Source organism: Bos javanicus, chromosome 13 (genome assembly GCF_032452875.1).
Source record: "Bos javanicus breed banteng chromosome 13, ARS-OSU_banteng_1.0, whole genome shotgun sequence".
In the NCBI taxonomy this organism is placed as follows: domain Eukaryota; kingdom Metazoa; phylum Chordata; class Mammalia; order Artiodactyla; family Bovidae; genus Bos; species Bos javanicus.
Window position 1 is genome coordinate 29,593,929 of NC_083880.1, and position 103,981 is coordinate 29,697,909.

A 103,981-nucleotide genomic window follows, 5' to 3' on the forward strand; every position below is an offset into this window, starting at 1 on the left:
AAAGAAACCATAGAGCCATATGCAAAGTAAGATACCATTTTTGCTTAAAAAAAAAAACAATACACAATTGTTTATAAATCCACATGTGACACATGTAGAGAAAAGGATGGACAATTGAACACCAGACTCTTAACAGTGGAGGGAAATACACGGGATACACTTTTTATAATTATCTTGAGGTTGATTTTTTTCCCTCTAACAAACATGTTTTTCATTTGAAATTGAAAGTTTTTTTTTATTGTGAAGAAAAGCCTAGCCACTTTCTATTCACCAGAAAATGCTGACTAGTGCATTGAGAATACTTAGGTGGATACTAAGGAAGAAGCTTTTTCTCTTAGTAAAACAAGACAGCTAATCTGCCTGTATTGAAGAGAGAGCTTGAAGGTGAGCCATGTGCATCAGACTCTAGATTTCATTACCAAGGGAGGATTTTCCACTCGTTTCTTTCCTTGGTTCCCAGTGGACTTGAGAAGGAGAAATATCTTTACCCAGTAAAATTTTAAAACTCTGCTGTTTTTTCACCCATTGAAGACTTTGAAATGTGATTTATTATTACCGTTGATCTTTATGGAGACAGATGGCAGTAATCTTCTATTTCTTAAATGGAGAAACTAAACTTAAATCTATTATTCTGCATCAAATTATGGACAGAAGCACCAAGGAAAATTCAGGTATGAGTCTAATAAGTCCACAAAGAAGCAGCCTCAAAGGTCTGTCCTTTGATTAAAGGCGAAGTACTTAGTTATCTTTTATTATCTTGTCCAAAGTTTTAAAAACTTTGAAATAAGGACTTCCCTGATCCTCCAGTGATTAAGAATCCTCCTGTCAATGCAGGGGACGTGGGTTCTACCCTTCGTCTGGGAAGATCCCACATGCCACAGAGCAACTAAGCCCATACATCACAACCACTGAGCCCACAATCTAGAGTCCATGAGCAACAGCGAAGACTCAGTGCAGCCATAAATAAATAAATAAAACTTTTTTAAAGATTTTGAAATAAAATGATTATAAGCTATTAAGTGTTTCTAGAATTTAGGAAAATACCAGCTGAACTACTGAACTGCTACATCTGCTTTCAGTTATGCTTTGGAAAAGTGCTGTAGGGTTTTATTTTGTAGCTATAATTAGCTGTTTAGACCAGGGGTTGGCAATGTGTCCTCCCTACACCTGTTTTTGTCAATAACAATTTTATTAGAACATAGCCACACTCAATCGTGTACGTATTGTCTGCGGCCGTTTCTCACTATAATGGGAGTGTTGAGTAGTTATAGCAGGGACTGTATGACCCACAAAGCTTTAAATATTTACTGTCTAGCCCTTTACAGAAAATGTTTGTCAACCCCTGAAATAGATGAGTGAAATTTACAGAGTAAAATGTCATAAGCATTTATCCAAGAGTTTTCTTTCCTTGCATATCCAGGTAACACTTTTACTTATTTGACTGCTTTCTCCACTGGATTGTTAAGCATTGTGAGAGCAGGAGACTCTAAGTCTAAGATACCATTGTATCCCAACCCCCAGAATAGTCCCTGAACTACGTTCTCAAGAGTCTACTGTACTCCCAAATTTTCTTACATCCACAACTGGAAGATTTGCCAGTTAAACGTCATAGTGTTTTTTCTTTTTCTTTTAATTTTTCAAGGTGAAAATACCTTTAACATTTTTCTGATTATAAAATGACACATACTCATTATAAATTAAAATTAAAGAAGCAAACATAAAACATCCTCTACTCTAGCACCTTGAGTAACAAATGTTAAGTTATTTTTGGTGACCATCTTGATAATCTTTTCATTCACTTACCAACCATTTTTGCAGTGTCTCATGTATGTTAAAACACTTGAGCACTTTTATCAGCAGAAGATTATGTCAGATTATAATTTTGCCTGCTGACATTGACATTGTCTAAAGGACAGAGCCAAATACAAAAAGAAATGCCTGTATACAGTATGATATCTAATAATACACTCACAGTATATATAATATTATATATATATTCATAGTATATATAATAATGTGAAAGTCTTAGGAGGTCACAAACTATTTCATCACAGTTTTTAAAAATTGAGGAAACAGTGTCAGAGCACAGAACTAGAGGGAAATGCCAGAATTTCTAAAATAAGTTATCATGTAACATCATAGTATTGCTCTTTATTTGCTTTAATTCGTTATTTCCTTTTTGAATTGTGATCTCACCATGTGAGTACTTGCAATATATAGAGAGTAATATGGCATGTATTATTTTTGTGTTCTAGATGTGGAAATAGATTCAGAGAAGTTAAATAATTTCCCAAGGTCTCAGAGAAAATAAATGGGTTTTGAACTAATATTCAAGTGCTTTTTTGGTATACTTAATTTTTCTTGATTGCTTACTGTTCTAAGCACATTATGTGCATTTTTTTTTTCATTTAAATTCACATTTTCTGGTGTCCATTCTGCTACTATTCTATAACTCTCAAAGAAGAAAATTTATGTAAATGGAAAAGGAGATGTTCCATGGATCTTCAAAAGTATGTTTTCTGTGGTTTTTATAAAGAATTGGGAGGTGGTGGCATAATTCTCTATTTGTTTTTCTTGAGGACACTGGTGTATGTTTGTTGTTTAGTCACTAAGTTTAGTGACTTTATTTCCCTCTTCATCTACAGCCAGGATTTACCAACATCTCAAACTTTTTAGTCTCATGATTCCTTTATACTCTTTGAAATTATTGAAAACCTAAGGAACTTTTGTTTGTACTTGTTATATATATATAGTTATTTGTTGTTATTGTGTTTAGTCGCTAAGTCATGTCTGACTCTTTTCCATCCCCTGGACTGTAACCCATCAGACTCCTTTGTCCATGGGATTATCCTGGCAAGAATACTGAAGTGGGTTGCAATTTCCTTCTCTAGGAGATCTTCCCAACCCAGGGATTGCATTAGCAGGTAAATTCTTTAACGCTGAGCCACACGAACTTCCCTCTCAGTGTTATTTACCATATAGAAATTAAAGCCAAGATATTTTTAAAATAATCATTCATTTGTAAATTAACATTAGCACAGGTAACATTTTTGAAAATAACAAGTTTAGTGGCAAGAGTGGTATTGTTTTATATTTTTCAATCTTTTTAATTTCTGCCTTAAAAAGATAGCTCTATTTTATTATCTGTTCCTTCATTCAGTCTGTTCCAGGGTCCAAGTTGTGTAACCTCTGGAAAACTTCATCGTATACTGATGAGAGAAAAGTGAAGAAGGCAGATAACATCTTGGTGTTGTCATGAAGTAGTTTGAACTTATGACCCCCTGGAAGGATCTTGAGGTCCTTTTACATTACTTTGAGAATTGCTGCTCTAGACAGTAGACACAGTAATGTGTGTTGAAGACACAAGGCCTAATCTGTCCCCTGGAATAAATGCTATCCAAGACTAAAGAGAAGGCAATGGCACCCCACTCCAGTACTCTTGCCGGGAAAATCCTATGGGCAGAGGAGCCTGGTGGGCTGCAGTCCATGGGGTCGCTAAGAGTTGGACACAACTGAGCAACTTCACTTTCACTTTTCACTTTTATGCATTGAAGAAGGAAATGGCAAGCCACTCCAGTGTTCTTGCCTGGAGAATCCCAGGGACAGGGGAGCCTGGTGGGCTGCCGTCTATGGGGTCACACAGAGTCGGACACAACTGAAGAGACTTCGCAGCAGCAGCAGCAAGACTAAAGAAACAAAAGAAACAGTTGATTTATAAAAGAGCCTAATACATTCTATAAATTACTACTGAAACTGATCAAGACCCCCAAAACAGACAAAATAACGGTTTGATAAGTACACTTAAGAGTGCAAGGGAGAGAGAATCTATTTCAGACAGGGTGACCAGGAGAGGTCTCGGAAGAAGTGACATTTAAGCTGAGACTCAGCAATGTGAAGAGAGGGAGGACCATGTCCTCTGAACTAGGAAGTAATTTGGGCTACCTTACATTATTTCCTTGTTTATTATCTGCTCCTCCCACAAGGAGGATAGGGTCTTTCTCTTTCTTGTCCTTTGTTACATTCCCAGCACCTCATACAGAACCTGGCATGTAGGATATACACATTGACAGGTTTTTTTTTTTTCTTGTCAGCACCACACAGCATGTGGGATCTCAGTTCCCTGTTGCTATTTAGTTGCTTAGTCTTGTCTGACTGTCTGTAATCCCATGGACTGTAGCCCACCAGCCTCCTCTGTTCATGGGATTTCCCAGGCAAGAATACTGGAGTGGATTGCCATTTCCTTCTCCAGGGGATCTTCCTGATCCAGTGATTTTACCCACGTCTCCTGCTTGGCAGGCAAATTCTTTACCACTGAGCCACCTGGAAAGCCCTCTTAGTTCCCTGACCGGGAATCAAACCCGTTCTCCTTACATTGGAAGCATAAAGTCCTAACCACTGGACCACCAATGGAGTTCCATAATGACAGGTTTCTGAATGAGTAAAACAAGTCCTAAAGAATAGTGGGCAGAAGGAGAGAGACACAACGATTCAGAAGACAGCATTCCAGTCCCACTAAGATGTGTGGGCTATTAGAAGGTTGGGATTGTATTCCAGGCACATTGGGAGATATTTAAAGCAGAAGGAGGCCATGTTCCACTTAGGTTTGAGTCCACATTTTCAGCTGTATGGAAGATGGACTGGAGGGGAGCAATAGTGGAGTGACATCAGGTAGGCTTTTTGCAAGTCTGGTGGTGAAATGATGGCCTGGACTAATAGCAACAGTGATGGAGAGGAGAGGCAGAAGCAAGGTATATTTTAGACCTATAACTAACATGACTTGTGGATGGAGTTAATTTGGAGAATAAGGATAGGGTGAATCAAGATGATGCTGGAATTACTTCTTAAACACCTGAACAGGTGGTCCAGCATATGGAGATGAAATAATTCATGGGGCTGCAGTGGAGAAGACCAGGCTGGGAGGCAAAAATCAAGGGTACTTTTCTGAGTACAGTCAGTCTCCTCCTACACAAGCTTTCAGTTTCCAAAGTTTCAGTCACCTACACTGAATTCCATAAATGGAAAATTCCAGAAATAAGCAATAAGCTTTAGATTGCACACTGTTCAGCATAGTGTGATGGCATCTTGGCTGCCCTGGGACTGAATCATCCTTGTCCAATGTATCTATCTCGCCTCTCAGTCACTTAGTAATCATCAGATTGACTGTCATGGTATCACAGTGCTTGTGTTCAGGTCACCCTTATCTTGCAATCCACACAGTCAAAGGCTTTAGTGTAGTCAATGAAGCAAAAGGAGATTTTTTTTTAACTCCCTTGCTTTTTCTATGACCTAGCTATGCGAAAGCCTTTGACTGTCAGGATCACAACAAACTGGAAAACTGTTAAAGAGATGGGAATACCAGACCACCTTACCTGCCTCCTGAGAAACTTTTATGCAGGACAAGAAGCAACAGAACCCAACATAGAACAAGGGACTGGTTCAAAATTGGGAAAGGAGTACATCAAGGCTGTATATTATCACCCTGCTTATTTAACTTATATGCAGAGTACATCATGCAAAATGCCAGGCTGGACGAAGCACAAGCTAGAATCAGGATTGCCAGGAGAAATACCAACAACCACAGATACACAGATGATACCACTTTAATGGCAGAAAGTGAAGAGGAACTAAAGAACCTCTTGATGAAGGTGAAAGAGGAGAGTGTAAAAACTGGCTTAAAACTCAGCATTCAAAAAATGAAGATCATGGTATCTAGTTCTGTCACTTCACAATAGGAAATAGGAAAAAGTGGAAACCATGACATTTTATTTTCTGGGGCTCCAAAATCACTGCAGATGGTGACTGCAGCCACCAAAATAAAAGGCACTTACTCCTTGGAAGAAAAGCTATGACAAATCTAGACAGCATATTAAAAAGCAGAGATATTACTTTGCTGACAAAGGTCCATATAATCAAAGCTATGGTTTTTCCAGTAGGCATGTACAGATGTGAGAGTTCGGCCATAAAGAAGGCTGAGCACCAAAGAATTGATGCTTTCAAACTGTGGTGCTGGAGAAGACTCTTTCAAGAGTCTCTTGGACAGCAAAGAGATCAAACCGGTCAATCCTAAAGGAAATGAACCCTGAATGTTCATTGGAAAGACTGATGGTAAAGCTGAAGCTCAAATACTTGGGCCACCTGATGGTAAGAGCTAATTCATTGGAAAAGACCCTGATTCTGGGAAAGATTGAAGGCAAGAGGAGAAGTCGGTAATAGAGGATGAGATGGTTGGATGGCATCACTGACTCAATGGACATGAGTTTGAGCAAACTCAGGGAGATGATGAAGGACAGGGAAGCCTGGTGTGCTATGGTTCATGGGGTCACAAACAGTCCGACATGACTTAGTGACTGAACAACAACAATACCCTTAATAATGACCCCAAAGCACACAAGGAGTGATGTGGCAATTCAGATATGCCAAAGATAAGACATAAAGTACTTCATTTAAGTGAAAGAGTGAAAGTTCTCGACTTAGTAGGGAAAGGGAAAAAGTCATCTGCTGAGATTCCCATGATCTTTGGTAAAAACAAATGTTCTATAAAATTGTGAAGAAGGAAAAAAAGTTGTGCAAGTTTTGCTGTCACACCTCAAACTGAAAAAGTTACCACCACAGCAAGTGATAAGTGCTTCATTAAGATGGAAAATATCCAATTTCTACACAGTATTTTGAAAGAGACCACAGTCACATAACTTTCATTACTATATAACTGTCCTACCATTATTATTTATTGTTGTTAATCCCTTCAGTTCAGTTCAGTTGCTCAGTCGCATCTGACTCTTTGCAACCCTGTGGACTGCAGCACGCCAGGCCTCCCTGTCCATCACCAACTCCCGGAGTTAACTCAAACTTATGTCCATTGAGTAGGTGATGCCATCCAACCATCTCATCCTCTGTCGTCCCCTTCTCCTCCCACCTTCAATCTTTCCCAGCATCAAGGTCTTTTCAAATGAGTCAGTTCTTCGCATCAGGGGGACAAAGTATTGGAGTTTCAGCTTCAACATCAGTCCTTCCAATGAATATTCAGGACTAATTTTCTTTAGGATGGACTGGTTGGATCTCCTTGCAGTCCAAGGGACTCTCAAGAATCTTCTCCAACACCACAGTTCAAAAGCATCAATTCTTCAGCACTCAGCTTTCTTCACAGTCCAACTCTCACATCCATACATGACCACTGGAAAAACCATAGCCTTGACTGGACAGACCTTTGTTGGCAAAGTAATGTCTCTGCTTTTTAATATGCTGTCTAGGTTGGTCATAACTTTTCCAAGGAATAAGCGTCTTTTAATTTCATGGCTACAGTCACCATCTGCAGTGATTTTGGAGCCCCCAAAATAAAGTCTGCCACTGTTTCCACTGTTTTGCCATCTATTTGCCATGAAGTGATGGTGCTGTGCCTAATTTGTAAATTAAATCTTCGTCATAGATGTATGTTTAGGGAAAACCATAGTATATATAGGGTTCAGTACTATCTGTGGTCTCAGGCATCCACTGGGAGTCTTGGAACATACTCCAGGCGAATAAGGGGATATATACAATTTGATATGTTGGTTTAAACACCTAAGTGGATATGTCAGCTAGGCACTGTGGATATTCAAGTCTGGAATTGAGAATAGAGGTCAGGACTGGAGACAGAAAGTTGGGACTCTTAACTAGAAAAGATATTTAAATCCATAGAAATTGAGGCAGTCACTTAGGAAAAGAGCGTAAGAGAAATGTCTCAAGGCCAAATCTTGAACCCCAGCATTTAGGCTGGATAGAGGAAAGGGAGCCAACATAGGAGTGAAGAGTGGCCAGTGAGGTGGGGGAAAACCAAGAGGGAAGTAGAGGGCAGTTGAGTGAGGCTGGATGCTGTTGAGTAGGGGTGCTCCGAAAACACAGAAGCAGAGAGTACACGAGGGTGGGGGAGGGGTAGCCCTGGGAAGTAGGTGAGGTGCTATCCAGGTCTTAAAGGATCTGTAGGAATCATCCTAGCATAGGTAGGGGGAGAGTTGGCATTTTCTAGGCAGAGAGAACAGGTTTGACCGAAGTCCTGCAGACAAGGAGCAGGAGATTGGATATTCCAGGAAGTTACAATCAGAACAGGAGGAAATGAGCAGTGAGGCTTGAGAAGTGGGCAGGAACCACCATATCACAAAGGGCCCTCCATGTAGCAGGGTTGGATAGGACCTTCTATTCCTTATTATCAAGGTAGTAAGATGGTCATATGCCGAGTGGAATGCCTCACCGGCTCCCGGCAGTCATAACCTTGTAGAATCCACCTGCAATGCAGGAGGAGTCTGCCGGCAGAGTCCACCTGCAATGCAGGAGACCCTAGTTCGATTCCTGGGTCGGGAAGATCCCCTGGCGAAAGAAATAGCAACCCACTCCAGTATTTTTGCCTGGGAAACCCTATGGACAGAGAAGCCTGGCTGGCTAGAGTCCATCGGGTCACAAGAGTTGGACACAACTTAGCGACTAAACCATTACAAGATGCTCATTATAGAAAATTCGTAAAAACAAGAAGTCAAAAAGGAAACCACTTCCCCGAGACTTTATATCTATTTTCCTATACATTTCCTTACCTAGTTGAAATTGTATATTTTACAGCTTTTTGTTGTTTTATGTTATAGGAAGTTTTGTTAAACACTTCTCCATGACACCAAAGGCTTCATAAACATCTTTAATGGCTTGACAGTATTTCATAATGTAATCAAAACAAATTAATTCCTTTAATGTTCTGTGTTTATTCTCAACATCGCAAACTTAGATAGGATGCTTTAAAATCTTTTCGTATTTTACATAAATTGCTTTTAAAAATCCTTGGTAGACGTCAAACGGCTTTCTACCGAACTTCTGTGATTTACTCTTGGAAGAGTTCTGCTTCAGATTGTTTACAACAGTCACCATGGATGCGGTGTGATGGATGGATGGAGACGGGGTGGGAGTGGAGACCTGTGTGGTCCAGGTATGAGTACCTGGGCGTCCTGCAGCCCGGCTACAAGGATAGGCGCCACCCCCAGGCGTGGGGCTTAGCCCGGGAGCTAGTCAGAAACAGAACTCCAGATCTCAGCCCAGCTCGCCGCCCACCCGCGCCCCCCCCACCCCACCGCCAATTCCAATCTGCATGTTAACAAGATGTCCAGATGACTCCTATGCCCTTTCAGGTGTGAGAAGCACTGATCTAGACCAGTGGTTTCAAATTGCACACTGAGAATCACCTGGGGAGCTTTAAAAATTCCAATGTCCCCGTTACACCCCATTCCTATTGAATCTCCAAGAGTGAAACAAAAAACAAAACCTCCAAGGGGTCCCCATGTATAGCCAATTTTGGGAACGTGTGATCTAGAGGCAGAGCCTAGAAGGAAACAAGGGTTTGTTGGGCTCAGGTGGCTGAGGAACAATTATGAGGGGAAAAAACGTACATTGCGCTTGGAATTCTCCACATTGCACACCCAGCGCCCAGGCAGAAGAAATAATTACTGTAGGAAAGCCTGACTGATGCCCGTTCCCTGAACTAGGCGGTCAGCCAACCAGGCCAGGGCAGGTAGCCGCTCACCTAAGCGAGCGCTCCCAGATTCCGACCGCTTGCCCCGCCCCTGTCCGCGCGGTCCCCGCGAAAGACGTGGGGCGCAGGCGCACTCGCCGCCGCGGCTGGGACGGCCGCCGCTGACGTCAGGACGCCTCGCGGGTTCTAGGCCCCCGCCCGGGCTCCCGAGTTCCGCGCGGGCTGTGCGGGGGCGGGGCGTTGGGCCAACTGAGCTATCCCGTCAGACCGCGCCAGTTTGAATGAAAGCTCCTCAAGATGGCGGCGGCCGGGGCCGAGGCGCCAGGAGGTGAGGGCTGGAGAGCGGCGCCCCGCACTGTCCCCTGTACGCCGGGCAAACTCCCGAGGCCCGGGAAGCGGGGTCGGAACGCGCGGGCCGGCCGCAACTCGACGCGGCGAGACACCGCCTTCCGCGCGGCTGACACTGCGGCCCCCAGACGCGCGCCGAGGGCTCCTCCCTGCCCCCGGCCCCTGACCCTCCTCGCGGCTCGGCCCGCCCGCTGCCCGCAATCTCTTCCCGCGCCTGGCCCTCGCGAGGCCCGGCCCCCGCCCTCCGCTGCCGTCCCACGGACCCGGCGGCCCAGCCCCCGCCGCTGGCCGGCCCAGAAACCCCACCCCTCCCGTCCGCTGTTTGGGGGCATGCGGGTGGCTACGGCGGATCCTTGCGCGCCTCGAGGTCCGTGGACACGAGGGGGGCGCGACTCCTTTGTGATGGTTTGAGCGGGACGTTTGCGGTCGGGCTGGTTTTGGAACTGGGAGCAGGAGGATCCCGGTGGTGTGGGTGTGACTTCAGTGTCGGAGGAGCAGAGAGAGGTCGGGGCTGAGAGGTGTGAAGGCTAAGAAAGGAAATGAGTGAGGATGTACCCCGATTCGGACGTACGGGGAGGACCCTTTGGAGGAAGTCCCACTAAGTGGGTATTGGAGGCGTTAGCCTCTGGCTCACGGGAATCGTCATCCCCGCCGGGAGGGAACTTGCGTGCTATTTCTGTGGTCGCCAAAGAATTCGGTGCTGAACGTGTGTTTGTGCGCGCGCTCCAAGACTGGAACTTTCAATGCCTTCTGAATCGGAAAGGTGTTTTCCAGCACTGCGCCTCTCCGCATGGATTATGGACTCATTATCGCCCAACTTTTCCTCCGCTAGGGGTTAGTGTGAACTTCTAGTGTCAAGTTTTTGTGGTGGTCATGAAATGTTTACTCTTCCCAGTGAATTCTCTTTCTACGTTATTAGAGACAGATTGGTTACCAGGGGGGTTGCGCTGTCGTGTGTTCCAAGTTTTCTTACTCTCAAAACTAGCATTTCCGTGGAGGGTTGCGTCTTGAATTCTTCTGTTACTTGCACTAAGTGAAATTGGTAGGAATAGCAGACAGATTACACCTTGGGTAGAAAGTCCAGGTAATCAGCATAACGAGGTTAACTCTACACAAAACATCTGAGGCTTTTTAAATGGAAGGGATGGATATAAGGGGTGGTTTGTATTTCCACTACTCCCCTACCCCCAAACCACCCCTCAAATTTTTGGGGGGAAAATACATTTCACTTTCTTGATCTAGAACTGAGTTCTTTTTTGGGAGGTGGGGCGGCTGGAAATCATATTTCAGGTTTTCTGATCATGAGACCCCTGGGTGAATTTGGGAGGGCGAGGAACGGGTATACTAGGAACAGCTCTTCTCTCTTCCTGGGAAATTACCTCCAAACCCAAAAGGTTATCACAGCTACCTTGGAGAGCTGCCAAGTAAAGCGTGCGTTTACTGATGAGTTTTGTTTGGTTTACTCCCAGTTTACTCCAGCCCTCACATTTTTTTCAGTGAAGCTGAAACCCGGAAAGATGGAAACCTCCCTCAAGTCATGTAACTAGGGGGCCTCGCGGGGGCTGGAACAGAGGACCCTTGATCCTCTCTGGTGCTTCTCGTGGCACTAGCCGGAAAGCCAAGTTTATTCTGTGTTTCTAAACGTCAGTTTGTGTTAACCTATTAAAAAAAATATATTTATTTACTTAATTTGGCTGTGCCAGGTCTTAGTTGGAGATACACCAATCTTCTGTCTTAGATGCAGCGTATGGGATCTAGTTCCCTGACCAGGAGTGAATCTGGGCCCCTGTATTGGGAGCTTGGAGTCTTAGCCGGTGGATCACCACTCTGTGTTAACCTGTTTTTAATGCAGTGTGGTGGCATACTCTTAATAGGAATTTGAGGGTAGACTCTTCCACAGCACTGTTACTGGCTTCTAAGAAGGTTGATGATGAGTGTATGTAATTTTCTTCAGGCTTGGTGTAAATTGAATACTCTGTATTGTCATCCTTGGCTTTGAAAACAATACAGGAAGTGAGTATTACAAAACTCAATATACTCTTCATTATTTAATTGTAGCCCTTGGGTTAATTTACCTTGCTAAACTACATTGCTGCATGGGCAAAATTGAAGTTAAAATTTCATACAACCTTCTCAAATAGGAAAAGTGGATCATATGATGTCACGAGTATATAACTATAGAATTAGATTTCAGTTCTTATTGCTGGACAAAGAGAAAGGGAAAATTACTTTTTAACAATGTAAGATTATTTTTGAATATATTTAAGATGTATCTCTAACTAATAATTTTGTGCTTGAGGTCTACATTTGACTAAAACAGCAGTTCTATATAGAATACAATGAAAAGTTAAAAATACTATCCCAGCCTATCTATGTGTAATCTTATGAAAGCTTATAGACATGAAACATTTTGTTCAGGTGGCTTAGTGGAAATTGATATAGTAGGGCAGAGACACATGAGAAAATCCAGGAAGAAATATTTACTAAAATAGTTCTTCGGTGGTTAAATTTTCTTAGACATGTAAATGGTTTCTTGAATTTTTAGTCTTATAAAATTGCCAGTTGAAGGGTGGGGATATAGAAGTCAAGATTTTTTGTTTTGTTTTATTTTAATTGAGTAGCTATTTCATTAGTAAAGAATTCTATTTTCTTATTGTAGCTTGGTGTGTGCCTTGCCTAGTTTCACTTGATACTCTTCAGGAATTATGTAGAAAAGAAAAGCTCACATGTAAATCGATTGGAATCACCAAAAGGAATCTAAACAATTATGAGGTGGAATACTTGTGTGACTACAAGGTAGTAAAGGTAAGGCAAATATCTAGACCCTTAAAAAAGACCTAATCAGACCTCCCTTTAGTATTTCATATTTCTGTAGCATAAAAATAACCTTAAAAGTAAGCAAAGCTCTTCTTAATGGTTACAATTCTTAGCCATGATAAATTTATATGTCCTGTCATCTGTTTTGCCAACTAACATTGAAAGGATTTTGAAGCATAAAATGTTCTTACATTCAAATATTTCAAGGTACTTATGTCATTGTACATCCAACTCTTGATTATCTCCATGTGGATTACCAGAGCAAATGTTTTAGCTCAGATTGGCTTCTCCTGTCATTCGTTTTGTTCCTGAATCATATTTCCCCACTATCACCTGAGATTAACCTAGAAATTCAAGCCAATTTTAATGTTACCAAATCTCAAGAAGCATCACCATTTGTATTTCCTACCGTCCTGTCAAACTCCAGATAGCAATCAGGTTTTGTTGTGCAGTAGGGCAGCCTGGAGTTCAGTCATTTCTAGCCTTTGTCTAGTACCTTGTTATTCCAGAAAAGTCATTTAACTTCCCTGGGCCTCCCTGTGTTTCTGTTTCTCTTGAAAATGACAGGGTTCTTCAAGAAGCTCTTACAATCTAAACTTTACCATATACTTTCGAGTAATTCATCTCTCCATTGCCTACCTATTCTGTAAGAACTCTGGTTGTTCATCTGTCAGTTCTGGATGAATGAATCAAATCCTGTTTCCTTGTTTTCCTTCTCTTTCATCTTCCATATGGATTCTGCCATTAAATCAAATTCTTCCTTTGAAACATCCATCTTCTTTTGGTCTCACTGGCTTCCTCACTCAGTGGAATGTTGTGATGAAGCATTTCACCTACCTAGCAACTAAACAACAACAAAATTTTACCTACACTGTCAGCGCTCTCTGTACTCAGGGTTGTAGTCTTCAACCCCCAAACAGCCCAGTCCTCTGCCATTTCAGTTTCTAAACTCTTGCCTGGCTAGTATAGCTGCAGGGGTCATACAATCACACTTCGTGGCTCCATTATATATTATTTCTGTTCTCACACTGCTCAGTTCCACTGGACAAGCCTTTTATCTTTCGCTTGCTTCTTCCATTCTTGTCATCAGTTTTCCCAATTATAACTTTTCTGGACTTCTTACTCTGTCCCTCACCCTCTCAGCTGCAGACTTCTACCTCTTTGGATCCTTCAAGTATGAACTCTCAACTTACTTCACATCAGTTATCTTTGTTCAGAGGTTGCACCTATTTTTCTTTTTTTTCCCCTGCCCATCCCTTTCAGAACTTTGCTTAATCTTTGATGTCTTTTTTTTAATCAAGTGCTATTTTTCCACTGGTTTATCTTAATTGATAAATCAGATTTTCCCTAATCTTTCTTTGATCTTGCATCCCCACTCAAGCATTTCCTATCTTTTCCTTCTTCTTCATTTCCCATCAACTTTTAAATACAGCTTTATTGATATATGATTCACATACCCTACAATTCACCAGTTGAAGCTGTACAATTCAAAGCTTTTTGCACACTCACAGAATTATTCTAAAATTAGTTGTAGCAGTGGTTGCACATTTTCATTAACCTAAAAAGAAACCCCATACTGCTTAGCCATCACCCCCCAAACCTCTCCAGATCTTTTTCCCATTAACCCTCAGCAACCACTAGTCTACTTTCTGTCTCAACAGATGTCCCTATTTGGACATTTCATGTACATGGAATCATATGTATGTGGTCCTTTATGATTGGCTTCTTGCACTTAGCATAGTATTTTCAAGGTTCTTTCATACTGTAGCATATATCAGTACCTTTTTTATTGCCAAATATGTCATTATATGGACATAGCACATTTGATTCATCTTTTCATTACTTCATGGACATTTGGGTTGTTTCTGTCTGGGGCTGTTATAGATAAAGTTATGAACATTCACGTGCAAGTCTTGCTGTGGGCATGTTTTTGTTTCTCTTGGATATATACCTAGGAGATGAGCTGTTGGGTCATATGGTACCTCTGTGGTTTAACCATCTGAGGAACTGCCAAACTGTTTTCCAAAGTGACCTCACCATTTTACATTCCCACCACCAGTGTATGAAGGTTTTGATTTCTCCACATCTTCAATCTCCACATCTCCACATCACCAATACCTGTTATCTGACTTTGATTATAGCTGTCCTAGTGGGTGTGGAGCATCTCGTTCTTTCGATTTGCATTTCTCTGATGGCTAATGATGCTGAACATCTGCTCCAGTGCTGATAGCCATTTGTGTATCTTCTTTAGAGAACTATCTATGCAGATCCTTTACCTATTTTTTAAAGGTTTTAAAATTTATTATTTCTTTTTGGCTGCACTGAGTCTTCGTTGCTGTGCAGGCTTTCTCTAGTTGTGGTGAGCAGGGGCTACTCTAGTTGAGGTGCGTAGGCTTCTCACTGTGGTGGCTTCTCTTGTCGTGGAGCCAGGCTGTAGGGCACAGGTTCAGGGTTAACGGTGCACGGGCTTAGTGGCCCCGTGCATGTAGGGTCTTCTCGGACCAGGGATGGAATCTGTGTTCCCTTCATCAGTAGGCTGATTCTTCAGCACCGTATCACCAAGGAGGTCCCTACCTATTTTTTTTGAATTGGGTTGTCTTTTTCTTACTGAGTTGTACTAGTTCTTTGTATATTCTAGATAGTCCCTTATCAGATACACAGATTGCAAAAAGTTTGTGCTGTAGCTTGCTTGTTGTTTCCCGTCTTACTTTTTAACCCACTCCATTTTGATTTATGCTCCTATCAGTGACCTCCTAATTGCCACATTTGAGGACCTCAGATCTGTTCTCCTTCTTTGCAACATCCTACCCTGTTGGCTACTCTTTCTTCCTTGAACCTCTTGTCCTGGAGAGACTGCCTGGGTTCAGATTCCGCCTCTTCCATGTACTAGTTGCATGACCTTCAATATATTACCTGGTTCTCTTTCCTTCAGTTTCTTCCCTGAGATAAATGGACAGTACCACCTCATAGGGTTTCTGTTAGCAGACTGACCGTGGGTGTCATGTGGGAGCAGCATGTACTGTCATGGTTTCTCACCTCAATCTCCACTCTTTCCACCACCAGTTTTTCTTAACGTTCTGTCTGAAGCTCCTTTGCTGCCTCTTGCCTGTCCTTCCTCTGAAATGTCGATACGTACTCATCAAGGCGCTCTCCTCGGCCCTCTTCTCACCTGGAATCTGCTCTGTGGACGGCCTCTTCTTGGTGGTCTCTACTTACATTGATTTGGCTGCTGTTGCTGCTAAGTCACTTCAGTCGTGTCCGACTCTGTGCAACCCCAGAGACGGCAGCCCACCAGGCTCCTGTCCTTGGGATTCTCCAGGCAAGAACACTGGAGGGGGTTGCCATTTCCTTCTTCAGTGCATGAAAGTGGAAAGTGAAAGTGAAGTCGCTCAGTCTTGTCTGACTCTTCTCGACCCCATGGACTGCAGCCTATCAGGCTCCTCCGTCCATGAGATTTTCCAGGCAAGAGTATTAGTGACCCTCAAATCTCTGTGAGGCATTGTGTTCTTTCTGAGCTTCATTTCAAACTGGGCACCCAGTTTCTAGGTAACCACACTGAACATATTCAAATCTATACCCATTTTCCCCATCAAACCTGCATCCTGATCTAGTGTCCCCTGTCTAGCTTCATCGAATTATAATCTTCACAGTGACCTATCCTTATAAATTCTTCTTTTCTCCCTACCCTCTAAATCTAATAGGTCATCTGATTATATGGTCTCTACCTCTTAGAGACCATATGTCTCTGTCTTTTGCTGTTAATTCCTGATCCACTTTAATAGAGAGTTAATTACCAAGGAATCTGTGCTTACATTGAAGGAGCTGCCAATCTTTTTTCTTATTCAGAATTCTTAGTCTTACAGTTCAGTTTGGGTAACTTTTGCTGTCCTTCAACCTTCTCCTTTTGGATTCTTACTTTGGAATAAGCACGCTTCCTGCACATATGTCCTCGACAGCCCACTTATATCCCTCACTTCTTCTGCCTAACACAGGTTATTGAGTCTGTAAGCCAGTATTACTTCAGTATATTTCTACCTTTTCTGTCTGTGTCTCTCTGACTTACAGTCAGGGCAGGTGAGAGATTTTATGACCCTGTCCTTTTCTTAAATATTCCCCTCCATTTAACTCATAAAAGAGATTGTTCAGCAGCATATTCTTCAGAGTCATTAGTTTCTGAAACACAGCTCTGATTGCACTAGGACCTTCCTTTAGCCCTTTCAGTGGCTCCCTGGTGTCTGCCAATCTAAGCTGAGTCCCTTTGGACTGATGTTTTCTGTCATCGGGCCTCCAAACCCCTTCCCAGCTTCATCTCCTGTAACATATCCTACTTCCCAACCGCACTGATACGCTAGAAAGTTCTTCCATGTAGCTAAGGCTTACTGAATGTGTAGTATGAGCTGAGCAGTCTTCTGAGCACTGAGAATTTAGCTTAACAACAGACAGAGCTTATATTCTAATTCCTGAACACATCATGCACCTTGGTGCCTTTTGACTTTTCTCATCCACTTCTCTCTCCGAAACATTGTTTTTCTTCTCTCCTTTGCAAAATCCTGCATGCCTGCAAAGTTCAGCTGAAAGGTTACACCAACCACAGAGGCTCCTTCCTTGCTCATCTCAGCAAAATTACTTTCTTTATGTTCAGGATAAGCACTGTTTTTGTCATTATTCTAAAACTTTTCCCATTTTGTGGCTTTGTTTCATACCTTCCCTGCTTAACTATCAACGATTTGAGGGCCAAGACTATGTCTTACTATAAACCGTAGTACACAGTGGGTATTTAGTTCATGGTTGATGAATTGGTTTTTTATGTCAGTGGTTTCTCCAGTCCTCACAATGACCTTTGGACCATGTCTTCATAGCTTCATGCTTAAATGACAGCACCAATTTACTGACTGATGTCTGCCGATTCATCTTTCTGTAGTCTCACTCAGTAAACATTTGAGATTCTTCTTTGTATCAGGTGCTACATTAGGCAATGGGAACATAAAAATTAATGAGAAATGGTCCCGAATCTTAAGGAACTCACAGCCCAGTGAACAAGATTGGTGAGTAAACCATCCAATGCTGTATAGACTAGTAAGCGCTAAGACAGACATCCTGACACGATTGATGGGAGGAAGGCCTAGGCTGACTCAGAGAAGGCTTCCTGGAACAGATAACATCCAGCTGGGACCTCGTAACACTGAATGGAGTCTTTCCTTAAGGCTTTAGTACAGAGAATGGAGGGGAAGGATCTGGGATTTGGAGATGGTGAGAGACAAGTGAAGGAACTCCAGCCATCCTACTGCAGAGAGCATCATCTGGTTCTAAAAAGTGACACTATATTCAGAGGGTTTTCTCTTCTCAGTGAGGGAGAGAGCGGATTAGCAGGAAGGGAAATGACACATGTACAGCTTACATGTTCTGAAAGGCTGTTGTAATGTAGGCGAGAAGTGATTGTGTTTGAACTAAAGTAGTAACAAGATGAAAAGAAGTAGATGATTTGCTTAATTATCAAGGATGTAAAATTTCAGTCTGTGGTTTAGCAGTCAAGGTGTTGGCTGGGGATCCAGCACTGGAAAGCTTGCAGTGGTGGTGGTGGTAGTCCTGTTCACCAAGACCCAGGAATACAGGAAGATGAGGCTTAGTATAAGGAGGAGTAGGATAGGGGGCCAGATTGAGGTTGGAGAAGAAGGTTGAGAACATTTAAATGTGAGCTGAACCAGTAGGTGGTTGGAAGTGAAGTGAAGTGAAGTCGGTCAGTCGTGTCCAACTCTGCGATCTCATGGACTGTAGCCTACCAGGCTCCTCCGACCACAGGATTTTCCAGGCAAGAGTACTGGAGTGGGTTGCCATTTCCTTCTCCAGGGGATCTTCCCAACTCAGGGATCAGACCCAGGTGTCCCACATTGCAGGCAGACTCTTGACCCTCTAAGCCAACTTGAAGAAGACAGGTGGTTGGAAATGTGGCTTTAAATCAAGAGTGAGAACTGACTGGTGCCATGGCCCTTGAAGTGATTGGTGGAAGAATGGGGACTGAAGCCCCGGGACTGGGTACACTTACCCCTTCATTAACCCACAGATATTTCTCCAGTCTTCTACCACCTATCATGTCACACCCTGGGCACTAGCAATCTCAGTGGTGAATGACACAGAAGTATGGTCCCTGATGTCATGGAGTTTGCCTTTTGGTGAATGTAGAAAAACCTTAACTATCACTGTACCAAGAACCGAATAATAGTTGAGATGAGGCTAGTGTAACAGAAGGCTGTAACTCATCCTGGAGAGAGTAGGCAGTTGTCCATGAGGAACTGATTTCAGACTTAGTACTAAAGGGTGTAGAGATAATGGGGAAAGGTCCTGAGTCGGAAGAGAGCCTGACTCCTGCAAAGACTTTGAAGTATGGATGGAACATAATAAGCCAGAAGGATTGAAATGCGGCTGGAAGGATGGGGCAGGGCCCAGAAAGTGCCACTTCTTGTAGACAGAGAGAGGAATTTTTGACTCTAAGTTCTGATCAGGGGAGTAACATGGGAGAGAGGGGTCAGGAAGGGGGCTGTTGCACAATGAGTGGATTGAAAGGATAAGAGGCCCATTACAGTAATCCACGCAAAAAAAATGGGAGATGAGCCAAGATCGAGGAACAGGAAGGGGTACTCACAGGGAAGAGCTGTCCAAGGACAGGCACAACCTGGCAAGAAAGGTAGGAGAATCAGAAGAGTAAACCACGGAAGCCTGAGGAGCAGTTCTTGTCAGCAAGACAGAGTCATGACCAGCGGGGTCAAAGCAGAAGTAGAACGTTACCCTCTGGACTGAGAAGTGGACAGGTCGCTGATGCCCTGAGAGCATTTCTGTGGTTTGGATAGAAGAAGCCAAAATAGAATGAATTAAAGAATAAGTTGGAAATGAGAAAGTAAGGTCAAGTAGCGTGGGCAACTCTTCAAGAACTCTCACTTTCAAATATGGATGTGTAGGGTCTAAGAGTATTGATAATTTAATTTAAAAAAATATCTGACTAGATAATGTGAATTTTAAAATTGAATGTTATAAAGCATTTTATACTGAAAAAAAAAAATCTTCCACTCCTTGACCTTAGTCTCTGATCTCTAAACTTTTAGTAATTTATCATATCTTTTAGAGGTCCCCTCTTTATTCAAGCATTTATATCTCAAAGGAGGTTTAATTTTGCTTTTAAAAAATTAAGGGAGAGTCAGATGCTAGTGAAAATCAGGAGAGAGCAAGAAACTGAAGAGACAGGAGAGGGAAGGCATTGATGGAGGAAGGGCATCTCTCCTGCCGTATCCTTGGTCCCCTTCGTCTCTAGTTCCACGTCCATGGAAGGATGGAAAGTCGAAAGTCAGGGCTGTGTGCTCCCAAAAATACTAGGGGGGAGGCGGGGGATAGGGACCTGGAAGAAAATGGAGAAGGTCTGGAGTAGCCAACTCAGGACGGGGAAGGAATACTAGCTGGGGGAACAACAGGACAGTTACCAAGATGGGCTCCTGGTGGGGTCCAGTGGAACTCAAAGGCTGTGAACTGGAGTCTCGGTGCTATGTGATTTTTTTTTTTTAATGCCACATGTTTGCCATTGTTGCCCCTTCATGCAGAAAAATTTGTGACAAAACTGGGTGCTCTTTATTGACAAACTCAGCTCATCAGTGAAGAAGTCCTTAGGAATCAAATATTAAAGAAATATTACCTAAAGGTTTGACTTCTTAAAGTTTCCAGGTCATTCTCTGTCTCTAGGACTAGCACTAGACTGAATGACACATATTAACAAAATATCCACATTTCACCATAGTCATATTCCTTAAAGACAACTGCAATTAGGGTGGTTTGTTAAGAAATGGAATAATAGAAATCATTAGACTAAAACCTAAATTGTAGAGGTCAGGAAAATAGAGCTCCAAGAAGGACTTTTCCAGGGTCATGTTATTCATTTGTGTCAGTTTTGGGCCTCTAACCCATTCCTCACAATACGTACACTCTCTCAATTAGTGGTGCAAAAATCCAGTGACTTTCCATTGACCAGAATAATTCTCAAACTGTGTTCCCATGTAACTGTGTGATTTTCATATTCAGATTCATGCTCTTCTACCAGTGGCACCCCACTCCAGTTCTCTTGCCTGGAAAATCCCATGGACGGAGGAGCCTGGTGGGCTGCAGTCCATGGGGTCGCTAAGAGTCGGGTACGACTGAGCAACTTCACTTTCACTTTTCACTTTCATGCATTGGAGAAGGAAATGGCAACCCACTCCAGTATTCTTGCCTGGACAATCCCAGGGACGGGGGAGCCTGGTGGGCTGCCGTCTATGGGGTCGCACAGAGTCGGACATGACTGAAGCGACTTAGCAGCAGCAGCTCTTCTACCATTAATATTGAATATTATGATCTCAAAACTTGCAGGGGAAAATTAGCTAATAAGAGGTAGATTTTAATTGTTTTTCTTTTTTGTGCTCCCACATATATGCATTTTAAAGAGTTTGTGCTTGCTACCTCTTACTGGCTACAGGCAACAGGTAACAGATACTAACAGACATTAAAAAAAAAACAAACCATGAATTGTTATCTTCAGGTTAAGTTGAACAGCTTGTATTTCTTTTAAGGATTCATATGGTTACTATTGTGATTTTTTAATACTGCATACATATTAGTAGTCACAGTTTTTGTTACACATTCAGAAACGTTTAGTAAGTGCCTAGGACATAGTGGGGAATTCTGCTTGGTGCTAGGGCTACCAGGAATAAGATTGCTACCCTCCTGCAAATGAGTTGGCCAATATTGATTTGGCCAAAATATTTGTTTGGGTTCTTCCATCAGATTGTACAGAAAACCCAAACGAACTTTTTGGCTAACCCAATAGTTTCTATTAGAAATGGGAACACAAGTTGGCAATAATCAGTCCACCTTGGGCAAGAGTGGCAAGGAAGACTCCACAGGAGAGATGACATTTGAGCTGAGTTTTAAAAATGGGTGAGTTTTTCTGCACAGAAAAGATGAGACTGAAATAGGTGTTCAGTAGACAAATGGAAGCAGACATTCTAACTAGAAATAACTGTGTGAGCAGAGCAACATAAAGGTAGGAAGACAGCAGTTCAGTGTGGCTAGAGGGTGGTATGTGAATGGGGCCATATTGGAACACTGAGTCAGGGGAGCATCAAAGACCCAGTCAAGAATAATCATTGTTATAATTGGAAGTTTGAGTTTAATTCTTTAGGCAGTGGGGAAGCCATTAAAAATTTTAAGCAAGAAAATAACAGAATGACTGGTACTGTGGTGGGGGGGTGCTTTTTGTTTTAATTAAAAATCTACCCTTTAGTAGAGAAGGATAGATGGATTGTTGTTAGTCTGGAGGCAGGGAAACCAGTAGGAGATCAGTGCCATAATCTGGGCAAGACTGAAGGCTTGAAGTAAATAGCATTATGTTAATAGAGATGGGTGAAAGGATCTAAGGAAGCTTGCTGATGGGGGATTGAAGGGGAGAAAGACATGAGATTGACCTCCTGATTTGCAGCTTGTGTGACCAGGTAGAGGAGGTTAAGGCTGCTTTGATGAGAATACAGAGGGGAACTGCTTAGGAACAGCAGTGGTGAGTTCCCTGTGGGTAGATTAAGAACCTACAGGACATGTAGTAGGTCACTGACTCCATGGGGTTGCAGCTCAAATTCTGGGAGTGTCAGCGTACAGTTAAGACCGTTGGAGTAATGAGGTTGCCCAGAGAGAACATTTAGAGGAAGAATTCTTAGACTAGAATCCAAATATCCTGAAATTACCCATTGTATCATACATGTAACTTTTGATAGGGGAAAGTCTGTAGCTCTCTGGAGATTCTCAAAAGAGACAAACACTTTAGTGTGAAAAGGGACCAAGGACAGAATCCTGAGTGACTACATTGTTTTAAGTGATGAGCAGAGATCTCAGCAAAGAAGGCAGAGAAGGAACAAAAATGAAGAGAGAACTATGATATCAAAGCCTAAGGAAGTCAGATGAGGACTGAATTGGCTTGACAGTTGGAAGATTGGTAAAATGTTCTAATAGACAAGATAAAATTAAATATTTATTTTGAATGACACTTCCTACAGAAACACCGTGGTTTCTGAGTTGTTAAAACCATTAGCCTACAATAAAGCTCTGATGCCTCAGTCAGGTATTCAAGGCTGTCCCAAATTTGCTCTTCCCTTGCTGTTGCAGTTTAATCTCTCGCTTCAGTGTTCTCAACCTCAAAGCTAGCTAAATCTGTCTCTTCACTGTTTTCTGGATACTTCATGCAAATCTTAGCTCCAAGCTTCGCTTGTGTTTCTCATCCTGCCTGCCCTGTGCCCTGCCCAACAAACGCTATCAGTCTTTCACAGCGTAGTTTGTTCTGCTTCCTGTGCCTTTTTCTCATTGACCTATATTGATTTCCTTCTTTATGTTTTAGTGGTATTTATTGTCTTACTTTTTTTGGCCTTTAAAGTTGTGCCACCTTGCATCGCTCTTTATTTTACATACTACTGCCTTCCTTTCCCAATGAGATTTTACACTTAAAGGCTAATACTATCTTACATCTCATCCCGCCCCCTAGTGACTGAACTTCCATATGCTCATTATAGACACTAAGATATTTGAATGAATTTAACCTAAGCCAAATATAGTGGGGGAAAATGTCTTGAAGATAAAATTTCATGTGATGCATTCCAAATTATACAGGAGTGATTAATGGATCATTTTTATGACTCCACTCCATTTTTATAGGTAATCAAGAGTTGACTGCATGTCTGAATAAGATATTGACATCCTGTGAGACTTAAGAAATTTTTGACTTTTATTTGAGAGTTTAGGGTATTGAAGTCATTGCATTTAAGTCAAACTGATTTCTGTATAAAATTATTTTATTTTTTAAAAAGGGAAATTTTTTATATAAAAAGTAAAATGAGACATATATATAAAAAGTAAAATTTTCATTCTTATAAAATGTAAGACAAATCTACAAAATAGAAATAAAATGTTACTTGTATTTACACTGCATTCATACTTTAGAAGCACCTTTACCATCCATAAGTTAAGTAGATACAATGTAATTAACATACAAAATAATCACTAAAAATGCAAATGACTCATCATTGAACAATGCATTATTTAGAAAGCGGACTTCAGTGGCTTAGTGTTTTTAGTGTTTCTTTCATTGTTTGCTGGCAACTTTTGGTGTATAACTCAGGGCTATGGTAGGAAAAAAAAAGAGGACCAGGGTTGCACTGTTTTATTTTGGAATCAGAAAAATGTAACTTTTATTTATAATTAAGGGGAATAGGTAATGTTACATGGTGCCAAACCATCCTCATTGTTATTGAGCATATATCTGCTAACAACATTGCAAATTGTAGTCACCTGACAGGAGGGAGAAACCCATGTTATGTTTTAGTGAGCCAGTTTGACTAACACTTCAATATGTCTAGGCTTTTTCTGCCCTGGAATCGTAATATATTTTTCATAGAAGTACAGTTTTGGGGCATATGTTCATGCCATAATTTAATCACTTTTTTTTTTGACTAAACATTTTTACCAATTTCACAAAGAAGTAGAGCTCTTTTCATTAACAAGCATTATTGTGTATTGAGTAGAATATAATAAAACATGGAGATAAGCTCCCTGACTAGCCAGGTGAGCTCCTGCAAGGCTGCCTTAATGCTCCTCACCCCATCATGCCTCTACATTTTCTGGACCTGCCAGGTCATATAAACTAGAACTAGTAAGACATCCTTATTTTATAATAAAACCTCTATTTAAAATTTCAGGCGAAATCAAATGTATCCCAGTTAATTTTTTTATCAATATCTATGAATTAAAATGCTAACTAAAAACCATAGAATGCAGTTTAATTACTTTATATTTCAGAAGACATTTTACCCTAGCACTCATAGGTATATGTTCGCTATTCTAGAGAACAAAGAAAATTGAGACTTTACTTGAATAATTTATTATGTACAGCATGTACACTAGACTTCTGCCTGCCAGTGCAGATGTAAGAGACCCAGGTTCGATCCCTGGGTTGGGAAGATCCCCTGGAGGAGGAAATGGCAACCCACTCCAGTATTCTTGCCTGGAGAATCCCATGGACAGAGGAGCCTGGCGGGCTACAGTCCATGGGGTCGCACAGAGTGGGACACAGTGGAAGCGACTTAGCACACACGCACGTACACTAGACTACGTTTCTAAAGAGAAACTTAATACAGCATTCGGAAGAAGACACGGCCTGACTCCTGGGGTGAGAAAGCAGGATTTCAGGTACCATGGTGACCAACAGCAGTCTGAAGGATAAATCAAAATATTTGATCTTTGGTGCTTTGAGGGCCTGTCACCTAATCCAGCCACAGGCAAGTGTCTCTGGAATTGTGCTGTTCAATAGAAATATGATACAAACTACAGGTGTATACACTCGGCCCTCTGTATCCCCAGGTTCTGCACCACAGGATGCAACTAACCTCAGAGAGAAAATATTTGAAAAAGAGAAAGTTGCAAAGCAAAACTTGGATTTGCCGTGCACTGGCAACTATTTATATAGCATTCACATTATATTAGATCTAGAGATGATTTCTTTGGAGAAGGAAATGGCAAGCCACTCCAGTGTTCTTGCCTGGAGAATCCCAGGGACGAGGGAGCCTGGTGGGCTGCCGTCTATGGGGTCGCACAGAGTCGGACACGACTGAAGCGACTTAGCAGCAGCAGAGATGATTTAAAGTATACAAGTAGGTTGTATGCAAATACTATGCCATTTTACATCTGGGACTTGAGCATAGTGGATTTTATTATCCGAGAGGGGTCCTGAAACCAATCCTCTGGTGAATACCAAAGGACAACTATAATTAAAAAAAACTTTTCTTGTAACTGTGTTAAACAAAATGGAAAGAACCAGGTGAAACTTCTTTTAATAATACATTTAACCCCAAATATTATTTCCATGTATAATCAATGTTTTTAAATTAAATAGTGTACATTATTTTTGTGCTGAGTCTTTGAAGTGCAGTGTTTATTACATAGAGCACATCTCAGTTTGGACCAGCCACATTCAGTAGTGACCTGCGGCCAGGAATGATGGAGACAGTTCACTCTAGAAAATCTAGGGAGGTGTGTCCTGGACATTAATGAAAAAGAACTACCCTCATATCCAGCGTAAAATATTAAATTATAGACCTTGTTCAGTCACCAAGTCGCGTCCAGCTCTTTGTGATCCCATGGACTGCAGCACTCCAGGCCTCCCTGTCCCTCACTATCGCCTGGAGTTTGCCCAAGTTCATGTCCATTGAACCGGTTATTACAGACCTTAGAGGGTGGTGTCTGCAGCTGTGCTGGCCAAGCAAGCCACTGACCTATGTCATAAATTCATTTTGGTACAGCTTATTTCCATATAAAGATAAATACTGTTTTGTTTAACTTGATCACTGGTAACATATTCATGAATTTCATTACTTTTATCTTTCTCCAGGTGTGACTCTTTTGCCTGCAGTCAAACATAATGCTATATCTAAGTTTTCTGTACATATTTTATGTAATGTAAAGAAAAACAGGTTTATTTTATGATTTGTATTTCATCTGCTAGTAATCTGTAACTGTGTATTATGAACTTTTTTAAGAAAAATAATAATACCCTTCAAGATATTAAATTATTTTTGATAAATAGATATGTCATAATCTGATTTGCATTTTCTTTTATATTTTAAGGATATGGAATATTATCTTGTAAAATGGAAAGGATGGCCAGATTCTACAAATACTTGGGAACCTTTGCAAAATCTCAAGTGCCCATTACTACTTCAGCAGTTCTTTAATGACAAGCATAATTATTTATCTCAGGTAAAGAAAGGCAAAGCAATAACTCTAAAAGAAAATCACAGAGCCTTGAAACCTGCTGTTGCTGAATACATTGTAAAGAAGGCTAAACAAAGGATAGCCCTGCAGAGATGGCAGGATGAACTCAACAGAAGGAAGACTCACAAAGGAATGATTTTTGTTGAAAATACTGTGGACTTAGAGGGGCCCCCTTCAGACTTCTACTACATTAATGAATACAAACCAGCTCCTGGAATCAGCTTAGTAAATGAAGCTACCTTTGGTTGTTCATGCACAGATTGCTTCTTTGAAAAATGTTGTCCTGCTGAAGCTGGAGTTCTTTTGGCTTATAATAAAAATCAACAAATTAAAATCCCACCTGGTACCCCCATTTACGAGTGCAACTCAAGGTGTCAATGTGGACCCGACTGTCCCAACAGGATCGTACAAAAAGGCACACAGTATTCACTTTGCATCTTTCGAACTAGCAATGGCTGTGGCTGGGGTGTAAAAACCCTTGTGAAGATTAAAAGAATGAGTTTTGTCATGGAATATGTTGGAGAGGTACGTTCACCTTCTCTCATAGCAGATAATGTACAAGGAAGGTTTATGCTTTTGAAAAGTTGCCTTTTTAACCTCTGTGACAAACATTTGATATGTTTTGATATTATCGTTGCAAATATGTACAAATTTCAGGTTTGAAAGAAGGGTTCACTGGCATCATTAAAAATATAAACTTGAATATGAATCAAAAAATTATATATAATGACAAATGTAGTAGTCATCTTTCAACAAACACCCAGTCATAGTCACTGAACTGGCATTTGTAAATTTGAAAATATGACAGCTATTTTACACAAGAGTCCTAAGACAATTTTGAAAATCAGATCTAAAAACATCCTGACTTGGAAACTTTGGGGGCAGAGGGGTGGTTACTTTTTAATTGGAGGAAAATTGCTTTCCCATGTTGTGTTGGTTTCTGCTGTACAACGCAAATCCATCATATATATATGTATCCCTACCCCCTCCCTCTTGCGGCTCCCTCCCCACATCCCACCCCTCTAGGTCATCACAGAGTACCAGGCTGGGCTCCGGAAACTGTTAAATTGTAATTCACTTCATCCATTTGACCAAATATGATTATGTGTAGTCGGCAAAACTCAGTTTTGTATCAGTAGGAAAGACTGTAGAGTAAATGGACGTTTTATGAGCAAGCACTGTAAAATATACATAAAAACATGTATTGCACCCGCCAGCAAGGAACGTCCGAATCCTTTGTAACTCAGCTACAAAGACTGTTCTCTAAATTACCAAATACTAAGCAAATTTGTTTTTATACATGCAATGTAGATCTACAGAAGATAGTATTCACTGCATACTATTCTAAGTACCTCGTGTTTTAACTTATGAATTCTGTCAACAACTCTATGACATGGTAGCATTCTCTCCGTTATTATACAGGAGGAAACTGAGGCACAGAGAAAAATAAGCAACTCACCCAGGGTCACTTAATAGTAACAAAGAACCAAGATTCAAAACCAAGGCTCTAGAATTTTGACCCCTGCACCATTCTTCCCCAGACTGAATGGTGGGAGAGGCTATGGCTAGAAAAATACAAGTGTGACTGCATATCTGGGGTTGTCAACTCAGATATTTTAGAAGTTGTTTGGAATTGGATCACCTTTAAGTATCTGCATTCACTCAGAATTCTCAGGTTAAATTGCATCCCTATTTTGATCCTTAAATTTTTAGACAACGGCAGATTATTATAAATCACTTATTCAGGAGACTGGATCTCGTATAATCAAATCATTCTCTTTTTGAGTTTAATAAATGCAGCTGAATTTGGTTGCCACCATGAATCACTTGAGACATTTTTGGTTTCTTAATCTGAGCATGTGGTGAAGCTGTGTTCTTCAGAGCGGAACTGTATAGATGATGGTCATGAGTTGCAGAATTTCATGAAAACCACCTGTTCTACAAAACTAAACTTGCCATAGTTAACTGTGGATTTAACATACCTTCTCTCCTGTATTTGCAACTAATTTCTGTTTGTAACTACACACAGATTAATTATAGGAAAATTATGCTTTAGAGCACAGATACTTACTTGTAAACTTAGTTCTTTACATTCTGGTGTGTTCTACAGAGAGCTATCATGTAGCTCCTGTATTGATATATTGAACATATCAATAAATTAGAACCAAAGTAGTATACTATTTCAGCTTGATAATTGTTGGGTTGTCCTAATTCTCATTTAAATAGTCATACTTAGCACCCTCATTTTCTCCTCTCGTTTCCCCACCTCTTTTCATCTAGTTTTTCTAGAATAGTTTATGGTAAATGTTTATTTTGATGGCACTTTTATTTCTTTTTATGTACTTGAAGGCCATTAATATATTAATAGATTTATGGATGAATGTTTCTTCAGTTCAGCAACAGCTATATAATACAGTTTTTTCTTTTTAGGTGATCACCAGTGAGGAAGCTGAGAGACGTGGCCAGTTATATGACAACAAAGGAATCACGTATCTCTTTGATCTGGACTATGAATCTGATGAATTCACAGTGGATGCAGCTCGATATGGAAATGTGTCTCATTTTGTGAATCACAGTGTAAGAGATACTTATTATAGACAGGACTAGGACCACTTACTACAGACAGGACTAATTAGTACTGTTTTAAAAGATTTTCTGTACTTGAGGGATAATTATATACTTTTTCATTATTTCCAAAGTATTTTTATACAAGGGCCTTTTCTGTTAATTCCTGGTATTACTGCTCTTTTAGGAAAATTCATCAAGGTGCATACCAAATACTATCCCTTTTAAGAATCTTTACATGTATTACTTCATTTAAACTTTCCAACAACTTTATAAGATAGGTATTATCCTCATATAGAGAAGGAAATTAATCACCAGAGGAGTAAAGAGGTAAAATGTTGAAGAATTAACACAGCTTTATGGGTTACAGATGTTAATACAGCTAAATTTAGGATGTATGACTAAAGAAAGACTGCTGTGTTCTCTTAAAATGTAAACATGTTAACATTTTTATAAAATTTTAGGATTTCTTGAGTACTGAAGTATTTAGGGCTACTTTTCCAAATTATGAACTAGTATTCTCAATTCCTATTTGAAACAAATTTAGAATACAGTTAGAACCTTAACTCCAGAAACTTACACTCTAAAAAACTACACTCTATAAAAACTATAAGGGAGGTTAGGAGTTACTAGACACCTATTTAGTGCTCAATGGATAACAAAGTTTTAGGCTTGTTAGATTGGCATTGTCTCCATTTTATAGATATAAGGAAAATGTATCTCACAGAGTAAGTCTTACAGTTGGCCATAGAAGGAACGTAGCCCATGATAATCTTTTATTGGGTTTTATACCAAGAAACTAGTTTATGATGAGTACTGAAATATCAGAGACCTTCTGACATTTTAGTTTTCTGGTTTGCTTAAACATTTAATTTTTTCTTAATGATAAAATCAAAATGCTTTCAAAATAGTTACTCTATTCAAGGACAGTTAAACAGTCATTTTTATTTCTTAGTATAATTCACTGGATCTTTCTTGCATATTATAGAATTTAGTGTAGAGTTCTCAAAATGATGAATAATTCCAATCAAAAGTTTTAAGAAATGAAACTCCATGCAATATGAAATTGCATGATTTGATATTTTAAGAACAGTTACTGCAGTTCTTTAAGCCTTACTAGAGCATCTTTTACTTTTAATAATCTATTTCTAGATGTTCTGTGTGGGCCTTTTTTGACTGTTTCTAGGCTTTTCAATAAACTTTTGATACAGTAGTCCCTGTTTATCTGCAGTTTTACTTCCCATGATTTTAGTTACTGCTGTCAAACATTCTCCAAAAATATTAAAAATTTTAGAAACAAGCAGAAAATATATAGATGCCTTACTAAAATATTTACAGGTGAAATGATATTATCTAATACTTGCATTAAAATTCTCCAGAAACAAGAAGTTGGGATTAGATGAAACTAGAATGACAAAAACGTTAATAGTCCTTGAAGCTGCATAGTGGATGTATGTGAACTTACTTTCTCTAGGTTTATGTCTGAAATTTTCTGTAAGGGAACACTTTTTCAGTGTGCATGCCTCAAAACCCTCTAAACAGTAAGCCACTTAATTTCTCATAGAATTTAACACTAATACTCTGGGAAATTAATGATTTTACATAGCATATAGAAGAGCTTATTCATGTCATTTTTACTTAAGTGGGATCTCATGTTCCTTTTTAGTGTGACCCAAACCTTCAGGTGTTCAATGTTTTCATTGATAACCTCGATACCCGTCTTCCCCGAATAGCATTATTTTCCACGAGAACTATCAATGCTGGAGAAGAGCTCACTTTTGATTATCAAATGAAAGGTATGATTTTCAAATAGTTTCTTTGATGGAACTTCAGTGTGAAAAATCTAATTAGAGTAGAAGACTTTAGAACATCTGAACCAAACTAAATACTAACTAAATAGAAAGGGGCAAAAAAGGCTACAAGAGTTGGTCTTTTCCATCAAGGGCACAAAGCTAATCTGATAGAGCTAATGCTAGAATCCAGGTCTGCCTGACCTTGGGGGCTGAGTAATGCTGTTTCTTTACATCACATTGCTGCCTGCTTTTTTCAGAACTTCCACATAGAAGCTTATTTATTATAAGATCTTTTTTCAGTATTACTTGAATTTAAAAAATTTTCAGCCTTACATTTCTGAATGTTTACTAAGATGTATATTCAAAAGATTGAAAATATGATTAAATCATATATGAGCTTATTCCATTTCTACTTGAATCTGGCTTTTAAAAAGAACATTGAATTCTCTTTGCTTTCCTGTGAACACTTAATTTTATATGCTTTACTGTCTTCTTTGCTTAGGAAAGAAAACACTTACTGTTTTTCTAAGTATGATGCCCTTTACATATTGTTACTATTTGACCTTGCTTTATGGCTCTTAAGAAATTTATGAAATGCTTGTATATTGAATTTTACTAGTAAGTTTCATCATTTCACAAATCCATCCTCATAAATATCGGGTAATAACAAACACTTTACCTCTGACTAGCCTACACCGTCCTTTCATGACATTTCATAATGATTTGTCTCTGAATAGTCACACTTACTTGTAACTGATACAAAATTTGAAACTCATTATGAATTGTCTTAACTCTTTCTCCTGTATTTCTTTTTCTATGTATCCAGGTTCTGGAGATGTATCTTCAGATTCTATTGACCACAGCCCAGCCAAAAAGAGGGCCAGAACTGTGTGCAAATGTGGAGCTGTGACTTGCAGAGGTTACCTCAACTGAATTTTCAGGAAATAGAACTTATGACGATTATAGTGTTTTTTCTAATGTTAACATTTTAAAAGTATTTTGGACTCTTTTCATATTATCAAGATTATACACTACGTTGATTTACAATTTACCTTTCAGACTATTGACCAAATGCGTTACTGATCCTTTTGAAGAGAGGAACGTGGGGGTCACATAGACTAATTCTACATATACATATTCAGTGGTTAGATACCAAACATGAAAGGAAAACTGTTTGCAAATCAACAACTATATACTTAACAGGAAGTCTATGTGAATATAGAGAAATGCCTCCTTCAGTGTTTAAGTGTTAAACTGATGATGTAACAGTTGCTAAGATTGAACATTCAATTTGCCATATACCTTGAATTTAGAATTGGACAAATACACAAGTTCTATTTTTGTTATTGTCATTCCTGTTTACCTACTTAACAACTCTTTGTACTTGTATTTGAGACAAATAGGTGATACTGAATTATACTCTATTTTCTACTTTCATTAAAACATTGGTATCTTAATGATATAGAAATTTAAGGTCTAAAATTAAATGTAAAAAAATTTAATTACAGCTTGATTTAATACTTTGAAGCAATCTAGACCAGTAGGAGGAGTGGATATCTGAACCAGTAAAAGATTTTTTAATCTTGTAGAGGAGAGGTATCTGAAGTTTACCTAAAATTCTAGAATGGCTGGCTGATGCACTTCTTAGAAAGGATGGGGCATGGGGCCATGAGGGTCTTTTGGAGCACCAAGCAGGGGAGATGGAGCACTTTATAGGACCCTCTTGATAATATGAATCAGGCGATCTCTGCTGAATACCTCTGGTCTCCACAGTAAAAACAAGATTATCTCTTTAGAGCAGCTGTATGTAATGATAATGTTCCACACAATAATTAATATTGCATCTTCTGAATTTCAGGTAGTTTTAACATTTCCTTGCCACTAAATTTAATTATTTTTATAATTAATAAAGGGCCTGCATGCCTTTCTTAAGACCTGATCTATATTTTGAACAGATACTTATTTTATACGTGAAATTTTTTAATGTGATAAAGCTAAACTTGGCTTGGCCAAAGTGTGTCTGAATTACGAGACCATTTATTACTTGAACTCTGAAGACTGAAGTGACTATATTTATTGTTTGGGGCGAGGGGGTTGTTTGTTTTTTCCTACATAGTGAAACCTAAGTTGGGAAAAAAACTATTTTCATCTCCCTCAGATCCTGGGACATGGTGTCCAACGTGACAGCAACAGCAGCTGAGTCTGGCTGTTGGTATTCCTGACCCGCAGAGCCCTTGGGTAAAACTGAGCTGACTTCAGGGATGCAGCACTTCACATCTTAATCCTTAACTTCTCTTCTTGGGAGAAGCTGCACTTTGTTAATATTGCTGTCACAGGACTTGGCTTTTTCATAGTACAGGGTGAATTGTTTACATGTTTGGAGCCTCGGAGTATATCTGCATACCAAAATTTGGAGGCGTCAAAGAAAAAAATATTTTTTTAGTGCCATTTCTTGATTTAAAAAAAAAGTCACAAGGTGTCAGTGATTTTTTTAAAAAAAGTCACAAATTTACAGCTGCCCCCAGGGGCCAGACTTACTTTGAATTATAATTCTCACAGGTTCAAGCTGTAACATTGGTCAGTGTTTTACTGTCTAGTTATTTGATCTTGTCTACTCTGTGTTAAAGAAATGTAAAGCTGGAGAACAAAGGGAAAAATGACTATTTTCGGTAAACTCGCATTTGGTCCTTATTATAATAGAAATGTAATGAGCTTTTGACATTTTAAATACCCGCATTAACCGTGAGTCGTTAAAAAAGCTGAACTTAAGCAGTAAAATACTAGAAACTAAATGAAGCTGTTAGGAGCTTTAACTATTTTAAGTCAACATCTAGCTACTTGTTTCCTAAGTTGTCAGAATTTCTTCTCTCAATATCAAGCAAATATGCAAGGGTAATATTTAGATCAAGTTTACAATATTTAAATCAAGTTAACGCTGTAAATTAATCCACTGTTCATGTTGTATTGATAGCACTGTTTTCAGTATCTACAGAAAAGGATTCTGACACATAGTTGGTAAGCTCAGGGTTTTTTCCCCACATATGCACAAAATCTAGACTGCACTTACTCATAGTTAAGCAGTTTCTCTTAGCAAAATAAATGTAGTTTAGCATTTGGTTTTCTTTTATTATGCCTTAGCTGTATTTCTGAATATTTTACTGTCATTTTCAGTAAAGCTAAAGGGGCAGAAAATTATTGATGCATTCCTGAGTACCTGTTACTGAGATTAACCAAAGGTTTATACCATTCTTTTAAATATTACTTTTAAGAAAGTTTTTTTATTGTCATGGCTCATGCATTTGAATATTAAAGTACCATTTTGTACTTAGCATAAGGTAGATGGATGCTTAAATTTTTTGAGCATTAGTCACCAAGTACTTAAACAATTTTGCTAAGTTCTGCCTGGAAGTGCAGAGGAATTTTAGAATTAGAGCTGATAACCTTTGAGCAAGTCTTAGGCCCTACGTGTGTCCTCCTGTGCTTCCCATGAGTCGAGGAGGTTGGTGCTGTCTTCCCTAAACACACTGAAGAAATGGGCTTAGACTGCTGCGGTTAACATTAACATCCCCCAATCAGAAACTACACTTGACTGCTTTTAATGTATTTGACCAGCTTCAGGCAGACTTTTTTTTTTTTTTAATCAGTTTCTACTGTTAGTTTAAACAAATTGCAAAGTCCTGGATTCCTAAAGAAATGTGGCTAGCCATGGGTTTCTTTTGTGATAATATAGCTTGGCATTTTTGAAACTTTTTTCACTTATACATCACAGTTCTTGAAGTAAAACTCAAACAGCCAGTGTAATTAATCTTACCCACTTTTATGCTTTTTTTGAGAGGCTTTAGTGCACAGTGGTTAAGAGCATGGCCTGGGGTGCCTGAGTGTCTTGTTTGAGTTCTGGCTTCACATCTTACTAATGAACTAACCCCTCTGCCTTAGCCTTCTCCTTTGTGAATGCAGATGGTAAGTGTGCCTACCTCATAGGGTGGTTGTGAGGAGTAAAAAGTATGTGAAAGAATTAAGCCTTGTTACAAAGGAAGTACCATATATCAGTATTAGCTGTAATTCTGTACTGTAAAATATTTGGTGATCACTGCAGGGTTTTTGATCAAAGTCTGTTGTAGTACTCTTAGCCATTAAATACATTCAGCCAGCATTTATTATGCTAGAATCACATATAAAACAATAAATATATGGCCATATGGAATATTAAATTGATGGTGATTATAAAATACTACAAATATATTCAGAAGAATGTTTACAGGCATGTTTTGAACATCCACCTTGGATCATAAGCTGTTAAGATGAAGTCTTAATGGTCAGTGAGTATGTACAAATGTATACAGTAGTTACATTTGATTATGTGACTTATGATAATGAAGTATAATTAATTTTTAGAGCTAAAAATTAAAAATGAAGTCTCTGGGTTCCTGTAATAGGCCAGTTGAGAGTTAAACATTTTATAGTTGCCACTGGTAGTCTCTAGTGACTTTATATTCACGTTGAATTTAGGTAATGGTACTCACAGGGGAGCTGTGCAAAATAGAATAATATATAATTCTTCCCCAGTCACACTGAGTCTGTAGAGTGTATTTCATAAAAAACTCAGGGTAGCATCTGAGCTAGAAAAAAGGTTCCGTGTCCCCTTAAAACTCTGCATTCTTCAGCTCCTTCGCCAGCAGCTATATTATGATGCTCAGCCCAGTTTCTGTTGGTGTACGTATTAATAAACTAATTGTTGAGTAATTTAGGACAGAGACACTTGCTGTAAATTATGATTCAACATATTCCTCAAAGAACAGAAAGGAGTAGCACCAGGCCCCCAACCCTCGGCCCTGAGCCTTATCATGTTGGGTTACCCCTCTCTGGTGCCAGTTTCTTAGTTGAAACTTAAAAGTCACTGTCCAGTTTTCCTCCCGTGTAAATGGACACGGGCTAATTTATCCTTCTCCCAACACTTGGGAATGGAAAATTCCCTTCTGGACAAGTGAGAGGGCTGGCTTCCCAGGTCCACTTGGTATTGGCTCCTCTGAACACCCAGTTTATTCTCCTCTCCCACTGATTCTGTCCTATAACCTTAATGAGTCTTGTGGATTCAGTACTTATTTTTGGTTTATCTACAATGCAGCATGGTGATAATGCATTTCAGTTTCATTGATCTGCAAATTGATTTTTAAAGACTCCACTTAAGTCAAAGCTCTGCTTTTGCTTTCTTAATATGAAGTATCAGCAAACCAAAGTGTTTATGAATATCTGTGAATGAGTATATTAAATGCACATACATAACCTACTGGTGGATTTTAAAGAGGTTGAATGCCTTTTAAGTATTTTCTTTAGGTTTTAATTTTACCACTGTCTTTCCCCCAATATTCTTAAAGATGATGGAACACCTGAGGTAGGTAAAGGGCTGACTTTCTTCTGTAGCCATCAGTTTATAGTAATAGATTCAAGCTTATTTAAGTTTGAAGTGTGTTTATGACCTAGGATATGATCCATCAGTGAACATCGTCCTGTGTGAACTTGAAAAGCTTGTATTCTGCTGTGAAGTGTACTTTTATCAGTTAAATCCAGTTGGTTGAGGGTGCCATTCTGTTCTTCCATATCCTTATTTTTCTAAACTTAATCTGTTATAGTTGTAATCGTGCGTTAGTTTGTCTTCTTTCAGTTGTTTTCGCTTTGTGTATTTAAATGTTGTTAGGTACTTACTCATTTAGGATTCGATTCTGTCTCAGTGAACTGGACCTTTTAACATGAGAATATAGACACTGCGTCTTTATGTAATGTTTACAGGGTAAAGTTTCCCATTCTTTCACTGGTACACCTACCCAAGTCTTTTGAAGTCAGTTTCCTATAGGTAGCATATAGTTGGTTTACTTTTCCCCCTATTCCCATGTAATTATTGACATGTTCTGGACATTAGTTTGAGCAAACTCTGGGAGGTAGTGAAAGACGGAAGCATGGGGTGCTGCTTTTTCGGTCATCCATTTCCTCTTTACTGCCACCTTTTAGGTAATAGGATCATTTCTAAGTATTCTACTTTTATCTATTATGATTTTGACTGGTATCTGATAGTATAGACTTTTTAGTGGTTGCTCTAGAATGAAGTAAGCCTTTTCTTTTTTCAACTACTATACTCTCCCCTGTTGCCAACTTCTCATATAAATACTGTAAATGTTCTTGTTTAGGAAGCTCAGCTTCTGGAGTGCAGGGAATTTCAAAATCAGAGGAGCTTTGTGAATCCGCACTGCTGCTAAGAGTCAATGGCCTTTTCTCCTGAAGCATCTGTTTCCCACTGCTTAGAGTGGTGGTTTCTCCAGCACTAGGAAGTATGTTTACATCTTGATCTCTGCTTTTGAAATCCGAGCAAGTGTCCTTTAGGCAGAGTACATTTTGTTCTGGCTGAGGGGCAGGAATATTCTCTTTGATTCCTGGCCTATAGACCCCTTTGTTCAAGGAGGTAACATCCCCACTGTTTCTGTCCTGGGAAGATAACAAAACAGTGTCCGATTGGCTGTCCCAGCCTTGACTTCCTTGTTCTGATATGTGTGTTGACTGAGAGGAGGCCTGGGAAGAAATGTGCGTTGATTCCCCATCAGAATCGCTGAAAAGCTTTGGGGACTGGGAGCCCCCCACCTCTGTGGAAGACGGGAGGTTTTCCAAACAGTCGTCTGTGCCTTCGGCATCTCTTTTAAAGAACACTTCCCACTGCGGTACTTCCCCATCAGCCCTCTGCTGGGGCTGGAAGACAGGACCCGTGTCTCCTTGAGCTGATCCTAGAATTTCTGATTCTTCACTTTCACTGTTGGATTCCTCACAATCTATAAAGTTTGCCCAAAGGAACGTTGGCATACTCTCTGCTTTGAAGCACCCTGTGCTTTCTCTCCGTTTCTCAGGCTGGTTTTGTGATATAGCAGGCGTGGGAAACACCTCAGGGTGACGAGTCTGCTGGTTTGGAACCTTGTGCCTTAAAGGTGCCGGCAGAAGATCATCAAAGAGACCGTCGTCGTCTTCCTCCTCTGTGAGACAAACAGAACAGGTGTGTAGGTGACAGAATGCAGAAGGAACCAATTCATGCTTTTAATTAAAAATCCAATTTGCAGCACTTAGCTGCATTTTTAAATTCATAGAATTGCAAATAATGGGAATTCACTCTTCTTCCAGGAGAAGTTAAAAGGCCGCTTATTATTCTGAACAGTCTGACCTGACTACCAGCCTTTAGCTTGTCATAAAGCCAGGCAGGGAGTTGAGACTAGAGATCTGCACTCCCCACATAAGACCACAGAGTCTTAATCAGTGGTTCTTACCTGGAAAGCTTTTTAAATAAAACAGCTTTCTATGTTTCATTTCAGACCTACTCAGTCCCTGAAAGTAGGGCCGAATAATTTATTTTTTAAGTTCTACAGCTGATTCTCTACATCAGTTCGGCTTTGAAACCATCTACACTAGGAGAGACATTTGCAAACTCTTTGTGCTCTGCAGCCAGTAGATGTTCAATGCATTGGCTGATTTAATAAAACAATTTTTTTCTAAAGTTTTCCTTCTATGAACATTTTTTCATATCTGTTAATTCATGCATGTTACAGGCTAAATGTCTGTGGTCCTTTCAAAATTCTTAATTTCTAACTCCACAATGGTATTTGGAGGTGGGACCTTTAGAAGCTAATTAGCTCATGGTGAGGGAGGTGGGGGACACATACGATGGGATTGGTGTCTTTGTGAGGAGAGGAAGCAGATTTCTCACTTTCTCTAGGCCCATGCACAAAGCAAAGGCCATATGTGTGCACAGTGAGAAGGTGGTACAAGCCAGGAAGTGGGCCCCCACCAAGACCCAGACCTGCCAGCACCTTGATCCTGCCATCCCAGCGGCCCCCAGGACCGTGAGTAGCACCCAGTGTCTGCTCATTGCCGTGCAGCCTGTGCCAAGTGCACAAGGCCACGAGACACACGAGGGGGCGGGAGGAACAGGAGACTAACCAAAATGCCGAATAAGCCATGTCTGGTGTCACGTTACTGTCTCAAGCATGCTGCACTTGCCTGAAGTGAGCCCTGTCCACTTACATCCTGAAAATGAGGAAATCTTACATACAGAATGTACTTTACATAAGTGAAAATGACAAGGCAGGGAATTAGGGAAGGGGGAACAAATGTTTCCCTGCCCTCTAATGGTACCTAAGCTTGAAGAATGAAACAGAATGCTCATGAGACTGCTTACTGGATAGGGTAACTTACTATTCTAGTGCTGAAGCTGGTGTTAAGACACAGGTAATTATAAATTAACTATTTTCCCAGTGACAAAGGGTATAGCTTAAAACTACATTTTTAAAAGCTGCTTTAACGGGGTAGGGGGGCAGGTATAGGATCCATCATCGAGCTTCCCATCTTACCACTGAGGAGACAGGCCTGGAGGTGTGTGACAACGCGAAGGTCAAGAAACCAGACAGGCAGATTGAGGGACGAAACCCAGCTCTTAAAGTCCAGGGTTCTGTTAGAACTTATAATTGTTCAAACAAGCAACTGTTTATATCTTCTCATCTTCTAAAGGACTCACGGTGACGTAAGATGTCTAGCCGCTGTATCTGTAGTCATCCTAATGTCCAAGTTATGGCTTTATTTTAAGCCAGGGATTAATACATTTGTTACAGCTCCTTCACAATGTGCCAAAGTTACCTTTCTGTGGAATGTGTTTGTATCACCTCTAAAGCTGGACAGCTCATGTTCTGAATCAGTGACTATAACAGTATCGTGGTATGTTTCAACTCTAATCTGTCAGAACATTTTCACATTAACTCACCTGTATGTGTCTGAAAAAAAGTAAAATTTCTATGCTATTAGAAGTTTATTTTGATATTATTCTATGCCTTGACAATATAAATACTGTAATTTCTACAATTCAGTTTAACCCAATAATAATGAGAGCTGTGAAACAGACTTAACATATAATGTTCATCACAATATTTATACAACTGAAAAGTTCAAAATAAATGTACAATGACAAACATCAGATATACCATTATGTAGTTATGGCATCCAATAGGTGTGTAGAAAGGTGAGAAAATAAAACCTATAGTAAGGAAAAGTCAAAATTGACCCAGAAATGATAAAATATGATAGTAAATCCTCATGATCTTGGATTAAGCAATAGTTTTTCTTAGATATGACACCAAAAGCAAAAGCTATAAAAGGAATTAGATAAATTGGACGTCATCAACAGTTAAATTTTTACACTTCAGAAGACACCACAAAGACAGCTTTCCCCAGACCAGAACACCCTGAAAAGCAGCCTCGCAGGGAAACCCGTATCCATGACACCAGGGTCATTCTTCCTACCTGAGTCTAGGTGCATTGTTCTAGCTCTCTTCAGTTTTCCAAGTGGTTTGTACTTGGGCTCAGTACTTTGGGAAGATCGGCATAAAGGCTTTAAGCTGAAATAATATAAACATTTTATTTTTCCTGTTGGGAAAGCTGCTGGAATGTAAGTGTTACAGAGGTTATGAAAACCTGACTATGGGGGGCGGGAGCCACTACTATTAAGAGCAGAAAAGCAATGTTTAATAATCAAAAATACTTTCCTATAACAAAGTGGTAAATACGAGCATTTAAACAACCTCGTAGACCTCCATCTCTAATTGTAGGACTGGGGAGAGCAAAAGTTTTCTCTTTGTTCTTGCACTGCAGAAAAGCAGGTCTTTATAGAGAACACCTTCTGGCATTCAGGGAATTTCAGTATTGCAACAGCTTCCTTCTGCAGATTCCCAGAAGCCTTGAGGATTACACACTTGCTTGAAGAAAGCCGATGTGCCCCTAACTAGCCTGTTTCACATCCTTGCTCCCACTTTCAGCCCAAAACTATTCTCTAGGTCCATCCCATTCAACAACATAAATGCCACAGGTAGTCCACTCACATTTCTTTAACTTTATCCATAGTTGTGCCCAACGGGATGACATTTGGATAGACATTCACAGGACAGATGTAGCTCAAGAAATCTTTAATCTGGAAGAAGGAAAACAAAATGCATCAGTTATCTCTCCCATGAAAACCCTGGATGTTAAAGAAGAGCGAAGCGAGGAGAAGCTGAAGTCTCTCAAGACTGTGGCTCCCAATGTCAGCTGCACCCGGGGAGTGTCTGGGCCCTTTCAAGAAGAGATGCACAAAGTGCAGGCCCTATCCCCAAAGATCCCCTAACACCGAGCTGCATGGGGCCTGGGAAGCAGTGATTCTGGCTGCCAGTAAGGTGTGAGACACTCTGATGACTGGGATTCAGAGATTCTGTCCTTCACACGACATTAGTTCCCTTACCCATAGTGACCCATTAGGTCACTCACCCATAGTAAATACCTCTCCTTCCAGGAAGTTGGAATTTAGCTGAGTATTTAATATGCACAAGGAAACAAGGTCTTCAAACTCCATTCCTTTCCTCTGACATGGAATTGTTAGCAATACACCAAGAGGAACTACACCTTTGAGATTGCCTAATTTGTTCTCAGGATTTATTCTAAACAAGGACAATGACATGCAAACATGTCATGTCATGAATGCCCTCTGCAAAGCTCGGAATGCTAAACAAGAACCTCCTCAAAACATCTCTTAACAACCCAGACGGGCTTCTGCTTTGTCACTTACTAGATCTTGGTGAGCTTGTGATTGATCTCAGTCAAGTTACCTCATGTCTCTTCGATTCTTCATCTAAGCGTATAAATGACATAACACATGTGACGTGCTTAGCCTGGTACCTAGCACATGGTTAAATATTCAATAAAACTATTAGGAGTTGGTCATCATGGCAACACAAAGATTTTTCTTTCTTTCTGCACATGGGGAGACTGAGGCACAAAGTAAGTATTAACACTCAACTTTTTCAAGTAAAGCACCACAAGAGGTAGGGAACTCAGCAATTATTAATAACTGGATTAAAATGGGAACCTTAATTAAGCCTGGGGGAAAGACAAAGATCCATTCTTTGGTTACTTTTCATAAACAATTTCATTTGCACTTTCAGAGCAGGCATGCAATGAAAAACCATTGTTACCTGCCCACAACCTATATGATTTGTACAATCAGTCCAAAGTTGAGGCTGGTAGAAATCTGAGGCTTTTGAAGGGAATAAGAATGAGGAAAGGAAGGTCAAACCTACACACCAGAAACAGTTCAGGGAGACAGACACCCAGTACACTCTCCTGCTTGTCCATAGAGTCACTGCGAATGGTGGACTGCTGTTCCTGGTGGAGTAACTACAGGGTTCTTGTGAGCCTCTACTCACAGCACTTTGTCAACCAATCAAATACACAATCTTGCTTTATGTGAGTTTCTCTTTAAAGATATCTTACATAATATATACTGTTGGTCCATGGACACTGAACTCATGGCCAGTGGCTCTGTAACTCACAACTGAGCAAAAATCAAACAGGTAACTCCTCCATAAGGCACACTGCAGCCTCCTTGCGCTTAGGAACACTTGCCAGCACTTCAGCATTACACCTGGGGGCTCTTTCAAACAACAAAATCACCCCCAAAAGCACAAAAATGTGGAAAATGCAGCAGTAAATAGTTTAAAGGTCTCTTGTTTACAGTCTACGAGCTGAAACATGAAGGCAGGAGACCACCATGTGTGACCTGAGTCGGGAATGTGTGTGTCAGGCGAGTCCAATCCTTTGCTTCCCGGGTGTACATGTGTGCAAAGGACCACAGAGCACCATGCACACTGATGTTAAGGGTTCATACAAGTGTCAGTAAACAGGCGGGTTTGTAATAAGGAATCCACGAATAATGAGAATCAATAATACTTGGGGGCGGGGGAGGGAGAAAGGATATAGAAAACAAACCTATGGTTACCAAAGGGGAAAGGGGGCGGCAGAGGTATAAATTATGAATTTGGGATTAACAGATACACAGTATTATGTATAAAATAGATAAACAAGGACTTGCTGTAGCACAGGGAACTATATCCAGTATTTTGTAATAACCTATAAGGGAGAACAATCTGAAAAAGAATGTATGTGTGTTAAATAACTGACTCACTAAACAGTGAATTTGCTATACATTAGGAACTAACACAACATTGTAAACTAACCATACTTCAATAAAATTGTTTTTTTTTTTTAAAGAATGTCATTGCCTGGAGCTGTTCAAATCACTACCATGCCCACAGCTCACTGCTGCAGAGCTGTATCTGTGTAGCTCCAATACAAAAAATAACCATTATCAGGGAAATGCATTAAGGGCAGCAGTGGCAAAACTACAATCATATATGACAAAGCATCATAAAAAGCCAGCTTTGATCTCGCTTTTTCTCCAATATATGAAATTACTGAACCCCTGCACTTGTAAGATGCTAGCATTTACTTTGGAAATGCTTGAGAATTTTGCAAATAAATTACGTATGTCAGGCTTCCATCCTAGTAGGTCAATATCCTATATAAAAAGTATCCTCACATAACCATATTAAGTCCTCTTCAACTGAGTAATTCTGCTATACTGATCCTTACTCAGGACAGAGTGTATACCCCAATCAGCTTTGTTCTTCCACACTTCTGAATATTGAGGACTATTTTGTAAATGGCTTTTCAGTACCATCAAAATCCGGAAGGGGCCAAGAATCTGGCCAGTACCAGGCAGCTTATCATGAGGTTTTATCTGCAGTGCTCCTTCAAGTAAGATTTAAGATATTTTTTCCATCTTTCTTCTTATTGAAGTACTCCTTCAAAAAAGATTTAAGATTTTTTTTCAATTTTTTTTATTGAAGTATAGTTTATGTACAGTATTATATGTCATAGGTATACAATGTAGTGATTCATAATTTTAACAGGTTATACTCCACTTATACAGTACTGACTATATTCCTTGTGTTGTATAATGGAGTATTTTACTTTAACTATGACTTTATTAGGGACACTTTTTTTTGTCTGTTAGCCTTTAAATTTTATTTATTAAACTATAGCTGATTTACAGTATTGTGTTCACTTCAGGTGTACAGCTTCAGATTCTGTTCCATTATAGGTCATCACAAGTCAGTGAATATAGTCCCATGTGCTGTGTAAGATTTACGATGCTTTTATGACAAACAGAACTGAAGTGGAGTATTTCAAATAAATTTAGAAAGCAAGGCAGAGAGAACACCTTAATCGTATGTTTTCTTTAATGTTTAGGTTGAAAATGGTGATGATCAGCAATTTCCTTTAGACTTAATGACATACCTCATCCACTGAGATGTCTTCCCTGCATTTCTTTAGGAAAAGCCACAGCCCACCTTGAGCAGTAGAAAAAGAGATGCCCCCAGAAGCCATGAAGGCTGCCGAGGTTCTGAGCCTATGGGATCCTCTTACCTCACTGTAGGAGGAATGAAAAGAAAAGCAGGCTCTGTAGGAACTCTCTCCAGTCCTGGTGGGAGATGCAAACACAAAATTAAAGGTCACTTGATCAAAACTAAGTTCTAAACTTCAAGTCTTTTCATGTAGGCTACTGCAGTGTGAAATCATCCTATCATCAGTAATTTCTTCCTGGCACAGGGGAGAATCCTTTCTAGAAATACAAATTTTTGTAGACATTCTGAGTAGCGAACATTAAGGAAATTTGCTAAAACACAGTGATCAGTGTGGGGCTCCTCTACTCCACCAAGGGCTCTACTTCCTACAACATCCATTCATGACTCCCCGCCAAGCAAGACACCTCAACTCTAACCCTCTTGTCTGTCTAATGCAGGTAGACCCTGGGAGATACTGGCCAATAGATAGGTTTGGAAGCAGCATTTCTTTAGTTCAAACAGAGTTTAAATTTCAGAGGTTATTTTCCACAATTGTAATGTATTCTCTTCTTGGGCTTAGGCTGCTGCTGCTGCTGCTAAGTTGCTTCAGTCATGTCCGACTCTGTGCGACCCCATAGATGGCAGCCCACTAGGCTCCTCTGTCCCTGGGATTCTCCAGGCAAGAATACTGGAGTGGGTTTAGGCTAGACTGCATTTAAACCATTGATTTAATTGATGCCTTCAAATTGTGGTGCTGGAGAAGACTCGAGAGTCACTTGGACTGCAAGGAGTTCAAACCAGTCAATCCTGACTGAATATTCATTGGAAGGACTCATGCTGAAGGTGAAGCTCCAATCCTTTGGCCACCTGATATGAAGAGTCAACTCACTGGAAGAGACATTGAGGCTAGGAAAGATTGAAGGCAAGAGGAGAAGGGAGCAACAGAGGATGAAATGGTTGGATGGCATCATCAACTCAATGGACATGAGTTTGAGCAAGCTCTGGGAGATGATGAAGGACAGGGAAGTCTGGTGTTCTGCAGTCCATGGCATCACAAAGAGTCAGAAATAACTTAGCGACTGAACAACAAGGTTTCTCTCCAAAGACACTGCTTGCTTACCTCATAATGATGTTGGTTTTTCTGGTTCTTTCTCCAAACCACATGGTAGATGGCTTAATGCTGATTGTGTGGAGTGGAATTCTATTTTTGGAAGTAATGCCACATGGTAACTTACTCCACTGAAAATATTCCTCTGCCTAAAAACATTTTAAAAATACAGAAAATCAGTTTTAACATTTTCAACAAATCTGTTTGTAGGCAGGGTCTCAAAAACAAACATAGATGGATTTTCAGACATAGATAATAGACAGACAGACATGAGGAAACAGGTAAGTCCAAAGTGAGGAACATTCTATAAAATAACTGGCCTGGGCTCTTCAAAAATGTCGCTGTAATGAAAGAAAAGCAAAAGACTGGAGACTTACTTGATCTACATCAAAAGAAACTAAGGAGATCTGAGGGAATGCAACACATGATTCTAAATAATATCCTGGGGACTTCTCTGGTGGTGTAGTGGCCAATACTCTACACTCCCAATGCAGGGGGCCCAGGTTCCATACCTGGTCAGGAAACTGGCTCCTACATGCCGTAACTGAGAGGTCATATGCCATGCTAAGATCCGGTGCATCCAAATATATAAATATATATTTCTTTAAATCCTGGACAGCCTTGCTCCTCCCTCCACAAGCCATAAAGGACACGATTAGCACAACTGGATATTTGAATATGGACGACATCACATCCAACAGTGTTGTATCGATGCTGAATTTCCTGAGTGTGAGAATTGTACTGTGGTCATATAGGAGAATGTCTTTGTTTATGGTGAAGTGTCATGACTCAGATGGGTTGGTGGGGAGTCGGGGGGAGTGGCGTGCTGGTTACACACACACAGGAGAGAGAGATGAGGCTGCCAGGAAGAAGGCATGGTGGTGTTAACACACAGTGAAATCCGGATGAAGAGGACAAGGTGCTCATATGACCCAGTGATTCCACTCCAGGGTATACATCCGGAAAAAAAAAAACCAAGAATACTAATTTGAAAAGATATATGCACCCCAATGATCACAGCAGCATTACTTATAATTGCCAACATGTGGAAGCAACAAGATGTGGTACGTATATACACCATGAGCTATGAGAGGGAAGTTTGGGGGAGGATGGATATATATATATGTATGGCTGAGTCCCTTCACAGTTCACCTGAAACTATCACAACGCTGTTAAGTGGTTATACCCCAATACAAAATAGAAAGTTAGAAAAAAAAATAATACAAAACAAGAGCATTATCACCTCAACTAATGTGGATAATGTGCCGTAAGAAAAGAACGAAATTTTGCCATTTGCAACAATGTGCATGGACTTGTAGGGTATTATGTTAAGTGAAATAAGTCAGACAGAAAGACAAATACTATATGATATCACTTATTTGTAGAATCTAAAAAATACAACAAACTAATGAACACAACAAAAAACAAGCAGACTCACAGACACAGAGAACAAACTAGTGTTAACAGTGGGGAGAGGAGGGGGAGGGGCAGATAGGAGTAGAGGATTAAGACGTATAAACTATTAGGTATAAAATGAGCCACAAGGACATACTGTACAGCATGGGGAAACAGAGCCAATATTTTATAGTAACTATAAATGGAGTACAACCTCTAAAAACTGTGAATCAGTATACTGTACACCTGCAACATGTAATACTGTACATCAACTATACAAAGTGTAGCACTCAGTTGCTCAGTCACATCTGACTCTTTACAGCCCCATGGTCTGTAGCTCACCAGGCTCCTCCAACCATGAAGTTTTCCAGACAAGAATACTGGAGTGGGTTGCCATTTTCTATACCAAGCAAAAGGAAATCTGCCAATTAAGACATTTATGGGGTATTGTTGGGGAAAAGACTACAAGTCCCACAGAAAAAGGACAAAACAGTTTCTACTTTGTATCAACATTATTTTTATCCATCCATTAAATAACTGCATGGTGTGTGTCTGTGTTTGTGTGTATATATACATAAACAAAATGATGAAGTAAATTCATGACGTAAATTATAATATGAAGCTGAACAATCATCAAAAGAATTTCTTAGCTCGTATCTCTCCTGTGGTGGTTTGAAATAGAATACTCCATGGTAAGAATAACAATCTTTTTTTTAAATTTTGCTTTACTTTAGGACAAAGAAACTTTAGGATTTTGGCTGATGGAGTTACATAGTATTACTACTACAGTGATTATCCAAATGTATAAATGTGCTATTTACTAAAATAAAAATTACTCAGCATTTGAATGCCAAGATTAAAAATTTAGAGAAAAATTATGATCACACAAACCCTCTGCATTTGACGGTCACTAATTAGTAGTTGAGTTACACTGAATGACTATATAAATTAAAATGGAACTGTTAAAGCCAAATTCAAAATTGAATCCCTGGCAGTTAATAAGAGAAGGAAGTTCTATGATGGCATCAGAAAGTCAATTACCAGTGAGTTTCAAAGACACTAAAAATATTCATTTGAAACTGGATCACCAATACACGTAACTACTTCCAAATTTAAGGGACTTCCCTGATGCTCCAGTGATTAAGACACCACACTTGCAATCCAGGGGGTTGGGTTTGATCCCAGGTTGGGGAACTAATATCCTGAATACCGTGTGGTGTGGCCAAAAAATTTAAAAAAAAATCAAAGCAAAGTTATATTTAGATATTTACCTCAAATGAGAAAAAAAAATAAAGTTTATAAATATGCATGTGTCATGAGTTTCAAAAGTAAACCACAATGGATGGTGATTACCTTTTGTTAAATTTTCAATTATAAGCTCTAATGTTACTACTTTCCTTACAAATAAATTGTTCGTTACATAATTCATTACAAATAAACATATATCAATTGTATAAATATATTTCATTAGAAATTACAAGTATCTGTGTCTGTTTACTAGTTAGGTTTATGATAATGGAATATAGTGATGTAACGCTGCATGACCCTGATCTAATGCTGGGATCTCAGCCTCACTTTTCACATTTGGAAATTGAAGAGCCTACAAAATGGGATTTCTGAGGTTCCTTCTGAATCTAAAATTTTGGTTTCTGTGAATCATACAAACAGTAAGAAAAAGAGTTCACCATGTACCTTTGGATGTCGACACGCATGGATCTGAGTGTCACGGTCTGTTGTCAGATGATGGAGAATGTCAGGCATGTTTCGAAACATGTCTAGTTTATCCACATGAACCTGAGGAAAACAACACAAATAAGCACGTTATTGGAATTGTATTTCCTGTAAATAAAGTATTCAAGGGTAAATCGGGCAGGGGTAAATCATCCAGTTAGAAAATAACTTTCTTCTTCCTCAAAGCCTAGTTTTCAACTCTTTCAATGCCTTTTAGTATCTGCCAGGACATCAAGATCCCATGCCCTGCAATCAGCGTTACTGCCCACTGTGGGTGGCAGTGAAAAGTGTGGTGACTTGGCTGGTGGATTTCACTGGATCCGTCCATCAAGTCATTCAATTCATATTTCTTGTACACCTGTTCTACATCATGCTTTATTCTAAGTATTGGGTTTATTGAAGTGTACATAGCAGACGAAAACAATCAAGAATGACTTGTTGGACTTCCCTAGGTAAAAATCTGTCTTCCAATGCAGGGGAAAGGGGTTTGAGCCCTGATCCAGGAAGATCTCACATCCAGCGGACCAGCTAAGTCTGTGTGCCACAACACCTGAGCCCGAGGGCTTCAACTACTGAAGCCTGCCTAAAGCCTGTGCTCTGTAACAAGAGAGGCACCACAATAAGAAGCCTGCACACTGCAATGACGGGTAACCCTACTGCTGCTGCTGCTAAGTCGCTTCACTCGTGTCTGACTCTGTGCGACCCCATAGACGGCAGCCCATCAGGCTCCCCCGTCCCTGAGATTCTCCAGGCAAGAACACTGGAGTGGGTTGCCATTTCCTTCTCCAATGCATGAAAGTGAAAAGTGAAAGTGAAGTCGCTCAGTTGTGTCCGACTCCTATCGACCCCATGGACTGCAGCCCACCAGGCCCCTCCGTCCATGGGATTTTCCAGGCAAGAGTACTGGAGTGGGGTGCCGTTGCCTTCTCCAAGGGTAACCCTACTTACTGCAAAAGAGAAATCCTGAGAGCAGCAATGAAGAACCAGTTAAACCAAAAATTAAATAAATAATATAATAATAATTTTTAAAAAAGAGTCACTTGCTCATGGAATTCCTTAGCAGGTTTAGTCCGTAGGACTTGGTGCTTTCACTGCCAGGGCCCAGGTTCGATTCCTGATCAGGGAATTAAGAGTCTGCAAGCAGTGAGGCATGACCAATGAATAAATAAATAAATAAAATGTTTAGAAAAGGACTCACTTGCTCACGAAAACACACACAACATGCTGTATACCGGCAGCTGGCAGGAGGGGAGGCCAGCAGGAAGAGGAAGCAGAGACCCAGATCCTCCCTTTCCACACTCTTCTTTATTGGGTGAAAGGAGGACTCTGGCAGATGCAACAAAGCAAAACAGAACAAAGCTCAGCCACCTTCAGAATTTTAAAGCTAATACATTTTAAATGGTTAAAACCAACATGTCAGTTTTACTTAAATCTTCTGGGTATTTTAGAGTAAACAACAAGTACCTAAATTGATACAAGGATAATGAAATGGCACCCTCCCCAAAGCATTCTAATTTTGAAGTCTGAATAACAAAACAGATTAGACTAATGTTAAATCAGTGTGGAAATTAAATACCCAGACAGGTGTAGAAAGAATCCAAGCCTGACTGTGACTTAGCCTTATTCCTCTCGCTGCCTGTTTTCCTAATGACTAACAAGAAGAAACAATAAATGGATTTTTCTGGCCTAAGGAGATAAAAAGAGGTAAATTCTGAGATGTACAGAGAGAGACAGGGAAATTTTCATCCGCACGAAAATGAAGGTGCTTGAAAAGGTTGCTATAAATCACCCTCAGATCTCATCTCTCAGATCCCTCTGTCAAAAAACCTCACTCTTCTCCCCTTTTCTGTGTGCTCTTTTCCCACCAGGCATGTAGGATCTTAGTTCCTCAACCAGGGATCGAACCTGTGCTCCCTGCACCGGGAGTGCAGAGTCTTAACCACTGGACTGCCAGGGAAGTCCCTATACTCCCTTGTCTCTAAAGTTGTTTCTGTTCCCTACAGAGGGATTAAGAGACTGGCAAGAGGGCTCACTCCAGGGTCACTTTCCTAGGACCTGCCTCCTCTCCACCATCCCTGGGCACCTCCTAGGCCCAGGGTTTCTCCCTGCCAGGCCTCAGAGCTGGAGCTTCCAGTCTTGTAGATTTCACACACCACTGAAATTCACAAAATAAATTCAGGATTGACAGGTGGTGGCTAGCTTTATATTTTGCCAGGAAAGGACATGAGGGGGAAAAAAAGCAGACTGTAAAATATGCAAGTTTGCGCACACACACAACATATAATTACTGTGATTTTTATTTAAAAGGCCATTTTAACACCAAAAACACATAGGAACCACAATCTCAGAATGAAAGCAAATCTGTCCCAAAATGGAGAATTGGGAGCTTTATGCCAAAAATATTGGACAGGAAAACTTAAGGAAGGAAGAAATTAAGGAAAGAAGGACTTAGGAAGTAAGGCTTATGGAGAGCTGCAGAAATTGTTTAAATTTCAAATGTAAAAGCACTAAACCTTTTTAGTTTTACTAAATTGTGTTGTATATAAGTTAAGTTCACGGCAGAAATCTGTTAACCAGAGGATCAATAAAAGGTGCCAAATGAAGCAGAATTTAAACGTCCAACTCGTTCCAGCATTTGTTTTGTTCAGAGCCACCACCAAAAATCCATCTTCTCTCAGGGGCCGTGGGCACTGCCAGAAGCACTCTGCTCACCTTGTTGCCGGGGTTCCCAAAAGCCCAGCACTCAGCTCCCATGGAAGGGACAGGTGAATACTGACTCCCAGCCTGACCTGACGTGTTTCCCTCAAGGGGAAGGGGCTTAGTGCCCCAGGACAGTATTCTCCATACACTTTTGACCATGATCTCCAGTAAGAAATACTTTTTGAACTGTGATCTTTTCCCAAGCTGGCGATTTGTGGCACACTCCTTTCTCAGGATACTGGGCAGAGGCAGAGCCGCAGCCCCTGGTCAGGCACGCAATCGTGAGGGTAAACAGCTCACACACTTATTGTATGCTGTAAGTGAAAACCAGAATGGTTGTATGTCCAGAACACACAACCATTCTGGTTTTCACTTACAGCATACAATAAGTTACACGAGACTCCCAACACTTCATTTAAAATAGGCTTTGTGTTAGACAGTTTTGTCCAACTGTAGGCTAATCTGTGTTCGGAGCACACTTCAGGTAGATGAGGCTAAGCTATGATGTTCAGTGGGTCTTGGCTATTAAAGGAATTTTTGACTTAATGGTAAGCAATGGACTTAGCAGGACAAAGCCCTGTGGTTAACTCGAGGAAGGTCTAGATAGGCATGTGTCTGATTCCTGACGTAAATTTTCACAAGACAGTGATTACTCTTAACTGTAAGCAATCCCCTCAGATATTTCCTAGTTCAAATGTATTCTCATTGCTGGTCACAAACACTAAATTTCATGACCCACGATTTTGAAAAAAATACGTCCTTTAGGGGACTTCTCACCAAAGGGCTGTTCCCACTGTCAACTCTCCCAAGAGGAAGCAAATAAAGATGACAAAGGCTGTGTTCAGGGCTTCCCTGCTGGCTCAGTGGTGAAGAATCCACCTGCCAGTGCAGGAGACACAGTTTGATCCCTGATCCAAGAAGATTCCACATGCCACGGAGCAATTAAGCCCGTTCGCCACAACTATTGGGCCTGTGCAGCACAACTACTGAGCCCAGGTGCCACAACTACTGAAGGCTGCGTGCCCTGGAGCCTGCGCGCCACAACAAGAGAAACCCACAACAAGAGGAACCTCTGCAAGGAGAGGCCCATGCACTGCAGTGAAGAGTAGCCCCAGCCTGCCACAACTAGAGAGAACCCCACACAGCAACCAAGACCCAGCACAACCAAAAATAAGTCATTAAAGACTGCATTCATCTTTTATGGTTTTCAGTCTAGGGGATGCTGGGAGAGGGCATGAGAAAGGGGAGGAGAGGAGGAGATGGGAGGATGGAAGCTCAGAGCAACAGAAAAGAAAGAGTCGTCAGGTACCTGGAGTCCAAACTCCTCGCTGAGGTTGGTGAAGAGATACTCGTAACCATAGGCAGCCTTGCAGTTCAGCCACACCACGTGGTAGGGGCTCCGTGAGATCCAGCTTCGGACCAGCTCCATGATTCCACGCAGGCACTCCTCCTGGGCAGGAAGGTTCAAAGGCAGTTAATACTGCTCCACGCCCAGGCTTCCCAGATACCCACGGCAACAGGAACAATTAACATCTCATCTGTTACTCCCCAAACCACCCTCTTAAGAAATACAGCTGTGATCCAAGGAGACATACCCGACTAGGAATTTGATAGTATTTTGGGTTGCAAAAAGTTGTGTCTAAGTACACACTCTGGATGTCTTTCACTCTGAAAACAAAATTCAAACAAGGGGGTGTGATTCATTTCACGGGAAATAAAATACGAAGCCTACACTGTCAGTTATTTTACAGTTTGTTCTGTCATTTGGATTTTTTTCTTATATCAACTTTGTTGGGAAATGATTTCCATATGATGAAATAATACAGCTCTTGCATATATAGTTCAGTGAATTTAGACCAATTCATGTAATTACCACCTTGATCAACACATGGAATGTTACCATCCCCTCATTTCAAGAGGAAAAAGGTGCCTTTCTATTACAAATATTATTATAATCCAATTAGATTTCTAAGAGAAACAAAGCCTGGTATTTAGTGGGGAGAAATGAACAATAAAACCTTTAAAACAATGCAGTCATTAGGTTCCAGAACTCCACAAAGCCCAGTACCTGCCCCCAGAGTGCAGAAGCTCCATTCTGGCAGCTTCTCCTTTAGCCAATCTGAAGTCTCCTGTGTACAAGACAGTTCCATTGTTGCCCTGAAATAAAAACCTGGAAAGAAAATAGATCTCAGTGGCTTCTAAGTCTCATACAAAATTCTAGTAAATTTATTCTAAATCCATATACTAAATATATGTGCTGTGCTTAGTCACTCAGTCATCTCCGACTCTTTGCAACCCCATAGACTATAGCTCTCCAGGCTCCTCGTCCATGGGTATTCTCCAGGCAAGAATACTAGAGTGGGTTACCATGCCCTCCTCCAGGGGATCTTCCCAACCCAGGGACTGAACCCAGGTCTCTCACATCACAGGCAGATTCTTTACCATCTGAGCCACCAGGGAAGCCCAAGTATACTGGAATGGGTAGCCTATCCCTTATCCAGGGGATCTTCCCGACCCAGGAATCAAACCAGGGTCTCCTGCATTATAGATGAATTCTTTTTTTTTCTTTTATAATTTTTTTATTTATTTGTTTTTGTCTGTGTTGGATCTTCCTTGCTGCATGGGCTTTCTCTAGTTTCAGTTCGCAGGCTTCTCATTGAGGTGACTTCTCTTGTTGCAGAGCACAGGCTCAGTAGTCATGGCTCATGGGCTTAGTTGTCTGGCAGCATGTGGGATCTTCCCAGACTGGGGATTGAACCTGTGTCCCCTGCATTGGCAGGCAGATTCTTTACCACTGACCCGCCAGGGAAGCCCTGCAGGTGAATTCTTTACCAGTTAAGCTACCAGGGAAGCCCACTAAATATATACTAAATCTAAATATATACTAAATCCAAATATATACTAAATCCATAGCCCATGTTGCCTGCCAAACACAGCTGCTGTGATACGGTGCTGATGTAATTCCCAAAGTGTTAAACCACACTGAACCCTCAGCTGCCACGTCTTCCCAAAGAGGGAAAACATAACATGGTGGAGATATCGCTGAGTTTGCAAGAGATGTCCCCTAAAATGCATCAGCACCTTTGACTGTATACAGGAGAAATCTTTTTCTCCTGCTCATGGAGAAAAAGATCCATATGATGAGAAAATGCAAAGCCCGTGGAAAGATTGCTACTGAAGTCTTCCAGTGTAAGAAAGCCACATTTTGAACATAACCTGTGCCCCGGTCCCCCCTAGTTTAACCCTGGAAATAAAGGTTAAAAGAATTGCCATCACAAGAAGCAAATCTCCTGGTACACGTTATTTTCTAGACCCTACAAGTTTATTTCTACAAATGTAATACATATCAACACAAAATAAATGGGCAAAACAGATGAACCCCCTTACATAACTGATCCTGGGCAATGACCAGCAGGTAAAAGAGTCACAACAATCTCTTCCTTCTAAAAAGAAAGAAAAAAAAATAATAATAGAAGTTATCATTAGGACCCAGCTAAACAAAGCCCTCCTGAGTAGAACGTACACAAGTACTTCTCAAGAACTTGCTATATCTTGCTCCTTTCCCCACTCTCCAAATCCTGGAAACAAGTGGAATCCTTATTCACAAAACAAATGGTTAAAAGTAGAGTTCCAATGCAACACAGCATTTCCACTCTTGGGAAGAAAGAAATGAAGTGACGGGCCTAGAGATTGTCATACTGAGTGAGGGAAGTCAGGCGGAGAAGAAATATCACATCCCTTACATGCAGGATCTAAAAAGAAATGATAAAAATGAACCTATTTACAAAACAGAAGCAGACTCAGAGACTTAAAGAATGAACTTATGGTTACCAGTGGGGAAGAATGGGGGGAAGGGAAGGGATAGTTAGGAAGTTTGGATGGACATCAACACTATGCTGTATTTAAAATGGATAACCAACAAGGTCCTGCTGTATAGCACAGGGAACTCTGCTCAATGTTATGTGGCAGCCTGGATGGGAGGGGAGTTTGGGGGAGAATGGATACATGTGTATGTATGGCTGAGTCCCTTCGCTGTTCACCTAAAACCATCACAACATTGTTAATCAGCTATGCTCCATCATGGCAACTCCTCCAGTTATGTTTGTTCCCCAGGCCCCTTTAAAACAGGCTCTCCCACTGGTTGGAGCTGGAGACAAACACACAAGCCTCAGTGTGTGAGAAGAAACAGAAAGGACCAGAGTCGGGCGGCAGGACTCTGACCACTGGGGGCCACCTGCTGCCTGCTGCCCAATTCTGAGAAGGCCACTCACTAACACAGGCCGCCAGGGACTGAGAGCATCTCCCCAAAGTGCCAGCTAACGGAGCTCAGGATGGCATGCAGGAAGGTTCTAGGCCATCCCTTCCCTCTCCCTCGGAACAGTTACTGTAAAAGTACTTCAATGTCTGATCTCCTCCAGGGAGGACATGTGAAAAGTCCGTCCCTGTCCCATGACAGCCACACCACCAAGGACACTCTTCAGATTTCAACGCGTCAACAAAGCAGGTTCTAATTGGGCTACGTAACAAATGCTAACTGGATTTGCTGTAAGACAGGAAAATACCTCCCCGCCCGATGTATAATTTGAGATAAAAATAAATACATACATAAATGGTGGGTCTTCAATCCTAGTTACTATTAAAAAAAAAATTGAATGCACAACACAAAAGTACCTGCGTTTGAATTTAAGGACAAAAAAATAAACTAGATCCACTTGAACAATGTCTTTTTCTTGAATAAGAAAATGATTCAGAAAAAAAATCACAGTATACATAAATTTGCTGCAAAAACATTAAACACTGTTTTATATACCTAACATTATAATAACCAATACACGTGGCAGTCATACTACACAGTAATCATACCATTACTATGGCACTCCTATAACTAGCATGTGACGCTAATAGAAGCAGTTCTGTCCTTAGAATTGGATAGAAGCAATGTTCAGTCCCTTAGACGTAGAAAATAAATACATCACAAACTTTTTTTTTTCCTTACAAACTTATTCATTTACTATAAATTTTATTTCTGGCTAAATGAGCATTCAAAATCAAGGAGAAAGATAATCATTTAATGCTAAATAACAATTTTTAGAAATACAATATTTAATATTTAGTTACCTCGCCTGATGCTTCATCGACTAAAGATATCTGGGTAGGAGTTTCAATTTCAATTGATACCTATTAAAATAAGACATCAGGTATATATCATATTGTACACAGTCTTTCATGACTTTATATGCCTTTGCCATCTAAACACAGAAAGGGAACTAAGAGATATTACAGACTGTCAGTGGAACAATTTCTGATTTCACTATAAAAACAGTTTTACAGCTTGAAAACATGATAAAGTTAAAATTACACCTTTCTTGAGGTTGATATGGCAATATGTATATATTGGATGCCTTACAAACCTGTACATCTCTGACACAGCATTTCTACTATGAATTCAATTTCCCCCCCTTCACCTCCCAACCCTCCCATTCCCATTGAACTTGAGTCTTTGTACTACATGTAGTCACCTGTTCTTTGTATTTAGATTTTCTGCTGCAGAACACAGTCTGCCATCAGTCTGTGATGTGTTGGCCTAATTCACAGATTCAAGAAGCTATCCGCACACTTCATAGAATGGCAACCAGCACAGAGAGGCATTCAGTAAGTCGTTGATGAATGAAGATAATTTCTCATCTTTTTAGTCCACTGATATCATAATACCTTCAGTGAGGTTCAGGTGTGAAAATAACTTTCACTTTTGGATTAAACACACAGTATTCATGATGTACTATTTTTTTAATACTGTTAGATTCAGTATTAGGATGTTCAAATGTGCTCATATAGAAATGGCCTTTTTTCCCCATGTATTATCATTATCCATTTGACAGTGAGGTTGAGCAGCTTATCTTTTTATTCTCTCCTACAGTAGGGATTATTTGTTCTTTGAATATTTGGCAAAAGGCAAGATAAAACCATCTGGGCCTGAGGCTTTTTTTGAAGAAGAGATCTTTGAAAACTGCTTTAATGTCTTTGATGGCTACTTCTTTATCTTTTCCTGCCTCAATTTGGGATTTTCCTACTTTTCCAGGTATTTATCCACTCTAGCTAAATTATCAAATATACTGTATTAATTTTCAAAACAAGGCACTGCTGTTTATTAAGTTATTTTCCTTTATATCATTTGTTATTTTTATATGCATCTTTGTTTTTTCAGTCTTGGCAGAAGTTTATTTCTCTACAGACCAGCTTTTACTTTTATTCATCTTCCTTTTTATTTTCTGTGGTAGTTTATTTTCTATGGTAGGTAGGGTAGAACCCAGGCAGGGACAAAGTGGCTTGTGTGGCCTGAGGAAATGGGAGTGAGTGGTCCTGATTTTTACTGTGGTTACAGGGTGGGCCTGGGATTGCATCTTAGAATGCCATGTAGGTGCCAAGGAAGGTGTAGACTTTTTTAAAAGCCAGTTTGCCCACAGGTAGGGCAGAAGGGAAAGGTGGACATGGGAACTGAAACTTGCCAGCAGTCAGACATCAAACAGACTCTTGTTCAGAATTCTCTGCTGCTGCTGCTAAGTTGCTTCAGTCGTGTCCGACTCTGTGCGACCCCATAGACGGCAGCCCACCAGGCTCCCCCGTCCCTGAGATTCTCCAGGCAAGAACACTGGAGTGGGTTGCCATTTCCTTCTCCAATGCATGCAAGTGAAAAGTGAAAGTCAAGTCGCTCAGTCGTGTCTGACTCTTCACAACCCCATGGACTGCAGCCTACCAGGCTCCTCCGTCCATGGGGTTTTCCAGGCAAGTGTACTGGAGTGGGGTGCCATTGCCTTCTCTGGAACTCTCTGCTAGCTCCCCCAAGTATTGATGGTTTAATCCATATAACAACCCCTAATTCTATCTACTCATTGCGGTTGTTTCTCCGATCAATCACTGAGTGATCAGGGACTACTATATCTGGTCTGATGCTATTTTGTTAGTTGCATATATGTTGATATCTTTTCTCTTTTTTTTGGCTGCACTTTGCAGCTTGCAGGATCTTAGTTCCCCAACCACCAAGTGGCATCTTCTTGATACTTTTAAGAGGTTGTCCCTTTGAATAGTAAAAACACAGTCTTTGAAATTAATGATATTTTTTGCCTTCAACTCTGCGTGATATAATAGTTGCTACTCTGGCATTTTTAGTTTCTAATTTTCAGTATATCTTTTCCCTTTTTTTTTTTTCTCCCACTTCAACCTGAACTTTTCCTTTAGTGTTATCTATGTGTCTTGTAGATCAAAACTTGGGGATCTATTTTTTTTAACCTAAATCAAGAATTTGTCTTCTGATCAAAAGTTGAAATAAATCCATTTATATTTAGAGCAATTACTGTTATGACATAACCTTGCCTGCCATCTTCACATTTTCATACCATGCTTTGTTTTTCTCACCTTTACTATAACTTTCTATTGGAGATATCCATTTTATATGGCCAGATTCAAAATTATCCATTCTACTTTTATTTTGGTTCTTTATTATAAATAATGTTATGTTTATTTTTCTTATTTTTCCTAATCTATTCCATGATCTAAATAAAAGGTTTATTAGTTCTGTCAATAAACAGTTTACACTTTAAAGCATTAAAATGCAACTCAGAAAGACACCTTGTGAGATTAGACAAAACTAAGCATCTAGGTCATCATGTTGGGGGACAAGAAAGAAAAATCAACAACAATAAAATGTCAACTTCTTCTAAACTAATGAACTGCAAAGGCTGAATATTGACATGGTGGTTACTGTGGATAAATACATTGTGAGGAAGTGGGCTTTGAATAACGACAATATTTTGTTCAATACACCTCAAAAAATATTTTCCACTTGAAAAAAAGAATTAGTATCATTCAAAAAATAAAACTTACAATTCGTTTCTCCCAAAACCTGTACTTCGGGCTTGTTAACAACAACTCTTTAGTAACAGGTGAACAGTATAAGCAAACCTTCAAGCTGGGGAAAAAGACAAAAGAAAAAAGTCATTTGAGCGCAATTCAAAATGAGCCGCCGTCTGGGTGACTAGGAAATATGTTTCAATGTGTGTCAGTTGTCTCGAATAAATCAGAAACTGCACTGACACAAACGTATTAGAATAGCTCCCAGCAGGCCAACAGTCCAATGACCACTTCAGTCGCATGATGGTGTAAAGGGACAGACAAGAAGCAGAGGACAGATCGGACGGGGCCCTCTGACCTCCTCAAAGGCTGGTCCTCACCATTCTCATCTTAAATAAATGAATTTTACAGGATTAGCTGTGTCTGGAGAGATACGTGAGTAAACTACCTCTGCAGAAGGGGCAAGGGGACAGAAGACATCTGCCTTGTACTTCATATAAATCTATTCCATTTATGTTTTTAGTTGGTAGAAATCAATTTCATGACAAACTGTAAAACTTCAACACTCCTATTTCAGTTCAGTTCAGTTGCTCAGTTGTGTCCGACTCTTTGCGACCCCATGGACTGCAGTACGCCAGGCTTCCCTGTCCATCACCAACTCCTGGAATTTACTCAAACTCATGTCCATTGAGTCAGTGATGCCATCCAACCATCTCATTCTCTGTCGTCTCCTTCTCCTCCTGCCTTCATTCTTTCCCAGCATCAGGGTCTTTCTTCGCATCAGTGGCCAAAGTATTGGAGTTTCAGCTTCAATATCACCCCTTCCAATGAATATTCAGGACTGATTTCCCCTAGGATGGACTGGTTGGATCACCTTGCAGTCCAAAGGACTCTCAAGAGTCTTCTCCAACACCACAGTTCAAAAGCATCAATTCTTCGGCACTCAGCTTTCTTTATGGTCCAACTCTCACATCCATACATGACTACTGGAAAAACCATAGCTTTGACTAGACGGACCTTTGTTGGCAAAGTACTATCTCTGCTTTTTAATATGCTGAGGTTTAATATGCTAGGTTGGTCATAACTTCTCTTCCAAGGAGCAAGTATCTTTTAATTTCATGGCTGCAGTCACTATCTGCAGTGATTTTGGAGTCCAAAAAAATAAAGTCTGTCACTGTTTCCATTGTTTCCCCATCTATTTGCCATGAAGTGATGGGACCAGATGCCATGATCTTAGTTTTCTGAACGTTGAGTTGTAAGCCAACTTTTTTACTCTCTTCTTGCACTTTCATAAAGAGGCTCTTTAGTTCTTCTTCACTTTCTGCCATAAGGAATCAGCCTTCAATGCAGGAGACCCTGGTTCAATTCCTGGGTTGGGAAGATCTGCTGGAGAAGGGAAAGGCTACCCTCTCCAGTATTCTGGCCCTGGAGAATTCCATGGACTGTATTAGTCCATGGAGTCACAGAGAGTCGGGACACTCCAATTTAGAGGTTAGGAATGCAGTCTATGGTAGATCATACTTTCCAAAGATGGCCATGTTAACCATATATCCCCCCAACCACACACAGCCTTCTTAACAAAATGGTCATGGAACTTCCACTGACAGGAGGGATCTGTGTTGACCTCCCCTTGAATCTGAACCAACAGAATGTAATGGAAGTAATACTGTAGGGCTTCCGAGTCTAGATCTCTGGACAATATGGCTGCTGCTAGCTCTCTTTTATAGGTCTCTGGTGGCCAGATGGTCAAGAATTTGCCTGCAATGCAGGAGACCTAGGTTCAATCCCTTGGTGGATTGATACCTTGGAGAAGGAATTGGCAACCCACTGAAGTATTCTTGACTGGAGAATCCCAAGGACAGAGGAATGTGGTAGGCTATGTCCACGGGGTCGCAAAATTGAGTCCGACACAATTGAGCAACTAACACAGCTCTCATTTGGGATGTACACTTTTTTTTTTCCTTTAAAAACTCCAGCTATCCTGAAACCACTATGCTGAAGAGATATTTTTAGAGATGGAGATACCCAAAGGGCCCCAACTGTTTGAGTCTGCCTAACTCAGGTGTCAGACATTGAATGAATAAGCCTCCAGACGTAACGCCAGCCCCATATAATACCCAGTCAGGCAGAAACCAGCCATCCCCACTATGCCCTGTCAGAGCTCCTGACCCTCAGAAACAGAATAGAGACAGAATACATGATTAGGGTTACTTTAAGCCACTGAGCTTGTGGGTAGTTTGCTACGCAGCAATAGATGACTAATATACCGGCTCTAAAATCCAACAGACCTGTCGGGAGTCCTGGTCCCCCGCATTACTATCTGTGTGACCTTGGGCAACTCATCTAACCCCTCTGGTTCCTCAGTTTCCTCATCCATAAGATAGAATTGATTTTACAACCAAAAGCTAAACCATGATGGCAGAAGTCAGAAGACAGGTTATCTGTGAGTGGGAAAGACCGAGTTGGGGAGGGACAGAGTTCTGTACCAGGTGAGTGCTGTTGTTTCTCAGGCTGGGCAGAAGCTGCACATGTGTATACTTGTGAAAGTCCATCAGACTGTTTCCTTATGATGTAAGTACTTTCCTACGTAGAGGTTACAGCTCAATTAAAAGTTTTACTTAAAAAAGCCCACACAAATAAATAGCAAGAAAAAATTACCTGCATTCCAACCTTCTTTTCAAGCTAGGGGCTCTTAATCCTTTCATATGATCTGAAAACATAAAAGAATCAGATATCATAAATACATTATTTTTTCAGAGGATTCCTTGACCCAGGGAAACTGAGTTGTCTGTTGTTTATAGATTTCCTTTTAAGAGAAAATAAATGAGAGTTTCACTTTTATAGGAGCATTGATTTGTATGAGCTCTTGCTTCTGCAAGTGAAGAATCCACCGAAAACAGGACAAGAACCACCAAAGTTGACCATCTCTGAGCCAACAGAAGCCATTTAAAAGGAGAATGAGCCTCTGTATCTTAGGGCAGAGTCTAAATCACTTGGAGTAGCCACAGAAGAATGCATGACCAGAGTCTCATTTGGAACTGCTTCCATCATTTTCCTCTACTCTCTTTTATTTCAATCCAACCATCTTCGGACCATGCTCTCTCTAACCCCTTCAATTCCAGTCACTAAGTTAGTCCATCTGGAAATTCAAGTTTGCTTCCATGGAATCCTTGAGGAAACCATACAGGCTTAGGCCAGAATAAGAAGAGTTTCATTAACTTCTCAGCCAACTGTGACTGCTGGGTTGAAAATCATTAAAGAGACACTGGACTTAAACAAACATTAGAGTAGATGAACTTCACAGATATATACAGAACGTTCCATGCAAAAGCAATAGAACACACATTCTTCTCAAATTCATAGGGAACACTGTCCAAGACATGCACATATTAGGCCACAAAATGAGTCTCAATATATTTAAGAAGATTGAAATCATATCAAGCATCTTTTCCAACTACAATGGTATAAAACTAGAAAGAAAATTAATTACAAGAAACCTGGGAAATTCACAAATATATGGAGATTAAACAACACACTACTGAACAACCAATGGGCCAAAGAAGAAATCAAAAGAGAAATTCCAAAATACCTTGAAACAAATGAAAATGGAAATAAAACATACCAAAATATGTGGGATGCACAAAAACAGTTCTAAGGGGGAAGTGCAAATGATAAATCTCCACCTCAAAAAATAAGAAAAATCAACCTAATTTTACACTTTAATGAACTAGAAAAATAACAAAGCCCAAAACTATTAGAAGGAAGGAAATAACAAAAATTAGAACAAAAACAAAGAAATAGAGACTAAAAAGGCAACAGAGAAAAATCAGTAACAGCTGGTTCTTTAAAAAGATAAACATAACTGGCGAGTCTTTGCTAGACTCACCAACAAAAAAGAGAGAGACACATAGGGCTCAAATGAATAAAATCAGAAATAAAAGAAGAGTTATTACAACTGTTGCCACAGAAAAGAAAGAGTAAGAGACTACTATGAACAATTATACACCAACATAGCGGATGGCCTAGAAGAAATTGATAAAGTCTTAGAAACATACGACCTAGAAGGACTCAATCATGATGAAACAGAAAGTCTGAGCAGACTGATTACTAGTAAGGATATCAAATATCCTTTCTAATATCAGTAATTTTAAAAAATCCAACAAACAAAAGTCCCAGACCTGATGACTTTGCTGCTGAATTCTACAAACATTCAAAGAACTCATTTTATGAAGCTAGTACTACCCTGATACCAAAACCAGACAAGGACATCACACACAAAAAAAGAAAATACAGCCCAATATCCCTGATGTACATAGACTAAAAAATCCTCAACAAAATATTAGCAAACAGAATTCAACAATATATTAAAAGGATCATACACCATGGTTAAGTGGGATTTATTCCAAGGATGCAAACTTGGTTCAACATCCACAAATCAATCAATGTGATAATCTCATTAACAAAATGAAGGCTAAAAATCATATAATCATCTCAACAGATGCACAAAAGCACTGGACAAAACTCAATATACATTTATGACAAAAAATCTCAATAAACCAGGTACAGATGGAACATACCTTAATATAATAAAGCCATTGTAACAATCTCTCAGCAAACATTCAAAACTACATCAAAAAGAATAAAATGCCTAAGAATAAACTTAACCAAGGAAATGAAGGTTTGTATATTTAAAACTATAAAACATTAATAAAATAAATTGAAGATGACACAAATAGAAAGCTATTTCGTGTTCATAGACTGAAAGAATCAATATTGTTAAATTGTCCATACCACACAAAGCAATCAACAGGCTCAATGTAACCAATATCAAAATTCCATTGACATTATCCATAGAAAAAGTTCAAATACTCCTAAAATTTGTACAGAACCACAAAAGACTCCAAATAGCCAAAGTAGTCTTGAAAAAGAACAAAACTGGAGACATGTTTTCTGATTACAAAATGTATTTCAAAGCTATAGTAATTAAAACAGTATGGTACTGGCATAAAAACACATAGATAGATCAACAAAACAGAATAATAAGCCCAGAAATAAACCCACATATATTGTGTCAATTTATGATAAAAAGTGAAAATGTTAGGCACTCAGTTGTGTCCGACTCTCTGTGACCCCATGGACTGTGGCCTGTCCCTGTCCATGGAATTCTCCAGGCAAGGATACTGGAGTGGGTTACCATGCCCGCCTCAAAATTTAAGACTAATTACTCCCAAATCCATAGTTGTTTATATATATATATATATATATATATATATAATCTTTACTTTTTTATTTTTGGCTGTGCTGGGTCTTTGTTGCTATGCTCAGAATGAAACCTAACCACTATCTTATACTATACATAAGAATTAACTCAAAACAGATTAAAGACTTGAATGTAAGATCTGAAACCATAAAATTTCTAGATGAAAACACAGGCAGTAAGCTACTTGATATGGGTCTTGATGATGATTTTTTTAAATCTGACACCAAAAGCAAAAATAAACAAATGATCAATACAAAGTGATTTTTTTTAATGGGCAGATCTAAATATACATTTTCCCCAAGACATACAGATGGCCAACAGGCACATCAAAAGATGTTCCACATCACTAATCACCTGCTGCTGCTGCTAAGTCGCTTCAGTTGTGTCCGACTCTGTGCGACCCCATAGACGGCAGCCCACCAGGCTCCCCCATCCCTGGGATTCTCTAGGCAAGAACACTGGAGTGCGTTGCCATTTCCTTCTCCAATGCATGAAAGTGAAAAGTGAAAGTGAAGTTGCTTAGTCGTGTCCAACCCTCAGTGACCCCATGGACTGCAGCCCACCAGGCTCCTCCGTCCATGGGATTTTCCAGGCAAGAGTACTGGAGTGGGGTGCCATTGCCTTCTCCGCACTAATCACCAGTGAAATGTAAATCAAACCCAGTATAAGATATTACCTCATACCCATTAGAATGGTTATTATCAAAAAGAAAAATAACAAATGTTGAAAAGGATGTAGAGAAATGGGAGCCCTTGTGCACTGTTGGTGGGAATGTAAATTAGTGCAGCCCATTTTATAGAAAACAATATGGAATTTCCTCAAAAAATTAAAATATAGGACTATCATATGATCTGGCAATTCCAAATCTGTGTATTTATCTGAAGAAAGGTATCTGCACCTCAGGTTCACTGCACTGTTATTTACAACAGCCAAGACTGGAAACAACCTAAGTGTCCATCAGTGGATGAATGGATAAAGAAAACTGTGGTTTACATGCATGAAGGATATTATTCAGCCATAAAATTGCTGTCTAACCACAAATTAACAACCTTCATTATAAGTATTCTAAAAGCTGATAATAAGTTTAGTAAGTTTAAAGCTAATTAAAACAAAAGTATTCTCTCTCTATAACTTTTTTTCAGCTCTTTTAAGGTTAATACATAAATGCTGCTGGAAATTAATTTTACTTAAAACTATAACTAAGTTGGTTATTTTGAAAGTCATCCCTCCTCAAATCATTTACCAAAACTGACTTTCATTTGCGTTTCTGTAAACACTGCCCATTACCACCCCTGATGAAAGCAAAGACAGTCAAGCTTGGCTGTTGGGGAGACAATGTTAAATAGCGTGGCAATAACCCACAAGAAAAATATCTAATTACCCTATTCACTACCAACACTGGAAAAGGTCAGTTTTCATCCCAATTCCAAAGAAAGACAATGCAAAAGGATGTTCAAACTACCCCACAATTGCACTCATCTCACACGCTAGCAAAGTATTGCTCAAACTTCTCCAAGCCAGGCTTCAACAATACATGAACTGTAAACTTCCAGATGTTCAAGCTGGTTTTAGAAAAGGCAGAGGAACCAGAGATCAAATTGCCAACATCCACTGGATCATCAAAAAAGCAAGAGAGTTCCAGAAAAACATCTACTTCTGCTTTATTGACTATGTCAAAGCCTTTGTTGTGTGGATCACAACAAACTGGAAAATTCTTGAAGAGATGGGAATATGAGACCATCTTACCTGCTTCCTGAGAAATCTGTACGCAGGTCAAGAAGCAACAGTTAGAACTGGACATGGAACAACAGACTGGTTCCAAATTGGGAAAGGAGTACATCAATGCTGTATATTGTCACCCTGCTTATTTAACTTATATGCAGAGTACATCATGCAAAATGCCAGGCTGGATGAAGCACAAGCTGGAATCAAGATTGCTGGGAGAAATATCAATAACCTCAGATATGCAGATGATACCATCCTTATGGCAGAAAGCAAAGAACTAAAGAGTCTCTTGATGAAAGTGAAAGAAGAGAGTGAAAAAGTTGGCTTAAAACTCAACATTCAAAAAACTAAGATCATGGCACCCAGTCCCATCATTTCATGGCAAATAGATGCGAAAACTGCAAACAGTGACAGACTTTATTTTCCTGGGCTCCAAAATCACTACAGATGGTGACTGCAGCCATGAAATTAAAAGACACTTGCTCCTTGGAAGAAAGTATGACCAACCTAGACAGCATATTAAAAAGCAGAGACATTACTTTGCCAACAAAGGTCCGTCTAGTCAAGGCAATGGCACCCCACTCCGTTACTCTTGCCTGGAAAATCCCATGGATGGAGGAGCCTGGTAGGCTGCAGTCCATGGGGTCACTAAGAGTCGGACACGACTGAGCAACTTCACTTTCACTTTTTCACTTTCACGCATTGGAGAAGGAAATGGCAACCCACTCCAGTGTTCTTGCCTGGAGAATCCCAGGGACAGGGGAGCCTGGTGAGCTGACGTCTATGGGGTCACACAGAGTTGGACACGACTGAAGTGACTTAGCAGCAGCAGCAGTCAAGGCTATGGTTTTTCCTGTGGTCATGTATGGATGTGAGAGTTGGACTGTGAAGAAGGCTGAGCGCCAGAGAATTGATGCTTTTGAACTGTGGTGTTGGAGAAGACTCTTGAGAGTCCCTTGGACTGCAAGGAGATCCAACCAGTCCATTCTGAAGGAGATCAGCCCTGGGATTTCTTTGGAAGGAATGATGCTAAAGCTGAAACTCCAGTACTTTGGCCACCTCATGCGAAGAGCTGACTCATTGGAAAAGACTCTGATGCTGGGAGGGATTGGGGGCAGGAGGAGAAGCGGACGACAGAGGATGAGATGGTTGAATGGCATCAGTGACTCGATGGACATGAGTTTGAGCAAGCTCTGGGAGTTGGTGATGGACAGGGAAGCCTGGCATAATGCAGTCCATGGGGTCTCAAGGAGTCAGACACAACACAGCAACTGAACTACCAACACACACACCCTCAAATTTGTATGTAATGATCCTTAACTAATGAAAATAAGGCCATCACCACACCTCACGTGGCCAACACTGACCAAACACATGCCTCTACAGGACAGTCCACCTGCCGCCTCAGAGGGTGCATCTCCTCACGTCACTGCTGGTCCAGGCTTTTCAGGACAATGAGCACTTCCCAGAGCAGGACTCTCTGTTAGAAGGCTGACTCAGGACTCTGCTCCATGTTCCCAAACCAATTCAGTGGGCAGCACCCTGTTTCATCAAGACAGTCCAGCCCACCACCCCAGGCTCCTTCCTCATGGGCAGTCAAGGGAACCTGAATGCGTTTACTTTGTGATGCTAGTGGCTCAGTGGTAAAAAATCTGCATGCAGTGCAGGAGACCCAGGTTTGACCCCTGAGTCAGGAAGATTCCCTGGAGGAGGAAATGGAAACCCACTCCAGTGTTCTTGCCTGGGAAATCCTATGGACAGAGGAGCCGGGTGGGACTCTGACCCTGGAGTCCATGGGGTCACAACAGTTGGACACGACTGAGCGACTCAACAACAACAAGGACTGCACGCAGAGTCTCTCTTCCAGGGCCTTTTTTGTTTTCCTTGACCAGAATAAATCATCTTAAGTTGTCTCCAGAAGGGGTCCTCCCCCGCTCTGGGCCACTGTCTTAAGGCTATGGGTGCCCTCTTGTCCTCCAGGCCTCACTGGTGCTTAGTCAAGTCTGCCCTGAGCACAGCACTGGATTCCAGATGGGCCATAAGCAAGCGTCAAGCAGGTCCATGGCCCACCTTAACTTTCATCAAGATGTGATGCTAACAGTGTACATGCAGGTGTTAACAAGAGGCCACAGATCTTGTCAGACATCCTGTGTCACTCAGTTTAGGCTGCAATAACAAAATATCAGAGTCTGTGTGGCTTAAACAGAAATGCATTTCTAACACTTCTGGCAGCTAAAGTTCAAGATTAAGGTGATGAGACTGATTTCTGGGGATGCCTCTCCTCCTGCCTTACAAACAGCCATGTTCTTGCTATGTGCTCACACCTTTCCTCACTGTGCATATGGAGGGAGTGAGCTCTCCTCCTCTTCTTCTAAGGCCACCAATCCTATCAAATTAGAACCTCACCCTTACAATCTCATTTAACCTTCAGGTGTTATTTACTCATTTGTGTCCGACTCTTTGCGACCCCATTCAGTGTAGCCCACCAGGCTCCTCTGTCCATGGAATTTTTCAGAACATTGGAGTTAACCTTAATCACCTCCTAAAAGTCCCTTCTCCAAATGCAGTCACACTGGGAGTTAGGGACTCAGTATCTGAATTTGGGTTTGGGGGCATGCAGTGTACAAGTCACTCCATAACACATCCAAAGAAATGTTTCCCAAAATGGTTATAAACCACCAGTGGGCAATGTGGCAAACCTCAGAAAGCAGAAGGAGAGTTCTTGCCCTTGATGAGTCTACATCCTTATTGGGAAAACAGACCCACGTGGGATCAGAGAATAGGAAAAGTTATTATAAAGTGCTGGACAGGAGAGTCTTCGTTAATGTACAAACTAATGATGATGATTTCACAACTATTCCTCAATTTTAAAAAATAAGTAAAAATATAAATACACATATAAATACAAAAACAAGCAGACAGACAAATTCCGTTAGATGAATATGAACTCTTTCTCCAAACTCACTACTGCAAAATACGAAAGCCAAGCCCTGAATCCATTGTTTCATTGTGGCCACCACATGCGAGTTCAGACACCTCCTGTGGAGACTCAACAGAAAAGGTGAAAATATTCTCACCCAGCAGTGAATTCCCAATGAAAAACAAGGCAAAAACAGAAATGTTATCAAGTCACAGAAAGACTGTATAGAGGCTCCTATGCTCTTCAGTGAATCAGGAAAGGAGGTCCAGATTTTTCTCATTAAAGAGAGAGAGAAAAAAAAAAAAGGAGCTGAGAGCTGGAAAGCAGAGGCATTTCCCCAAAGCAGAAATTTCATCAATTTACACTACCTTAAAGTGACTGACTCCACACACAAGACAACGGCTGGTCTGCACACCAACCGCACGACGAGGGCCAAGTTTTGGTATCTGCAGTTTACTTAAATATCACACGGTGTGGTTTGTACATAAATAAGTATCTGAGTCACTCCTCAAAATAGGGGTTGGGGATCCTACTTAAGCTACTCTGGAAGTCCACACTCAAGAGGCAGCTTCCAGATTGCTCCAGTTAAGCTTCATCTCTGATCAATGCCCAAGGCTGTGCTAATTAGCACAATGAATATGGAGCCTGTTTTCATAGGTAAAGTTAGTGACCTATCAGTCAGTATGTCAGATGGTTGTGAAATCAGCAGGTACCTCAGCCCTGGAGACTGGCTAAAACGCTTTAGAGATGCTCCAGCCTTGCCTGGAGCAGTTAGCCTTGGGACCCTATGGTTAGAGGGTGATGCCAGGCTTAATTCCTAACAGCTTCCAGCTGTGAAACATTCGTATTCTAGTTGCCTGACCTGGCCCTCTAGAAAAGAAACCTGCATCCCACCTCTAGACAGAACATCTATAAGGGAGGGGAGCTTGCACTTCGTCGAGCTTACAGACAGGACTTTTCAGTGCCTGCATGCTTGCTTATCTGTGTGTAGGAGTATGGCACAAGACGCTTCTCCTCGGAAGAAAAGCTATGACAAACCTAGACAGCATGTTAAAAAGCAGAGACATTACTTTGCCGAGAAAGGTCTGTCCAGTCAAAGCTATGGTTTTTCCAGTAGTCATGTATGGATGTGAGAGTTGGACTATAAAGAAAGCTGAGCACCGAAAAATTGATGCTTCTGAACTGTGGTGCTGGAGAAGACTCTTGAGAGTCCCTTGGACTGCAAGGAGATCCAATCAGTCCATTCTAAAGGAAATCAGTCCTGAATATTCATTGGAAGGACTGTTGCCGAAGTTGAAGCACCAATACTTTGGCCACCTGATGCTTAGAACTGACTCATTGGAAAAGACCCTGATGATGGGAAAGACTGAAGGCAAGAGAAGAGGACGACAGCGGATGAGATGGTTGGATGGCATCACCGACTCGATGGACATGAGTTTGAACAAGCTCCAGGAGTTGGTGATGGACAGGGAAGCTTGGCGTGCTGCAGTCCATGGGATCGCAAAGAGTCGGTCACGACTGAGCGACTAAACTGAACTGTATGGCATAATCCCGAGAATGTGGGGGAAGAACTAAGTAATACCCGTCAACCTCTGATTACTGGGCACTGGGAGAGCTTTCAAAAGAACCGAACAGTTGTGGCAGATCAAAGTGGCGTGGGTCAGTGGCAACTGGTAGTTGCTGTTCTATCCCGCAGTATGAGGGATGAGAAGATAAAGCCTCGGATAGACTGAAGAGCTCGGCTGGGCAAGGTCCAAGCTAGTTTCTCGCATAGCCTCCCAAAGCCTGCACTTCCTCCTGCAAGACCCTCGCCTTCCTTCTCTCCAGACATGGGTGACCTCTTCGAGGGGCCCGATCCCGCGCAGCCCGGGTCCCCGGGAGGAGGCGACGCGCTGCGCTCACTCACCTTTGTGGCAGTGGGACAGGAAGTAGGCACGGGCCCTCAGGTTCTCCCTGTCGAAGCGGTCTATGGAGATGGTTGGATACTCTGCCATCTGACCCTCGAAGCAGCTCATAGCGTCGGTCAACCTTGGCGGACTAACCGCCTCGCGAGTGAGCCGCGTAAGCCCCAGCCTCCGCCGGCGCCGCTACTTCCGGGAACTTGCCACCGCCTCACCACTGGCCGGCCGGACCCAGCAAAGTCCAATCAGAGCAGCTCTGCTTCGGGGGTGGGCGGTGCCAACGAGCTTTCTGTCATTTCCGGCCTCCCGTCACCTGTGGGTTAAAACCAACCACCTGGGCTGCTCTGCGTTCACAGCTGAGAGGCTGGGTGGAATCTAGGCTGTAACGCGAGCAGTGGGCCTCCTCCTGGATACCTCGGCACAACACATCGTCGCTTTGCCTGGGTCTGTGCAGGAACAAGAATGCGAAGGGAGACAACGTCCAGAGCAGGCGACTACATCCAAGGATGCGAAGCGGGATGCGGAGCTTGGCTTTGAAATCAGACCGCATTCTGCTTCCTTCTTGTCCACTGTGTTCCTGAAAGCTTGCTTTGGCTTCTCTTCTTTCTGTCCCTTCCCACTGTCTTCTTTATGGGATAATCGTGAAGACTGTGTGAGAAAATTGTATCAGTCTTGTGGTATATTCGAAAACTATTAGTCCCCGTTTCCATTTATAATCTACAAACTGAGTAAAATACACAATCTCTGACAATCAAGCTCAGATGCATGATCTTAGGGTAGATAAGTAAAGATCTCAGGGAGAGTTTAGCTGCTAGCCTCCCCAACCTCCAACTCTTCTGAGATGTTTTGTTGTTGTTATTGTTTTCTGGAAGTTAGAAAGATGTATAAAAGTAAAACAATGGTAGGGTGATAGATGAAAGGTATGGAGTTTTTAAACATCAAAGCAACTTTATGAAAAGGTTTGCTAAAGTATTGTGTGGGCCTACATGCTCAGTCATGTCCGACTCTTTGTAACTCTATGGACTGTAGCCCACCAGGCTCCTCTGTCCATAGGATTTTCCAGGCAAGAATACTGCAGTGGGTTGCTATTTCCTCCTCCAGGGGATCTTCCTGAACCAGGGATGGAACCCATGACTCTTTCGTCTCCTGCACTGCAGGTGGATTCTTTATCGCTGAGCCAGTGGCGAAGTCTTGTGAAAATATTAACATTCACCAAATAGTCGCAATAGCATTACCTGCACCCCCTTTGTAGCAAGTCTCCTTAGACACCACAGTATTATTTTAATCACAACTCCAACACCTGTGAGTTGTGCTTAGTGTTGTGCAAGCTACTACTTTGTGCTAGCACTGTACAAGCCCTGCCATGATGACAGAGATGACTAAGATGTGCCTACAAGTCATTTTCAATCAATTTGGAGATAGACCTTTGTAGAACATGGTAAATAAATGCTTCCACAGAGACACAAGGTAACGTAGGAATAATTCCAGTAACAATTTGTTCTAACCAGGGAAATCAAGAATCAGAATGTCACCCTCAGGGAATATTAGCATATTTCTGAAGCCCTGGCAGTCAGTTCTATTCAAATACAGATTCTGATGAACTGCTGAGGAGGAGGAGGAGGAGGAGGAGGAGAGGAAGAGTAAGAAGAGAAAGGGGAGAGGAGGGGGGAGGAGTACACACCATTGTCACTACTCTGAGTAAAATACTCTGCTAGTATATATTGCCAACACATTTGATTTGGTATGAGATGGCTTGTCATAGGATAAAAGAGGGTGTCACTGTGGCTAGGCTGTCTGTACCTAAAACAAGATCTTGCACTGAGCCTGATATCTGCAGAATCCAGTGTGTTTACTTCTGAGAATGAAGCTCCTGGCCACAGGTCTTGATATGGCTCATATTCTTATTTTTTTATTTGTCCCTTTGTTTATCCTATTCTCTTTCAACAATGGATACAGTACAAGAGAATAAAGACAAATAGAGAGTTAGAATAAAAAGAGGATAGGATAAGCATAGCCCAGAGGCATGTAATGTGTACCCTTAAGATGAGTGAGCCATATTTTTATGTTGTGCTTTTTTTTCAGCTGACAATATAAATAACTTGCATTATACACATACTATGTTCTATGCTATTCTTAGAAAAGAAAATACAGGCCCTGATTAGCCACTTTCATCTGAGCCACTACTATTTATGTAATCCTGGTTAAGGTAACGTCTCCGAAACTCAGTTTTATCATCTTAAAATGGAGATAACAATAAAGCCCACACAAGGCCCTGGAAAATGCTAAGAGCTCAATAAATATTAGACACTCAGTCGTATCCAACTCTGTGCGACCCCATGGACTGTAGCCCACCAAGCTCTTCTGTCCATGGGATTCTCCAGGCAAGAATACTGGAGTGGACTGACATTCCATCTTCTCCAGAGGATCTTCCCGACTCAGAGATCCAACCTGGGTCTCCATTGCAGGCAGATTCTTTACCATCTGAGCCACCAGGGAAGCTTCCAATAAATATTAGCCATTATTATTTAGTGGGCACCTACTACTATATGATCTCACTGATATGTGGAATCTAAAGAAATCCAACTCTTGGAAACAAAGAACAGATTGGTGGTTGCCAGAGAAGAGTGAGGGGTGTGGGAGAGATGAGTGAAAGTGGTCAAAAGGTACAAACTTCCAGTTATAAGATGAAAAAGTCATGGAATGGAATGTACAGCATAGCAACTACAATTGACAATACTGTAGTGTATACTTGTGCTTAGTTGCTCAGTCATGTCCAACTCTTTGCGACCCCATGGACTGTAGCCTGCCCACCAGGCTCCTCTGTCCATGGGGATTCTTCAGGCAAGAATACTGGAGTGGGTTGCCATGCCCACTTCCAGGGGATATTCACAACCCAGGGATCAAACCCATGTCTACTGCATTTCAAGCAGATTCTTTAGCATCTGAGGCACCAGGGAAGCCCAGTGTATACTTGAGAGCTACTGAAGAAGTGGATATTAAAAGTTTTCATCACAAGAAAAAAAACTAACTATATGAGGTGATGGATGGTTAGCTAGATTTATTGTAGTGATCATGTTGGTACAGCATATACATGTTTCAAGACATTATGTTGTTCACCTTAAACTTATGCAATGTTATATATAAATTATATCACAATACAATTGGGAGAGAAAAGGAATGAGCTATTAATACAACAAAACAAAAGGGATGAGTCTCAAAATAATTTTGCTGAGCAAAAGAAGCCAGACAAAAGAAGAGTACATACTACATTATGCCATTTATATAAAATTATAGAAAAATGTAAATTGATCTAAAGTGACAGAAAGCAATCAACAGTCAACTTTGTACACAAGGAAACAAGTTCATTAACTTGATGTGGTCATGATTTCAAGGGTATATACATATGCCAAAACCTATTGAATTACATGCTGCTAATATGTGCTATTTATTGCATTTCAATTATAGCTCAATAGATTTGAAAAAAAAAAATAGAGAGTATATAGGGCTTCCCTGATGGCTCAGCTGGTAAAGAATCCACCTGCAATGTGGGAGACCTGGGTTTGATCCCTGTGTTGGGAAGATCCCCTGGAGAAGGGAACAGCTAGCTACTCACTCCAGAATCCTGGCCTGGAGAATTCCATGGACTGTATAGTCTACGGGGTAGCAAAGAGTCGGACACAACTGAGTGACTTTCACTCACTCACATAGGAGGATGTAAACAAAGTAAACAAGATTGGTAGGGATATTCCTTCTCTATAGGAGCCGACTGATTAAGAAGACACTACCTAGCTATGAGGTTTCCCTGGTGGTCCAGTGGTTAAGATTCCACATTTCCAATGTAAGATTCAACACAATCCTATCAAAATACCAAGAGCATTTTTCACAGAACTATAACAAATAATTTTAAAATGTATATGGAAACACAAAAGACTCTGATAGCCAACAATATTGAGAAAAAAAAGAACAGAGTTGGAGGAATAACACTTCCTGACTTCAGACTGGACTACAAAGCTACAATCATCAAAACAATATGACACTGGCACAAGAACAGACTCATAGATCAGTGCAACAGGATAGAAATCCCAGAAATAAACCCATGCACTTATGGTCAATTAATCTACAACAAGGGAATCAAGTATATCTAATGGAGAAAAGACAGTCTCTTCAACAGTGGTGTAGGAAAACCAGACAGCTACATAGAAAAGGTTCTAATTTCATTCTTTTACAATTTCATATGCAAAGATAACTCAATATGGATTAAGGACCTAAATGTAAGAACAGAAACCATAAAACTCTTAGAAGAAAACACAGGTGTAATACTCTGACATAAATTATAGCAATATTTTTTGGAGGTCTGCTCCTAAAGCAAAGGAAATAAAAGCAAAATAAACATATGGCACCTAATTAAACTTAAAAACCATTGCACAGCAAAGATAGCAAGTGACAAGACCAAAAGATAACCTACTAAATGGGAGAAAATATTTGCAAGTAATATGACTTATACAGCCCATGGTATCTCAAAAGAGTCAAACATGACTTAGAGACTAAACAACAACATAAGGGGTTAGTATCCAAAATACATAAACAGCTCATACAATTAACAGCAACCTCCCCCAAACAACCCAATTTAAAAATGGGTAGAAGACCTGAATAGACATTCTTCCAGAGAAGACATACAGATGACCAACAGGGACTTGAAAAGATACTCAGCATCACTAATCAACAGGGAAATGCAAATTAATACTACAATGAGATAGCACCTTACACCTGTCAGGATGACTATCATCAAAAAGAACACAAATATGTATCTCCTAGCCACCATGCTATACTGCTTCCACACAGTAGCAGTGATGGTGAAATATATTTATTCCGAATATGCTGTTTTAGTACCTACTTAGTGCTAGGCACTGTTCTTGGAATTTAGTTAACAATATCTCTCTCGATGGAAACTACATTCGAGTGAAAGATAAATACTAAAATATAAACAGGCAATGGGGGTGGAATGAATTGGGAGATTGGGATTGACATATATACACTACTGATACAACGTGAAAAATAGATGACTAACAAGAACCTACTGTATAGCACAGGGAATTCTGCTCAGTGCTCCATGGTGACCTAAATGGGAAGGAAATCCAAAAATGAGGGGATATATGTATATGTTCTCTGGTGGATCAGACGGTCAAGAATCTGCCTGCAAGGCAGGAGACCTGGATTCAACTCTGGGTTGGGAAGACCCCCTGGAGAAGGGAATGTCAACCCATTTCAGTAGTCTTGCCTGGAGAATTCCACGGACAGAGGAGCCTGGTGGGTTACATTCCATGCGGTTACAAAGGGTCAGACATGACTGAGAGACTAACACTTTCACTTTCATAGCTGGTTCACTTTGCTGTACAGTAAAAACTAACACAATATTGTAAAGCAACTATACTTCAATAATTTTTTTAAGGAAACTACCAGTATAAAAAACATTAAGCTAAGAAAAGGAAAAAAAGAAGCAATATAAAAATAGTATATTAGGAGGTGATCAGACTTGCGGGAAAAAGAAACACTAGAACATAGTAAGAGGACTAGAGAATACGATGGGAAGAGCGAGCTAGCTGGATGAAAATGGGTGAATTGAGATATTAACAATTGAAGACAAGGAAGTGAGCCAAGGGGATAAATGGAAGGAGGCAGCTACGACTAAATCCTTACTGTGGGAGCTAGGAGATGAACAGCCAGGTCACTGGTGCTGAGCAGTGTGATCCAGAGCTACAGAACAAGGGAGGAGTGATTGAGAGCAAATCTTGTTGGGCTTTGGTGGTTTTTACTCTGTAAAATGGGAAATCATTGCAGGATTAGGAGAAGAGAAATAACATAATTTTATAAGATCAAGTCTATTGTTTTGCTGCGAATAGACTGCAGGGGACAAGAGAAGCCTGTTGGAAACTACTGCAATACCAGAAGGGGAAAAGTGATGGTGGCTTGGGCTGGATGGAAGCAGTAAAGCCAACAGATTTTGCAGATGGATGGATATGTTGCTGACAAATAGCAAGAGAAAATGGACTCTAGTGACCACTTACTGAAAGTGGGAGACCATGGAAGGGGAAGAATTAAGCATGAGTGTTTGGAGGGTAGTTGTTTTGGACAACCATATGGATGTTGAGTAGTGCTTTTCTTGTGGCTCAGCTGGTAAAGAATCCGCCTGCCATGTGGGAGACCTGGGTTTGATCCCTGGGTTGGGAAGATCCCCTGGAGAAGAGAAAGGCTACCCACTCCAGTATTCTAGCCTAGAGAATTCCATGAACTGTATAGGCCATGGGGTAGCAAAGGGTCAGACACAACTGAGCGACTTTCCCACACATGGATGCTGTATACACCTTGGAGTTTAGAGATCTGGATTAAGGAAATAAATTTGAGAGTTGTAAGTAAAGAGGCAGTATTTTAAATACAATAATGAAGGTAATGTTGGAAAAAATAATTAAAGCTATAGATGTCATTTATCATAGGTTTACTGGTGGCTCAGACGGTAAAGTGTCTGCCTGCAATGCAGGAGACCTGGATTCGATTCCTGGGTTGGGAAGATCCCCTGAAGAAGGAAATGGCAATCCTCTCCAGCACTCTTGCCTGGAAAATCCCATGAACGGAAGAGCCTGATAGGCTACAGTCCATGGGGTCACAAAGAGTCTTCACTTCTTCTATGCTCAGCTCTATGGATTGGTTAAAGAGGTGGGACAGATAGGAGATATTTAGTATCAGGGACCTGAAGCCCAGTGGTCTCTATTCCTTGATCGGCTTTTTTAGGGAATGCTGTCTGTGACTGATGCAGTGGCAAGTGACACAGTCCTCTCTCCACCTCTAAGGGGGGTTGAGACAATTGCAAGGCTCCATCCAGAGACCCGCTTTCAAACTCCAAACTGGGCCCCGCCCCCACGCACTTGCGCACAAAGGCCCGTTCACAGTGGGTGGGGCCTGAGTGAGTTCAAAGGGGCCTAAGTAAGCTGCGAAAGGCGTTGCCAGGTAAAGGAAGCGTTGCCAAGGCCGTGACAGTTGGCCTCTGGGTGGCCCAGCCCAGGCCACGGATCCCGAGTGGAGAGCACGAGCACCGCTGGGCTCGCTTGCAAGCTCCTGGGCGGGGCGCCCCGGCCTCTCAAGGATGGCTGAGCGAGGGTTACCCCTGCGAGCAGGACCCAAGGGTGAGAGGCCCCATTGCGGAGGGATGGGTGCGCCCTCTCCGAAGCCATCCAGGGTCCACCCCTTCTTCTTCAGGGTACCTGAGATTTGTCCGCCTCCCTCCTCTATTTTCTCATTTCCTCTTTTTATGGAAGGGTCTTTAATTTCAACTCCTCGTGGTTTCCAGGCGGCCCTGTGCCCCCTTTGTCTTTAGGGGTCGCGATTCTGGGGCTCCTTTTTGAGTTCCTCCTGCAGGGCGACCATTTGATCCCCAGTGTTGAGGACACTTTCTCCATCCCAGCCTTCTCTAGGCAGATTTTGCCTTACAGACGTGATTGCTGATTTCTGGCAGGGAAAAAAAAAAAAAGTTTGAGGGACCAGAGAAGTCACATTAGTCACCTTGCAGGGTCCCCGAGAAGAGGGGCTTTATGCTGCAGAGGTACACAGCACACCTGGACGATGGATCACCAAGGCTCGGACTCTGGGAGCCAGTTTTGTTGTTCAACTGAACACCAACAACTTTGGGAACTGTGAGAAATTTAGAGGTTATCAAGTGACTTACTAGTTAAAGGGCCCTTCTGCCGTATCCTGCCTTGTCTAGGAACAGAAAAAAATAAAATGGGCAAAAAAATGGGAGATTAGCCTTACTGATGACTCTTGGAGTTTGAAAAGTAAAAGCACTTTTAAAAGCGAGAAGAAGGTGACAGATGTTTGCACAGAAAGGAGTTTGACAGTACATCAAATGCTTCTTCTGTTAGATCTGAGTCTCAGATTGTCAGGGAATTAATATTAGTTGGATTTTTCAATACCCATGTAAATCCTAATACTGTTTAATAAAATCTGATCTTTGCATAGTAGGGAGGCATTGCCATTTCCTGTGTCTCCAGATACAACTTAGTATTACAGAGGTGAAAAGTATTTCATATCAGTTATTTTTTGCTACAGCTATCATTAAAACTTACAAAGTGCTAAAGTTACCAGCAGAATTAGTGCAGTCACTGAAATTCTGAGAATCACTCAAATCTTTAAGGAATTTTAAGTTGATTTTTTCCTATTTTTAGTTTCATTCTGTTTTTAGTAAATACAAAGCTGTAAGAAGGTTTCGCAGGTGGCACAGTGTAAAGACTCCACTTGGCTTTAACATCATAAGCATTCATTGTTATAACTGAAATACAAATTCACTTACAGGATTTACTTTATTAGGTCTGATTTTAATGTATTTCAGCTAATAGAACCATACTGAAATAGAAAAATGAATTCAAGGAATCATGGTGAGAATTCTGGGCACTATTTTCATAAATGACTATAATATATACTGATACATAATAATTATAATATTAAAATGTAATATACATATATAATATGTACTATAAAATATTATTGTTCACTGTTCAGTCACTAAGTCATGTCTGACTCTTTACGCCCTGTGGTTTGCTGCACACCAGGCTTCTCTGTCCTTCTCTATCTCCTGGAGTTTGCTCAAACTCATGTCCATTGAATCGGTGATGACATCCAACCATTTCATCCTTTGTTGCCCCCTTCTCCACCTGCCCTCAATCTTTCCCAGCATCAGGGTCTTTTCCAATGAGTCAGCTCTTCACATCAGGCAGCCAAAGTATTGGAGCTTCAGCTTCAGTCCTTCCAATGAGTATTCAGGGTTGATTTCCTTTAGGATTGATTGACTGGTTTGATCTCCTTGCTGTCCAAGGGGCTCTCAAGAGTCTTCTCCAGCACCACAGTTCGAAAGCATTAATTCTTGGGCATTCAACTTTCTTTATGGTCCAACTCTCACATGCGCACATGACTACTGGAAGAACCATACATAACTTTGACTATATGGACCTTTGTGATGCCTCTGCTTTTTAATACGCTGTCTAGGTTGGTCATAGCTTTTCTTCCAAGAAGCAAGCAATTTTAACTTCAGGCTGCAGTAATTTTGGAGCCCACTAAAATAAAATCTGCCACTGTTTCCATTTTTCACTATCTATTTGCCATGAAGTGATGGGACTGGATGCCATGATCTTGGTTTTTTGAATGTTGAATTTTAACCCAGCTTTTTCACTCTCATCTTATATATAATAAATACTAAATGAATGATATTTTTGGGTAATAAGTAGCTGAGAAAACAAGTGCAAGATTATGTCTTTGAAAAATTGGCTATACAAGTTTGATGACTATACAGTTACTTAAATGAGTTGAAAATTTATTTTCAGAAACTTTTTTTATTTAAAAATTTTTTAATATAAATTTATTTATTTTAATTGGAGGCTAATTACTTTACAATATTGTATTGATTTTGCCATACACTGACATGAATCCACCACAGGTGTACATGTGTTCCCCATCCTGAACCCCCTCTCACCTCCCTCCCCATCCCATCCCTCTGGGTCATCCCAATGCACTAGCCCCGAGTACCCTGTATCATGCTTCGAACCTGGACTGGCGATTCGTTTCACATATGATATTATACATGTTTCAATGCCATTCTCCCAAACCATCCCACCCTTGTCCTCCCCCACAGAGTCCAAAAGACTGTTCTATACATCTGTGTCTCTTTTGCTGTCTCACATACAGGGTTATCATTACCATCTTTATAAATTCCATATATATGCGTTAGTATACTGTATTGGTGTTTTTCTTTCTGGCTTACTTCACTCTGTATAATAGGCTCCAGTTTCATCCACCTCATTAGAACTGATTCAAATGTATTCTTTTTAACGGCTAAGTAATACTCCATTGTGTATATGTACCACAGCTTTCTTATCCATTCATCTGCTGATGGACATCTAGGTTGCTTCCATGTCCTGGCTATTATAAAGTGTTTTTTATATAAGTGCTGCGATGAACATTGGGGTGCATGTGTCTCTTTCAATTCTGGTTTCCTCGGTGTGTATGGCCAGCAGTGGGATTGCTGTGTCATATGGCAGTTCTATTTCCAGTTTTTTAAGGAATCTCCACACTGTTCTCCATAGTGGCTGTACGAGTTTTCATTCCCACCAACAGCGTAAGAGGGTTCCCTTTTCTCCACACCTTCTCCAGCATTTATTGCTTGTAGACTTTTGATAGCAGCCATTCTGACTGGCGTGAAATGGTACCTCATTGTGGTTTTGATTTGCATTTCTCTGATAATGAGCGATGCTGAGCATCTTTTCATGTGTTTGTTAGCACTCTGTATGTCTTCTTTGGAGAAATGTCTGTTTAGTTCTTTGGCCCATTTTTTGATTAGGTCTTTTATTTTTCTGGAATTGAGCTGCAGGAGTTGCTTGTATATTTTTGAGATTAATTCTTTGTCAGTTACTTCGTTTGCTATTATTTTCTCCCATTCTGAAGGCTGTCTTTTCACTGTGCTTATAGTTTCCTTTGTTGTGCAGAAGCTTTTAAGTTTAATTAGGTCCCATTTGTTTATTGTTGCTTTTATTTCCAATATTCTGGGAGGTGGGTCATAGGGGATCCTGCTGTGATTTATGTGGGAGAGTGTTTTGCCTATGTTTTCCTCTAGGAGTTTTATAGTTTCTGGTCTTACGTTTAGATCTTTAATCCATTTTGAGTTTATTTTTGTGTATGGTGTTAGAAAGTGTTCTAGTTTCATTCTTTTACAAGTGGTTGACCAGTTTTCCCAGCACCACTTGTTAAAGAGATTGTCTTTTCTCCATTGTATATTCTTGCCTCCTTTGTCAAAGATAAGGTGCACATAGGTGTGTGGATTTATCTCTGGGCTTTCTATTTTGTTCCATTGATCGATATTTCTGTCTTTGTGCCAGTACCATACTGTCTTGATGACTATGGCTTTGTAGTAGAGCCTGAGGTCAGGTATTTTGATTGCTCCAGTTCCATTCTTCTTTCTCAAGATTGCTTTGGCTATTCAAGGTTTTTTGTATTTCCATACAAATTGTGAAATTATTTGTTCTAGCTCTGTGAAAAATACTGTTTGTAGCTTGATAGGGATTGCATTGAATCTATAGATTGCCTTGGGTAGTATACTCATTTTCACTATATTGATTCTTCCAATCCATGAACATGGTATATTTCTCCATCTATTTGTGTCCTCTTTGATTTATTTCACCAGTGTTTTATAGTTTTCTATATATAGGTCTTTTGTTTCTTTAGGTAGATTTATTCCTAAGTATTTTATTCTTTTTGTTGCAATGGTGAATGGAATTGTTTCCTTAATTTCTCTTTGTTGTCTCATTGTTAGTGTATAGGAATGCAAGGGATTTCTGTGTGTTGACTTTATACCCTGCAAATCTACTATATTTATTGATTAGCTCTAGTAATTTTCTGGTGGAGTCTTTAGGGTTTTCTATGTAGAGGACCATGTCATCTGCAAACAGTGAGAGTTTTACTTCTTCTTTTCCAATCTGGATTCCTTTTATTTCTTTTTCTTCTCTGATGGCTGTGGCCAAAACTTCCAAAACTATGTTGAATAGTAGTGGTGAGAGTGGGCACCCTTGTCTTATTCCTGACTTTAGGGGAAATGCTTTCAATTTTTCACCACTGAGGATAATGTTTGCTGAGAGATTGTCATATATAGCTTTTATTATGTTGAGGTATGTTCCTTCTATTCCTGCTTTCTGGAGAGTTTTTATCATAAATGGATGTTGAATTTTGTCCAAGGCTTTCTCTGTATCTATTGAGATAATCATATGGTTTTTATTTTTCAATTTGTTAATGTGGTGTGTTACATTGATTGATTTGTGGATATTGAAGAATCCTTGCATCCCTGGGATAAAGCCCACTTGGTCATGATGAATGATCTTTTTAATATATTGTTGGATTCTGTTTGCTAGAATTTTGTTAAGGATTTTTGCATCTATGTTCATCAGTGATATTGGCCTGTAGTTTTCTTTTTTTGTGGCATCTTTGTCAAGTTTTGGTATTAGGGTGATGGTGGCCTCACAGAATGAGTTTGGAAGTTTACCTTCCTCTGCAGTTTTCTGGAAGAGTTTGAGTAGGATAGGTGTTAGCTCTTCTCTAAATTTTTGGTAAAATTCATATGTGAAGCCGTCTGGTCCTGGACTTTTGTTTGCTGGAAGATTTCTGATTACAGTTTCAATTTCCATGCTTGTGATGGGTCTGTTAAGATTTTCTATTTCTTCCTGGTTCAGTTTTGAAAAGTTGTACTTTTCTAATAATTTGTCCATTTCTTCCAAGTTGTCTATTTTATTGGCATATAGTTGCTGATAGTAGTCTCTTATGATCCTTTGTATTTCTATGTTGTCTGTTGTGATCTCCCCATTTCACTTCTAATTTTGTTGATTTGATTTTTCTCCCTTTGTTTCTTGATGAGTCTGGCTAATGGTTTGTCAATTTTATTTATCTTCTCAAAGAACCAGCTTTGTTGATTTTTGCTATGGTCTCTTTTGTTTCTTTTGCATTTATTTCTGCCCTAATTTTTAAGATTTCTTTCCTTCTACTAACCCTGGGGTTCTTCATTTCTTTGTTGTCTAGTTGCTTTAGGTGTAGAGTTAGGTTATTTATTTGACTTTTTTCTTGTGAAACTTCCCCTTAGCACTGCTTTTGCAGTGTCCCATAGGTTTTGGGTTGTTGTGTTTTCATTTTCATTCATTTCTATGCATATTTTGATTTCTTTATCTCTTCTATGATTTGTTGGTTATTCAGCAGCATGTTGTTCAGCCTCCATATGTTGGAATTTTTAATACTTTTTCTCCTGTAATTGACATCTAATCTTACTGCATTGTGGTCAGAAAAGATGCTTGGAATGATTTCAGTGTTTTTGAATCTACCAAGGCTAGATTTATGGCCCAGGATGTGATCTATCCTGGAGAAGGTTCTGTGTGCACTTGAGAAAAAGGTGAAATTCATTGTTTGGGGGTGAGATGTCCTATAGGTATCAATTAGGTCTAACTGGTCTATTGTATCATTTAAAGTCTGTGTTTCCTTGTTAATTTTCTGTTTAGTTGATCTATCCATAGGCGTGAGTGGGATATTAAAGTCTCCCATTATTATTGTGTTATTGTTAATTTCCCTTTCATACTTGTTAGCATTTGTCTTACATATTGTGGTGCTCCTATGTTGGGTGCATATATATTTATAATTGTTATATATTCTTCTTGGACTGATCGATCCTTTGATCATTAGGTAGTGGCCTTCTTTGTCTCTTTTCACAGCCTTTGTTTTAAAGTCTATTTTATCTGATATGAGTATTGCTACTCCTGCTTTCTTTTGGTCTCTATTTGTGTGAAATATCTTTTTCCAGCCCACTTTCAGTCTGTATGTGTCCCTTGTTTCGAGGTGGATCTCTTGTAGACAACATATATTGGGGTCTTGTTTTGTATCCATTCAGCCAGTCTTGTCTTTTGGTTGGGGCATTCAACCCATTTACACTTAAGGTAATTATTGATAAGTATGATCCCGTTGCCACTTACTTTATTGTTTGGGGTTTGAGTTTATACACCCTTTCTGTGTTTCCTGTCTAGAGAAGATCCTTTAGCATTTGTTGGATAGCTGGTTTGGTGGTGTTGAATTCTCTCAGCTTTTGCTTGTCTGTAAAGCTTTTGATTTCTCCTTCATATTTCTATGAGATCTTTGCTGGGTACAGTAATCTGGGCTGTAGGTTATTTTCTTTCATCACTTTAAGTATGTCCAGCCATCCCCTTCTGGCCTGAAGAGTTTCTATTGAAAGATCAGCTGTTATCCTTATGTGAATCCCCTTGTGTGTTATTTGTTGTTTTTCCCTTGCTGCTTTTAATATTTGTTCTTTGTGTTTGATCTTTGTTAATTTGATTAATATATGTCTTGAGGTGTTTCACCTTGAGTTTATCCTGTTTGTGACTCTCTGGGTTTCTTGGACTTGGGTGATTATTTCCTTCCCCAATTTAGGGAAGTTTTCAACTATTATCTCCTCAAGTATTTTCTCATGGTCTTTCTTTTTGTCTTCTGGGACTCCTATGACTTGAATGTTGGAGCATTTAACATTGTCCCAGAGGTCTCTGATGTTGTCCTCATTTCTTTTAATTCTTTTTTTTCCTCTCTGTTTCCTTTATTTCTACCATTCTATCTTCTACCTCACTTATCCTATCTTATGCCTCCATTATTCTACTGTTGGTTCACTCCAGAGTGTTTTTGATCTCATTTATTGCATTATTCACTATATATTGACTCTTTTTTATTTCTTCTAGGTCCCTGTTAAACCTTTCTTGCATCTTCTGGATCCTTGTCTCCAGGCTGTTTATCTGTAACTCCATTTTGTTTTCAAGACTTTGGATCATTTTCACTATCATTATTTGGAATTCTTTATCAGGTAGATAAAGACCAATCTTTTGTTTGGTTTGGTGGGCATTTATCCTGTTCCTTTACCTGCTGGATATTTCTCTGCCTTTTCATCTTGTTTATATTGCTGTGTTTGGGGTGACCTTTCTGTATCCTGGCAGTTTGTGGTTCCTCTTTTTTTTGGAGATTCCTCACTGTGGGTGGAGTTGGACAGGTAGCTTGTCAAGGTTTCCTGGTTAGGGAAGCTTGTGACAGTGTTCTGGTGGGTGGAGCTGGATTTCTTCTCTCTGGAGTGCAATGAAGTGTCTAGTAATGAGTTATGAGATGTCAATGGGTTTGGTGTGCCTTTGGGAAGCCTGTATATTGAAGCTCAGGGCTATGTTCCTGTGTTGCAGGAGAATTTGTGTGGTATGTCTTTCTCTGGAACTTGTTGGCCCTTGGGGTGGTGCTTGGTTTCAGTGTAGGTATGGAGGTGTTTGATGAGCTCCTATTGATTAATGTTCCCTGGAGTCAGGAATTCTCTGGTGTTCTCAGAATTTGGACTTAAGCCTCCTGCCTCTGGTTTTCAGTCTTATTCTTACAGTAGCCTCAAGACTTCTCCATCTATACAGCACCGATGGTAAAACATCTAGGTTAACGATGAGAAGTTTCTCCACAGTGAGGGACACCCGGAGAGGTACACGGAGTTACATAGGGAAGAGAGGAGGGAGGAGGGAGATAGAGGTGGCCAGGAGGAGAAGAGAGGGAATCAAAAGGGGCGAGAGCAAGCTAGCCAGTAATCACTTCCCTATGTGCTCTCCACAATCTGGACCCCCTCAGAGATGTTCACAGAGTTATACAAAGAGAAGAGAAGAGAGAGGAAGGAGACAGAGGTGGCCAGGAGGATAAAAGGGGGAATCAAAAGGAGAGAGATCTAGGCAGTAATCAGTTCCCTAAGTGTTCTCCACAGCCCAAAACACACGAGATTCACAGAGTTGAGTACAGAAGAGAAGGGGGAGGGAGGAGATAGAGGCAACCTGGTGGAGAAAAAGAAGAGTCCAAAGGGGAGAGAGCAATCCAGCCAGTAATCTTGCTCCCAAGTAAAAATGGGTACTGAAGATTGGGTTCTTAAAGGTACAAAATTGATAACAAATACCAAAAGCAAAGATTAAAAATCTAGAGTAGAAGTTAGATTCTCAAAAATACAATATTAAAGAAAAAAAACAAAGTCACAGAAATTATAAAACAAAACTATATATATATATATATATATATATGAAGTTTGCTTTAAAAATAGGGTCTTTTTTTTGCAAAGTAATAGTAGGTTATAAAAATGAAAATTAAAGGAGTAATAGAGGACTTAAAAAGTAAAAAAAAAAGTTTTAATTAAAAAATGATAGTAGTAAAAATATGTCCAGAACTTTCTCTGGTGGTGTTGTGGACACTGTGGGGTCAGTTCATTTTCAGATAGTTCCTTCAGTTCAGTTCAGTTTAGTTCAGTCGTTCAGTCGTGTCCGACTCTTTGAGACCCCATGAATCGCAGCACGCCAGGCCTCCCTGTCCATCACCAACTCCCGCAGTTCACTCAGACTCACGTCCATCAAGTCAGATGCCATCCAGCCATCTCATCCTCTGTCATCCCCTTCTCCTCCTGCCCAGCTCCCAGCATCAGAGTCTTTTCCAATGAGTCAACTCTTCGCATGAGGTGGCCAAAGTACTGGAGTTTCAGCTTTAGCATCATTCCTTCCAAAGAGATCCCAGGGCTGATCTCCTTCAGAATGGACTGGTTGGATTTCCTTGCAGTCCAAGGGACTATCCAGTGTCTTCTCCAACACCACAGTTCAAAAGCATCAATTCTTCGGTGCTCAGCCTTCTTCACAGTCCAACTCTCACATCCATACATGACCACAGGAAAAACCATAGCCTTGACTAGATGGAACTTTGTTGGCAAAGTAATGTCTCTGCTTTTGAATATGCTCTCTAGGTTGGTCATAACTTTCCTTCCAAGGAGTAAGCATCTTTTAATTTCATGGCTGCAGTCACCATCTGCACTGATTTTGGAGCCCAAAAAAATAAAGTCTGACACTGTTTCCCCATCTATTTCCCATGAAGTGATGGGACCGGATGCCATGATCTTCGTTTTCTGAATGCTGAGCTTTAAGCCAACTTTTTCACTCTCCACTTTCACTTTCATCAAGAGGCTTTTGAGTTCCTCTTCACTTTCTGCCATAAGGGTGGTGTCATCTGCATATCTGAGGTTATTGATAGTTCCTTGACCCAGCTTATACTTTCAAGATCTATAGGCCCTTTCCTACGTAGTCGTTGCTAACTGCAGGGTTTTAATCTATTGCACCTGTCACTTCCAAAGCGATTCCCTCTGTTCATTTTAGCTTCTTCTGTTTGCTGGCCTCTTCAGTGTCTAATTTCTGCCCTGACACAAGGGGGTGGTGGTGGTCACTTATTTAGGCTCACTTGTTCAGTCGTGCTGCAGGGAGAGAGGAACACTGCAAACAAATACCACTGGCATGTGTGGGGAGTGCTCACAATGTCTCGGCCACACTGGGTTTGCCCCCGCTCATAGCATGTGTGCTTTCCCAGTCTATACTGTTCAGGCTCTAGGTTGCTCTGCTGGGAACTGTCTGAGGCAGGCCCTGGGTTGCATGCACTTTCCAGGTCTAAGCTGTTCAGAAATAGGTTCTTGGGTACTCCACAAAGGTGCAGACTTGGTTGGGCCTTCATTTTGTGTCCTTCCCAGGTCCGAGCAGCTCAGGTAACCAGGTGCTTGGTGAGCGCAGTCGCCCCAATTGGGGGCTTTGACTTATTGCCTCCCCCATCCCTGCTGCTCAGTTTTCTGGGTGTACAACTGGCGCGCCTTCTCAGGTGTGCCATGTGTCTCTTCTGGGGAGCTGATCTCTGGCTGTGACCCTCCCAGTGGATGTTGACTATCCAGAATCCCAAGAAGTCTTGGTTAGCAACGAAGCCTGCTTGTAGGTTGGTAGATGATGCCTCTCTGGGGCCACGATTGCCCTCTTCTGGCTCTGGCTGCCCTCGCCTGCTTGTCTCCGGTGGGGGATGGGCTGGTCCACAGTGGGCTAGCTCTGCTCAGTCCTTTGTTCTGTGAGCAGGCCTGGCGGTGTCTTAGGTTAGGGCTTTTCAAGGGATAGCTATCCCACAGTTTGGGTTGCTATTTCTAGTTAGTTCTCTCAGATTGCCCTTGGGGCACTCAGGCCCGGTCCTTACCCTAAGCAATGCAGCCCCCGCCTCCTTGTCCAGTCCACACTTGCTAGTGGCAGATGCGGGTGTCTGCGCTGCTTCTCTGCTGGTTGTTGCTGTTAGGCATGTAATCTGTGGGTTTTAATTATTTATTTATTTTTCCTTCCGGTTATGTTGCCCTCTGAGGTTCCAAGGCTCGCCACAGACTCCCCGGTGAGAATGTTTACTGGTGTTTGGAAACTTCTCTCTTTTTTAAGACTCCCTTCCTGGATGGATCTCCGTTCCTACCTCTTTTGTCTCTCTTTTTATCTTTTATATTTTTTCCTACCTCCTTTCGAAGACAATGGACTGCCTTTCTGGGTGCCTAATGTCCTCTGCCAGCATTCAGAAGTTGTTTTGTGGAAATTGCTCAGCGTTCAAATGTTCTTTTGATGAATTTGTGGGGGAGAAAGTGGTCTCCCCCTTCCTATTCCTCCGCCATCTTAGCTGTCTTGCTCCTAAGTTGTTTTAAAATCAGTGATCTCAGTACCAGGACAGAGAGATAGCTTTTACCAACTGCATAGATAGTCCATCTTCTCACACCAGAGCACAGTGACCTGAGTTACTGGCCTGCAGTGAGTGGCATGTTTCTGAACAGTTAAGAAAAGAAAAAGGAGGAAACCATTGCTTCCCCATAAGAAGAAAAGGAAGACTGATCTTACATTCCCTTTTTAGGGAAAAAGAGGGAGATAAAATTTTGAATATGATTAAATGAAATGATGGGAGGATACTTTGGCAATCTCCTGAGCAGTTAAAAATAAGAGAGTGAGGGGTGGCTTCCCTGGTGGCTCAGTGGTAAGAATCCACTTGTCAGTACAGGAGACACAGGTTCAATCCCTAATCTGGGAAGATTCCATGTGCCTCGGAGCAGCTAAGCTGGTGCACCACAGCTATTGAGTCACCTGGGAGCCACAATTACTAAACCTATGTGCTGCAGCTACTGAAGCCTGTACACCCTAGAGACCATGCTCTACAATAAAAGATGCCACAGCAATGAGAAGCCTGCACTGCAACGAGAGAAAAGCCTGTTCAGCAAAGAAGACCTAGCACAGCCAAAAACATAAATAAATAAAATTAAAAACAAAAGTAAGAAAAGGATTTCAGAAATGTGTAAACTATTACTTGAAATGCCAGAATCAGTCTGCACCATTTAAGACATCACTCCAGGATTGACTTTATTTCCAAAATAGAAGATGAATCCTTCTTACTTTTTGAATTGAATGTTTAAAAAGCTAACATATTTAATGGGATTCTTAACTCTAATTTTTTAAAAATCTAGTTTTGTTCATTCTTAAAGGGGTTTCCCAAACTGTCACTACTGTGTTATGTAATAAACTTTTTTTTTTTTAACATCCTTCAGAAATACTTAGTAAGAAGACCTGTGTAGCCATGGCTAATTCTGACGTGAAACCAAAATCAATAAGTCGTGCCAAAAAATGGTCAGAAGAGATAGAAAATCTGTACAGATTTCAACAAGCAGGATATCGAGATGAAATTGAATATAAACAAGTGAAGCAAGTTTCTATGGTAAGATTTATGCCTCTACAAATCTGAACTCCAAATGAATCTGTTAGAGGGTGAAAAGCACTAAAAAATAAAAACAAACAGAAAACCCACCACCAATAAAGCACTAGAGAACACTGAAAGGGAATTCTATCCCAACCCCCTGATTTTATTGATAAAGAGACTAAGGTTCAGAAGAATGATTTTCAGGTAGACTGCAGCAAGAGGTCTCAGCACAGAAACATTAAGAATTTTCTAGCTTTTACTGAGCAACTGTGCTGTGCCAGACAAATCCTTTATGGTAGGCCATAAAAGCCTGAGTCTCTTTCTCTCACTATGGTGAGGGTTCTGATAAGATAAATTCTCTTATCAGATATTCAGTTTTTTTCCTTTCTGTATTTTTTTATTTCAACTGCAAATTATATGCTTAGTCACTCAGTCATATCTGACTCTTTGCAACCCCATGGACTGTAGCCTGCCGGCCTTTCTGTCCATGGTGATTCTCTAGGCAAGAATACTGGAGTAGGTTGCCATGCCCTCCTCCAGGGGATCTTCCCAATCCAGGGATCAAACTGGTTCTCTTGCATTGCAGGTGGACTCTTTATCAGTTGACCTACCAAATTCTGTCTTAAGCAAAAAAATCTCCTGACTTTGGCTGTATACTCCAGGCTTTCTTGAGAGAGTGGAGACATGGTTTTGCTTTTCAAAGACTAGACAAAATCTAGATATGGCCCTAATTTATTATGTGTTTTTAAAAATTCATTTATTCTACTGAATATGGGGAGACTGAGTTTTGAGGAATATTATAGAATATGATATAGTATTCATAAATGTATATTAGGTTTTAGAGTTGATATTACCACAAAGTGTTTATTATTGTTTATTTTCAAATTGTTTTATTATTATTAACTATTTTTCGAGACTCATTCATGGGCAGGTTTTTCAGATCCCCTTATTCTTTTTCTTTCTTCATTCTACTTGTTGATCTCCACTCCACATTTCCTAAAAAACTAGACAGAAAAAAATGATGAAGGCAACACAGAGCTAAAGTGTAATAGACTCTTTTGTTTAATGGATATTAACTTAATAGAGAGTATTAGCAGTGGTGAGGTATAAAATTTAAAATACTGATCAAATGAGGATTTGACTGATGACTGTGACCTTCCCATATCCATTTTTTTTCAATTCTAGTAGCATTTTACACTTTGGTCCACATTACCAAAAGGGAGTTTTCATTACTTTATTATCTGTGGCTTTTAAATAGGCAAAACACAAGCATTAACATTTTACTGCAGGTCAGAAATAAGCTCCATATACCTTGCCTTCACACTGGGATGCCTGCCCCTGAAAGGTAAATAAGACCCAGGGACCTACAGGCACTCCGGCACCTACACCACCATTCCAGAAACTGTTGGGACTGAGCTCAGAGATATCAGATTTAAGGGAACACGAAGAACACCTTTAAAGAGGAAGTCCCCGAAAAGCACCTGAGGGATTTGTGTGTGTATGTGTGTATAATGAAGGGAAGAACACCTTTATCCATTGAATGACTTGACAATTACAGAGACGTTTTGTATTTCACTTCCGTGTATATTTTTTGGGTACCTGCCTTGTACCAGTTTCTGTGCCAGAAGCTTTAAAAAGATAAATATAAAATCAAGTGCCTGAGCTCAGGAAATTTAGTGGGTAAGTGGAAAGAGTACAGACTGTGAAATCAGTCTGCCCAGGCTTTACATCCTGGCTCTCCTCCTTGGCTGTGTAAGCCTGAACAAGGTTAATGCTTACCTTGCCGAGCTCAAGTGTAAAAGGGCCTGCTTTGGAAAAATGTCTCAGAAATTAAATGAAATCAAGCATTGGAAATACCTGATTTTGTGGTGCTCATTCATTCATTGAGTGAATGGTGTTTGGTGAATGATAGCTCTTATTATTCTTGTATCTTGGAGTGGAAGGTTAAATAGTGACAAATAGTGAAAACCTACGTGAGTGAAAATATATGCCCCCCCCAAAAAATTAGAGGAAGATAAAAATTTCTTCCTTTAGAGACAATCTTCCAAAGGGCTTTGTTCCTCAAGAGTCACTTGCAGTGGGCTGTAGAGAATGGACAGGATGATACCCAAAGGCTTCCTTTGATTGGCAGTGGTCTGAAGGGCTTGGGTGATGGTCTTTGTTCTTATCTGAAGTACATGTCCTTATAGACACTATCAGTACTGACTGATTTCCTGCCCAAGGAGAGCTGACTTGAAGACTATATTAACCCCCCAACCCCATCCCCACCACCACTCTCTAAGGAATGAAGTTTTCCTAGGTTGAATGGGAGTGATGGGTAGAAAACCAAGAAGGAAAAATTATGAAACAGCAAAGGGTTATAGAAGGGAAAAAAAGCCTAGAGGTTGATGAGACAAAACCAATATAGCTACTTGGAGGCCCCTCCTGATTTCCAGGGACAAGGTAGCTGGAAGCAGGACCTTGGTCCTTGTCTTCCTTGAAGAAAAATTCAGCAGAGAGACTGTGAAGCACATAAAGTGTTTATTGGAAGCAAAGAACCTGTAGAGGAACACCCAGGCGGGCTCAGAGTGAGCTGTACCCAATAGGGGTGGCTTAGATCGCTGATATGGGGGGCACTCGCCTGGCTTATCTCTGACTAGCCACCTTGTTTGTGCCCACATTTGGTCTGACTCAAGGTCCTTCGTGGTAGATGTGTGTGCATCTCTCACCCAAGATGGATTCCAGCGCAAAGATGTCTGGGAGGTTGGCAGGACATACTGTGAGCTGGTGGCTCCTCCCTCTTTTGTCTCCTTCTGAGACTGATGACCTCCTCTGTACATGTGTCCAGCTGGGAAATCCCCTTGACCACAAGACTGAGAAAAATGGCGTCGCTTTGTCTTCTGCCCCAGTCAGGGCTCTCGTCCTGCTGGTCTTACCTCAAAGTGTCAGCGGGAGAAGTGGCCACAGCTGCTCAGCCTGGGCCCATCTGTCTCCTTCCTCACTCCACATGAAGTGCAGTGGGTAATTCTAAAGCAGTGGCAGTCTACCGCTTCACTGAATGAGGTGGTTGGGGGACCCTAGTAAATGAGAGAACCTGCTGTTGGCCTCAAGAGAAAGAGAGCGGCAATGATGTCTTGAGAACTTCTTTCTTTCTCCACTGAGGGTAATGTAAACCACGAAGTCAAGCAGGCTTGACCTAAGTGATGGAAAACATTGCTTTTCTCTGTGATGTACCTGTCAGAGAGCCTGCCAGGGTTCATCGGATAGGCTGCTACCCATTCTTGCTAACTCCTAAATAAATGAGATGACAGGAGAAAGCAAAAATACATTGTTAGAAAATAAAAGATATGTATTTATTTATATTCATGGAGCTTTTGTACTCCAGTTTGGAAGTTGTGATTTATAAGTCTGGAGAATGAGTGGCTGCCAGTAGAGATGATGTTGAAGAACAAGACTTGGTTTTGAATGCCATGAACACAAAATCCAAATAATTGGGTTTTGACAGTGATGGAGTAGACATCACACCATCCAGAAGCAACATATCTAACCAGAGCAGAAATGCACTGGCCTGAGCAAGAAGGTATAATGTGAATTCACAGAGGAAGGGGAAAAAAAAGGTCCAAACTGAATCAAGCCAAACAATCAAGTAAGCAAACCAATATGGCAAATGAGAAAGACTAAAGTGGAGAAGCTAAGAAGAGGTTGCTGAAGACTCTGTTCATGATCTCAGATTTCTATGAAAACGAGCTTCAAGGTGTGCATGTGAAATATGGACATGAAATACACATTCACCTTTAGAGACATTCAGTCTAGCTTCTTCCTGTTGCCTGGGCCTAGCCCTAATTCCCTCCTTAGGTATTATTTTCAGAAGTTAGTAAGCAATAATGCCTAAAATCATTTGTATATATAAGAATAAAGTTTAGATTATTCTGAATGTTTTATCTTGGCTGCAGAGTAGAAACTTAAATCTAGAAATTGGGATCTAGGGAGAAGCTTTGAACTAGTCGTCCTTCAGTATAAGGTTACAATGTACGACAAGTGTGTTGTGTGTGTGTCTATGTGTCTACAAGTGTAAGACATCACTAAGAGCTCTGTTTGGTGTGACTTGCACTTTTAAATGTTTGATAGTGAACAATTATATGGAAGGACCATTACAATATTTGTGTTTTGGTTTTGGATGTACAGGTAGATCGTTGGCCAGAGACAGGATATGTGAAGAAGCTTCAGAGAAGGGACAATACTTTCTATTACTACAACAAACAGAGGGAGTGCGATGACAAGGAAGTCCACAAAGTGAAAATTTATGCTTACTAGCCTTTCTTCTCAGTATTACTTGTCGTGATCTTTTTAAAAAATCCGTTGTTTCATTTGACATCATGTAAGTGTCACTTTACAAAATACCCCCAAGTGCAGACTCCAATGGAATGTTTTGAGACACCAAAAGTTGGTCTCTGGTAATCATCTCCTTTTGTTCTAAAATATAACTGCAGTAGCATGCCACTGATGCCCGCCTCAGTCTGGTTCTTCCTGTTTTAACTGTGGTAATGTTAACAGCTGTGCAGGGGAAGAGAAAGCCCCCCCCCCCCAGGAAACCACTCAAGTGGTTGTGTAGAGGTTAGGCCCACCCCCAGCCCCCCAGCCTTTACCACTTCACTAGACCATCACTTTGAACTGCCAGATCTGCATTTTGTGGCCTGGGAGCTTTCTCTTGCCTCTAGATTCCTTTGCTTTTCACTGAATTGCCAAGAAATGATGGTCCCTGAGGCAGACAGGTGCCAGCCACCTGCTTCCTCTAGAGGAACGTTTATCTCCTGAGGTTAATCTCCAGTCACATGCCACAGTATCTCACTGGATGACATAGGCAATTGGTTATCTCCCTTCCTCACCCCTTCTCCCACTGCCCTGCTGGTCCTCTTTGAGTCACTTCCTTGGACTTGAAACCTTGTCCTGGGTCAGCTTCTGGGTAACCCTTGAATCACCACCACAGAAAATATGTTCCAGTGCTTCCTTTAATCACTGCAGAAATAGCCGAAGTACAAGGAAGGCTATTATCCTGGGAGACTTAAGAAGTGCCCCCAGATCAGTGAGTCCTGAGGACTTTGAATTTAAATAGATGAAAGATAGCCTTTTATTGTAAATTTTTGTCACTGGGCTTCCCTAGTGGCTCAGATGGTAAAGAATCCACCTGAAATGCAGGACACCTGCGTTCAATTCTGGGGTTGGGAAGATACCCTGAAGCGGGGCATGGCAACCCACTCCAGTATTCTTGCCTGGGATCCCCTGGACAGAGGAGCCTGGTGGGCTACAGTCCATGGGGTTGGGAAAGAGTCAGACACAAATAAAGCAACAGCATGCATGCATGCACAAGACTTTTTATTTGTCCCCATTGATAAGTTCTGACCATTAAATAGATTTCACATCATGAGCTTGATAGCTTATGGGTGAACGATGTTGGATACGTTGGATCTCTGAAGAATAAGATTTAGCTTGGGACCAGGGACCAGGCTTGATCACTCAAGAGCTTATATGTAGCAGTTTTCTTAAAGTATAAAAAGGGACAGAGAAAGCTTCTGACGTAGACATCAGAAGAGGGGCGGGGAGTGGCCCCCTTGCTAGTCTTAGCAAGGGAGCTATATACTTTTTCAGTTGGTTATTACAGTAATGAAAAGAATGTCTCAAGGTTGTAAAGGTCTTATCAGACCCACTCCCATAATATACATTTTACGATGACAGAATTAGTCAGAAGGTTCTCAAGAAGGAGAAACATGTCCTCAAGCAGGATACAATGTTATATTAACTATGACAAAGCAATGTAGAAAAAAAATGTGTCCTTATCTCCTCCGTGGGGACCCCAGACTTCTTATCAACCAACCCAGGAACTGACTCTCTCTCAAGCTCATATTTATCAATTCATTCAACTCCAGGTCCCCTTTCACAGAACTATGTTTCCTCATGAAGCTCCATTAGTTTTCCTCAAAGTTGTGCCTTTTCAGAACAGATACATGATGGAAAGGATAAACAGACTAGCAAGCCTCTTGTATGCCTTTCACATGCTGCCTGGTGTCATCTTATTTACCACTTGTGTCAAGTCATGTTTCTGTACCTCTCTGGTCAGGATCACAGTCTATCATTTTCCAGATTTGACAGACCACTAGGTGCTGAGCATAGGAGGTCTTCTGAACCTGATAATGCTTTTTAAAAAATTTACCATGGTAGAATAATTGACCCCAAAGACAGCCACATCCTTAACCCTGGAACCTGTGGGTATGGCACCTTACCTGGCTAAAGAAACCCTGCAGATGTGATTAAAAAGAGAACTTGATATAGGGACATTAACCTGGAAAACCTCAGCAGACCCCATGAAATCACCCAGGTCCTTAAAGAGGGCAGCAGGCAAGTCAGAGTCAGAGGAGATGCGATGAAAGAAGCAGAGGTCTGAGAGAGGTAAGGCAGAAGCCAAAAGCCCCCCAAAACCACATAAAGCCCCTAGAAGCTAGAAAAGGCCAAAAATTGATTCTCTCCTCCTAGAGTCTCCACAAGAAACACAGCTCTGCAAACCACTTGGTTTTGCCAAATAAGACCCCTTTTAGACTTCTGGTTTCTAGTCCTGTAAGAGAATAAACTCATGTTGTTCCACACACCAGTTTATGGTGATTTATTACAGCAGCATCAGGAAACAGACATTGACACAGTATAGATAAAGCCAGTAACATCCATAGTCTTGAACCACCCATGGCCTGCCATTTCTGATATTTTGTTTCAGGTTAAGGTTCAATCCAAGGGGGACTTCCCTGGTGGTCCAGGTGTTAAGGCTCTACCTTGCAATGTAGGGGTCGTGGGTTCAATCCCTGGTTGGAGAACTAAGATCCCACATGACTTCAAAAAGTTTGGAGTGAGGCCAGACTTTTAAAAAAAATTCAATCCAAAGAAGTTGCTCAGGCAGTTTTTGTCTGGAATCCTCTTAGTAATTAGCTTGAAGGTTCTAACTGCTACAGGACCTCTGCAGCAAGACTCACTTCACAAACATGGCCCTAGGGACTATGACATGCAGTTTTGGTTCACAGAGTTCACATGACTGGCACTTTGTGCATATGCCTTATGGTAAGCTCAAGATGGTGCCAATCTTCCTTAACAAATGCAAAAGCCACTTTCTCCTTGGCCGCTCTTCATAAGTGCTGGTGCCAGCTTACCATCACGGTGCTAGAGAGCCGCGTTCACAATTACTCATAGTAGGGTACCTGTTCTGTAGTGGGACTCGGCCCACACGCCTTGGTCCGTGGTGGAAACTGCCTCCCTGGCAAGACAAGCCCAGTCCTGTTCCATGATGGACATTGGGGAATAGCTGTTCTAACACACAATTGCCAGTTTCAGCCTGAAGCTGCAAGAGGGCCAGACGGTGCGGGTGTGGCCCAGCATCTCCGGTAGGAATGAGCACTGTCAGGGGATCTTTCTCTCTTGGGAACCACAGAACTGTTTGGTTTCTGCCATTAAATTGTACTCGGTGATGCCTGTCAAGAAGCTGCTGATTGGAATATTACTCAGCCATAAAAGGGAACAAACTTGGGTCATTTAAAATACTTAGTAACCCTGTGTATGAGACAGCAAAAGAGACACTGATGTATAGATCAGTCTTGTGGACTCTGGGAGAGGGAGAGGGTAGGGAGATTTGGGAGAATGGCATTGAAACATGTGTAATATCATGTATGAGACGAGTCGCCAGTCCAGGTTCGATGCACGATGCTGGATGCTTGGGGCTGGTGCACTGGGATGGCCCAGAGGGAGGGTATGGGGAGGGAGGAGGGAGGAGGGTTCAGGATGGGGAGCACGGGTATACCTGTGACGGATTCATTTCGATGTTGGGCAAAACTAATACAATTTTGTAAAGTTTAAAAATAAAATAAAATTTTTAAAAAATGTGACTGAGGTGGGGAATAAAAAGTTCAAAAGCTTAAAATAAAATAAAATAAAATACTTAGTAGTAGAGTATGAATTTAAGGTTTTCAGGCTTTTTTGTGGCATTATGTTGGTTGAACACTAGGCCAACTGACTTGTTTCTCAGAACCAATATCACATGTGGCTCAGTGGTAAAGAATCCACCTGCAATGCAGATGATGCAAGGAGACTTGGATTTGGTCCCTGGGTCAGGAAGATCCTCTGGAGAAGAAAATGGCAACCCACTTCAGTATACTTGCCTGGAAAATCCATGGACAGAGGAGTCTGGTGGGCTACAGTCCTAGGGTGGCAAAGAGTCAGACACAACTTAGTGGCTAAACAACAGCAGTGGGAATCTGCTATATAAAACAGGGAGCCCAGCCTGGTGTCTTGTGATGATCTGGAGGGGGTGGTATTGGGGAGGGGAAGGAGGCTCAAAAGGGAGGGGTTGTATATATATATAATTATGACTCATTTGCATTGTTGTTTGGCAGAAACCAGCATACTGTAAATCAACTATCCTCCAATCAAAAAATAAATAAAGAGAAAAACAAATACCATATATTAATATTAACACATAAAGGTGGAATCTAGAAAAATGGTACAGATGAACCTATTTCCAGGGCAGGAACAGAGACACAGACATAGAGAATGGACACGTGGCCATGGTGGGGGAAGGGGAGGGTGGGATGAATTGATAGACTGGGATTGACATATGGACACTGCCATGCATAAATAGATAGCTAGTAAGCTGATGACAGCACAGGGAGCTCAGCCCAGTGTTGTGTGGCAACCTAGAGGGATTGGGATGGGGGGATGGTGAGAGGGAGAGTGAAAGAGGGAGGGGATATATGTATACATATAGCTGATTCACTTTGTTGTACAGCAGAAACCAACACAACATTGTAAAGCAACTATCCTCCAATAAAAATAAAGTTTTAAAAATGAAAGAGCACACATGGATGAGTTACAGTATGAAATGTACTTCTTCCTGACCTATGTGTCAAGTCAAAAATGCTGAAAACCACTGCTTGGGCCCAGTCAGCCACACTCCAATTTTAATCAGGGTCCTCCAGAGAGATCACCATCTGGGGCCCAGATTCCCAGACATGCCCCCATCAGGCCAATTAGAGCAGATGCTTGGAACTCTTAACTGCGACCTCCATGCCCTACTCTTAAAGAATGGGATAGAATAGAACCAAAAGGCTGACTCTCCCTGGCATGACAGGGAAACTCCTCTGCCTAACCACGTGAGTAGGGACAATGGTCTTTTTCTGTCTTGACTTGAAGTGAAATTTCAGCTCTTCTTAGACCCTGAACCTGCTGGTTTTCAGACTGAAAGTTATACCATTCACTTTCCTGGGTTTCCAGCTTGTGGACTGTAGAGCTTGGGACTTGTCAGGGTCCATAGACACCTGAGTCAACCCCGCATAGGATATTCTTTATATTTCCTGTTGGTCCTATTTCTTTGAAGAACCCTGACTAATACAACCTTCCCACCAGGGACCCACCATCCAGTCAAGGAGATAAACTCATGATGAACCGAGTAACAGGGCCCAGCAGCACATCATTTGATGCCAAAGCATGGGTAGGAAAAAAAAAAAGAATACTGTGGGCTGCAGAAATTAGGAGAAGCTTTTTTAGAGAGTTTGGGACATGAGCTGAATCTTGAAGGACTAAAATCTGATCAGAATAGATCTAGTCATAGGTACAGAATGCCCAAACCTGTAATAGGTACTCCCTGTACCTGCACATGTCTTGCCAAATAAACTTCAAATTGGGTTAGGTGGCTCCTTGGGGAGCAACAATAACAGCTTGTGTTTGTACCCAAAGCACTGATATGTGATAAGTACTCAGTTAATATTTGTTAAATGAATAAAGAAAGGATGGTGCCAACAGAACTACCATACTGAGAAATGCCGCTGATAAGAGATTTAGGTGGACAAAGATGATGTAAGTAAATCCAACAGGGTTCATTTCTCTACAGGAGGACATGCAATCAGGTTGTACAGCAGCGATGGGTCTACAGCTGGCAGACAACTTTCTGGGCTAAAGGTGACTCCAGCAAGCACTCAGCTACGGATGATAATACTTGAGTAGCTGAGGACCACCATGAGTATGCAGGAGGGTCATTCTCTTTCTGTCTCCAGCCTCATCTTCCTAGAGCACTTGTAAACGTGCCTTTTAGGCTATGTTGGCAACCCTGCCACCTGGACCAAGTGCCCTTCTTCCATCCCAGGGTCTGTGCACACCCTCACAACCTCAGCCCTGCCCGCAGGCTTTGCTGAACCCAGTGTTGAGGCATGGTTCCTTCCTTCTTTGTAGCTCTAGGAGATGGGCTCACAAGCTCTCAGAGGAGCTCTGAGACTCATCAGCAGCGTGGATCACCCTGCAGTTTTATCGGGGGCACAAGAAAAATCCTAAAGACAGACAGGAAGGATCATTGAGTGACCCAAAGAGTCTTCCTATGGTTTATTTACGGACTTGTTTCCTTGTGATTATCTTAATTGAAAGGGAATCAAAAACAAGCCCGCCTTCTTTTGCTTTGGTATGAGTGGCTCTTCAGGGACTTATTAATACATCATTTGAATGTTACCTCAAAAATGTGTTCCTGCTTTCCTCTCAGAAACATTCATTTGTCCAGGTCCCACAGTTGAGGATCAGTTTATTTTAATTTATATTTTAAGCTCAAAAATGTATTTTTTAAATTGGAATATAATTGATTTACAATAATATGTCAATCTTCAATGTACAGCAAAGTGACTCAGTTATACACATACATACATTTAAAAAATTCTTTCCCACTATGGTTTACCCCAGGAAACTAGATATAGTTCCCTGTTCTATACAATAGGACCTTGTCATTTATCTAAATGTAATAGTTTGCATCTACCAGCCTCAAACTTGCACTCCATCCCTGTCCCTTTTCCTCCCCGCCTTGGCAGCCACACATCTGTTCTCTATGTCTGTAAGTCTATTTCTGTTTTATAGACAGGTTCATTTGCACCATATTTTAGATTGCATATGTAAGTGACATCACACGATATTTGTCTTTTTCTTTCTGATTACCTCACTTAGCATGGGAATCTCTAGTTGTATCCGTGTTGCTGCAAATGGCCTTATCTCATTCTTTTAATGACTGAGTAATATTCCACTGCATATATGGACCACATATTTATCCCTTCATCTGTCAATGGATGTATAGATTGTTTCCATGTCTTGGGTATTGGGGTGCATGTATCTTTTTGAATTACAGTTTTGTCCGGATATATGCCTAGGAGTGGGGTTGCTGGATCATATGGTAGCTTGATTTTTAGTGTTTTAGTGTTTTGAGGAGCCTCCATTCTGTTCTCCATTGTGGCTGCACCAACAATGTAGGAGAGTTCTGAAAGTCAATTTAGATTCTATGATCTTCCTTGGCCCCCAGGTCCTATGGATTCCTCCCAAACAAGACATTTCTCTGAGCTCCCTAGAAGTTCTGTGTCCATGTTGCCACCCTAGGCACCTACTCTTTCTGCATCATCACAACAACTTCCATACTGATTTCCCAGCCTCCACTCTTGCCCCTTCCAGCCCATCATCCTTACCACAGCCAGAGTGAACTTTCTAAACCACAAACACTCGGAAATTCCCTATCATTCTTAAGATGAAGTATAAATGCTACTCAGAGTTCTCCGTGGACCTTCATAACCTTGTTACTGCTTACTCCCTGGGCATCTTCTCTGAAAGCTTCCAATTTCCACACCTAATTGACCTTTTTTTCAGACTGTTAAGGCATCTCATTGGCTGCCTGCTGCTCTCCCCACAAGCTAGACTGATGCTTTTTTCCTAGCTGGCTTCCACTCTTCTCTCTTTGCTCCACTGGGTCACATTGCAGAGGAAGCCTCTTCTCATAGTTCCCACTCCCCTCAGTCTGGGGTAGGTGTTCTTTCCCTGACACCTAAGTAACAGACGTCTTTTATTTCAGCACTTGTCACACACTGTTGCAAAAGGTCTGTTTTTTCACTCCTCTTGCTGCTCTACAAGACCTGAGCTCAAGGAGGCAGAACTGCCAGTGTTCATCCATCTTTGTGTGTCTTCGCATTGAAGTTCTAGTAAGGATGGGTAAAAGTGAAAGTTAATTGCATACTCATGTCCAACTTTTTGCAATCCCATGGGCTGTAGCCCACCAGGCACCTCTGTCCATAGAATTCTCCACACAAGAGTACTGGAGTGGGTTGCCATTTCCTTCTCCAGGGGACCTTCTGACTCAGGGATCAAGCCCAGGTCACCCGTACTTCAGGCAGATTCTTTACCAACTAAGCCACTAGTGGACAAATGAATGAATAATATAAATACTAAACAAACTACTAAGACTACTACTAATGACTAATAACTAACAAAAGTTGTTACAACTTAAATAGAGCCCTATGATACAAAGGAAGGAATAATTTATTACCAGAATAAACTGGATCCATTGGAAAATGGAATGCGAGTGGAATCTGAAATGGAAACTTGCAATAAATTTATTTTTCTTTTTTTCATTTGAAACTGATTCATGTTTATTAAACAATATTTAGGGACTTCCCCGATGGTCCACTGGTTAAGAATCCATCTGCCAATGTAGAGGACATGGGTTCAATCCCTGGTCTGGGAAGATCTCACATGCTGTGGGACAACTAAGGCTGTGTGCCACAACTATTGACCTCATGCATTCTAAAGCCTGTGAGCTGCAACACGAGAAGGTAACCACAGTGAGAAGCCATGCACCACAATAAGATAGTCGTCCCTGCTCTCTGCAACTAGAGAACACCCGCACGCGGCAACAAAGCCCAGCACAGCCACAAGTAAAGAAATAATATAAAAAATAAACAACATTTAGGAAATTATTTTGAGTAGGAAAAGTTAAGTCACCTATGTTTTTGAGCTCAAATACAAGATATGTTACAAGGTTCATAATATATGGTATTTCTTTCTAATCAAAAGGACAACAGATAAAATTTGAGACTCACAAATTCTCATCATAACCCTGTATGGCACAGAGAGATGCAGTAACTGGCTCCATGTCACAGAGCTGGTTAAAGGGTAGAGTAAGAACATGAACCAGGAACCTTGGCTTCAAAGCCCTCACCATACCTTTCTATTCCTTCTAAACAATAGCTACCTAGACCTTTACAATTGAAGAAAAGGTATTTTAAGTGTGGTTACCTCGTTATATCTTTCACAGGATGATTTTTAGTGGTTTACAAAGTTCCTTTTGTTATTGCACATAATCTATAAAACAAGGATGAAAACAGTTGAATGAAAACTGCCGTGAGGGCCATATAGATACTGCTCAGCATCTTTCGGAGAAGGCAATGGCATCCCACTCCGATACTCTTGCCTGGAAAATCCCATGGACGGAGGAGCCTGGTAGGCTGCAGTCCATGGGGTCACGAAGAATCGGACACGACTGAAGCGACTTAGCAGCAGCAGCAGCAGCGTCTTTCCTGTGTTGCCTTATTGCCCAGACATTAACAGGTAGTTTGTGGAAATCTTAGCATGATGTGCTACAAGAACACAAATATACTCTGCAAGTGAAACAATCCTAACAGAGAAATTTATGACTTGCTGTTCAAAATGCCAGATGCATTAGGCTTCTCACTATTGACATTTCTGGCAGAAGAAGGGATTTTTGAAGTAGTTCTCAGAAGGTATATAGGTCAGTATATTCTTAAATTCAGAGAAGCAGAAACTAAATCCCGCTCTGCCTCTCTATCTTGTGTGAAAAACAGATTTCTTCATTCTGATCTATCAAGGAAGGAACGTACTGATTCGTTGAGCAATTTTCATGACTGTGGATTTCGGATTTAGCAACAATAACTGCTAGAACTCAGTGGTTCCTTAATTTTTAAGGTCCATAAATTCAGATTTCTAGACATGCTTAATCAAGATAATGGGTGATGGAAAAGGCCAAATCCTTTCATGAGTAAAAATCTAGGTATATAGAGGCATGACAGTCTCCTTTCTTTATCAATACATATGCATAGAAAGAAAGACGTAGAGAATGAGGAAGAAAAGAAGAGAAGGTGGGGGAAGGGAGAGGTGTGGAGATAGTTAAGGAGAAAGACAGACAGACAGGGACTGGTAAGGTGGATGCTTGAAGAAAGCTACTGGAGGTGGGAGCCTGCTGGCTCTTTAACAAAGCCCATGAAGAGCCCTCCTTGTTAAACGTTTTCTAACTCAAAGAAGGTTGTCTCTCCCACTAATCCTTATGTGGAACTGCTAGTGGAGGAAGAGGTGAAGACATTTTTACAGGAGCCAAAGAGGCAT

General features: G+C 40.9%; 3 protein-coding genes across 8 annotated transcripts; 2 read left to right on the forward strand and 1 right to left on the reverse strand.

Moving 5' to 3' along the window:
- Positions 1-9,641: 9,641 nt before the first annotated feature.
- Positions 9,642-39,826, forward strand: SUV39H2 (SUV39H2 histone lysine methyltransferase). Of its 4 annotated transcripts, none has more exons than XM_061436110.1 (6): positions 9,642-9,812; positions 12,492-12,637; positions 26,327-26,998; positions 28,904-29,050; positions 30,705-30,834; positions 31,658-39,826. In XM_061436110.1, exons 1-6 carry the CDS (start codon positions 9,782-9,784, stop codon positions 31,762-31,764), a joined length of 1,233 nt encoding a protein of 410 aa, XP_061292094.1. In that variant the 5' UTR covers positions 9,642-9,781; the 3' UTR covers positions 31,765-39,826. The 4 variants fall into 4 exon arrangements, with proteins under 4 accessions (XP_061292094.1, XP_061292095.1, XP_061292093.1 ...); XM_061436109.1 differs by lacking the exon at positions 9,642-9,812 and adding an exon at positions 10,038-10,199; XM_061436108.1 differs by lacking the exon at positions 9,642-9,812 and adding an exon at positions 10,221-10,666.
- On the reverse strand, positions 34,970-71,431 carry DCLRE1C (DNA cross-link repair 1C). The gene is made up of 14 exons (XM_061436106.1): positions 70,660-71,431; positions 61,507-61,558; positions 58,882-58,966; positions 56,119-56,178; positions 54,388-54,443; positions 53,069-53,170; positions 52,596-52,668; positions 52,310-52,450; positions 48,262-48,363; positions 45,187-45,323; positions 44,149-44,203; positions 40,731-40,819; positions 40,156-40,250; positions 34,970-37,844 (listed from the first exon to the last, which is right to left on the reverse strand). Exons 1-14 carry the CDS (start codon positions 70,766-70,768, stop codon positions 36,868-36,870), a joined length of 2,133 nt encoding a protein of 710 aa, XP_061292090.1. The 5' UTR covers positions 70,769-71,431; the 3' UTR covers positions 34,970-36,867.
- A 6,179-nt stretch (positions 71,432-77,610) lies between these two features.
- MEIG1 (meiosis/spermiogenesis associated 1) lies at positions 77,611-94,262 on the forward strand. Of its 3 annotated transcripts, XM_061436104.1 has the most exons (4): positions 77,663-77,832; positions 84,949-85,070; positions 89,631-89,797; positions 93,944-94,262. In XM_061436104.1, exons 3-4 carry the CDS (start codon positions 89,660-89,662, stop codon positions 94,070-94,072), a joined length of 267 nt encoding a protein of 88 aa, XP_061292088.1. In that variant the 5' UTR covers positions 77,663-77,832; positions 84,949-85,070; positions 89,631-89,659; the 3' UTR covers positions 94,073-94,262. The 3 variants fall into 3 exon arrangements, with proteins under 3 accessions (XP_061292089.1, XP_061292088.1, XP_061292087.1); XM_061436105.1 differs by lacking the exons at positions 77,663-77,832; positions 84,949-85,070 and adding an exon at positions 77,611-77,656; XM_061436103.1 differs by lacking the exon at positions 84,949-85,070.
- Positions 94,263-103,981: the final 9,719 nt, after the last annotated feature.

What these genes read in the sequence shown, in the direction of transcription:
- SUV39H2 (XM_061436108.1), top strand. Translation starts at nt 10,576, where the DNA reads ATGCCTTCTGAATCGGAAAGGTGTTTTCCAGCACTGCGCCTCTCCGCA. An exon ending in TCATGGAATATGTTGGAGAG is followed by an intron (nt 26,999 to 28,903) that starts GTACGTTCACCT and finishes TTTTCTTTTTAG; the next exon opens with GTGATCACCAGTGAGGAAGC. An exon ending in TTTTGATTATCAAATGAAAG is followed by an intron (nt 30,835 to 31,657) that starts GTATGATTTTCA and finishes CTATGTATCCAG; the next exon opens with GTTCTGGAGATGTATCTTCA.
- DCLRE1C (XM_061436106.1), bottom strand. Translation starts at nt 70,768, where the DNA reads ATGAGCTGCTTCGAGGGTCAGATGGCAGAGTATCCAACCATCTCCATA. An exon ending in CCTGTCCCACTGCCACAAAG is followed by an intron (nt 61,559 to 70,659) that starts GTGAGTGAGCGC and finishes TTATGTTTTCAG; the next exon opens with ATCATATGAAAGGATTAAGA. An exon ending in TTCATTCCTCCTACAGTGAG is followed by an intron (nt 40,820 to 44,148) that starts GTAAGAGGATCC and finishes TCCTTCTTCCAG; the next exon opens with ATTAAAGATTTCTTGAGCTA.
- MEIG1 (XM_061436103.1), top strand. Translation starts at nt 77,793, where the DNA reads ATGGCTGAGCGAGGGTTACCCCTGCGAGCAGGACCCAAGG. An exon ending in CCTGCGAGCAGGACCCAAGG is followed by an intron (nt 77,833 to 89,630) that starts GTGAGAGGCCCC and finishes AACATCCTTCAG; the next exon opens with AAATACTTAGTAAGAAGACC. An exon ending in AAGTGAAGCAAGTTTCTATG is followed by an intron (nt 89,798 to 93,943) that starts GTAAGATTTATG and finishes TTGGATGTACAG; the next exon opens with GTAGATCGTTGGCCAGAGAC.